We start from the raw sequence: 144,179 nt of genomic DNA, 5'->3' as shown, positions 1-144,179 counted from the left end.
ACTAAACCTCCAGGTTAGCCAAACTTATTAGGAAGAGGACATGAAGGACAATGATAAATCAATCTTACTAAAACGCCAATTTAGTAATTTTTTTGGAGCTTTTGGTTCAACTAAAGCTCAGTTTTACCCCCTCATTAAGAGGTTTACATAATCTGGTTTAACCAGGTTTACAACCTGTCTGACAATCTGAATGCTTGTTTTTTGGCCGGGACTTCTTTGTAGTTATGACTGCATTCACATATCTCACATCTCAGCAATTAACTTACCAAGTGCAATGTTTTCTAAATGTATAGAAATGATGGTCAAAACTACAAAGATTCTCTTTTCCTTGCACGTCTGCAGTTCTCAAGACATCCACATTTTTAAATGCGGACCTATGGATGGGCAACAAAGCTGGTCTGTGTCGGTCAGTATCTGTTATTACTGTTTAAAGGTTTAAAGCTTTCATTGCTATAATACCTTAGATCTCTTGAAGAAGTTGGGTAGTAAAGCTAATTTCTGTCTCTCAGTATGTGTTGAAGACTTTGTTTTTGTTTAGGTGTGATGACAAAAAAAGTAATATGTATGTCACTGAGTTTACTGTGGTATTCCTTACAGACTTCACATTAAGTTTCTCCTTTCCTTACAGAAACTGTAGCCAGACCATGAGTGTATATGCACATACAGTAATGTGTAAATATGTGTTTTATGGAAGATTGTAGTAGCAGAGGAAGGATGTTTATGATCATTACAGCAAATTTCTTCTTTATTTGTGGTTTTAAAAGAGAGACAACAGCAGAGAAATTTTACATAAACAACTCCCCTTTCTCTCCCTCTCATGGACACACAACAGTCCAGACTGGCCATGTAAAGCAGTGAAACTCTACCCCCGGCTGGACCACCTCATCTGGGCCCCGGCTCCTCCTGACCCCACAGCATTTAAAGCGAGTTGAGAAAGGGGACCTCAGTTTCCCAAACAGAGCCCAGAGGAGGAGAAGGAGGGGTGCAGCTGTCTCCTGGCTTCTCACACCGCACGCCTTTTAGTGGCTCAAAGGGAGCAGCCAAGAGAGAGGGAGGGCAGAGGTCACACCAGCCAACTTTCATGCCTGCGTACCTCTGATGTTCCTGTTTTTTTCCCCCCTGTTTTTCCCCTCTTCTTTTTTTTAATGTTTCCAGATTTCCCAGCCCTAACACACTTCCCGGGTGACATCCCTCCTTTCACATCGCAAATAATCCAAACCATCTTGTCAGCTCCTGTTTATCTTTTAAATGCAATCCTCTGTGTGTGTGTGTGTGTGTGTGTGTGTGTGCGTGTGTGCATGCATACGTGTGTGAGTGTCAGGGTGGATTCAAGGGATTCTTAGTTATGTACAGCATATCTGCATGGTCTTGGCTTAATACCACATCAGAAAACTACTCACATACAAGTAAAAGTTTCATTCAAATTTAAGTTAAAATACAGAAGTATTATCTTCAAAATCTACTTGAAATTCTAATCCTTGACGATTTCTTTGTATCAAACCCTGTAGATATGGTTTATGAACTGCATTTCTTTTTTCAGCAATTGCCAGTCGTGTATTTGCATTCTGTACTTGCCTCTCTGTGTAGTAGCTTTCACTGTTCTTACTGGAGTATGCCTTCCCCATGCAGGGTTCGGTTGTGTATCCACAAGCAAAATATTCAAAGGAAACAGTGCATGTGTGTACTGAATGTAAAGCGGAGAACAAAAGCCAGTACATGAAAACACTGGACTTTAACACAGGACACTGCTGTTCGTTTCCTGTTTCAAACCGACGGTCAACATTGTTTCTTTTAACCGTGACGATGATCGTTCTATAACTTTAAAACACTTGTAACCTAACCATGATGTTTTTGTGAATAAACCCAACTAAAGCTTTACCGTAACATTGTTACATCATAAAAGGGTTAGTTATTTCTTTTTCAACTGTGATTTTTAACAGCTTATCTGTAGCACGCTGCTGGTGGGGGCAGTAAACTCTCCTATGGGTCATGTCAGAGGGTAGGTACAAATGACCTATGGGGTTGTTATAGGTTGGAAAACTTGTTGGTTTGGTGGTACTGTACAGGTACTGTACAGTGCGTCAGCTGCCTGTTGTGACTGGAAAAAACACTCATAAGAGCGGTGAGAGCAAAACCAAAACAGGACAGCCTTGGGCCAAAAAACCAAAACCAAGAGCTTAAAGACACTCCACAGAGGCGAGGGGAACTGCAGATAATTCTCTATGGATTTGACACAATGAACAACACCTTGCACATAACACATAGTTATTTAATCAGTTTTTCATATAAAAATATTGATTCTAGCAGCTTTAAAGTAGGTATTTATTATGCAGAATTACCCATTTTATTGTGTCATTATTTATATCTTGGGATGATTATTACTGATTCACATAAACAAAACCTTAATGCGGTAGCTGATCAAGTTGGGGCTAAATTTAACTACATTATGTACAGTTGAATAGTTGAATCTATAGCAACGCATCTACCTAAAGAGTCTCAACAGGTAGACGGGGCTGTCCACACAGGGTGGGCGGTTTGATCTTCAGCTCCTGCTATCCACATGCTGAAGTGTCCTTGAACAAGAAACTGAACCCTAATTGCTCCTCATGGTTAGACCAGCAAGCCACCATCAGTTTAAATGAGATGATGTAAATGAGAAGCAAGTTGTAAGATAAAAGCACTAAACTAAGTGAAGTCAATATTTTATAAGATATTTTAAATTCTTAAGATAACATGTAACTGAGCTGAGCTCTTGCCTGTTGTCTAATATGCACAGGCTATGGATGTGAGGGCTTGTGTGGTTGAGAAAGAGAATACAATTTCTGTCATTTATCTCTTCCCGGTGCTGTTGGCTGTGGCTCCAGTTTAAGATCGAGTGTCATGTGGTGGAGGGTGACTGATGGAGAATGTGGGCATTAACATGCTGAGGCCACATGAGACGTGGCACTGAAAGCATTAATGGAGTGACTGTTTCTGAAAAAAAGAGGGCTGATGTGATTGCAATGTGTGCCGGGGGAATCGTTCTGCAGGAGCCGACCATGCAGGCTGTAGGTATCGCTGCCCTTATAACACATTTATATGTATCTGAGAGATAAATTGGGTGGCCTTTTCAGTGGCAGTGAGTGTAGGGCTCACATGCAGAAATCTGCAGTCATCATCTGTGACATAACCCCCCCCCCCGCCTCTCAAGTTTGTCTATATTTATCAATCAAACACACGCCTATGCACACACTCTGTGTTTGAGAGACTACTCACCGGTTGACACGTACAATGCACCCAAGCGCCCTCAAGAAAGAAACGGGGGGGCATGGGGGAGGGGGAGTGGCAGAGAGATCCCCTGTGTGCATGACAGCAGTGATGTGTGGAGCAGGACAAAGAAAGGAGGGAGGGTGGGACAAAGGGAGCAAGGGATGGAGATGTGGGGTGGCTCTGAAGAAGGAGAGAAAATCAAAGGATGCTGGAGGTGGCACTGAATGGCAGTAGATACAGGGATATGAAACCAAATAGGGAGGGAAAGATGGTGAATGTTGCTTAGAAGTTCAAATTACAAAAACATATTTTCTCACCTCTTGTATCTAGTGATGCAGAAACATGATGGTTTTGAGATATTTGAGATTTCTGCGGAGGTGAATGGAACCTTGTGTGGTGCTCACAGGATCGAACAAATTATTTGGATTTCCCCATTTTTTTTACGTTTAGACACCATGAATGAATGGTGGGATAGTCCCTCAAGTAGGTCTGCCATGCTGCAGAAAGAGAAGAGGCAAGGCAAACAAACTGAGAAGAAGAAGATTTTTAACTGAAACACTGAACACTGTGAACTGTTTCTGTAAAGGCTATTTATTTGTAAAAAGTAGTTCCTATGAAAAGTTTTCACACTGAGATCTTGTGTTTTTTCCAGAATTACAACAATTGCAATTTTGGTTTGTTGGTAGGTTGGTCTGTTGGCCAGTTGGTTTTTGGTGAAATGTCTTGTATTTATGTTCCCCTCATGATTAATCGGAATAAATTACGCGATCCTCTGATATTTCCTCCAGCACCATCACTGGGTCAAATTTCCCTTTGTCCAATAATTTGACCAGGTACTTTCAAAACTAATGACACCCCCCTCCAACCACCCTCAGATGGTCTTGGGTTAAGTGCTCAATAGCAAATGTTAGCATGTTAACACATAAACTGACATGTTAAACATGGTAAATATGATACCCGCTTAGCATTTTAGCACTGTCATTGTGGGCATGTTAATATGCTGATGTTAGCTCAAAGCACTGTTGTGCATAAAGTACACCCTAACACAGATGCTAGCATGGCTGTAACGTCTTACAGTACGTTCACACGTACGGACACAAAGTAGATGACAGTATCTGTCCTCTCATGAATCTGTAGTTCTGGGGGTGCATTGTGTTGAGCACGTATTTTACATACTCTGTCCAAATACACAGTTGTTTTCTGGCGTATCCAAGGCTGCCAGACACACCAACAATGTCGGTAGTTTAGTTTCCACCCGTCGTTCTTCTTTTATATGTCCCCGTTAGAGTCACATCATAGAGAATTGGGAAAGCAGAGACTGCGACGATCAGCTTTTCCTCAGTTTTTGTTTAAAGTTCCTTTGCGTAGTGGAGTGGAGTAGTAAACGACTCTGTGCTTCAGTGTCTGCTGGAATCAAGATGATCACAATTGCCTCTCGCCTGGATGTCGCTCGCACTGCGTCAGAGGGTATTTGCATAAAGTTGAGCCTTTCTCAAATTTGCCTTGTAGTGTAGCTGGGCAAGTTTTGAGTCTGTCAAGCTCAGCAGGGTCGCAAGGCTGAAAAGCCAGGTCTCATTCAATATGAATAGCTGCCGTTGCTATCCCAGATTTGTGAATCCGTATGTGTGAACGCTGTTAGTAGTCTTGTTAGATGCTAAACTGAAGTTTGTTGAACTAGTTCTTAATGTTTGCAGTGACAATAATGTTGAATCTAATAGAATCAAAACCTTGGCAAATAAAACCAAAACTGTCTGAATTGCAAGGTACCACTAGAAGTAAGTGAGATAATGCGTTTTGCTGTAATTTGGGAGAACCAACATAAGAGAGAATGAAAGGAAAGCTTGACATCACTTTAAATTTCTGGTTAACACTGTACACATGTTTGGGGATTTTCCGCTTCTGTGTTCTCATTTCTTTCTTCTTCTCTACTTATTCTTCTTCTCCTGGTCTACACTTGATCTTTCCGCCTGTTGCCCCGGGCCTGTCCCTCTCCGTTACCCCCAGCCCTCACCTATCTCTAATCCATACTCAGGAAGAAACCCACTCGGGGATTGTGCTCTGCAAACAGGGCTTTGTTCCAACAAGAGGGTCGGGGCTTTGTTCCAACACTTGTATGTGGCCTTGAGGGAAGCTTTATTTCATAGTGAATTACATGAAAAAAATTTGGTATTCATTGTCTCTTTGACTGACTAAAACGTTTCTCGTATTGATTTTTCAGGGTCTTATCACGCTGCTTTGTGCCAAGTTTGGCCTGCTGTTTCATTGCCCTGAACAGTGTAGTTGTTGCGGGCAGAGGCTAAATCAGCCATGTATTCTTATCCATCAATGAAGGAAACGTGGAAGAGTATACCCTGCCTGCACCCCCACCCCATCCTTTCCCGTCTTCCTGTCCCTCTATCTCCCCTCCTCTCTCTATCTCTTTAATCACACTGAGCCATATGGATGCACAGTGTGTTGTGTTAATTAGACCCCAGGGTGTGGCCACACACCGGGGACTGGAGTGACTCTAGCAGTTGCTATGCTGGGAGCAGAAGTCTACCTCCTTGCATTTACCGGGAGGATGCAGATACAGTAAGTGAGGATGACTCGCATGCAGCAAAATATTTTTTCTGGTACTAGCCCTGCTAGGATGAAGACCTGCGTTTTCAAAGAGCAACAGATCTGGGCTCAGATCAGCAGTGAGTGAGCAGAAAGTCCAGACTTTCACAAAGGACGGAAGAAACTAACGTTGAACCGACCATAAACAATGCAAAGTAGTATTAATAAATTTTGATGAAATAAGGTCAACAAACTGATTTTGTAGGTTGACCAATTAGCCAAAGTTAATGAAATTTTAATCCAGATCAATTTGTTTTTATTCTACGCTCTGACGTTTACCCTCTAAAATGATTATATCACCTTCAGCAAATCAAATTAATCTGAAAAAGTCTATCATTTTATAATATAATTATTACTCTATGTATTGTCCCTCTGGACCATTTTATTGATTTAACGTTTTGTTTTGATTTGCTTGTTTTTGGATAGCTTCTGTTTCTAAACTAAGCTATGGTCAAATTGTACCAGCTCTCTGTTGAAAAGATGTGTGGTCTAATTGACTAAATAATCTGTGACACTTCATTTAATGGGTTTATGGTTTCATAATAACTTCCTAGGGAGGAACTTATATATAAATGTAATTTCTTGTAAAGATTTCTGGAAAGCACTATGTAATTTGGTGGTAATTATAGGAGGAAATTGAAAAAGTGTTCAATGAGTATACATTCAATAAAAAGACCTTTTCTACACCATTCTGTGTCGTGGTAACCTGCAAAGAAGAGTTTCCAATAAACCAGTGGTCTAAGGGTTACTGTACAGATTGTAAAGCCCTTTGAGGCGAGGTTTTAATTTTGTTGTTGTGATTTGTGGCTATATAAATACAATTTACATGACTTGAAGTGACAAAATGAATATTTATGGTTTATGAATCTATTGACCTGTTAGTTTTTCCAGTCATTAATATTTCAGCAGTTCTATTCAAACTCTTCTGAAAATCAATATCTGCTTTTACAATCTACCAACTACATCCAGTAACTATTAAATGAGTGGGTACTTCTATATGTACTGTCTCAGAACATTGTCTCCCTGTCCTCTATAATGAGTACTAAATTACACAATTCTGTCCAGGAAACCTCTTTGGAAACTACTATGAAATTATGTGACCTGAAAGCATTAACTTATGAGATGATAAACCTTGTTAAGTATTTAATTGACAGAAGGGTGTTAAAATCTAACACTGTAATTGTGTGAGAAATTCTATTTACCATTAACGTTCAAATTTAGCAAAGTTGACACCAAGCGAATTTTGTGTAAACAAAGACAGAGCACTGTGAGCATTAATTCTCAGGTTGCACCAGCGCAACCCAGCTGACAGGTGTTTTTCAGCCACATTTTGCTGATTTGCTATGATTACTTACATTACTTATGTACAAGACGTACTTTACACTAATGCTCAAACAAATAAACAGCTTTTTTTGAAGAGTGAGAGTTTAATTTATTACGTACATAAAATTGTACTCTGCAGATTATATAAGCCTGGCTGCCTGAGCCTTGTAAGGGTTAAGGAGTGCACTCATGGGGGAATAAATCAGGCGTGGGTTGTTGTTGGTGTGTGTGTGTGTGTGTGTGTGTGTGTGTGTTTGTGTGTGTTTGTGTGTGTGTTTGTGTGTGTGTGTGTGTGTGTGTGTGTGTGTGTGTGTTTGTTTGAAACAGAGAAGGAGGGAAAGAAATATAGGAAGAGAAACAGAACGAACACAGAAAGAGAAAACCAAGGTTCAGTTCAGCCTCATCCATCCCTCACCGCACCAGTAACAGCTAACGACACTAGCTAGAGAACAAAGGAATAAAAGTTTACATATCCAGCTACGTGGACTTAGTTAAAATAGAAAGAAAGAAAGAAAGAAAGAAAAAAGAAAACTGGCAGCAGTGTCTAAGAAACTGACCCTGCTCCTTTTGTGGAGCAACCTTCTGTATTTGCCTGAGCTCTTAAGTGTTTTGAATTCCTGTGTCTCCCACATCGGTCCCGCTGAGGGACCGTAGACCTGGGTGGGCATCAGGTCTAGTTGCTTGGCTGACGAGGTGGGCCGCTTGAACTAAGGGGCCAACTGAGGGAGCGAGGGGTTGGGGGCTTAATGGGTAGCTGGTGGGGGTTAGGTCGGCTTAAGGGGTCGTGGGGAATGAGGCAGATACGGGTCAGTGTTTGCCCAGCTGTCTCCTGGGCAGCTGAAAAGGAAGTTACTGGATAGAGATGGTTAGGTCGGTGGCGATGGGTGTGACATGTTATTTAATTTTGTTTTTGAGCACAGTCAGGGAGTGATATAAATCCCGTGTATTATAACTGTGTTCCTTCCTGTCCTTTAAGCGGCAATAATGTTTCATTTGCCTCTAGGGGGCGGCAGAAACAAGCAGTAAACTCAACATTAACATATTATGACCTCATAAGTTGAACTCACTGGGGAACCTCTCAGCAGACAGTTGTTTATTTACACATCCAGCAGTTAGGACCATTATCATTCATTTGGAGTTGTGTGTTCTGGCCACCTGCTGACTATTGGCTGTTCTGGTCTTCTGAGAAAAACGTCTTGCTTTTTAGCTGTTATATTCCCCAGCTAGATGCTAACTGTGTCTGTCTGCTGTTGGATGCTGGGCGGGTAGGGTATAGTCATTGTTTAGAACATTGTCGCTAAAAACAAAGCTGTGAGACTGTGTGAGCGAGCCTAACAGTAAAGTTCAGGGCCAGAAAACCAAACAATGACCTGAAAGATGCCGAAAAAGCACCGTAGAGCTCAGAGGAAATCCAGAGATGTGTTTTAATTCTCTGGGAGTTCATCAGTTTTCACATTACACATTCTCATTTGAGCCACTGTTTTTATAAAAAATATAGATTAGAGCCGCTTTAAAGCTGCATTAATCAATATTTTTAACTGAGTAATGGGTCAAATGACTGTGCATAATGGGGGATCTCTAGTTGAACACAGAGTTATCACCTGATGTTATTGTTCATTTCAGCTCTACTGAGCTTTTTAGCGTTTTTCAGGTCTTTGTTTTAGTTTGACTGTTTATGCAGCAACTTATACATTAGTAAGATGCATTGTTATACTTTAAACTAGTCTAAGGTGTAAAGTATTTGAAATTCGACATAGGAATTAATTCTTTACTTTTGGGAAGATTTAATATTCCATAAATATGTAACAAGACAAACAACAGTCAATGGTAGCTTTCGGTTGCAGTTGACAGCTCTGAATGAGGACCGTAAGATGTGTTTGAAAGCTCCAAAAGCGAACAAGTGGACCTTTGAGTTTAGGTAATTTTGTTACTTGACCAGTAATACCATTAAAATGTTGCATGGTCCAGTTTATAATAGGTCAGTGTTTTGTTTACAGCTTGTTGCGCTGCCTTCAAGAGGGCAAAGAAATCAGTTAAGGCAGGTTTTAGTTCAGCTCTATTCATTCTTCAACATTTTCTGTTGTCTGCAGTCTTTCTCATTTGAATTCTGTCGTCTCTGGTTCACCTTGAAGTTACAGTTCACACGCTGTAGTGTGTATTGACAGTTTATGGATGTTTTATTGTTGGGATACAGCGTAACTTGTAGCAGAATAGTCTAAAGAAGCCAGTGGATGCTTATTGTCTGTCTCTGGGCTTTAATATGTGGTCCGTTGGGTTCACTACTCTGATTTGCTCCTTCCCCCAAACATCTGCGGTCACTATAATCCTGTCAAACCTAACCTCCATTATTCTCTTGCCCTCTCTGCCTCTCAGGAGTCCCAGGAGAATTCCTTTCCACAGCTTCATCTGCTTTACCAAATCCTGTGAAACAAGCATGCAACACCCAGATCCCTAATCTTGTATTAAACACTGACACATTTATTAGATTTGTTAGATTTATATTTTTTTGAACTGTATGTACGGTTTAAACTAAAATTTGGTCTGTAAATACAAGGCAATTAAGCAAACAGTGGACATGCTCCATTAACAACTTTAAATTCCTATTTTTCACATCTATTTGCGCAGTATCTGCCTACTATTAAAGCAAGGTACAGTATCAAAACTCAAACCGGTCAATGTTCAGCCCTGAAAGAAACAAGGATTTTTCATGTATACAGGGTCTTTGATTGAAGCTTTAGGACCACAAACATACCAATATGAAGCTACTGAGCTAGTTTATCGACAACAGAAACATATAAAAATGAGAACTGGCCTGAGGGTCCACTATAATTCCATGGTTTTCCTCCAAGGCTGGATCACGTGAAATGACTGCATTGCTCTGAAATTGCATCATCACCCTCAGGATGAAGGATAGTCGGCGTAATGGACAGACCTACTTCTGCGCTGAAACAGAGGACCCCATTTCCAAGCTTCATGTGATAAAGGGTCAGGTTAAGGTGAAGAGATGGGTGGATCGGTGGTCACAGGTGGAGGTCACCATGGCTGCTGGTTTGTCTTATCAAATCAACGAGCTGGTGTGGAGGCGATGTGAAGGTCAGGGAGGCTGCTACTGCCCAAACCCCCCCTGTCCACCAACACCACCAACACCACCTCCACCATATTCTTCTGGTCAATGTCCTTCTTAACCATTGACAGCTCACTCAATAACCATTACTCTCAACTGGACATGAAGTGGGTGGACCCTGCTGGGCCGCTAATTGCACGATCAATAGGTGACCATAAAATACCTGTGAGCTCACCAGAGGGATCTATTAGTATAAAGAGTGTAACACTAACTGAATCAAAGCACATAATGATATTAAGAGGGCAGCAAGTACAAGAATGACATATATTATTATTGATTTATATGCGCTATACTTTATGATCATTTTTATACAGATTTAAAATTGCATTTTTGTCTAAAAATCGTTTTTTTTGGCTCCATCTTATTATGAATCATTGCACTGGACTGGCCTTTGTCCCGTCATTGCAGCCATTACAGAGACTCTTTACAATGGCTTTTCCTTTGTTGTCTCAGCCTATAGGCACAAGGCTATTGGTCTGCTTGCTTGGTAATGTATGGATCTTGAAACACACCAACCATAAAATGTGGAAACACCAATTTTCTCTCAATGCCCAGGGAAGAAAAGCATTGCCCCCTAATGGTCAGACACAGTCAATGCAGCAAGACTTGTCATCAAATCTACCCCATCATGTAGACTTTTTATCATTTTATTTTGAAATGTATGAAGTATATACAAACGATTAAAAAAAGACAAACAACCACCAACAACAACAACAAAAAAATGTTGTATCTCCACAGTCCAGTGTCCATTTAGGTCACAGTTCAGGGCTGTACGATGAGTATGATTGAATTGGTAGTTCAAATAAACCGTAGCAATACTCAAGAGGGGCACATAATTAAACATACATGCCTTAGTTGCAACTGAGTCCATTTGTTTCTGATAAAATCAATAAAGGGACTCCAAATCTTAACAAATATACAGTATGAGTCATATGACGAGCACCTAATCTCCTCCAAATAAACACAAGAAACCATGTCACTGAGCCACTTCTTGAAACAAGCATTTTCTCAAAATGTCTTTTTAGCTATAAACAAACAAAACATTAAAGCCTGCCTGGTGTCATGGGGCAGATTTAGGGAGCTTTCAGAACAATCCATAACAGCAAATACATCGTCTGGGTCGATTTGTTTCCCAATAATTATAATAAGGAAGTGAAATATTTACTCCCAAAACTTTTTAAATTTAGGGCAACACCAGAAACTCAAAAGAGAGCCAGGGTTCCCTTACCTGCCTCACATTTGTCACAAATAGTAGTACACTTCAACCCTAATGCTCTGTTTGGGTTCCCGAAGACCCCGGGGCCTCTTTAATCTGTAAGAAAACAAATTTAACATTGTTTTAATACCTCTATATTTTCATGACTTTTCCTAATTTTAAGACATTTGCCTATAAACATGATTTTGAAATGATGAAATGTTTCATAAGCTAAATAAAATGTCACAAAACATGGTTAAATAGAGTGGAATTCTGTATCTGTTATTGGTGTTGACAGCACTTTTTATGAAGCACTACCCCCTCTCAGATTCTAAATAAGTATATATGGATGTCTGCTATTGGAGTTTTATAAGAGGGAGTTAGACCTCGGTGAAGTCTAATTGCTCCCAAACATGAGTAACGTCACAATGTAGGATAACAAATTGTATTTTTCTTTGTCTGTAAATAATGTTCTGGCAAACAAAAGGAATGTTTGTTTTTGCATAGCCCGTATAACATGTAAAATATTAAATATTTCTTTATTTGGGGTAACAACAATGCTTTGTGCTCATTTATGTATTTAATCACCTTTGTCAAATTTGCAAGCCCAGTTTGTGGCAAAGAATAGATTACCCTTTTAATACTTTTCTACAAATCTGGTTTTAATGAGATAAGAAAAAAAATAATTTAAACCTGCAAAGAGAAAATTTTTTGACCACTCGGGGTCAGCAGAAACAGGTTCTGAACTGCTATGTTATAACCTTGTAAGTTCATATGGCGAAAAACGGTTGCTTGATTACACACCCAGCAGTTACAGAGCAACATTATCATTCATGTGGAGTCTTGTTTCTGGCCATGTAAGTCTAATATTTACTCTATTTTAGCTCGGTTTTTGTTCTCTACCAACCCCTGAGGGAAATATCTGTCTCTTTAGCTGCTAACCATTCTACTATATTTCGAAAGCTAGTGGCTAACTGTCTGTGTCTGTCTGTCGTTTGGTGGGTTTTTAGAGCTTCAATGAATACAGCCACCTGCTGCAGCCAAATGATGTGTGTCAAAAGTTGTGGCCTGGACGGCTAAGGAATGAGCTGAAACTCATTATAAATCTCTTAGGGAGTTGCAGAAAGGGACGGTTTCAGAATTGTTTTCAATTTGCCATTTGGAAACATTTTATTATAAAATGTTGATCATAGCTGCTATAAGGGAAAAAACTGGTTAACTTAATAATAATAATAATTATTATTATTTTTATACATAAACCAGTGGGGTCTGGGGGACCTCAAACTACGAAGAAATAAAGCCATGCTCAAAACAAGGGTTAAGCATATCGCTTATTTTGTATTTAACCGAGGCCACAACAACTATAAGTCTTCATAAACTTTTACGATTTCTTCCATCTTGATTTGGCAGTTTGGTATAGCACCCTGCACGGGATCATCACTCCACGCAGTCTAGACATATGATCCTTCAGGCGGGGTGTATGTGAGCATGTGTACATGTATGTGTATGTATTTCTATGCATGTGCGTGTATTGAACCTTGGAGAAAGGGAGCATCCAGGTCATCAGGGTGGTGATTTACTGTCTGTCCGACTATTGCTGACGAGGATGCACACACACACACACACACACACACACACACACACACACACACACACACACACACACACACACACACACACACACACACACACACAAACACACACACACACAAACACAAACACAAACACACACACACAAACACAAACACAAACACACACACACAAACACAAACACAAACACATACACAGACATGATCCAATTGCAACAACCATAAACCCTCATGGTGCATCAGTCATCCAGACCTGCACATTGCTGGATACAGTGAACCAAGTAGCAATAAGTCTGTTAAAGAGACACAGGCTTTCTCTTCGCAGTACATATTTCTTTGCCATAACATTTAATACCCCTCCAGTTTCCTCTTCTGTTTGCAGTTTGCAGCGTTTCACCCTGGCTTTGAGGAGATCAGTTTGGACATACGTGTCTTGAAGCTCCTATATCCAATCAATATCTGGGGATTTGTCAACACTCCCCTGAGAAGCAGCTTGACGTCCCCCTGCCCCCATTCTGCATCCGCTGACTTAACCCCCATACCTGTAACCTGTAGACACATCTTCAGAGGTACACCATAAACCGACCCAGTGTTGTTATCGATTTAGTGCTAATGTGGTTTAAAGCAATACTGTAACACTGGGTTTGGCTGCCACAGCAGTGGTTTTCTCATGGTGGAGTGGCTAAAGCATCATGAAAAGATTTGTAAATTTAGGATTTATCACATCTTTTGTGATACTTTTTTTTTTTTTTTCATTTGATGTGAACTAAGCAGCTGGTGATGTTTTAGATTGCACCAAAATGGGAAGTGATCGAAACTGACAAAGGAGAAAATGACAGATTACACTTTTTTTTGTTCTCTTTCTTTCATTTTTTCTTTGCCAACACTTTTTAATCTTCCTCCTCACACCCTCACACACATGCATTTACACCTTCAGTACTTACTCTAAGCAGACAAACTCACAAATAGCAACACATTTTATCTTGCACTTAATGAGCGCAACTTGTAGCTGCTAACACCTTCACTGTAACTATATGGTTTGATGTCATGAAATGTTTTGTTTTTTTGTATTAATGCCCGTATGCTCTGACACGGCAGCCATTGTCTAAGTCTGTCTTATGTGTTTTGTTTTGTTATTCTACACCAATAAAAAAAAAAAAACTAAAAATAAAAATTTTTTGTTTTTTTCTGGTTGTTTATTGAACAAACTCCATCTGCCTCCCCTTTAAGGTTGGTAAAATATTGTTATTCCACACTGTTTGACACTATCATACTGTTCTTTATTCTCTATAGCTTGTTCAAGCTCTTTAATGAAGCTTTATGATGCTTACACTGAGAGTATCCAAACCAAATACTCCATATTTGTATGGCTGCTCAAACTGAGACACACAAAGTGTTTTCGGCACCATTTGAAACACATTTTTGGCAAGGTGGATTGGTCTAAATACTACAATAACCCTGACCCTTGGCCACTGACATAGAGAAGTTGGTCTCACCGACATAGAAAAGAAGCTAATCAGAGGTGGGAATCAGAGCAGGGAGTAAACTCAAAATGCTACGCTGGTGCAGTTGACTGAGACCTAGAATTTAAAACTCACCTGACTTTAGCTGCAGACTGTTTTTTTTCCCTTTTTCTGTAACTTTTCTCAACACCATCATCTTTAGCTTTTGTCTGCTGTAATTGAATCACGTAACTGAATTTTAAGCTTGGCGACTGGATGTTTCTCACAAAAATACATCTTGGGATGTGTTGGTTTTTATGCACACAGGCTTGTACCTTCAACTTTTTATCAAAGAACCAGAGTTTTTTAACGCATCTGTCAATTTTTTGAAATGATTCTTCAAACAGGAAAGTTTCATGCTGATCCAAAACGTAGAAGTGCGCACCGCTTAAAATGAATGCAACTTTTATTAATAACCCCTCCAAACAAACAAACAAAAAACCCAAAAACAAGGGGAAATATTTCTTCATTAATTTTAACCATTATGCACTGCAAGCCAATAACATTCATACTCTCACAGGATTGTATGTGGCTGGGACTCACTGCCAAAAAGAAAAAAAATCATTGTCTTCGGCAAGAATCAGCGACAACCCTGAAAGTAGTTCAGTAGTTTACACATATTTCACATACATTTCTTTGTCTATTCACTTGTTTGTATTTAGCAATGTACGAAACAGAAAAACCAGCCATCACCTTTACAGTTCATAAGCAGGATGTAAACATGATCATCTCTACAGTTGTCTCACTGGTGGATGCAGCCTGGAAGATCCTCTCTCACACACATCAGGTTTGCAACACAGTCAAACAATATACCTTCTCAGGTCCTCTGTTGCACTAAAAAAGTCAGCTGTTGTGAGTAATTGAATGATGACATACACAAACATTTATGCATAAAAGCAAATAGGCATAGTGCGCGTTTGTGTGTGCGTGTGTGTGTTTGAGGGTGGCATATGTATTCAAAACCTGGGGGTGAATTTCAATAACGAGCATATGAATGTGTTGAGTTGTGAGAGAAAAGCAATTGTCCCTCCCCTCACATCAGTTGCAATCACACTTGAAGGTCCTCCACCTTTATTCTATTATCATAACTATCTCCTATCATTTACATACACATATACACAGACACACACACACACACACTCACACACACACACACACACACACACACACACACTTACTTGAATAATCCATTATGCATTACACTGGCAGTACTGTACATATGGAGATGGAAAGGCAGGAAATAGGAATTCAAAGCTTTCTCAGATGATTCTACTTAATTCTTAGTGCACATAATTGCATATGCTTCTGCAACAAAGAGCAGCAGATCTGGCATCCACATTGAAATGCCTGAGGCAATTTTATTTTCCACCAAAATATTGAATGATTAAAGTCATTTGAGTACAAATAATGTCAGAGCAATTGGTAGAGGTAATTACTGTGTGTTCATTGAAAGTAATGAGTATGTTTTTGCAGTCACTTACTCTAGAAAAGATTAATTCATATCTGGGGGACTGTGTGTCTGCTCCCTCTAATGTCAAACTCTCTTGTTTTCTTTGACCTCATCATCTCAGTGTTTTTTTCTCCCTCCTTCTGCTGCTTCCTGTTTCTCCGTCCCTTTCTCACCTTATCATCAAATTCAATTATGGGAATGGATAATTGGGAAAAGACTATTCTGGTGGGGGGAAAAAAAGAGACTTCCCATGCACCATAGAGATTATTTGTTGTCCAATGATTTAGATCACATCGCTGTTCCTCACAGTTGGATAGCGACGATATCACACAGTCTTCCAGCCTCCCAGCTTTAATATGAGAAATATGCTGTTTGCCACCCCTGTAGTGTTTTTCAGATTTGCATTTCAATAGCTGAGGTGCCACGTGTAGTTTCAGCAGAGATAATGCCTGTCAAGCACGTGGCAATAATACTGAATGAGGGAGTCTTCCTCTTCTGGTTTTTCACTCAAGTTCTGAATAGAGACACTTAACTGTCAGGGTAGATTCAGCAGCTGGAGACGCATCCTGGGATTGTCTGCCACTGCTCAGTATGTATGAGCATCCATAATTACAAAGTCCTCAATTAGTCTCTACCGCGTGTGCGTGTGTTTTTTTTTTTTATGAGCTTCCCTGTCTTCTTTTAGGTGCTGTGATCTACATTGTTCCACCCCTCCATCCTCAACACCTGCATCACTGACAAAGAGGAACATATGCAACAATATCTCCTAGAAATTCTGTTTAAACACTACTAATTTGCTTTGCCTGATTCATATTGAGGGGAAAAATAAATACTGCCGGGTTGTGGTTCAGTGGCATTATCTTTTTCTGAGCAAAGGAAGAGCTATCTTTTTGTACCATGTGCCCGAAGGGAGGTGGTAGAAGTTCGCATCCTGAATCCTGTGTGTGGTTATTTTTAGACAACGAAAACCCTTAATGTTATGAGAGTAAGCATGTCCTGTCTCGTCACAGTGGAATTTTAAAATATCTAGTCAAGATCATGATCTTTGCCTCCATTAATCAAGTGCATTTGAGTGTCTAGAAAAACACATAAACACTAATCATGCTTTAGTTGAAACAGGGGATATTAGCACAAAGACGGATTAGCTTAGCAAAAAGACCGGCACCACGGGGAAACAGTCAGCCTGGCTCTGTCTAAAGGTAACAAAAAAACACTCCAACCTTAGTTTTCATTGAAACATGGTTATACAGCAACATTATGGACACGGCCATCGAGCTAGATGGGCTAACAACGGTCTAACTGCGAGAGCTGTACAGCAGCATCAGCGATCAACAAACAGCACACCCAGACTGTTTTATTAAAGTTCTGCTCTATTAAAGCAAGAGTGCTCATCTTTACGCTTAAGACTGTGTGGTGCTCGTACGTTAATTTTTAGTTTACAGTTTTAGTTTGCAGTTATTTTTTTATTTTTGCACCTGTTTATTGTTTTGAACTCATTTTTAATGTCTGTTCTATGTTTCACTGAATTCCATGAGGAAGGACATTTTGTTTCCTGGTATGTAATGTATGTCGTGAGCATGTTTGGAAATGACATTGGACCTGAACCAGTGACGTTCGCTCAGCAAGCAGATGAGTAAGCGTATTTCCAAAAACTTCAAACTATTCCTTTAAAAGATTTCGTAATTATGTTGATATAAAACTAATTTGGGCGGCATAACTTTTTCAACATAATGTGTTATTTGCTGTTGCAAATTAGTTTACTGTATAAATGTAATTTGTAGGAGACAGGGTTGCCAAACAAGGTCTGCGAATGCACAAACTGGGATTTAGTTGTGCACTTCACTCTCTCATGGTCACAACAAATTTAAAATGATAAGTGGCTATGTGAACCAGAGATGTGAGGAAAGCGCACAACACTGGCGGAGCACAGGGAGGCATGGCAGTCAGGTTATAATTGTCTGTCGAAGGTCTGCTGAAGGTCAGAGCACGGCTGAGCAACAGAACTGTCCTCTTTCCCTCCCTCCTTCCCTCCGTCTCTCCCCTCCCCCACCCTCGAGTAATGTCATTCAGTCTCATGCGTCCCTGCTGTCGGACTAGCCGTCCCCTCCTGACTTCCATCGAATGGCCAGGCTGCTGCCTATAAACAGGACACCGCTCGGATCAATTCACCTTCTGCCCTTCATCTGAACCACTCAGACACTAATCAAAGAAGAGGAGGAGCCTCGTCATCAAACACTCTACAGAATCAGGTATATTTTACGAGGTGCTCAGCCCCCCAAGTGCCAGTTATCAAAAAAAAATAAAGCAATGCAGAATTTCATTTGACTTCTCAGAATACAAAACACAAATATTGCAGTCTCTAATAAATGAGGTGTCAGGGATATTCTTCAATATATGCTGCTTTAATGATGCGCCTGGGACCAATTACACTGTCACTGTCAAAGCCCATCATTCACTCATCATTTTCATTCATCATTCTTACTCTCAGAGGATCTTGATAAAAATGGCTATCAGCGTCAATTTTTACACTCTCATTCTTTTTAAAACAAGATTTTCTGAGCTATAAACCTATTCTCCCCTATTAAATAGTCCTTGCTATGTGTGTACGGTGTAAAAAGTCTGACAGTTTCTTCAAGGTCAGCAAAGGTTACTCTGTCAGTCTCTAAGGTAATAAAGGAGGATCTTACAAACTGTGGCCTCTGACAATTGGAAAACCATCATGATCAATCGATCAGTACAGTCCAGGGAATCAATTGGCCCAGACCAGAGAACAGACAAGAATTGACAAAACTAATTTTTGCTCCTTGTTTGCTGAGTTGCAAAACCCACTTAAAATCTATTAGAAAAAATAAAGGCCAACAAAACAAAGGCAAAAGAGCCATACAGATTAATTAATGTTCTCAATTTCCGTAACTGTCTGTAATGGCAGCTGCGTCAGGTTCCTTGTTAAGTAATCATGGTGCGCCAATGCCTGACACATGCATCTGTGATGATGGACCGATTTATCCATCTACACAGCCGGGCAGGAATCCTCTGAGTAATGTTCTTCCTACGAGGAGGAGCCATCTGAGGTGGCCTGCTGAGGGATGGAGAGATGGCCTCAAAAGAGATGGGAAGAGAGAAACTGTGGAAAAGAAAGGAAACAAAAGAAAAGAAAAGGAAACACAAAGTGAAAGAGAAAGCAAAAGATATAACAGGAAAGGAAAAGAAATAAAGGACAGAGAACTGAAAGATGAGAGAAAAGGAAAGACAAGGAAGGAAATAGAAGGGAAGGAAAGGAAAGACAATTAAAATAAAGTAAATGAATAATTTGCTGTTTATGACCTCAGTACTATTGTGACAGAGTTTGTATATTGTGTGCTGGTATGTTGGTGTGTGTGTTTGAAGACAGTTAGACAAACTCTATTATATGAAATAAACCGTGGTAACTACAGCACTGTAACAAATTACCCTTAAATAAAGGATATTAAATTATTTGAGGTGTGTCAGAGAAAAATAATCTGTAAACAGGTGCAGCTGAAAAGATATTATGCAGACACACAAAGTCAAAAGATTACCGCTGTTCTGCTTACAGATGAGAACCAATTTAATGAAGAAAGATTTTGTTTGTTGATGTAGATGGTTGACAGTCAAAAGACCTTCCTCAGAACAAGGTGAGGTTGAGGTGGGACGAGTAAGAGTAAGTAAGAGTGAACAGTTAATTTATGTGAGGCGGGGCAAGGCAATGTTATCAACAGTGTATAGCACATTTCATTATAGGTAACTTCATGTTTTTTACATTAAAATTCATACAGTAACATGTACAAATATGCACAGGAAGACACATTCAGTGAAACACACAGAGTAGCAACTCATAAGCCTGTGAAAATACCAATGTACTAAAAGTAACCCAAATCACCCATACCAGATCTTATTCTGTGTAGGGGTGGGCGGTGGGAAAGTATCAATACCCACAATACTAATTCTTGTTTTGAGTATTGATACTGACAAAAAAAACAAAAAACAAAAAAAAATCTTAGATCACAATTTGGGCACATGAACACTCCTCTTAGTGCAAGCCCTGTGTGTTTCTCTGCTGCTGTTGTGTATGGTTTTCAGCACATGTACACAGAGCACCGTTGTCAGCTCAGCCATGGTACACTTTATTTCATTTCCCCTTCAGTAGACTGTGAAAACCACTAAACCGAAGAAACAATAACGATGTGGTAACTGTTGCAGCTTCTTACCTGCTGAGCTTTAACAGCATAATTCTTCCCAATGTTGTACCAACAGTGTTTGAGTACAGTATGTACCAATACATACATCTAGGTACAAGGGAACAAGATGTGAAGGTAAGGAATAGAGGAGTAACAATCTGGGAGGTAAGGAAGAATTTATACTTCAGGTATTTTTTAACTAACAGGTACCTATTCTAATATTAAGGAGATTATGACAGTATGACCATCACAGAGCAACGAAGCTGGAGGTTTGGGGGAGGATGGGGTGGTTAGTTCTTTAGTCCTTTAAATCAGCTGTGATTTATTTCAAAATTCCCATATACTATCGAAAAACTTTATTGAGATTAATTCCACAATATCAGAATTAAAACAGGTGAGGTACAGGTCATTTCATAACTTTTCGAACTCAGCAAGTCTTTTCCAACTATCTTCGAACAATTTCGTCTTGCATCCAAAACCCGATGTAGACCCGATGCCAAAACCAGAGGCAACAGCTATAAAAAACACCTCTATAGCATCCTTCAACAACAGATCATTTCACCAGCACATGCCGATGGTGGACACTCGTTTTTGTCCTGTGTGCAGCTCTCAAGGATGAATACCAGAATAGATACCTTGTTAAAAGTACTTACAGTTTAAGTTCTCTTACAGTAGGCCCTACTATACTCCGTAATACTAGAATAGGAACCTGAATATCCCCAGTATAAATTCCTCTTAATTTCCCAGATTGTTACCCTCATTTTGTTCTCCTGTAACAACATGCATGTATCAGTATGTACTCTACGGGTACACAACTAGTACAAAAAAAATTACCCTGGGAAGAATTACCCTGAACACTACAAGGCCATACTCCAAAGCGTCACCATTAACTTTATAAAAAGTGATTGTATAGGCCAAGGTCTGTATTGAACTGAACATAACAGCTTGGTCTGGCATTCAGTCTAAATATACTAAGACTGAATCGGCGCCGAACGTTATGGTGGTATGAGTAGTGATGTGACTGCAAGGCTCACAAGAAAACTGGTTGAACTACACAGTGACTATGAATATCTGACCTGAACTGAACTAACCAATTCAATACAGCAAAGGGATTCCTAATTTCCACCTCTAGTGTGTCTCTACAAAGCGATTACTTCATTTGTTCGAAGAATTAACACAATAAATATGTGTTACCTACCATTAAAACTGTCCTCTATTTTAACATGCATCTGATTAATTAATTGGCAGATAATAAGGAAAAAGAAATGCTTGAGTTTTGTCAAATCATTTGGTGGTAATGAAAATATTTTCAGAAGTAGCCTATTCATTAGCGCATTGGTCCCTTTTAATGATGAATATATTGATACTGGTCTTTCTGGCCCTGCTATTACTTTCGATTGGACTGAAACCAAATTTTCCGCTAGTTCTAAGTACAGCTACAAAACCAGCACCCGATGACATCACCCGAGGTCAAAAATGTTCAACAGAGACAAACGATTAATTGCTATGAAGAGCGAGAATTTTGAAGTAGATTCTGTATTGAGCTGTGAGCTAGTGAAGTGGTTTAATCACTGGAGTAATAGAGCTGGAGCATTCCGATTGTTTGTTTGGGTAATCGAGAAAAAGAGAGCATCACAGTCAAGATGAATCCATGAACCAGGCTCTCAGAATCAGTCTGAGCTTTGTGCCGATCACCGGTTTACATTCTCCACACATTTATTTATTTGTTTGTACAAGCCAAGCAAATTCAACCAACCAGAAATATGTAAATTAACTGCGTACAACTGTGATGGCAAAATATGAGCAATATCAGTGTCTGCCATCAAAGAGGGTAAATATAACTGTAAACAATGCATAATTAATAGACCTACTGAAACATTAATGCAGCATTTGCTTTTGTTTTTCTTCATACAAAAAGCTTCCTTGCTCTTGTCAGGCTGTCTTTGACTTCCACTGAAGTCCATTTGATCACAAAGACAAATTTATGTCATGAGGCAGAGATCCGCTTCAGTGAAAAGAGAGTTCAGACGGACAAAAACGAGAGACTAAGAGGCTAAAGGGCAAAGGCAGTGTGGGGAAGTGAAGATGTGGAAGTGGGAGCTTCTATGAAGGAGAGAAAAAGAGGAGAGAATGGAGGTCAGAGAGGTGAGGGTAAGTGAGAATTAGAGGCTATGGTTGGTTGAGGCCAATGTCCATGCTGCATGCGGACCAGACTTGTGGCTGCTTGGCCGCAGGGCACTCAATCAGTCCTTATAGTGCCTGGCTGATCCGCAGGCACAAAGACAAAATGAAAAGCTTCAAGAGTAATCTCCAAGATAATAGACTCCTGCTCTATTCAGCAGTGGATCAATGCTGGACTAGCCAGAAAAGAGACATTTTCCTTCTTCATCTGCTAGAGATGGAGCCACTTGCGTCTTAACCTCGTCCATTATCAAGACTAGCACAGGGCAAGCACAGTCCAAGGGCTTCAGTCTCTGTCGCTATGATTTTACTGTTGGTCTGTACTTCATCCTCTCTCTCTGCTCCACACTGCCTCTCTCTGTTGCACAGCAAAGATAGATGTAAAAGAGTATAAAAGAGGGTCATCCACTCCCTTATGAGTGTTCATTATCTTACACACTGAGGGAGGAAGAGACACAGAGAGGTGTTCACTGGGGATCCCATCCACAGTGGGGAATTTCTCCAGGCTCTAAAGAGAGGCAGGAGGGATGCTGGTCCAAAAAAAATGCAGGTCAAGAGTGTCAGACACAAAAGACAACACAGCATTCATAGCAGGCAGACACCTCCACAATGCCAGAGAGGACGGAGAAGTGTACTTTATTGTACCAGCAACTGTTCCAATGTTATGGAAATGCACGTTTAAAAAGGTGAATTGTAGGCTTTGTGCTGCCAGTGGTGAGGCCTTGTTGTCCTCGCTGTCGCACACTTAAACTAAGCAGGAGCAAAGTTGATCTCTCCCTGTGTATGTGTGTGCGTGATGAGTGTTACAGCATATGTAACTGCTAGGAAATTGTGTGTGTTGGTGAATGTGAACAGACCACTGTTTGTCCCCTATCGGTATGCTGCCAATTGTCAGACTGGAAGCTGCTCTTTCAAATCAGCAACAAAAGGCTCTTTCCCAAATGTTCACTCTCTGCAGATACACTGCTTTCCTCTTGAATGAAGCAAAGCTAGTAGTGCAAAGACTAAAATGTGAATAAATGAGGGAACACAAAAAAAGGATTTATCAACTCGTGTAAGCAGAACTATTTGAAGAGGTGTGAAGAGAGAGAGAGATCCAGAGAAAGAGGTGTGTGTGTGTGTGTGTGTGTGTGTGTGTGTGTGTGTGTGTGTGTGTGTGTGTGTGTGTGTGTGTGTGTGTGGGGGGGTATTTTCCCACAGCCACTGCCGTTATTTCTTCCCACCTGGACGGTTATTATGGTTTGGAGAGGAGTTCTGGCTGCGTCCCGTGTGGTCGCTGCTACAGTGTGACCCAGTCCAGATGGCCTCTTCTTTCTCCTCTGTGTGTGCTGCACACTGCTGGGACTGTGACAGACGCCCAGCATAGCATAACGGCCCACAGGGAGGACAGACAGACAGACAGACAGACAAGAAGTGCTTCAAACCAGCAAGTAGCAGAACGGACACATTTACAGGCAGATTAGTGGAAAAACCTTAGCAAATGAGAGGGGAAGCAAAACAAATGCTGATATTTTCATACAGTGCACGAGTGAAAGGTCAGTGCAATTATGTGAATCATATGTGATGGCTCTCAAAGTCAACAAAAACTCAACCCAGTCGAAAACCTATGTTTGTACCAAAATGTTAAACAGCGCTCTCCACCACCATTATAATCATCAAAACATCAAATGCAGGAATATCTTTTGGGAAAAGGATGTTCATCCCTTCAGCAGAGTTCCAGGGACCTGTAGGATCCATACCAACGATCACCAACTGTCCTGTTTTCTTTTGCTAAGAAATATCGCTAAAATTAGATGTGTCTTGTCTTCTGCGGATCTTGAACTATTAATTCACACTTTCATTTTCTCCCGTCTTGACTATTGTGATTCCCTACACGTGCCTCACTAATGCTGCTCTAAATCATTTACAGTTGGTTCAAAATGCAGCTGCCAGGCTATTTACTAGGACTAACCGTTGGTCCCACATTACTGCTGTTCTTGCATCCCTCCAATGGCTTCCTGTAAAATTTATAATACACTACATGACCCTGTTGATTACATATAAGGCACTGCATGACCTTGTCCCCAGTTACACTTCTAATTTCCTTCCTTATTCCACTTGTCGACCATCCCGATCCTCAAATCTTTTTATCCATCCCTTTTATTTTGCCTTTGCTGTTTTAGGCCCAACCCTCTGGAATAATCCAATTTAGTTTGGAGTAAGTTCCTCAGAAAGCCTTTGATTGACATGTGCCTACACATTTGAATTTACGTGCTTAGTCTTTTTTCTTTTCTTTTTTGGTTTAAGATCTTCCACACCAATAATAAAACCGCAGTATTTATCTTTTATTGTCGTTGTCACATTTCACTGACAATTACTTTGTCAACTATACTTAGTATAATGCTATTTCTTTCCCCCAGCATGGTTGATTTTGTGCCTCAAGAGGTACTGCCAATTTAAACATGTTTTTTTTAGCTGTAAGCTAAATGATGACTGTACTGTGATGAAACACATCAATGCTGGTGTTTAATATCAGCATTTCTTACTGTATTTATAAAAAAATTGCATTTTATGGGTTGAAAATGGCTCAACATCATGTACTGTTTTAAGTAATCCTGAACCTTGCAAGGCCAATATTGACATAAGCCAATTTTACACAGCCTGTTCAAGGCAGGAATGCTGTGCCTTTATTCCGCCGTGGAAGTTACAAACATGGAAGGGGGGGTACGTTGTTGTTCCGACATATAAGCCGGCAGCGGAGGTAGTCAGAGAGTCGGATCTGTTGTCTGTGTAAAAGGGAGAGCCGGCATGGTGGGACAGATGTCGACACTGTTTTCTTACATGTCACGCCTCTGATTTGTTTGGTTCAGTGTAGACGAGCAGAGCTGGCAAAATGTGGGGTCTTCTTAATGGCAATATAGCGGGATCTCTGTCTAAAAGGGGCAATTGAGTCAACCATTTGGGACTTATTTACGTCATGATATTTTAATTTAAAAAATTGTGTCAATGCCCTTTAATCAGAGGTGGGCTGCATTCTTTCCCTTCAGACCCTCATATGCCTCGGGAGTGGTTGTAAATGGCTGGACGGTCCCTCCAAAGCAACAACACTCTAGAAATGTGGGAAAATCAATTGTAGTTTTTGACCTAAAAAAAAATCATCTTTAAAACACTAAAAATGATAGTTCATATACAGATGGGTGACACAACCTGAATAACACGGTACCGAAACATGATAGACACACATGCTTTCATACAGGGCACAAGGCTTTGATGAATGAATGATTTCGCAGACTTGTCACTGTCTAACAGCAGCACTTTATGTTAGATCTTCCTCTAATTTCTTGCCCATCTTTATATACGGATTATCAAGCACAGCCCCTTCACCTAGTGTAGATCTGTCCCCACCGTTGTTTGAAAGAATGCCACCCACACCTTGTCAGGCCTGAAATGATCAAATTGACACAGAGAGCTTCATGATTACAGCCTCAGACCAACTGACCATGAACCGCTGTGTGCCAGCTGCTCCTCCCTTCACACTCCTACCAGCTCCACCAGTGCAACCGTCCAGTCTATCTAACCCCTAAACACCTCGGCCCTCTTGCGGACCCCTCTCCCCCCACTGCCCTGCAAGTCCCTGCTCATCTATTATCATTGTCAGACAGGTGCCACACTTCACTACACAGCCAATAACACGCTCCCAACAACATATGGGATCTCCTCAGTCCTTCAGACAACTCTGTGCACTGTTTTCAACTTTACCAGCCATGCCTCACCACAGATATACTTCCTTTTTCACCGAACAGATACATATTTTTTCCATTTACTTTCTCAGCCATGCTTCAGTGTTCACCTCTCTTTCAGAAGGGAATCTTTCACTTATCTCCAAGTGTCTATAGCTGAAATAACTCTAGGATATACTGAGGTTTCATACTTAAAACCTTGCAATTTAAACCTAATACTGTAATTTCTAATACTGTACAGTGTGTAATTATCTGTAATATTGCACAGTGTGTAATTAATGACACTGACAAATCATCTCTCTTGGAGTGGGGTTCCACAGGGTTTTTTTTAATATATTTACCTATATATATATGTATATATATATATATATATATATATATATATATATATATATATATATATATAGATGTATATAACTTACCACAATCATGTTGTGGTGAGAGTGTCTTCCCAAGAAGAAAAACAGCATCAAACATTTCAGCAAGTGCTGACTTTTGTTGACACGTCGTTCTAGCGGCTGTAGTAATGATGATGGGAGCAAAGGAGGAAGTCGGGTCCAAACAGGAACGAGGTTAGGGGTGGATGGATGGGTCAGCAAAATATCAAACAGTCAATGTTGTTTAACCTGAACTTTAACCATGTGTTTATATCTGTTCTTGTCAATACCGACATAGAAAAAGCTTCACTCTGCTTGTGCTGCTCCTTGTACCTGTTCTTGTTTTTGTTCTGTAAATATCACAGGTTATTACTAATGAAAGGACCTCATACCATCAAGCGAAAGCAGAAGACAATAAGGAAAAACAAATCTGCCACATAAGCTTTAATTGGGTAATTAGGAGAAGTGAGATGAAACAGTTAGTGTCCCTGCTGGGAGGTGAATTGCCCATTACCCGGTGATTTTCTCAGGCATGACTATTACTTATGGTATGTAAAGGCACTATGCTACAATGACCAGTTAATTACATCCATTACTCAGGACAGTGTGACAAGTTCACAACGGGAGAAACACACACACACACACACACACACACACACACACACACAGAAGAGCATACAATCAGGTTTGCTCTAACCTGAATGCAGTCTACACTTGCTTATACATGGAAGTGACTGATCCCAGTCGTTTCTTATTTCCAAGAGCTGCACAGACTGGTTATCAAAGCCATTTTAAAAAAGAGAGTTTGATTTGATAAGGTGAAAGAGTAAGGCCATTTTGTTGAATGTTTAAAGAAACAAGGACATTTCTTCATATGAAAAACATTTCTGCTCATAGGTTATGCCAGTTCTGACCTTTAAAGTCTTTGCTGACCTTTAGAAGCCATCATGGTTTAATGTGAATCTGGTCTCTTAACAGAACAGCTGGCTGGCTGAGTGCATTAACTCGCTGCAACCTTTTGTATTCACTAAAGCTCCATATTTGAGCTCTGCTGGGAGTGAAATGATTTTTTGCTTGACTGATGGATCTTGATATGAACTCTCATTAGTCATTTGGTAGGTGTTGGCGTAACGGTGTGAGTGGTGTCAGTGAAAATCCACTGCCAAATAGTGACACCTACTGGCAAAATGAAAGAGCTCGTCCTTCCCATTCTAAATGAGATGTTGTCTAATTTTACAAGAATTCGACAACATCTTGTGATCCACTTTCTACTTATATTGGGATCGGCTCCTTTGGTGCATTTCATACGGAATCGAAGTAAATCAATCTCACGGGTGTTACACCAAAATTAAATGTTCTGTTTAAATTAACTTGGTACATAAAAAGACGCCTGAGATTGAGCTTTTTGACATGCTGATAATGTGTATGTATCCAAAGAGCTTCCCTTTCTGTGTGACCTTTGAAAGATGTTTCTCTGTCCATTCACTTCAGCCACAAGCATGGAAGACAAGTAGCTGATAAGAAAATAATGTGGAATCACATTAGTTATTATTGTTTGACTAATCTGTGGTCAGTTTGGAAAATATCTTTTTTTCATGTGTGGAGATCAAAAGCAGAGCACCACTAGAGAGCGGCAGTGCCATTTGGGACCTCGAAGGGAACTGGAGTTTCAAATTTGACAAAACGTGGAATTATCTTATAGTTATATGCAAACAACCTGTAAATTCACTCACAGACCTTGCGCTGTAGATTACAACCTGTTGACAGAAAAAGTGAGAAATACACCAACAGAGAGAATTCAACAAAATGATTGTTGAATATGTGTGTGTTTGTTTGTGTGTGTGTGTGTGTGTGTGTGTGTGTGTGTGTGTGTGTGTGTGTGTGTGTGTGTGTGTGTGTGTGGGCTTGTTTTACTATTCGTGTGGTCTGAAAACTGGGAGCCCACTATACTTGTGGGGTCCGACAGCTTTGTTGGGACCAAAACGCTTTCAGACCCGTTTGTTTAAACTGCTGTTTGAAGGTTAAGACTTGGTTTTAGGGTCAGGGCTGGAATCGGGTTTAGGTTAGGGATAGGGCAAGGGTTAGGGTTAGGGTATTCAGTTGGGATGGTTAAGGTTGGGCTACGGGGCTAAGGAACGCATTATGTCAATGACAGGTCCACACGAATATAGTAAGACAAGGATGTGTGTGTGTGTGTGTGTGTGTGTGTGTGTGCGTGTTCGTTGGAGCATGCAGGATTGATGGCTTTACCAGGCTCAAGGTTTCCTGCTCGCAGAGTACAAATGTCTGCAAAGGAAAGTTTTTAGCATTTGGCTCTACATAGACAGATCAAGGACTTTTGAATAAATTATGGACTTTTCCAATTATGAGCAAAGAGACATAAATAAATTCATTTCTACTATAACTGCACATCAAACACAGTTCAACCCTCATTACACACAATTATCTAAACATTTGTTGAATACAGAATAAATTGGAAGAATTTCAAAATCTAAGTATTTAATTTTGGAATAAACATTATATTCCAACAGACTGAAACTGTAAGTTAATTTTCATTCTTTATGTGATGAATTAACTGATGTAAATTCTTATTCAGAAGATAATTAATGGCAAAGTAAATGAACATCTGAAAGAGCAAAATGACTAAAGAACGACTACATGTTTTTGGCACTGGGTTTTCTTGTGGCCCAGTGACTTATACTGTATACTGGGATAGTATTTAATGTTTGTCAAACACATGCAGACAACAGGGAAAATATACACTATCAAATTTCAATTTAAAGGTTTTGTATGCTTGAAGAAATTCCCAATAGATTGGCTTTTGTTTGAAATTTTTTTTGTCTGAATTTAAAAAAGCACTGTCTCCATCCAGCAGCCAAGACTGTTGCTCAGATGGCAAACAGATGTTGATCCAAAAAGGACATAACAACGACTTTATCTCTGCAGCCTGATGTTTTACATTGGAGATTAGCACTTTGTAATGCTATGTATGTAACACTTAGATAATCTTTCACGTCTGCTCACGTAGATCAGCATGCCAATATTATGGACTGCAGTTTTCCAAAAGACCCTAATTTCGGAGCAGGCTGTAAGCAGTAATTATAAGGAGAAAATTGCATGACATAACTGTTTAATCAGAGTAAAATATGTCCTGACTTCCACAGATGAAAGCCAAGCACCAGGTGTAACCATTACCAGGTCTAAAAGATCTCAAGCTACTTTTGGGAAATTCAAGCCCCCAAGATTGAGTTCTTGTTTGTGTTGTGAGAGTGAATAATAATGACTGTCCAACAGGGAATGTCAGTTTTCCACTGTGACTGTAGCTAGTTTGATATGTAGTGATTTTGATGAGGGAACTTAAGGAGCTCCTAGACAGTGAAGTCATGTGTTTCAGAAAAACATCGACCACAGCTGATTGCACAACCTTTTTTTTCCCCCACTAAGGTTATTGGGGGTTTTGTGTGGCACTTGTAACTTATTCTTCTGTATTTAACCAAAGAGGAATTTTATATTGTTGTATTATCATATCAAATGTCCATCTACTGAAGCCCTTTTTTGTAAGATCATTACTTTGAATTACATTTAGTTTCTGCATTTACATAAACTGAAGTTAGACATCTACTTCATTCACTGATGATGTTATTTTCATCATCATTTGTCTGATACAGCACTGAACTACTTCAGTTAAAGTACTAGTGCACCAGTGTAAAGAAAATACTCCATTACAGAAGTATTCTTATCAAAATGTACTATCAAAAGTAAAAGTACTCATTCTCCAAAAAAAAGGGGTCCATATCAGTGGTCTATGATCTTCTATGGCATATTAGGCTGTTAATACTTGTGTAAGTAGCATTCAACTGTTGTGGCTGCTCAAGGTGAAGCTAGTTTTAACTACTTTATATACAGTTAGGTAGTTTCCCAAGCGAGGGGTCGGGCTTCTCACAAGATAAATCTGAGAGATTGTGACTTGATGAGGGTTGGAAAGATGAAAAAGCAAAGTTCTGATACACAAAATAGAAATTTTTGCTCTCTTCTTTTGGGAAAATGTTTGATAATTTTACCAATTTGGGCCTTGAACGATCATTTAAATTAACCCATCTGAGAGATTTAAAGAGGAAATAACTCTTTTGTGAAACCGCTTACAACACATGGATACCTGGAGAGGTCACAAGACAAAATGGTTGGGAACCAATGGTTTAGTCTTCAACAATGTATTGTATTTAAGATTATTATATGTGAAGTCTTACTCTGAAAAGTAACTAGTGACTATGTCTGCCAGATAAATGTAGTGGAGTAAAAACTTCAAAATTTCCCTCTGAAATGTAACAGATTGATAAAATATAAATATTACAACATTGTTTGTTTTTTTATTAACTTCCAAACATGTCTGTAGTTTTAAACCAACAAGTAATCACCTTAAAAAGATGCTTAAACGTATGATTTGTGATCTGATTGCAGTTTAAAGAAATGATTGTGATGCATCGTGTGTTTTTTTGTGTTGTGTTGTTCCTTAAATCTTCCACCCAACACAAAATTCACCCTCACAGGACAATTCTGTAACTCCACTTCAGAGGGTACCTACACAGCTCTGGCTTCAGACTGGCTACGTCCTCTGTTGTTCTTGGCTGTAACCTGAACAAACTATATTTTCTGTGTTTTAAAGCCTGCGACTGTTTTCCTCATTATGCAACGTTGAAATCGTGTCCAGAATAATTATTGTTCTTTTATGCTGTGATGATGAGCTCTGTGACTCTTGACTCATTCTTCTTCTCTCGCTGACGTATCAAGGTGACAGGTAGCTGATATGTGTAGAACAGCTCCTGTTTGTCACCTAATGAGAGTTTTTCGAAACTAAATATCTGACAGCACCTTGGCTTTTATCTGTTTCAGGAGAATTTTGTCATCAAAACTGAAAGTGAATTTACACTAACTTCCCATTGCTGTGTGCTGGATGTTTCCCTTTTTTTTCACAATTTATGTATCAACAGTGTAATGCAGTATAATACCTTTACATTCAGTTTATCAAAAGAGAGATGTTAATGACAACAGGAAGTGGGTCAGACAAAGAGATTCCAGGAGGGACATACTGTAAAGCTGCGCAGGGTGTTCATGCACAGAGTTCTGTGAGTGAGGTTTTCTCTATTTTTCTTAAAGCTTTCACAGGGATCATTATCCTGTCTTTCTTGTCTGGATCTCAAAAGAACTATGGGCCTGTCTGTGAGTCATCTGAATGGGGAATAGCTCCTTGTGCAATACATCTTTCTCTTTGCTCCTGTTAAACTGCAGCTGAAAAAAGGCAGATTTTAAACAACTTGTAACCTCATGAAAACCCATGATCTTTTGCGTTTATTCCAGCTGTTGAGTTTCCTGTCTTTTACCCGTCTTGGGACTGAAAAGCATGAATACATGATTATCTTCTCATGATCTGAATCAAAGTCTGTAATTGTTCCTATTGTCATTCCACATAAATTTTACCCCATATAAGAAAATAAATCCAGTGTCCTTGGCTTACTAGAACAATCGTCTTCAGCTATGTCAATGATATTTCAAGAGGATCTTGCATTAAGCCTTACATGGTGGTATTCTATATTTCTAAACCAATCAATACTTTCCAACTTGCCCAGCCTGCCAGTGGCTCTCAGCCCTAAGCCAATTTGTTCCTACTGAGGACGTAAATCTCCTAAAAACAGATCAAAAATATGTAATCTTAATTAATTCTTTTAAATGGCACTGCAATTTTTAGAGAATTTTACTCAAACAGGAGTGAATAAATAGTGCATTTGTAGTGTATTTTTTTGGGGGCATTAGCAAGTATTAATGACAGCAAAAAACAAAAAAAACAAAAACAAAAAAATTTCATGGTGACAAATTCATCATAAAATCCCTGTATATTTCTGCCCAGTTTAAAACAGATTAGAGTACAACTTTACCGTCCACAAAGGTGTACAGTCGTCCTTGGCCCGTTCATCAGCTCATTAAAGTATCAAAATACACACACCACATAACATCCTCCCTGTTAGTAGGAATACTCCAAGTAGATAAATACAAGAGCCACAATTTAAGAGGAGGATTGACCGAGCCAATTGCCTGTGAGATAAATGACTTTTTAGAGTTCTTCGTAGCCAGAGGTATCCTGCAGCGCCTACCTGGGTTTAGCTTAATAACCCTCCTCTAGCTTTTTGTGCTGACCCTGTCATTCCCCGCCTGTCCAGAGGTAGTCCTGAGTCACCTGAGCCTCACCTGCCATGCATTCCTCATTAGCAGCCATTCGGTGTATACTATACCTAACCACCATCACTAGTTACCTGTCTATTGCGTCATCCTAGGGCTGCAGTTTTTTGTTCTTTCTTCCCTGCCTCCGAGCTCACTTCTTGGATTTGTTTGCCTCTGCTGCCTACTTGCCATGTGTGCTGACCACTGCCTTTAATCAAGTAAATCTCATTGCATTCCTACCTGCTCTGTTGCTGAGTCCTGCTATTGAGTTCAGACATCACCAAAACAAAACAAAAACAGACAAGAGGATGGAACAAGAAGCTGCAACATCAGAAGTATTTGTAGAGCGGTGGGTGAGAAGGTGGGGTTTGTGAAACCTGTTCAGTAGAACAGTTTTCACCTTAAACTTTTTAAAAAGGTACAAGTTGTGCCAAGATGAGCTGAGGTAACACTCAGACTCAAAACTCAAACTTTGTTTTTGTATTTAATGATTTCTTATATATATAAATATACATATATATATATAAAAAGAGTGCACCTGAGCAGAGTAAATTTAGGGTTACAATAATGTGAAGACAAAGGGTTTTGTTTTTTTTAGGTGAGAATTTTCCGTTTTTCCTCTCCAAGTCAAATACCCTCCTCCTCCGGACCTTTTAGGACGGGGGGTCTCCAGAGGTCTCCAAACCACGATCAAGAAGATAAATAGACAACCTTGTCGAGCACTTATCATCTGTCTTCCAGGTCAGTTGCACATGTTTCTAATCTAGCTTCTTAATTCTGCATGTCTTCATGCTTTACTGAGCTGGAGCCGGGGAAAGAAAACAAGAAGGAGGTGCCCTAACCTTTACATGTGCTCTCCATAATGCGTCAGCAGAAAAACACATGTCCTCTCCCTCTGCTTATATCCTGGTTAACGTATCTTTACAGGCGTGTAGGTGGAAATAAGTTTGCACTTTGGTCACGTGTGGTCATGATCACGGTTTGCATCGTGCAGATGTTCACTCTTTCCCATTTTTCTCTGTGACTGACAATCAGTGACTTTATCATCAGGGATATGTTTGATAAACAGGGTTGTTGAGATTTTCTGCACAAATGAAAAATTAGTTATGTGCAAGGTAAAGCTGTTTTCTCCAAGTGGGAACACTGCCATAAATTGGACATTAGTGGGATCGCCATAGTTAAAGAGAAGCATGAAACAGAGACTTCATAAACATCCACAGTATTTGCGTTTTCTAATCTTAGTACGTCAGGCCTCACTGAGTTTCCACAGAGGAATTATGACCAAATTTATTTATCTTGACCATTCTTTAAAATTACATTTATTTTTGTGGCGATTTACACACAGTTGCCGGTTAGGTATAGCTAAAATCAAGGCAGCCCAATACAACAGTCCTGGAATAAATCATCTGTCATGAAAGTTACAGTGTTGAGTTTGTGTTGAAACTGTTTCTTCATGGTCATTTTTGAGGTTTCAGTGTGGTGCTGTTGAATTTAATTGCTCATATACTGACAGATGTTCCTAGTATTTTGTCCTCTCCATTCATAATAATGAGGGGAGGTTAGATATCGGAAACACCTCTCTGTATGATGCAGTGTTATAACTGAACATTATAATCTTCATGAAGGTAGGACTTGACTAGGTGTACCTAATAAACTGGCAACTGAGTGTATTTTGTGGATTAACTTCCTTCACTGGACACAATTACACGGTTTATGATGTCCTTATTTTTGTGCCCAGATGCAAACTTAACAGTTAGCAGAGTAGCTGTGGCTGTTGGTAGATGCTAAGCGCTGCAGAAGGATATCTTCTAGGTGAGAGCAGAGTTAAGCGATTGTACTGTCTTAGGTCTGCTGTCAGAGTCCTGTCTCATTTATGTGACAGTCTTTAACATGAACTAAGTTGCCTAGAAGAAGTTGTCCCTGTGCTTTTACTTTTACCCAAGACCTGAAATCGGATGTAATGCGCACTCTAGTTAAACTTTACTAGTGCCAAGTGAAATATAGATGTCTATTTAATGTTTTAGTAGAAGGCTTAAATGGGTACCTCTGGTGACAAATTCAAATCCTTACGGTCTTCAGGTGAACGTGTTAAGCTACAACAGTTGTTCTCACTTACTTCAGTAACCTACAGTGCTCACCCTGAAATAATTAAATTGTCAGATGTTGAAGAACAGTCTGTCAACCTTCAGCGTGTCTGTGCTGCAGACTTCCTCTGCGGTTTATCTACTCATACCATATATTAATCTCCAATAACATTTCCTCCTCTGAGACACAGACACAACCAGTTTTATTTTCATTTTCATCATCATCATCATCATAATCATCATAAAATAATAAAGTAATGACAATATTAATAATAGAATAATAATAATATTATTATTATTATTATTGTTTGACTACAATAACAAGTTTGACTATGCTTAAAACAAGGGTTTTAAGAAACGCAAGATTACCTGTTGTAAAATATACTATTTCTATAAGTTAAAGGAAAGGCTAACATTTTTAGACCTGATTATTAGTCATTAAAAAGAAAATGAATAAGCAGCTACTTAATTGTTTCAGTTATACACCAAGCAAAAACACCGAACTTTCACTGGTTCCTGGATTTGCCGCTTGTGTCTTTTAATATCACTGTAAATGAAATATCTTTGGGTTTTGGACTTTTGGTTAGACAAAGCAATATATTTGGTGAGCTCTGGGAAATTATACTGGGCATTTTTCACTGTTTTCAGACATCTTATGTACAAAACAATTAGTCAGTTAATCAAGGAAAGTAACTGCCAGTTTAATTGATAATGAAAATATTAATTAGTTGCTGTCCTAGATTTTTTTCAATTCCATCTTGGTATAATACTCACATGCCTCCATGTACATTGAAAGAGTTATGGGTTTGACCAGTACTTGTGCAACCAGTATCACTTTTCGAAGTGCAAATGGGCACGTGAGTATTGTTATAAGATAGACTCGAAATTTGGTGACCCTATCGTTTAACTTGTAGAGCTGAGGAGCATACAGTACAGCGTTTTTGTGTTTCGGTGGCGGCTGGTTAAACAGAGAAGGCTCCTGTAGCCGGGACAGAGACTAACCTTCATGAAATGTTTCTCCAGAGCAGACCAGGACAGAGAGGAGGCAGAGGTTATGCCGAGAGCACTGGTGGTGGTGGTGGGGGTGGTGGTGTTGGTCCCTTTTTAATGACTCTACCAGTGAAAGTATGCAGAGCAACTTCTGCTACTGTCATTAGGGGCCCGGCATCACAGAGAGGGGGAGAACCCACTCTACTTCCTTTACGTCTGCTCTGGGGGAGAAAAAAAGTGTGATTCGGATTCAAAGAAACTGCCAAGACATTTAGAAGTCAACACATTTGGCTTTTAGGGAGGGACGTCATCTTTCAGTGTACAAGAATTACATTTCTGATGAAAACAGACAACTTCTATTACCAGGAGAGGGTTCCTCATTGAGGATGAAATTGGTTTGGACCACAGAGACCCTCATGAGAAAAATCTCAAGAGCTACACCCCAGCACTGGCAGATTGTTATTAAGATTAGACAGAGATAACTGAAATAGCTTCACTCATCAGGGACTGAATACAGCATGTTGACACCGACAGGTCTAAACCCGATAGCTCCAGTATTGTTGAGCATAAATACTGTTAATCTCGAGGTGAATGCAGCGGTGGAAGGAGTACTCAGATCTTTTACTTAAGTAAAAATAGCAGTAACACAGTTTAGAAATACTGCATTACAAGTAAAAGTCATGCATTCAAATTTATATAAGTAAAATTACAGAAGTATTGGTATCAAAATATACTTAAAAGTAAAACTACTCATTGTACAGAGTGACCCATTTCAGAGGAAATCATAATATATTATTGGATTATAACTATTGATGCATTAATGTGTTTAATGCAACTTTAATTTTGCAACTGGCAAGGCTGAGCTCATTTTAATCAGTTTGTGTAATTCTTGGTAGCTTGTGAAATTTGCCCCAAGGGATCAACAAGTCTTCTCTTAACCGATAATTATACATGATTTGTTTGTTGATGATATTTTGTATTATGACTCTGGATCTGTAAAGTAACTATAGTCATTAATATGATTAAATGTAGTGGAGTTTAAAAAAAAAAAGTACAATATTTGCCTTTGATTTGTTGTGGAGCAAAAGTATGAAGTAGAAGAAAATGGAAATATTCAAATTACAAGTATTTTGAAATTGTACTTAAATACAGTACTTGAGTAAATGTACTTAGTTACTTTCCACCACTATAGAATTACAGTAAGTTAGTCCGTTTTCAACCACTTTTACATCTTGAACAGTGTCTAATTATTGAGCTAAAAAAACGATGAGTTGTATCTGACATAAAACTACAACTTAGGTTGCTTCCATTATGCATTTAAATAATGAATAAAAAGACAGTTATGCAGGGTTGAAGAAATGACCTAAAACCCTGAAATTGTTGTACTTACCTTTTGTCATTAACTTGTCTTAACTGTGACCTATTCTGGGTTCTGGCTCCAGCCGACATGAGTAATCTAATCATATCTGGTGTTTGTAGTTCAGCATTGTTTGTTCTGATTCTGGCTTGTCATCCTCCGTCCTGGGACTGACTCCAGCTTGGCGCAGTAATTGATGGTGTGTTAAGTCAGGATGTTGATTTTATTTGTGTTCTGAGCTGCCAATAAGAACCTACATATTTACTAACATGAAAGAACGCAGCCCGCATCCCCTGTTAATGTGAGTGGCAGGTATCCTCCACATGTGATGATACATTCTGCTGCGTCAACCACAAACATTGCAGGAATTTGTGCTTTGTTAAAGGAATAATACTCAATTCACAGTGCTATGTTACAATACACTGTATTTGTTAAACATTGCAATACATCAACCTGTATACCAACTCCTGTCAATCACATACATATTGTATATTGGTGATCGTATTGTAAACAACTGAAGGAGACAAAGTGACAGTTTAAAGAAGGATTCACCTTCCTTAAGCAAAAGTAGTAATAATATATAAATATATACACACATGAGTATAAATATACAGTATAAGTACTACATTGTAGAATTTTAAATTTACTGAAAATATCAAACTTAGTCATGATGCAGCAGAATGTCCCTTGTCAGTGTATTTTATCCCTTTGGATTATTATTACTGATTTTTTTCTACATGTAAGCAACATTTTGGTGTTGTATATGGGTGGGGAGAGTTTAATTATAACAACTTATATCCTTCTGGGTAGTGTAATCTATTGCATCATATTTTATAAGATTGTTTGTTTTTTATATGTAAAATCTTAAAGTACAGTAACAGGTAACTACAGCTGTCAGATAAATATAGTGGTGAAAAAAGTACTCTGAAATGTAGTGGGATGGAAAGTAGGAAAAAATGGAAATACTTAAGTAATGTGCCTAAAAACTGCACTTACTGTAAATGCAGTGCTTGAAATGTACTTAGTTAGTTACTTTCCATCACTGAAAACCACTGCTGTAGCTGAGTGTCTGACGAAGACCTGAAATGAAACAAATGGTGAAACCAAACAGGGAAATAAAACAAAAAACAACAATCAAACAACTTTCTGTTTGTCACGTAAAATGTTCACTGTTAAGCAAAGTAAGTATTTACTGTTGATGACAAATTTTGCAAGAGGCTGAGTGAATACCAGCCTGATGACAGAAAACCTACACCTTTGGCCTGACATAGTGGACTTTGTTAAAATCATACCAAAATAAAAAAGGAAACTAGTAAAAATCATCACTTTCATAAAAAGTCCTTTTTGATGTAATGGCACAGACTTTGCCCAACATGATGTACCTGTCTGGAATCCAGTTACAGACTGTTGTTTGTCAGAAACATGGACTGTGTCTTCTTCTGTTGCCCAGAGACCAATTTGCGTATTTCTGTTTGTGTGTCCATTTATCGCTTCTCTCACATAAAGTCCTTTGAGGACCTAATAAGTGCTATAAAGTTGTCCTCACTAAACTGCTCGTAAATGTTAGAAAAACACGCCGCTACCAAAAAGCTTCTGTCTTTGAAAAGAACCTGACATCTGGAGTCCAGGCAATGTAGGCTACTGGATAAAGATTTTTTAATATTAGCAATATTGATGAAATTCACAAAGAATTCACTTGAAGTAGAATATAAGTCTGTTTTACTGATGAGGATGGTAAACACTGCTATTAGTTTTGTTTAAATTGAGATGTGTTTAATGAAAAAATCTGTACTTGCATGTCTTACAGAAAAACATGTAGTATGAACACAACAATACGCGTTGGTGTTTTGGTTTTGTTTTCTGTTTTTTTTCCACCAGTTCTTTTTTTACCGGAATGAATGTATTTTCACCAACAGTTATTTCCCTGGAGCAAATTTTTTTTTTTTTTTGGTCTTTTGTTAATTCGCCTCCTGATTTCCCGACACTGGCACACATTGACACTTACCATGTCCTCTGCTGAGAGAACACGATAATTGGTGGAAGGTAAACATGTTTGTCGAAACAGGACTGTTTTCTAGTCAGACCCTGTTTTGCTCAGGCTGGTTCCTCTTCATGCCCTTTCAAAAGTAGTGTCTACACATGGCAAGCACAATTTACTTTATGTATCCAGAGATTGACCCCAACCAGGCATTTGTCCCTTCACCTGGCCTGGGAACTTAAAGAAGCCTGGAAAGACTGAGGCGCAGCACCAAGTTTTTATACTTCCCCTCCTGGGTGTTCTTTGCCTTGTAATTGACACGATGAGGTCAGCTAACGAATATTGTGCGGAAAAACAACGGATACTGACAATTACAGGATGTCTAACAGGCATGACTGACACAAGTGTATTTTTAGAATCTGCTCCACATCATCCCTCTCTGTGTCTGAATCTGTCTCTCTTTTTTTTCTAGACTGGGATGATAAATGTATATGTGTAGTAGGAAAGGGGTCGAACACGGAGAATTAGCACCCTTTAGAGCGTCTTTCAGCTCGTTGTTTAGGTCTGCAGGCCTGCGACTTCACTGTTTTGGTTCACACTCACCGCTCTCATAGCGTTGTTTAAGGCCACATTAGCCAGTCATTTGCAGTGGAAAAGCTGTAAAAACCCTGTGCACTACCTGCTCAGTACCAAACAGCAGACAAAGCTATTGACTAGCTTGTGAACATAGTAGAGCGTTTAGCAGCTGAAGAGCCGGATATTTGCCTCAGGAGTTGGCAACCAAAACAACAGAGCCAAAAGAGAGTGGAGTTACATTCGCCAGACCAGAAACATAATTTTATATGGATTATAATGTTGCTCTGTATTTGCTGGATATATAAATTGTTTGCTGACCGACTTTATTCTCCCACTGAAACAAGGTTTTGCTCAATGTGCGCTGGTAAAATCTTTTTTTAAGATTTATTTATACTGACATGAGTTAAATGTTTGAAATAATACAATCTTCACTCAGCAATCTGTCTAAAATCGGTGTCAGATTTACACTGTGTGATTGCGGATAGGCTTGTAAAATAAATGGGCTCTAATCAAACTGCCAGATTTGAAACTGTGGCTGGTCTGTTAGCATTACATAACATGTAGATGCATAGCTGCAGGAGATGTAAAAACCAGGAGCAGAAGGTTATTTATGTAAAACTTACTTAAGAGAATATTTTCAAATGGTTTCTGCATTTTAATAAACCACTTTGTCAGATGGTCTTAACTAGAAGATACAATTTGATGCTACAAATGTTGAACAGAAATGAGAAATTCCAAAATATGTGACGTTTATCAGGAATTACTCTAAATGTACACTGACTCCTGTTTTTCAGCTCTAGTATGTGCTTTAAGGTATTTAAAACACATAAGAAAGCCAGTGTGCACTATCACGATCAAATAGTGGATCACCTCAGTCATCAGCATGTACTGTTCATTAATGCAGAGTCATGAAACAGAAACATGCAGGCTGAGAGCAGCGGAGAAACTGGGCAAATGCCCAGTTGACTCAGTCAGCATTAATCTTGAAATGGCATTTGTTACTCGGACCCCCTGACTGTCCCTCTTTCAGATGTAGCACTATTTAATAACCACTGCGTGTCAAGCCTGTACAATGAAGGTGATAAATTATAAGGATAATAGTGTAATCAAAAGACACTGTGGCACACTGCCAAGAGAGGAGGGAGGAGAGGCAGGGGTGTTGCAGGCAGAGGCAAAGAGGTATAAAAGGGAGAGTGAAGGAGGGTGTTGAACCAGAGTGAAGAACAGAGGTGGAGGAGAGAAATGTGAGACAGAAATATAAAGAAAGAAAAAGGAGGGAAAGAGTAAAGCGAGGCATTCCGTTACAAAAAAAAAACAGGGTTGTGCTCTCAACAAGAAGGTAAGGAAAAAACAGATTATCAAATATGTTCATGTGTCCGCATCGATCTGCTATGTACTTTAAATCAAATAGGCAGAGGAGGGAAAATCACACTCTAGAGGCAACTGGATGGTTATTGTATGCATGGTTTAAAAAACTACAAGATCAGCAAAATAGGCAAGTGTTTTAGTGGTTTAAGTTTAAACTATGCTGCAGAACTTGGACGGTTCATTCTAATTTCAGAGCCTGTAGTTTGAATAGTATTGTCATTTTTATTTGAATCATAATCTATTTTTACCTTAGTCTTTATTTCAGATTACTGTTGGTAACTTGCATATCTGCTAATGGCCTTTTTATAATGACTGCACTCAAATCTATTGCATGTGATTCCTTCTGTCCAAACTTAATTAATGTATTAATTATTGTATCATTATTCTTTCCGATCGTTCAGCGTGAAGGCAGATGTCTGTCGTGTACAATTTTGCTAGTGTACAAATTCAAACCTTGTGTGTCTGTCTGTGTGGGTGTGGGTGGATTTTGTTGCCAGTATTTCGTCAGTGGATGCAGAAATGTTTGTGTTCCCCTGATGAATGGTGATGGCTAACACAGATGTGTAATGTGATTTGGGGAGGGGGGGCTCTGTCCATCCATGTTTTTTTTTTCCCCTAAAACCTCAAAGACAAAAAGCATGGAACATAGCCATAGACAGATTTTTTTTTGTTCTTGATATATGCTATTTTATTTTAAATTCACCTTATTAAAGTTTAACACTAAAGTTCCATTGAAGTATCATTTTTTGCTGGACTCTTATCTTCTTTGGATTCCCTGGTGTGAAACGCACTTTACCATAGGTGAAAGTTCAAGGGCCAGACATAGTGACAAAGAGTGAAAATGTCACTGTGGCCTCTTCTCCTCATCCTGGGAATCACCTCAGCCACTGTTGTTACTGCTCAAGGTGGGTTCCTCATGAAGATGCTCAGACTCTTGTTTCTGGTGTTGTTAGTGCCACATCTGTACTGAATATACACACATTTAATTTTAAATAATAGTCAGATGGGGAGACTTGCAAATGTACGCTAATCATAAAAAAAGAGTCGTGCATTGCAATACAATAAGATTAGAAGCAGGCTGATAAAACAGTTTGAACTCTAGACTGAAATCTTGGCTTTAACACTGTAAAGTCAAAAGAAAATTGAATGTTAATGTATGATTTAGTTTTTTTTTTCTACAAGCATCGGTCTACAACTGATAGTATGTTCCTATTTGCAGATTTCTACTCAAACTAAACTAGGCTGACATGTTTTCTAAATCACTGTTACCCCCTGCTGTATTTTTCTGTGACCCTGACTAAGTTTTTCTCAATCAGTGTCAAGACTGGTCACCCTGTATGTTCGAAACTGACAGTCTGTGTTAGCCAGCAACAACTGAACTAGAGTTTGCAGATTTTACAGATACACACAACTGCACTCGTATGTAGTTACATTTTCAAAACACAACTCTTACATACATATTTACAGATATGTACAGTTAACTCAAGATTGACATTATCGTAGATTGAATTATTTCAGAAAACTTTTTTTTTTTCATCAAAAGGCAATGCATATTTATCTTTGACGTGTCTCACCCAGTGCACTAGTAGTATAGAGAGAGGAATCACTGCCCAGTCACTAATATTTGATTTCGTGTTTACATAAAATTCAATTCACAGACTCTAAATTATATTTTCAAGAAAGCAACATTTGGAGTAGTAGCGAAAGCACATTGCCAGACATAAATGTATACATATGCATGTATGAATGCATGGCACACAAATCATGTGAGACACAGTTAAGGCATTAATCAAACATTTCTATTTGTCTGTTGCAGGGTCATGGAGAAAGGACAACAAAGAGTTTAGTCCAGCTGTCTACCACTCTGATGGTAACTTTTCTTCTAAAATTCTAAACCAAATATGTATTCAGAAGTATACACGATCTTTTTATGGGTTTAGTCATATTCCTAACACAGTAAGTATAAGCTGCTATTCAGGCCACATTTGTTTCTGTACTCTCTGTGTCTAGAAAACTACGAGTGGACTACATGGTTCAATGTTGATCACCCCGGAGGTCGTGGAGACTATGAGCAGCTGGATGCAATTCGCTTCTATTACCGTGCCCGGGTTTGTGAGACTCCACGGGCAATCGAAGCCAGAACCACTGAATGGGTCCCAGCCCGCGAAACTGGCGAAAAGGTCCATGCAGACCCCACTGTGGGCTTCTGGTGCCTCAATGAGGAGCAAGCTCCCGAAAGCAACTGCTCAAACTACGCAGTCCGCTTCCTCTGTCCCAAAGGTTAGGTCTCGTAGCACCTTTGGATATTTATTTCATATATCAAAATATGGTCTCAGCGTAAAGGCAAGATACTGCACTCTTGAGTCCTGTACCTTTTTAAAAACTTGACTTTCCTCCTCCTTCCAGAAACTTTCTGGTAATACACATGCAAATTATAGTGTATTTCCTTTCAGGGTGTTGGTTTGAATATTACTAATGCTCTATTTTCCAACAGATAAAAGTGAGAACATTCAGAGTACCTGGGGAGCGTGGTCAGACTGGAGCCCATGCCCCGCCCTCTGTGGTCAAGTGGGGGTCCAACTTCGCTCCAGAAATTGCCAATCTCACTCTATGCCTTGTAGTGGCCCTAAAGTAGAAGGGAAAGCATGCAATGGACCTGAGTGCCCAAAGACAGGTGAGTTAGCCTCGGTTTAGTTGGACAGACTCTTCTGTAATTAAATTCAGTCAGGTCACGACTTAGCATAACCTCATCTGATATAGATTTTCACAAAAAGGAATAGCTAACCTGTGAACAACTAAACTTTGTATTCGTTTTTTTCTACTCTTAAGATTGCTCCCTGCAATGTGTGATGGGGAGGGTGAATGCTGAGTGTGACACATGCATGTGTGAAGAGCACATCCTATTGGGTTCTGTACGTGGTGCTGGAGGTCTCACTGCTGAAGGGGCTGTTATCCTTCGCTATGGCAAGCTTCTTACCCTTACTGACCACAACGGACATTTCCGCATCCCTGGTATCTGCCCTGATGGCAACACTTCGCTGACATTCAGCCTGCAGGGTCATGCCAACCTTAATGTTGTTGTGCCCACCAGTGCTGAACGCACCTCAGTCCTCAGTGTCCAGCTAAAAAGAACAGGTACAATAAATGTCTGTGGATTTATAGCAAAATATTTGATTACAGTTCACATTACCATTGTAGCTATAACAAATTAAGATATGAAAAAATTTTGAGCTGCATATTTACTGAAAAGGAAGTTTTTTTTTTAAGCATGTAAGGAAACTTAGGGATAATATATTTTAACTCCAATTGTCATTTTTCAGAGAAGCTTCAAGTGTTGAGCAACCCTGTGAGCAAGGCCAGGAGGCAGGGACAAACTGCTGCCTTCTGCTGCAAAGTGGCAGGAACGCCACAGCCGGACAAGTACCAATGGTAGGACTTGTTATATTGAAATTACAGTCCAGAGACCACACACACAACTCTAGCCTCCCATAGAGTCATTTAATGTTTGTTTGTCTTTTTTAATTTCAAAAACATAATATATTCCATGCCTTTGCATCTTCTGTCTGTCTTTCCTTCTGTGTGAACAAACAGGTTTCATAACAACAGTCTTCTGGAGAAGCAGTCTGAGAACACCTTGGTCTTAAAAGATCTGCATCCTGAACAGGCTGGGGAGTACTACTGCAGAGCAAGTGGTCCATCTGGGGCTATTAAGTCCAAACCAGCTACACTCAAAGTCTTAGGTATGTTCTTGCTAAATTGATAAAAGCATATTAAATACACAGGAACATATATATATAAGTGGAGTAATATCAATGGAGTACATACTGTATTTTACTTTAGAAAGATGACAGTATGATCAAACTAAATCAACATTTTGATTTCTGCATCTCAAACACAGGTAGAAATGAGCATTCGTGTAACCCCAAGCCTGATTCCCACCTCATCCGTCTTCCACATGACTGCTACCAAAACAGCACAGACTCGTTCTACTATGATGTGGGCAAGTGCCCCTCAAGTACATGTGCTGGACAGCTGGACAATGTCATCAGGTGCAAAGACAAAGTGGCTTACTGCTGTGGTGTGGAAAAGATGGAGGAGAGGCAGCTAACATGCCAGGGCTACCAACTCCCCACCATGGTGGTGACTGAGTGTGGCTGCCAAAAATGTGTGGATACCAAGGCTATTGTGCATGGTAGGGCCATTGCTGCAGATAATGGAGAGCCGATGAGGTTTGGGCATATCTTTATGAATGGAGTCAGAATCAGCCGCACAGGCTACAAAGGGGCCTTCTCCATCCAGGTCCCTCAAGACACAGAGAGGCTAGTCCTGACTTTTGTGGACAATATGCAGAAATTTGTCAACACCACAAAAGTACTTCCATTTAACAGCAAAGGAGGGGCTGTTTACCATGAGATCAAACTTCTGAGAAAGAAAGCTCCTGTCACCATCAGCCCCACAGAAACCAACACTCTGGAGCTTGGGGAGATGGAGGGCCAAGAGGCAATGGTTCAGATCCAGATTCCTCCCCATTCCTTCTATAAGGAGAATGGAGAAGTCTTCACGGGTAACGTCAATGCTAGTGTAACGTTTCTCGACCCAAGAGACATGTCCACAGCTGCTGCAGCTCAAAGTGATCTCAATTTTGTAGGAGATGAAGGAGATACCCTGCCACTGCGAACCTATGGTATGTTCTCAGTTGACTTCAGAAGTGAGGAAAACAATGAGCCCCTGAACGCAGGTGAAGTGAAGGTGTTCCTGGATTCTGCTCAGGTGAAGATGCCTGAGCACCTCAACACCATGAAGCTGTGGTCACTGAACCCTGATACTGGCTTGTGGGAGGAGGAGGGAAGTCTGCAAGTGGAGAAGAAAAGAAGAGGCAAAAGGGAGGAGAGAACCTTTCTGATTGGTAACATGGAGATCAGAGAGAGACGGCTGTTTAACCTGGACGTCCCAGAGAACCGCAGGTGTTATGTGAAAGTGAGGGCCTTCCGCAGTGAGCGCTTTATGCCCAGTGAGCAGGTGGAGGGTGTTGTGGTGAGTCTCATAAACATGGAACCCGCAGCTGGCTACTCCTCTAACCCACGTGCCTGGGGACGATTTGATAGTGTCATCACTGGTCCCAATGGTGCCTGTCTTCCTGCCTTCTGTGATGAACAAAAAGCTGATGCCTACTCTGCCTATGTCATGGCCAACCTTGGCGGGGAGGAACTGGAGGCTGTCCCTTCTGCTCCAAAACTAAATCCCAACCTCATTGGAGTGCCCCAGCCTTATCTGGGTAAACTGAACTACAGGCGGTCTGACCATGAAGACCCCAGGGTGAAGAAAACAGCATTCAGCATCAATGTGGCAAAACCAAGTGCCAACACAGCCGAGGAGGGCAATGGACCAGTGTATGCATTTGAGAAATTGAAAGAATGTGAGGAGGCCCCATTCAGTGCAGCACACTTCCGTTTCTCAAGAGTGGAAGGAGATCGCTATGATTACAACACAGTCCCGTTCAATGAAGATGACCCAATGAGCTGGACAGAGGACTACCTGAGCTGGTGGCCAAAGCCCATGGAATACCGGGCCTGCTACATTAAAGTCAAAATCAACAGCCCACATGAGATCAACGTGCGGTCCCACAACATGGGTGGCACCCATCCCAAGACAGTGGGCCAGCTTTATGGGCTCCGAGACACTCGCAGCATCCGTGACATGGACCAGGCAACTTTATCAGCTGTGTGCGTGGAGTTCAAATGCAGTGGGATGCTGTTTGATCAGGAACGTGTAGATCGTACCCTCGTGAAGGTGATTCCACAAGGAAGCTGTAAGAGAGACCATGTCAATGCAATTCTTCAGGATTATCTGGTCAACCACCTGCCCCTAGCTGTCAACAATGACACCAATGAGTTCACCATGCTAGCGCCTCTTGACCCTCTGGGCCATAACTATGGAATTTATACGGTGACAGACCAGGATCCACGCACAGCCAAAGAGATTGCACTTGGACGCTGCTTTGATGGCACATCCGATGGTACATCTCGTGTCATGAAGGGCAACGAGGGCGTAGCACTGACGTTCACCTGTGGAGATCGTGAGGTGAATCACCAGAGTGTCTTCCAGGCCCGGCAGAATTCTCCAGGTCAGACAATAACAAGTGTCGTGAGAGGAGAAGGAAGGCAGAACCGACGCCGACAGAGGGCCAATGCACCCCGCAGCAGTCGAAGACGTAGCACGAGAAATCCTACAGGAAGACGCACAAAAGCTACGAGCTAAATGACACTGGGCAATATAGAAACCAAATGAATACCTGCAATGGAAATGAGTGAATAGTGTTAACCTTATGTTTTGATACAAGCATTTTATATCGACTTTTTTTTTTTTCCAATTTAAGTGAATATGTAACTAAACAAAGCTAGGTCTATTTCCTGCAGCTTCTTTCCAAAGAACAGTTGCATTGTTTTTGTCTTACTTTACATTTTCACCTGTACTGTGGTAATTATTTACTTGAAATTGTAAATAGAGTATTTATTAAATGTGCCTTAAAAATCAGTAATCAGTGAGCCGTCTGCTTATTACATTTAAGATTTTCGTTGATGTTGTAAACAAAGACAAACACAAATTATCCTTTCGACCAGTGATTTATTAAATTAGATGCTTATAAAACACCGCAGATGCTGTATCTTCCACATTATAATGTATCCAATTGTCCATGTAACATTGAAACTGGTCAATTGCTAGAAAAGAAAAGGAGAAATGCACCCCTTTCAACTAACTGTAGCCCATATGAAGACATGGTGGGGTGAAGCCCATAAGCCCCCGCTCCTCATCACACTTGATACAAGCCTGCAGAAGCAATGATTAGGAGACCAGTTGTAGCAAGTTAATTCCCTTGCCTGATCCATACTTTTGCTGCATTAGTATAAATCAAATTAGTAAATTACTTTTGTCATGCACAAAAAATACGTATAAGCACTCTTTGCGCCAAATTTTCAAGGATATTCCAGAGATGTATCAAGAGAATGGCTGTGAGGTTTTAAAGTCACATTTATTATACTTGTCTATCCCTTTTATCTTACAATGAATGTCATGTGCTCTCCGTAAAATTACAACTACTACTTACATGTTGCATCAGTCTCAAAATCACCCAAAATGCAACCTTTCCAGAGATAAAGATGAATAATGCTGAATAATTGTTCTGCATTTGGCAACCAAAGTTATAGATACTATATACTTTCCTGTAAGAGAATCATCCACAGGTAAGTGAGACCTATAATATATACATGACATTCTGGTTAAAGAATTTGCATAGAACCTTGTGTTTCTATGTCACTACACTTATAACTGCAATACTGTATCTGCCATTTTGACAGGAGAAACATTTAATAAAAAATGAGCCCTGCAAAACTCAGACATCAGCAGTTACAATGTATTCTCCATTGAAGCTGGGTCACCCAACAGATACATGATCATGTGTGTTTGAGTCGAGGCTGAATGAGACAGAAAAGGCAATTCCATATGTATGAACATAAAGAGTTGGTGAGACTGGATGCTCCCTGGTATAGTCCCTCTGGTCACTGAAGCAAAATTAAGGGGGCAACACATAGTTCAGATGTTCCAGGATGGCACTGGACAGCATGAGAAGGTACAGCTGCATTTCTGAGGGTCGGGAGGGCAGTAGTGATGGAGCCAGTGTCACATGAAGTCCTCATAGTCTTGGGCGTAGCCCCCATCAAACTCTGCATAGTCAAGGTCGTCTCTCAGCTGTGCTTTCAAACCACCTCCAGGTATAACCCCTTTCTTCTTCTTCTTTCCTTTGTTTTGCTATATGGGCAAATAAAAGTCACTTAAAATGATAGAAATTATATATGAATACACATCTGCAGCAAAAGGGCTTTCTAATTTGATCTGAGACTTCTCTGGTTGAACGATGCAACAAACTAAATTATTAATGCGTATTCAGCTGATTTAACTGTTACATATTACACTGGAATTACCAAATATATGTATATTGATAAAAATTCAGTATAGAAACCACAGGAGTGTTAAAGAACAAACTAGTTGATTTCCACTCTGAGTACACATCAAGTGACTATGCAAGGTGAACAGCATCCCCTACTGAATAGGAACTACAGATCTGAATTAATAGATGAGTAAATATAAAAATACAAGCATGCGGTCACTCACTTTTTCTTGTTTCTGTTTTTCACTAAGTAGGACTGAAAGGGAATTACTGATTTTCTTCAAGTCATCTACTTCCACTGTAAGAGGAAGAAGAAAAAGAGTTATTGGTCAAGCATGTTTTGACTGACATTTTGAAGATGTGTAATAATGTATATTGTTTAATAAAAATGAGTGCAAAAGATGCTAGGCTTACATGAAATACAGAGTTCCCGAAACAATGAATCCAAGAAACTTGAATAATGCACAGATTTTTCAAACTGGGATATCTTTTCTTTCAGCAATTTTTCAAATTCTGTGAAGTCTTCTTTGGAGGACGGACACATGGTATCAATCCCAGTGACACTATTCGAAGTGCTGCTGACACCTGAAAAAATATTTAAAAAACAGTTTGATGTCTCCTAATGACATACAGAATCAAAGATGCAACGCCCTGCTTTTACATTGGACCTCCAGTATATTGCTAGTGTTTATACCAACAATCTAGCTGAAGGGTGTGAATCTCTGCTGAATGTTGAGGGTGCTGAGATTACAAAATAACAAAAAAACTGCAGTACAGAAAAGGCTGTTGTGGGCAAACTAGGTTTGTGGTAATTTAGAAACAGTGTCGCCATTACATAGTTTGTCCACCAGAGAGTACTGGCAAGTTGATTTTTCAACTGTAAACCGTCTCGCACAGATTGTGTTTTGGTCATAATTCTTTAAAATTTAAAAAAAAACCACCTGAGGGATCCATATCAAGATTTTTTATGTTATGATTGTTTAAAAACGTTTACTATTAGCTGATGTCATTAGCAGATTTTTTAAAACTCACAAATATCGATATCAGTATTTGTCTCAAAAGTCCAGCATCAGTCGGGCTATAAACCATATACTGTATGCACACTTGATTTTTGCCAACCCCTTCAGAACATGCTGAAGTTGTTCTGGTTTAACAACAGTTTGTTATGTATAGTACAGGGGAAGAACAGTTCTAGTGAAAAATGTCAGATGGTATTTATCATTTCTCAAAAAGCAACAGATTGTGGGAACACTGAGAATTTTTTTTAAGTATAGAGTTACTACAAAAACTAAACCTTACAGAGTAAAATAATTTATCAATTCATTTGTAATAACATTTTTTTTTTTTTAAATCCAAGCTTTGTTAAAGCATGTTTAAAGGTGATGAAACACAACTTACTGGAATGATACTTCATGATGCTTCTTTTTTTTTAGTAAAACCATACATATAAGGGACAGGCTAAGAAAATAATGGTGGGGGTTCAGAAATGCTTATATGTTTTGACAACCTGGTTACAAAGAGGGTTTTGCTGGTGAAGAAAAAATCCTTTAATATCTCAGAAAAGCATGTTATTTTTTGTCGGTCTTGAACACACAACCCGTGTCTACATACGGGGTACAGCTAAGCATGAATATGAGAGCAGGTTAAAATTAAAATGAATCATGAGTTGCAGTACATTGCATCTACAGTATGAACAACAGGATATCTCACTTTGAAAGTAGAAGACACCAAGGGAGCAATCAAGCAAAGACTTTAACAATCCAAGCACAAATTAAACATGAAATATAAATATAAGTTGCACATTCTCTTAAAAAGCTAGTTTCATGTACACAAAAAGTTTTGTATTTTGGAAGACTACTAAGCTTGTAAACTTTTTTTCTTTTTAACCCAAAGGTGATCCTGTCTTACCAAAAGCATCTTTTGCTAGCTCCAAATCTGCGGCTTCCTGTAATTTCTTCACTCTTAACTTCTCTTCAAGTTGTTCTTCAGGAGTGAGTACTTCTTGCTGTTGACAGATGCCACAAAGTCAAAATTAAAATATTGAAGATGACAGAGGGGACAATAGTTTTGTGTATTAGAGGAAAAAAACAAAAACAAAAACAAAACAAAAAACTCACTTTATCCTGCAGCTCTTTCTCCTTCAGTTCCTGTTGTTTTTTCTTTAACCGGTTTTCTTTCTCTTTGATCTTCTCACTTAACTTTTTCTTTTCAGAAACCTTTGTGTCTGAAGCTTAATATAATGGAATAAAATGTAAATTTGCAGAAAAAGATGGAAATTTAGCCACTGATTAACATGCAATACAATAAATCATGTTTATGTGGAACAGGTGGCAATTAAATAAATACCTGTTTTTTTCACCTCTGCTTTTTTCTCCTCATCATCATCCTCATCATCCCAGTTGTCCTGTGAAATCAAAAAAGGTGAGATAGTTGGCATTTTTGATTCAGGCTACACAGGCAAGCTGTGTAAAATCCATTACTTTGACAAATGTCAATTAATGTTATAAAAATAAATGAGCCGGTTGGAAAGTTTATACAATACATCTGAATAACAGAAACACCATCTAACACAAAAACAGCCCATAAGATACACTGATCAGATAAATGGCAAACAATACCCATAAACACCCATTTAACCATTCAATTTTACATACAAAGACCGATATCTACACCCATTGTCCTAATAATTCCAGCACTTAAGGATTTACAGCCTAAATCAACACAACTACACAACAGGTACAGTCCATGGGGATAGGGGCAACAAAAGTATGCAATGCTGTATGAATCCAAGTCCATCCAGACCAATACATACCCTAATACTAGGGATGGGTGATAATTTAATAACCTAATTTATCAAATTTTGGTGAAATCATGTCATCTCAGATGGTATTTTGTTGTTCGACAAATAATTGTTGTCAGATGAATGAAAATGTACAAGCTGTGATTGAAAACAAACAAAATCAGTTGTTAAAGTTTTTGTTGGACACATTTTAAGAAATTGTATTTTAATGGGGAACATTGCTTATTGCTTTTCAATTATTTTATGAGTGGTTTTGCATACACCTTCCATATTTTGATATAGGAAAACACATCAGCCCTACTTGATGCTGCCCTCAGAAAGCACCACTAGTGCTGGGGACTGATCCAAAAACCAAGTTCAAACATGCAGTTCATAGTCTGCCAAGTGATCAGTGGTGCACTGCACTCCAATAATATCCACATAATTGTTGTTAACCATTTAAATCCTATCCTTTAATTTCATTAATAATTACAGACCTTTCCCTCATTAATCTCTTATCTGGGGGGGAAAAAAATAAATAAAAATCAATACTTCACAAATTTTAAATGGAATAACTAACTCAACTTAAAACAGAGATTTACACACTACTCAATGAGCTTTGACAAGCAGCCTGTTGTGTGTGCATAGTGGAAATGCAAGCATACCTTAATACAATACACTTGGGATCACAAATTCAAATTAATTTGTGCAACTGACTGTGCTGGTCCTTGGATTGCCACAAGCATGCCACACAGTTTGTACTACGGACGACATGAAAGCATCAGGTCCTTTAGTTTGGGCACCATATGTGACAGAAACCTGAACAAATGAAGAGGCCTCTACCAGCACTTTCCCTGGGTCAATTGTCTGACGTTTCTGGACAGCGACCATGTCAACATTCAGGTAGTAACCACCTGTATAGCACCATCAATGGAACACCAGCCTCCTACAACACGCCTGGTGTAAAGTCGGAAACTTCTAGGCCTAGTTCGTGGCTCAGTTGAGTCATCAACCCAGATGATGATTTCATCTGATTGTGGCTAGAGTTGGTTAGCAAGCTAACGCCGCCTCATGTTGAACGTAACTAGCTGTGGGAATTCAGGACGGGACACAAATGCTAATCTCCTACGATCATTTAATGGAACCAACTTTGGACAAGGACGAGATAACCTTCCACATTAACCAAGTAGTCCAAACCACTTAAGTTAACGACGCTATCGTCGAAGTTACCTAACGGTAAAGCTCATTCTAGACGCAACCTGACAGGGGAGCTAGCGAGTTTGCTAGCTAAGTGGCCCGGGGAGAGGTTAGCTTCAAGCTACGTTATCCAAATTTAGCCCTGCTATCCAAGAATTACATCGCTGACTGTCGGCTTCAAAATAAAAACAAACAAAATTAGCGTCCAGAAGCTAAATTGAATCCCAACCCTCTACAACCGATGAAAACCGAGTAATAGCCTACCGTTAGCTAAACTGGAGTTACTACGGGCTGCCTGGTGGAGCCACATGAGTTAGCTATCAGCTAGCACTAAGCTAACACAGGCTCGGGGGTTGGGACTGACAGGCAGCCAGAGACCGCGGCGAAGCATGGCACCACAGCCGGGGCGACAGTCCTCCTACCCACCGAGAGCTTCAAACTCATCTGACCGGCTAACCGCTCGCTTAACGTTCACCTGACAAACGTTGGCTGCGTTAAATCCCTTCTCGGACCGCACTAGTGTCTGTCAGGTTAATTTACCTTAACATCTTCATCTTCGTCTTCGCCTTCCCATTTGTCCAGCGCTGCCGCCTTTTTAATCGGCTCCTCCGGCTCGAAGTTGTCAGCGTCTGTAAAAACGACAGCATGAAATTCGTTAGGCCAATCCACATTTAACGAGCGAATTTGACAATAACGGAGTGTTAGGCGCGTAAAACAAAGACTGTGTCAAAGCGGGTGATGTGCCGATAGCTATCCTTCCCAACTTAGTTTCTCACCCCAGTCCGCCATGTCGACTGTGTTGGTTATGTTTGACAAGCTCGCGGTGGAGTCAGTGCTGCAGCCCGCTGGCCACGTTCAGTAACAGCTCCCACCTCCTGGACGTCACCGTCGGCCTATCTAATGTCCTCACTGCCCCGGGACTACTTGAAGCAACACGACAGCCGTCAGGTACCCCCGGTATTTTTTTTATCTAATTAAGTAGTAAACATAAGGAGGGTGCTTGGGACAATGGGGCAACCCACAGGACAGAGTTGGTAGCATTTCATTCAGTGGCGGTCTCATTTACACTACGGCATATACAATGAGTCAACGTGTTGCCGTTTTTTTTTCCCTTACTTGGAATTTCACAAGTTTTATTTAACCTTGACTCATCTCAAAAATGTTCGAGATTCATTGCGTGATTGCCATTTCAGCATAGTTGATGGGAATCTGGTTTGGTGAGTTCACACAAAATTAGAACAAACAAAAACCTCACATCGCGTACAGTAACCACATATAAATAAGCGACTGAAAAATAGAAAAGTGATAGTAATAAATAGTTTCATAATTAAAACAAGCGTGTTCCCATGGGGATGCTATCAGTACCCCAAAACCAGCTATAATGTGTACCACTGTATGCATTACTGGGCACTAAAAGTAAAGAGAGGATGCTTTCAAAACTAATGCCATGAACGGTTTTTATTTATCAATCAACTTCTTACAAAGGACAGTAAACAGCAGTCAAATGGTGTGAACGCTCTTTGCCTTAAAGCAGCACCAATTCTCCCCGGTACACATGAGCACAGTTTTTCTTGGAACTTGTCAGGTGGGTTGTTGGAGAACCTGCTGCAGTTCTTCTGTGGACTTAGTCGGTCTCAGTGTCCTCTGTCTCTTCTGTCCCAGACTGACTCCATGACGTTGAGATCAGGGCTCCTTGGGGGCCAGACCATCTGTTGCAGGACTCCTTTTCCTTCTTGCCTCTTAAGATGGCTTCTTTATGACTCCAGCTGTAAGTCTGGGGTTGTTGTAATGCTGCAGAATGAAGTCGGGACCGATCAGACGGCTCCCTGATGGTACTGCATGATGGATATGAATCTTAACATCAAAAGTTTCTAAGACTTTTGCAGAGTAATATACAGTTCATACCCCTCACAGATAGGATTAAAACAGCACCTAAATTATTTAGGATTTGAAGAAACGAAGGCCTCAGCGTAAGTGCTGTTGCAGAACTTAGCTGTCCTGGTTCTGATACTTGACTCATCATTTTCATAAAGTCTTACAGATAAGCCCATAATTATAACATATAACTTACTATCCCATAATGTTTACTTAAAAAGACAAAAATCTGACCTCTATGAAATTTATATCTCGTGATTTTCACAAAGTATGTCTAAGTTATAATAAATGTAAGTTTATTTAATAGTTTGTTAATAACTTGGATGAAAGAGGTATGCTACAGCTTTCTTTTATAGTTGGGAGCTGTATGCCCACATAATGTAGACTGTCATACATAAACGTCATGCATTAATGAGTATTGTGTGAAGTTACTTTTGAACAATTCCACCAAGTGTGCATGAGTGTTAAAAACAGACAGAGTCGATCAGAGGCAGAGTGGTTCACTTTAATAATTAAATTTATATTTATGAGACCAGAAAGTGTGCACAACAATAGAAAACTCACAGCAAAATAAACAGAAGTTGACCAAAACTAATACAATCAGGTCTTATTGAGCATTATGAACCTGTTATCTAATCAAGATAACTCACAGTCGATATATAAATGTAGCAAAGATTAAAGCGCTTACTCTGACAAAAATATTATATAATTTCACAAAAATATATAACTTTGTGGGTTTGCAACACAACTTTGATTTGTTCATAATAACTGTATAATAACTATATTTAAATCTCTTAAGTGTCCGGGTTGCTTTTCTAGGTATGGCGTCACATCCCTGAGAAGGATACATTGGGACAGTAGGGATTCATACAGGTTTATCAAAATATAAATAAATAAGCCAAGTGTAATGAAAATAGTTCTATGGGTTTTAGTTAGACTTGGTGGATATATTGTTTATACGTTGAACATGTTTTGTTTTTCCTCTCTCTACTTTGAATTAAACTAGTCATTTGGTTCATCTAGTGCTTAATGTTGATATGTCAAATTGATAACTGCACAAAATAAATTACAGTCTCACTTAATACACTTTGTGGAAATCCTGAAGTGCTGCGTATTTCAAAGAGGTATGGTATTCCACAGATCAATGAGATCATCGTGGTTATGTGGGCGAGGAGGTGTCTCATGATCCAGCAGGGCTGAGTTGGGTCATGTGCCCGGGCAGATCGGGTCAGGGCAGGGCAGGACGATCAGCAGCATCAGCAGTCCCAGTACGAGACACAGAGGACTGTGGCTCAGCGCCAGGCCCAGTGACTTCCCTTCAGGAACACAGTGAAACCAATACAAATGTAGAGCCGTGCAAAATATGATCCCTACGGATTCTCTGTCTTTGTATATTATCACAAAAAAAAAAAACCAACAGTGAAATAAATTTTAGAGCATTTGACTACACTTTCTGAGCTTTTCATATAAAAAATAAACACTGTCACATCGTCTAGAATGACCTTCCAGTATAAGTGGTACATTTGAATAACGCAATAAATAGAAGAATACTCGACTCAAGTGAACCGTTTGTTTCTTGCTTTATAAAATGTACAACAATGATGCCCCAGAAAGCTCATATGAATTTCACAATTACTCTCAAGGTGAGTGTTGTTCGTTACTCAAGGACTGCTATAAAATAAACGTCTTACAAATTCTATGACTCCACAATCTCAGCCTTTCAAACAGGTATATAATTGTAATTAATTAATTAATTAAAGCAGGAGTTTTGCAATGCGTCCCAATTCTACACTACATACAAACCATGGTTTTGAGTATGAACTGTGTTTACACTTGAAAAAAAAAAATTCAGAAGCCTTATGTGTAGGATTTGCAAAACATCTGGCTCTAGAAACGTCTATAGTCACCCTGAGATTAAAGTGCTGAAATCATCAAATGGCAACAATTTTCATAAGGATTGTCTAACTTTTCTTGGAGTATTTATGCCATCAGAATAATTTGTTATCAGAAAGAGATTCTACAAGTATATTAAAATTCTACACATAGGTGATTTAAGTACACTCAAAGAGGTCTATATGCAGTCTAAATTTACTTGTTTTTTTTAGTATGCTGCCAAAACACGAAGGAAATACAGGGGCTACTTACAGCTGATAAGCATAATTAAAACAAATTGCAGATGATGGTGAGACAGCTCCAGGATGATCTCAGACAAGAAAACAAAAAATAAAATATTACATCTTTGGAAAAACATTTTGCTTTTTCCATGTAAAGTTTAATTTGGCAATAGGTTTCTAAAGTAGTGGCTGGAGTGATATCGGTCAGTGCACATCTTGCATCATTTTCCTTTGGAGGAAACATTAGAAATATTTATTTTATACTAACTTAAAAGACACAATATTATGAATATTAGTATATATATATATATATATATATATATATACTGTAGTGTATAGTATTAGTATGGAATTGGGACACAACTTTGGTTAGAGCTTTGAGGGAGGAAGCTCGTGTTCATCTGATAAACTGAATTTTGTGAAGAAAAATTAAGTAAGTTATGAAAATGACCCATCCTTACAATTGTTCACACGGTTTCAAATATTTCAGTGGTTTACCTCTGAAGTCTACAGGTCTGTTCTCCCAGGGTGTCAGCACCATAGCCAGCGCCGTCCTCTGAACATCTGACAGAGCAGAGAACTGCTCAGTAGTTACTGCAGCGGCCTGCTCATAGGAGAACATGCTGATCTGTCTGTGGTTTAATGCCACCTTGAGGAAATGTCAAAACCGACAGACACATAGAAACAGAGACCAGATGGGCAGAGATAAGACGAGACAACATATGGACTTGTTAAAATAAATTAGGATATTTGCAGGTCTTGAAAAGTCTGAAAAAACATTGGATATAGTTTCCTCAAAAAAGGCCAAACAATGTATTCAAAAGTCTTAATTTTTTTTTTTTTTGGTAAAATTTTTGCCTTGAATATTTTCACATGTACTGTCCTACAAAGGTAAAGACTCGTAATTATCAAAACAAAGAAGTTGATAAAAAGGTTTTGACATTTCTGTGTAACAGATAGAACGTTTATACCAGCTAATGCCCTCATTAATGAGCTTTAAGGCAACTTAGCCTTTTAAAATACACTGTCCCACCCGTTGGACACTTTGGCCTTGGTAGTGCCACTTCAGGTGTGTTTTGGACTGGACCGGACTCAATCTTTACACAATCTTGACAAATCATCCCTTATTTGAAAGCTCTAAGTCTCCTGATTCTATCTTTGCAAAGTATTTTAGGATCCCCATATTACAGCAACATCTGTTGACACAGAATTGGTTCTACTACCAGGGTACTAATAAGTTACCACTATAGGCCTTATATTTTGGTTGTAAAATTTAAAGTCTGTTCAGAGGTTAACTACATCAGTTCCGATAGAGTCAATTACTGCTATACTCAGGTAAACTAAGCTAGTTACCTTTGAACCAAACTTGTTTAGCTGTTTTTTTTTTTTTCGTTATTTTTTTTTTTTAACTTTCAAAATGAGATTTAGCTACTGTCTCATTAGTTATATGTTTAGAAACTGAATTCTTAAGATGCCTGGTCGTCATATTGTTCTATTTCAACTAGAAAGAGCTCAAGGAAAAAAACTATAATTAGCTTTTGCTAGGGCTAGCAGTAGTCTCCCTAGCTAGCTTTCACCTTATATAGGTCGCTCTCTTATTTTAGCTGTCTAGTTGGCTTTCTGTTACAGAGCTGTGGTTTATTTCACACTAACTGTATGCTGTTATGTTTTCAATGAAACTGTACATTTCTAAGGCATAATATTTTTCATATGGTAAAAAACAGATGTCAAAGTGTCTGATTGTGGTCTTCACTCAATTTTGACCAAATATGTATTACTACGTTTTGGCTTTGTATGACAGTAAAGGCAGTAATGTTAGTAAGGTTTCTGTATCAGGTTGTGGGTTGTTGGGAGGCCTTGCACCCAAAAGTGGGATGGTTCAACAGTGTTTGTGTGCGCAAGAGGCTGTTCAGTCCTTTTTTGTGGAGTTTCAGTCATCACCATCTGACCTGTAGCAATCGCTGTCACTGCAGCGACTCATAATGAAAAAGTGTCAATTTTAGCAAAAACTTAAATTAACTTAAATGAATGAATCAATTTTTAACCAGTTAATCCTTCCGTCTATTTTCTGCCGCTTATTTGGGTCCAGATCACATTCATTTAATTAATTATATCCTTAGGAATTATTGTTATATACTTCTGGGAAGTACTGAAAAAAATGTAATATAATTATATATAATTCTAGGTCATATTATCCCTAATTGTTTTCCATCATACTTTCATCCTTTGGCCTGTTTGACTAGATATTAAATTACATTCTGTGGGGTATTAAAAAGGTCTTAAAAAGTCTTAAGTTTAACCTGCCCAACCCTGCAGAAACCTTGATAAATGTACCAACATGAACATACCGAAAATCAAGATATTTTTTACCCCAGAGGAAAAACTTAATAAAAGAAATCTCTTAAATCATAATAGCTTATGCTGTGAATATTATTTTGTTGTTTTATTAAATGTAGACTTACATAAAACCGTTTAGGTGGTATCATTGAGATAGCCTTAGGCGAGATTCCTTCAATTTGCTCTTTCACCAAAGCAGACATGGCGAAGTCTGGGAGACCAGCTGTAAAAAGTGGAAAATGTTTCAGGTCGCCTGAGTCAAAAACACTAGCATGCAGCCACAAGAGAGAGACACAACACATTAAGAGGGTGCCAAGAAGACAAATAATAAAAATGAGATGACTTTAATGTAAGGTGGTGAGCACACATTTGCATGAGGCTGAGCTACAAACTATTAGGTAAAGACAGTGAATGAACCATACCTGCCAGAACTCCGATCTCAATGAAGACATCAGTTCCCCAGGAACTTATGGGTCCAAAAGCAAGGCTGTGGGTAAGCAGCCCAACAAGAGCATCCAGCTGCTCCTCTGAGCAGGACAGTGTCAGCTGACCCAGCCAGCGCACCGCCTTACTGCAGCCCCAAGAGGGAGACACAGCATGAGAAGAGAGTCAATTCAGATGTCACATATCAGGGGCTCAAAAAAAAAAAAAGAAAAAAAACTTATAAGAAGCATCTTTTGAAGTGTCCGTTGTTATTTGCACACCTGAACTCTACGGCATTGAAAGAGTTAATCTCTGTGGTTTTAGCTCCGCACACAATGTATCCCATTGCCACCAGCGTGCTGGAGTCAAGCTGGCTCGGACTCTGTTTGGTGGAGTTTAACACGGCGGTAAAGACTGCAGCCAGCTAGGGATGAAAACAAGAAACACATGCTCTTTTAACGTACACCCAGTTTATTAAGTACACCTAGCTAGAACTAATGCATTCGTATACAACAGCCCCTCCCTGTCATCCATGACACTTGTGGAACATCATTTGTTGTGTAATATCCCAGTTGTACCAGGGCTACTTGCCAAAAACTGCCATATTTATCAATTAAAAGTATTGGTTGTTCTTTTATGTACCGACTTCTGTCAATATCAAACAGGTTTGAAATTAAATTTTGTGTAGTTCTCACTAAACAGCTATAAGCCTAGAGCTGAATACTGGTGCATACTGTCTGAGATGTAGAAATCAATTTGCATCTGCCTCTTAATCAGAATTACAAATTCTCAGTGGTCACGGAATAATCCCAACTTTACACTCTGTTCTCAGAAAATACACATTTTTAAAGCTAAATATTTTACAAGGTAAAAAAAAAAATGTTAAAAACTCAGATTTTGGTCTTAACTCAAGTTTGACCACATATATATAGTAGTTAACATATCACATAAACATACTGTACTGCTCACATTAAGTGCTGTGGCCAAAGCAGCTACCTGTCTGTTGCTCCAGGCACTGACAGCACCCAGAGCCGAGATGCACCTCCGCTCAGTCAATCGGAGGCTGCTCAGCTCCTCTACAGTCAGTTCTATCGCTAGTCCACCCAGCTGAGGGATAACAGACTGGGAGAAGGAGGAGACGGGGCCGTATATCTTCATGAACCCATGTCATTCCAGAGGGACCGAGCAAAGACAGATCAGACACAAAGTATTAAGACCTGGACTGAGGACGGGAAACTACCCTGCACAGTCTTTAAAAAAAAAACCACATCTGAGACGTTCTTCAATGGATTGAAGTAGATTACAAATGAATCTCACCTGTTTGACCTTCTTGAGCACCTGGCTGCGTTGGTAGGATGCAAGGAATGGGTCGTGACCCATCAGCTCCAGGCAGTTGGAGAAGGCCGAAGAGGACATGCTTGTCAGACTGCTGGAGGTCCAGGCAGCGGGAGTTATTGTGTGCAGAATCTCACAGGTGGGAACCATAGGAATCGCTGGTAAAGGACACAGGCACAAATATCTGATTAGGAGATGCTGCTGACATACAGCATATGACTTAATGTGAAAATATTACATCAACAACTTCTATTATACATTAAAAATAGCTTTTTATTTTAATTTCATATAATTCATCTAATAAAATTTTTATTTTTATTTTTCTGTGCCCTCCCAAGAAATAGTTCTAGACGTACCCTCCATCAAAAAATTTAGTTTTTACATTTCCCATCTAACTTGTGGTATGAAAGTGAATAAGCCCATTTCCCAAAATGTTGAACTACCCCTTTAAATGACAGTCTGTTTGGTCAAAGGCTCTCCTGTAACTGCCTTGATTGAAGCTGCTGACAGATGGCATATTTCCCGAGACGCCAAACTATTCCTATAGAGAGTACCATTGCAGTTATTTTAAAGATTTTAGGAACCAAAGTGGTGCTCACGTGACAGAGGATTTATTTTGAGGAAGCCCAGGAAAAACTGGAGAACAAACTGCTGCTTTTGAAAAAATTTGATCCGCTCGTTCTTGTTCAGACAGTGGGTCCCCACATCCCCACGTTCCCACTGATGCTGGTTCATGAACAGCTTCTCTATATGCCCCAAAGTCACCAACGCCTGTGGGAACAAAAAACAACACAGGCATGCACGCGTACGGACACGGATACACACTGATGGTTTGTGGAAAACAGAAACTTCACCACCTGATCCTGACACCTACAGGAGATGTGACACCCGAGGGATTTATTTACGTGCCTTTATTGGCCGAGCCTGCCATGGTATCAAGTAACAATCCCAACGCCTCACTATGGATTTCTGGACATCGACTGAATCTGTTACAGAAGCGAGTTTTACATTTTCCTCAGTCTGAGGATCAAAGTGTCTAGTTTCAGGAGCAATTAAGATGCAGTACCAAGGTGAATCAAAATACAGCAGTCAACTCACCAGGGAAATCTCCTGCAGGCTGCTGTCAGGCAGGAAGAAGAGAAACCGGTCCACCTGACTGAGTGTTGTCTGGTTCCAGTTCTTGACCGGGCTGAGCGAAAACATGAGAACACTTCATCAACTTTCCTCAATTTCCTGCTACGGTAATAGTTGGTATGCAAACAGCTTTTTGTCATGTGACACCTCTCCCATATAATTTTGATATTTTTAATGTCCCCCCCCAACTGAAAACTTACATGTATTTCTCTCTAGGTTGAGGAAATTCCACAAACATTCTCTAAAAACCCCACTAGATAAACTCTAAATTGTACTGTAATCATTACGAGGCTGATTTCTTCAGTTTACTTAGTTGTATTTTCCAGTTTCTCTTGGAAAAAGAAACTGAAAATTTTGCTGTTTCGACTCCATTTTCATAATCTTAAAAATATAATATACGTAAACCTAAATTAACAAAACAAAAACCTCACCCACTTTTAATCCTTTGTATAACAAATTCTGGTTGAGCTGCAAATTTAAATGCTGTAAAAGAACTGTTCACATTTAAAACTTAATAAATTCATACAGCATGACTTTATTAAGCTTCTAATTTAAACTGAAGACCAATTATGTTATTTTATTTTTATCCGTTTTTTATTATTTGATATTTTTTATTATGAGTTTATGTATTTAATTTAATTTTCTTGTTTGATATTCTTATTTTTATAATTGAATTATTTAGCTTTTACTTTTACTTACTGGACACAGGCCCTGCATATATTATGGAATGGTTATACTGCATTGTTGTTTGTAAATTCATTGTTCAATAAAACACAAAATAATGGGATTTCGTAGCCCCAACATTACGAAATTTCAGCTTTGGGTAATAACGTTACCCAAAGGTAGCAGGTTCTTGCAGGATATGAGCCACAATGTCCATCTTGCTCATGTCATAGCAGAGCCCCAGAAGGAAATCCAGATTTTCAGTGAAGAAGCTGCGGTCCACCTGAACGAAAACCTCATCCACCACGAATGGTGCCATAATGCCCAGTGAACGAAACTCCTCCTCAGTGAACACCCCTGTGTACATGCCCTGTAGAGAAATAGTCCACGTCACTGATCACACAGCAAACAAGACAAACAACTAAAACTCTTCACTGTTGAACAATTATACAGTAAAGTTTCCGTTTTTTGAAACTCAAAATCTTGGCTTTCAATCTTCTTCTTGTTTCTTTCCCTTTTAACTTTTTAAAAATTTGAGAGGGATCAGTGTAGCTCTACTGACCATCCTCTGCACCATTTTGTCCACCAGCAGCTCCTGTTTTGTTCTGGGCAGCAAGAGAAAGTGATGAGGGTCCTGAGTAATCATCTTCCTCAAAGTGTCCATCATAGCTGTAGGGAACTTCTTAATAGTGCTCACCCTGCAAGTAACCAACACAAGACCAAATTATTAAGAGTATTTTTCCATATATTGTCAATAAATCTATAAATCACTACTCATACACTTCTGTTAAAACCTCTTAAAAATAATGATTTGCCAAGTCTTGTTTCTGGACAATGAGTTCATAAATCCCTTAGCCAAGTTTGACTAATAGCCTGCATGTTATTATATAAAATATATAAAATATATATATATAATATTATATTTTTTTTATTGGCAAACTGAAGACAAGAAAAAATGTATCATATATATCCATATAAACTATATAATATATATAGTTTGTCTTCTGGCAAACAGAGGACAAACTATTTCCGGGTGCTTTATTTTTTAATTGATCAAATATGACAAGTACACAAGGGTTTCTCATATCTTTCCTGCTAAGAAAGTACACATAGTGATTTTCCAGTGAAGGGTTCTGACATATAATTCTTATCTACTCATAATGAGATGAGCATGTCCCTGCAATCATTTTGAAATATCCGAAAGTTATGTGAACAGATCCAGTGTGGAGTGATTAATGCCAACTTGTGACTTACGGCATGGACAGAGCAATCTCAGCTCCAAGATCTTTAAGCAGTTCAGAGAAGAACTCCAACTGATACAGCTCCTCGATCACACACTTTTTCTATCCGGAAGAACAAAGACACATAACAATGGACATTTAGATATAGACATAGATATAGATTACATGCATTCTACAGATATGGTTAAAAGTGCTCGTAACCTTCCACTTAAAACAGAAAAAACACAATTTTCTCTGAAATATATTGAAACTAACAAAAGTAAATGACATCCGCTATCCTCTATTCCATATTTAATACAAGAGACACGGTGCTTTTGATTTTCCATGTAACATATTATTTTAAATTGTACATCAAATTAAAATGGCATGGACAAAAATACTGGGACAGTTAAACCCACCCTTTTGGCGCAATCACTGCAATCAAGCACTTTTTTTAGTTCTTAATGAGACTTCTACTTCTACCAACTCTTCTCAGTTGGCAGTTAATCCACACATCTTGAGCAAACTGCTCCAATTCTCTCAGAGTTGAAGGGAGACTTCTCCCAACTGCGAGTTTCAGTTTTATAGATGTTCAGTTGGATTAAGATCATGACTCATAACAGGCCACTTAAAACCGTTCCAGTGGTTTCTTCTCATCCATTCGTGGCTGCTCTTTGATGTATTGTATGTTTTGGGTCATTCTCCTGTTGGGGGAGCCAGGTTGGCTACGTTCCCATGAACCTCAAACAGCTTAATAATATCAGCAGCTTTGGTCAAAGGAACATCAAGCTGCTTGGAGATAGTCTTAGAGCCTTTACCTTGATCACGCTTGACCAGATTATTTTCTTCCTTATCTCCTCAGACAACTCTCCTCTTTTCTTCCTCTAGCCTAGGTTCAGTGTGGTTCAGACAATGATACCAAACAGCACAATGAGCACTTTTCTCTATTTAAATAGGCTAAATGACTGATTATTAGATGAGGACACTGCGTGATACTAATTGAAGACAACAGTCTGCTTGAAATATCACAACAATCTATTTATATATTACCACTTCTAAGTGGTACCGATCATTTTGTCAAGGCCATTTTAGAAGATCTTTGTAGAATGAGCAATAATTCAGCTCTATTCACAGCTTATTTATTTTATTCTGTGGCAAACCAAAGGCATGCTGGTATGCACGACAAAAGAGCTCTAAATTTCAACAATCTTCAGGAAGAATGGAGCCTTATTTCAATGACGTGTAAGAGCACCAACACTTCTGGCCACGTCTGTAAAAGAAAAAATGTTTCATGAGGTCAGATATCGTGTGGACAGTAGAATGGTAAGTTTACCAGTGAGGTGTGAAGAGGACCAGGCTGCTGTCTGAGGAAGGCCAGGATTCTTATCGCCGCCGAAGGTGAGGAATCAGCCTGAAAATGTTCCTTCAAGACGCTGCAGCTCACACCTTGACCCAGTGTTCCCAGGCTCCTGATTACATAAAGAGGTGAGTTTTAATATATAAATAAAAACTGAATTAATAGAGTGCTATCACGTGTACTACAGAGCTGCAAAATAATGCTACACATGTAAAAGAGACTGAGAATATTGAATCATCTTTTTTTTTTTTTTTTTAATTCAAACATTTTGGATACAGACAAGGAATGAGCACTTTTATCACACAAATGAATTGTACTTACAGAAAATTTTGATTGATTAGGTTTGGATCAGTATCAAGCACCTCTCTGAAAATTGCTTTAGCCTGAGGAAGAAAATGGAAAAAAAAAAAGTTGTGTTATATAGTTGTAACAACATGCTGTTTTATGCAGGTTTTGAGCTGCTTTCTTTCCCAGTTTTCACGACCAGAGACAAGGGCAATCTGATATTAGGACAGTTTTTGTCCGTGTTGTTTGTATTCACAGGCAAGTCCATTCACGTTTCAGTGGTGAAGGCGTCTTTGCTTTTGCTTCTCCATTTAATAATTTAGCAGCTAATCAGGATACTGTCATACGCACCTTCTCATGACAAACAGAGGAAGCACAAAGTGATCATAACACAAAGTAAAAGTCAAGGGGTCAGGGTTAGATGCTTTCACATATTCAAACACTGTAAATGTTTGTGAACTGACCAAAGACTTGATGGCCAATGGGAGCATAATATTTGTACATATTTAGCACCCTCTGATGGGGTCTCATGAGCTGGAAACGCATTTTTTTAAGAGTTACTGAGCAAAAAAGTTTGAATACCATGGCTTTTACAATGTGTGCTGATGCAAGATGGCTGTGAGATACCTGTTGTGTGTTCCAGGGTTTTGTGGATGCGGCGGTGATGTTGTTCGCAAGCAGACGAGTCCTGGGCAGGACACTGAGCAGGGGCGTGCAATAAAGCAAAGGCTCCACATCATCCAACCAACTCACCACTTCTGGGAAACCCTGCTCACAACAGAGGTAAGATATCAAAAGGGACAGTGTTGCAGTTGTCCTCTACAGATGAAAAAAACCACATAACTCTTGAAGTCTTTTACCGAAAGCTTAATGATCAGATATGAAATATACCAAGAGAAAATGAAAAGCTTTATTCTTTTAATTGCATTATATGCAGTTTATACCCAGTGTTTGAAGTGAGTGAAATTATGACAGTGACAAGATATTGTGTTCTAAATAATGTTATAATGTCTCTTATATGCTGTTCAGCTCAATTCTGCATATTATTGTACCCTAACTATTCGAATTTTATTTAGCTTTTTTCTTTACTCCAACAAAGCCAAACTGAAAACACTTCAAATGGAATCAGATATGAAAACTGAGATTTTCCCATAAAATTCTTCAAGTTAATTTGAAAGTGTCTCCCCACTCTTAGCTGTACCCATAGTTTGGTGGCGATAGCATTGGCTTGTGGCGGGTTGAGGCCTGGTGTGTGTTGGGCCATGGCAGGCAGAGATGACAGCAGCCTGTCAGAAGTAAGGGTCAACAAGGTCTCCGTCTTCATCCCCACAATGAGGGAGCCGAGCTCCTGCAGCTGGCCTGGAGCAGTCAGCTGGGCAGAGGGGAGGAAGGTGTGAGGGTCGGGGAGCAAAAATGCAGGCGGCATCTCTGAATTCACACTGTGATGTGTTTACAAAATGACTCACTGTGGTACTCGAAGACAGTTTGTCTACAATTACGGAAGCCTGAAAAAAATCCAGAATGAGAGCAAATGAATAAAAATAGATTGCCTTTTAAGTGGTCATTTTAACTGGTAATTCACTGGTACGTCATATGCTATGTATCTACTTGCTCCAGCTCTGAATCATGTTTATAGTAGGTGAAATAATCATATTTCAACATTACTGACATTAAATTCACCATATTCAAATTTCTGTCCTTATCATTACTTCACCATTTACTAGAATATAAAATAAAGTCCCGTGGACTTGAACAGCTCTTGTCCACACAACATTTTTGCCATGATGGATTTGCCAAACTGTATGTAAGTTTGAAGAGGTTAATCCCCCTCATACGCGATATGAGGTATGAAAGCAAGACCACAGCTGTGAGGCTGAGGTAAAAGCCAAAGGCTCCGGTTCACATGGTAGGGTAAAGTAAAGCTCAGGTCTTTGCTTCATGGGTCATCTCCAACGGGGGTCAGTGTACCAGAGACCGACTGCCTGTCAGCTGTCCCTTTAGGAGCTGCAAGCACCACCAGCTGCCAGGAAACCCTACCATGTACAACAAATAAGGGCTTGTGCAGTGAAAGGGACTGGGTGAACCCCCACTCACTGAAACCTGAACTTTATGTTATACAAGAGTCAGTTCACTATTAAAAAGTAAAAAAGTGTTAATGTTGAATGGCAAAAGAAACTGAGCTATCGCCGATGCCTGTGCTTCCCACTTCCTACATCTTCCACTGTACATTACGGGTGGAGTAGGCTTTTACCTGTGCAGGGCTGAATGAAACAGAGTTGAGGGCAGGGAGGACGGCGAGCAGCTGTGATGGCAGGAGGCCCTGCAGGAAATTCACACCCAACAGGGGCAGCAGGTGGGCGAGCTCTGCCAGTCGATCAGGACTGAGCGAGGAGGGGACCTTTAATTCTGTGCTGTTCAGTAACAAACTGGAAATCTGCACAAGCACAGAGACAGCATACGTGTATATATATTTACCCACACACATATATTAATTGCAATTGTTAAGTGAAAGTGAAAGCACAAATATGAAAAACCAAAAATAAAGAAACCACTTATTGACGTTTCTGTTCCTACCAGATGATTGCGCAGACCGAGCCCCTCACGTGTGCAGTTCATCACGATGTCCTGGATGACACTGAAGGCCTCGTAGCCTTCGTACACGAGGAGGTCCTTTGGGTCTGCCAGGCATGAGAGTTTACCCAGCCTAAAATCACATACACTGTTTTAACAACACCTACCTGGGAGCAGACAAAGCTAAATATACATTTTGTAAAAAAAAAAAAGACAAGTTTTGTCTTCATATCATTTATTGGGTCACGTCTGTAGAGATATCACCTTATGATTCAGTAATTGTATTGCCCATGGCACAAGTGACCAAAGTACATCTCTAAGATTCTTAATTCTTAAGTCCACAAAAGTAAAAGAGAAAGCCATGTTACCAGTACAGTATTTTACATATTTATAAGTTACATTTTCAGTAGATTTTTCTGCTGGATCTGTGAATTTAATGTCTATTTGTTTCAATTAAAAAAAATTAGAATTTATTTTTGACTGTTATTTCTCTCAATTACAGACCGCTGTAAGTTGTGCAAAATCATCATCCTTGTTTTTTCCTTTTTGCCATTATTTATTGCTTACTTAAGTATTTATTATTTATTTATTTATATATTTTCATTACTATTTGTTCACTGAATCAAAATCATGGAGTAATTATAATTTTCCCTAAGGTCATTTACCCTTAAAAATGTTTTTATTTTAATCTTGTGTTGCCATTAACCATTAAAACTCTTTAACATTACTGCCTACAGGACACTATATTTTTAAGGTTTCAGTTGTATTCACTGACATTTTTTGTTTTTTGAAGATGACCCTATTGACAGAAGGTAAAGTCTAATTTATTAATACATATATTGCATATTACATGCTCATATTCAACTCAATGAATTCAACTCATTCATATTCAACGTAAGATCAGTCACTGAAATTTCAACATTGTGCTACTGTCCAGCAGGCAGACAGTATGTGGTAAAGCGTTAACCTTACAGTAGGTGTCTTTTTTTCAAATAAAGGATACTAACGAACAGCGGTCAAAATCAATCAAACTAAATACCAGTGTGTTTTGCCAGGTTTTTATCTAACATCACACCTACTGAGCTAATGTCTCATAAACAGTTTACGTGGACAGAAAGGTTAGAGGGTGCCTCCATAAAGTTATTCCCAACCTGGTAAAATCCTGAGCCGTGAGGTTGCTGTAGGTGCTGGTGAGGCTGTGAGCAATGAATTCCTGCTTTAGAGAAGTGAGGGTGTTTCTCTGCAACACATCCAGCCCGTCGAACAGCTGTGAATAAACATGATGACGGAAATCTATGGAATCTTTGTCTAAATGTGTGGCAAAAAATACTTTTGAAAAGTATCTATTAACTGAATATAGCAGCGACAAGGTCACACGCTGTTCACCGGTGATCACAAAACGTGAGAGAAGAAATAATTCAGCCATCCTCACACCCTACATCTAACTGGCTGCTGGCTGTAGCTTTATATAAACTGGACAGACGTGAGAGGAGTACCAATCTTCCCATTTAACTCTTGGTAAAAAAGTGAATTGGCATATTTCCCAAACTCTCAAACTATTCCTTTAAAATCTTCTGTTATATCATGTTTGAGTGCTGAAAGGCAGCAACCAACTATCTACTGGTCATTGTTAATTCATGTGTTCCTTTACTTATTGAACATTAGCGACAAGCATATGACACTCATTGGTGGTGACAGAGAAAGAGGAGGCTTGTCTGTGCTTTCCATTGACCAGTATGCGGCAAGTAGCGCTGCTCTGCCCTGGGGCTTGTCAAACTCACAGAGTCCCGGTTTCTCGGGTTTCCCAGCCAGGTGTCAGAGCTCAGAGGTGCTGTTACCTGAGCAGATGAGAGGTGTTGGAAGTTGCGGAAGGGCAGGTAGGCGATCAGGTTTCCAGTGTCCCTAATGAGTGAATGATGACCTCTGGTGATCTTGGACGGGGATATAACTTTGCTGTACCACAAGCCAAATGCTTCCCGCTGGTGGAGAGTCATGTGCCCCAAGTTCCTGTTAATGGTCTCCCTCCTAGAAAAAAATTAAGAAATTGTTTAAACTTTTATGAATGTACAGGAACTGTTCCTTTGTAGCAGTTTTATTTAATATTTGAAAAATATTATGTATGTGGCCTTTGAAAGATTGCATTCAAACAATTTAGACATAGTGGAAGGTAGGAAAAAAACTTACCATTTACTTCCATAAGCCAGGTACAAATAAAATCTTCAAACTAATTGTTTGACCTTTTGGGAAATGCGCTTATTCCCTTTCCTGTTCGGCATTAGATGAGAAGATTGAGACCACTTTCACGTCTCATTGTTAAATTTGAATCTACAGCCAGGATGCAATAAGCTCATAAGTTTGTGGCATAAAGACTGGATACGGGGGGGATACAGCTAGTCTTGCTTCATCTAAATCAGTACTAATCAGTACAAAAGTGTAAAAAAAACCAACTTGTGGTTCTATAGGGGTACCTTTTTTGGCTGGACTGCAACAGTGGGGCCAGCCCCATAAATGCGAATGTCGAATGACCGAATGATTGACTGAGAAATAAAGTTACACCACTGGTCGGCCGGTCGATGTTTGTGTTTCCCCATTGGCCGTTCCACTTTCAAAATGAACTGGCACCAACAGTTTCTATTAATTCATCAGGGGGCGTTTACAGGCAGTGTTGCCAAACTACCGCCGTTCTCGTTAGATTTACAGACTTTTCCCATCTCTTTAACGACTTTTCTTCACAAAAGAACCTAGTGACAAATCTAGCAACTTTTTGGACAAACCTTAGTTACTTTTTGTGGAAGAGAGTCGCCGGCATTGCGCCACGAGCACGAGGTTGGGCTTTCCCTCCGCAGGCACACCTGTCTATGCGTCTCATTCACTTGACTGCACGGCAGCTGACACACACATGAATGAGCTTCTAACTTTCTCTGTGAGTGATCATTTAACAACTAAATATAGCCAAAATCACAGCACAATCGTTGTCTTTAACTTATGTGTATGGTGATTTTGTCAGATGATGAAAATCAGGATTTTAGCAGTGCAGAGCAGCAGCTTGGAAATGACTTGGAAGTGACTGCTGGTTAACATGTAGTCTTAAATGGCAATGTTTCAGTCATTATTTCATACTTGTTCTGTTGTCTGACAACAGAAAACAGAAAAACGTGTTAATGAGAACAGCTTTATTAGGAATTCGGCTGTATCCTTTCTTATCTTTTGATGGTCTTAATGATAAGCTAAGCTAATTGCCTGCTGGGTCCAGATACATACTTACCCTATAGACTTCATAGTGGTATCTAACTCTCAGGAAGAATGCAAATAAGCCTATTTCCCAAAATGTCAAGCTATTTCTTTAAGTGGGATGTGGCAAGGAACACCAGTACCACTCTCAGTTGTAGTCATGGCCAGTTGTGTAAGCTTATGTAACGTTGTATTGTTTTGCAGTGTCAAATAAGGAAAAAAAAAACTTGAGAGGCGATTATGTAGCATTTCAAGAAACTTGTTTTGCGTTCGTTACTGTAGCATCACACAAGCCGGGCTTTTTGGGTACAGGCTGTGGTGATGTTGTACTCTATCATAAGCAGATGGTAAAGAACAAAGACCAAAACAGAACTAGGATGTGAGTGTATCTGCACCGCTTTACACGTTACCCGGTTCAAGCTGAAACACAGACTTTCTTGCTGGTTTGTTCTACATTTAATGACTCACTCTAACTGAATCAACATCAAATACCTACACACAAATTAGAGGCTCTTTCTAGTCTGAAATCTAGTCAGTGCACTGGTTTCTTTGTCTTGCTATGTATAATGCATGTTCCTGGCACCTCGGGGTGCGATGACACATCACTTCTAACCAAAGCCTGACACCAGGCCTGTGACCAGATGGAAGCATAATGTATGTAGGAAAGGGAGACTGCATGATTGTACACTATTGAAATAAATCAGGAGGTTCATGTACCTACTCACTGGGGATGTAACACAGAGAAAAACTCAAAACCACTTTCTTTGACCCACACAAATAATACTAAGTAGGAGCTCTTTTGCTGCTAAGAGTCTAAACCTTTCACAGACATCTGGCAGAACATTCAGAATGTGAACATAGAAGTCCAGCAACAGAGAAACAACTAATTTAGACAAATTCAAACTGTGCCCAGAAAAAGACATTTATCTGCTAATAACATCATTCAAAAATTGATCAGAGTACAAACTTAAACAGCATCACAAATGAAAAAGTTCAGTCTAATTATTCACACACACGTGCACCAGAGAAATTGTACTAATGTTAGAATAATCACTGATAAATGCGCCCTATAATAATGAGCATTGGGTCATTAGAAGCGACTAGCTGACACCATCACTTACACAATGATGATGTTCTGCAGTGAGGGCAAAGCTTTAATGTCAGCTGGGCTAGCTGATGCCAGCAGGGGAGCCAGCTCAGGGAAGAGACTACCATCTTTGACCACGTGGGTCTGGAGCAGCACTGAAACCATGGTGGACAGGTACTTATCCGGCAACTGTAAAACAGAGGCAAACACCAGTTCTGTGTCAAGCAAGAATGCCAGGGAGAAATGGGAAAAGACAGCTAAATGCGGTTAGTCTATGGTTTTCATGTGGATGTGAACTGGTGTGCCTCTTCACCTGCAGTGTCTCCTTGTTTCTGCTATAGTACTGAAGGATCAGCCTGATTGTGGTGATGTGAGCTGCACTGAGCACTGACCTCAGGCTGCTCAGCGGTATACTGAAGTACTCCTGGAAACATAAACACATAAGGGTATTAGTCCAAATAAATATGAAAAACGAGACAATCAAGATATCCGTTGTTCAACTTTACATTAGCATTTAGGCAATGACACTATATCTTACCTTAATGACAAAGAATTCATCACTGGTTACATCTCTTGCTGTCTGCATCAGGCTGGTTAGTACTGTCTACAGAAGGGAAACACACACACACATACACACATTAATGGCAATATGTAATCTGGGAGTCTTTTTTGACACATTATAGTAATTGTCAAATCAAGCGTGACCCAGTAGAGACGACACCCAAAGGAAGAGATTCATCATGTCGATATCGATGACAGGAGTGTAACCGTACACGGGCTGCAGGCTGCCTTTACATGGGAAGTCAACTGCTATACAGTGACGCTAATGGTAACTGATATGAATGAATAATTAGATAAACCACAAAGTCAATGAATTGTTCTACGCAGAAACTGATTGAGCCTGTATGAATAAAAGATGAGGGAGAGTCTCTATTCAAACTACACTGCTGTTAAGCTACAGAGTAAATTTCCAAGAAAAGTGCTGAAATATTCGTCATTAGCTCTCACTGATCAACAGATTCTTGTTCATTCTCATGGTGTAAGAGGTAAAGTTAATATAGCAAATAGTTAAAATCCTCAACCTTAACCTTGACCAACTAAAACAGTAAAATGCAACTCAGACATTATGAGTCATGATAATCCAGTAATATTATAATATAATATGATATAATATGAGTATTTCTATAATGCAGTACTCCTTTTTTTACTTAAGTAAAGATTGTGAATACTCCTTTCACCACTGATAGCAAGATACTTTTCGTTTCAAACAGTTACTGCACAATTAAACTACTTACCCCGAAGCACTGCAGCAACACCCTCTTTTTGTCAAAGTTTTTTTCCCTCTCGAGATAGCGAACTACAGACGCCAACACACTGAGTCTTATGTTTTTGGTGACATGCAGGGAAGTGTTCTGGACCTCCTCCAAGGCCAACAGGATCACCACAGTGGTGCTTACTGCCTGCTCCAACACTGTAGCCACAGGTGGACTCAGCAGATCCTCCACCCTGGACCTCAGACTCTCCACCCAGCAGCGCACCATCGTCTGCAGGGCCACATTCTGACTGGCTCCGGGCCGACAGGCTGAGGTGAAGTCCGCTGAGCAGGTCCAGTTGAGCTGCCTCACCAGGTGCCTGGCCAGGCAAAATTCAGTCTCTGCGGTGGTGCTGTTGCTGTTGGTGGTAGTGGTAGTGGTGTAGTTGGTGTAGGTGGTACACATGCTGCTCACCCACACACTGGACGGCTCCCGGGACAGCAAAAAGAGAAGAACAGTGCTAGGGCAGATGGATGAGACAAAATTGGTCTGGTCATGCTCCCAGCAGAGAGTCAGCAGTGCTGCATCTGGAAGAGATACAATCCAGCTGGAATACTGGCACTGCTCAGCGGGGTTGAACCCAGTCAGGCCACCTCCTTGTCCCCCATCACCACCAGGAGATACCCCTAGATTTGAATGGTTGGCACAGTGCTGTATTAACCAGGTGTTGTCCTGATTAGCCAACAGGTTCTGGAGGACGGGCTCATTGGTGCAGACTTTGGAGGTGAAGTTAAGTGGGTCAATCTCAGCGCAGAGAGCCAGCTCAGTCATGTCTACGATGATGGGACGGGTCCACTCCGAGTACTTGCACACCTAAAGCACAGCGGAGTTGAATACAAGATCAGAATAGAAAATCTGTACTATTAAGCTGTAAAATAACATTTTAACTGTTTTCTCTCGAACGGTTTCGTGTTGTCCCTCCAGTCGTCAATACCGCTGCCTTTTGTTCTTTTTGTGTATATATAGAAGAGGACATGCAGAGCTTCATTCTGGTCTCCTTGTACTGTAGGTGTGTGACCACACCCAGGCTGCTGCTGGGTTCATGTGAAACACCTTTTGGGCTCTTACCTCCCTTCTCCTGACTTGTCATTGCAGTTGAGCCGATAACCTATTTACTCTTATGTCTCTAGAATCACATGGTCTGTAAGTTGCACTAATGATGGTCCTTTAACTGAAACATTCGTTTTTTGTCACATTTTTTCAGTGTCACCTTTTGCACGTGGAATAAATTATTTTTTTGCATCTTAAAAAGCCTGTTCTACTTTATTTTGTCAGTGTCCGGGCAATGAAATGGGACTTAAAATAACCTTTATCATTTTTGTGCATACAATTAGATTAGACTTTGGAGAAACAGAGCCATGTCATCCAGGTAAAACACCCACCTGTGGTAACACCTCCATGTCCTTTATGTCTGTGCAGACTGTTACCAGCCATTTGTTCTGAGGGTTTTGTAACAGCTTCTCAAACACAGACGCCTTGCAGCAGACATTCTTCTGAAAAGCCAGCTGATCATTCTGCCAACAGAGGCCAACCACTGAGTCGTCCACCTGCCGCTCTCCCCACGTGTGGTAGTCGCACCAGTCTGCGATGCTGAAGGGCTGGGTCGACTCGGTGGGTGGAAAGGTAAGAGAGGTGTCACAGTGATTCTCAAGCCAGGCATTTGCCTTATTACGCAGCAGGCTGTTTAGAAAGGTTTTGTTTGAGCAAACCTCTTTAGCAAAACCACTCTGATCGAGCCGGATGCATTTTAACAAAGAATCTGTGGAAATTTGCGTCGTATCATGCCACTCTGAGTAACGACAGGAATCTAACATTAATGAATCCGAGTCAGGGAGTGGTGGAGGAGGGGGCAATTTTGTGCAGTTAGGCATGAACCGGGCATTTTCAGGGTTGGAGAATAAAAGCATGAAGAATCCGGTGTGCTCACAGATGAGTTTGGTCAGTCTGGGACTGTCCATGCTCATGCAGAACTCCAGTAAGGGGGGGCCAACCGGGACTGTGGGCTGGTCAATCCACTGCTCATAGACGCAGAAGTGGCTCACCATGTACCCAGGGTCTGCAGAGGAGTTGGCACAGTATGCATACAGCCAGCTGTTCATCTGGTCCGAGAGCATCTTTCTCATCAACAAAGCATTGTTACAGACCCGCTTCACAAACTCCTCACGTTCGTTATCACTGCACAGTGTCACAAGAACAGCATCCACCACCTCGTTCTCTAACCAGCTGTTGTAGTTACAGGCGAGCTGTTTGAGGTTGGGCGCTTCTCTAGCTACTCGATGAGGCTCAGATTGAGGGAGGGTAAGAGTCCTAGAGGGAGGGGTGACCGCAGGGGAGGGCTTCGTGTCCCCAACACTGCAGTCAGATGACCTGATGAGGAGTGGGGACACCACTGCTTGAATAACAAAGCACATGTTGCTCCACGCCTGCTCTATCTGGTTAGGGCTGAGGGAGCTTAGCGCCTGGCAAAAGGTGTACACAGATGTAGAGGATCCCACTCTTGAACCCGTGAGGATGTCAGCGCACAGTGTGTCATTGAGCCTGGCCAGTTTGTGGCCATCACACGTGAGAGGGTTGCCGTGGTTGTCCTCCGTTGCATCTGAGGCGCTGCGCTGGAAGGGGACGCTGGGAGGATTCTGGCACTCTGGCCCTGGATACGTGCACAGAGACTGTTCTGGAGCCAGGAAGCTCTCCAGGAGGATGTCAATGATGGAGTTAGCGAAGGACCAGCTCACGTTGTGGTTTATCCCCCTAAACAAAACAGCCATTTGATAATTATGACAGATCCCATCAGTGCGATCATAATATTTACAAAATACAGATTTAGTGAGAGCTACTCTGGCTGATGTGTATTTTACTGCTGCGAGACATGGAGGGAAATGTTAATTCAAGGGGCCCTGTGCACTTTTCTTTTAAACACAAAAGTTATGTTTACATTCAGTCTTTCTTGCTAAAATTTTTTGAATGTATTCCCTTTCTCATAAAATATGAGGAATCAGATTTTATTTAAAATCTTAAATCCGGCATTGTTTATATCCATGTCTGCTAGCTAGTAGCATTCGTCCTCACTGCCTTTGTTGGTGGATTGCTCTGTGTCTTTGCCTAATTTTCCCCATTCCGTGTTCCCATGTCAGTTTTCTTTTCAAATGATATCCTCCATCTCACTTAACATGGAAACACAGGACTCTTCCGGGTAATGTAACAGTCCTATAGGTTTGTGTTGTGGCCATCAATTTTAATTATTTCAACTCTGCTACTGAGACCTTATGTTTTTTTGTGTGTGTCAGTTTGGCCTGGTGGACAGGTCTAAATACTGCAATACCCATGAGCTTGGCCTCTGTTGCTATGAAGAAGCCAGTCAGAGGCACAAATTAGAGCATCAGTGAATTGTATATTTTTTAACAAGGCGCCTTAGTTGCTAAAGTCGTCCAAAATTAACACAGAATATGATAGTAAACGTATTTAAGCTGTAGATCGTAAAATTAGTTTTCTCAACATTGTAATGTTTAGCATCCCCCTGCTGTTAGCGGAGCGCATTGCAGAATTTTAGGCTCGGTGACGGGATGTGTCTTGCTGCAATGCACCTTGGGAGTCGTGGTTAGCTTCTCCCCTGAGGTTTTTGTGTGCACCGGCCTGTACATCTTACTTTTTTCTTTTAAATCAAAAAACATTTATTTTCTAAGATGTTTATTAACTGTTTGAGCTGACGATTAAACTGCCAGAGTTCCAGGCCGATCCAAGCCACAGACCAGGAAGCGCCAGGAATAGCAGCCGGAATCTATACCGCTAGCGGTCAAAAGCTCCAAAGGGTAGCTTTAATATGGAAAAACGGCTTATTTGAATTTAAAAGAATGACTTACCACATAATGAGCTGCTTGAGATCTCCTGCAAAACAAGTGGGAAAAAAATGAGCGTCAATAATTTGTAATTAACTGTATATTAGACAGTACAGTTTAGATGGCACTACTCAAATGATTATACTGATGAAGAATAATGTTTTACCATGATTACAGGTCTCTCCTTCGTCTAAAGATGGTACTCTAATTCCAAACTGTAAAAGTATTTTGACGTAGTCCATTGGTACTTGGAGTAATGTTGCCATGAACTTTGAGACATTTGTCACAGCTGCATCCACGAAGCCGCTCACAGCACTCACCAAATTCCCAGAAAGAGGGACACTTGATAGTATATTCATAAAGGTTTGCTGAAAACCACTTAGCGCTGTCGCCAGCGATTCCCCCATCCTGAGGTAGGCCCTGGGGAAGATGACTGACCCCGCGTCGCCGCTCAGAGGACTGCACGTCTGGGATCTCAGAGACGACAAAAACATAAGTAGTGGCTTTCCTAACTCCAGGGACACCGTCTTTGTCAGGTCTGCCTCCAGTCCACAGTCCTGCCTCCCAGACAAAATACAAACTAAAATTTTGGGGAGGTCGTCTATGAATCTGTCTCTCAGCAGTGGTTGGAAGACCGCATACAGGTTACTCAATACACCATAATATGAATCTAAGTAAAAACTCTCTCCTGTGGCAGAGACGTGGAAGCCGCGTGTCTTCTCATTCTCCCTTGACAAAGCATGGATTTGATTAATAACTTTCTGGATGTCTTCCTCTAATTTGGAGGCCGGCTCAGGAGTCTGGTCAGTCTTTCTTTGTAATACTTTGGGCTGCGGATACACTGACTTGATATCGCACAGGAGCCCTGTGGATATTTAGCAAAAAACAAAAAACAGGAAATATTCATTTCTGATGGCCCACGCAGACAGTTGTTTATCGACTTTGTGAAGACTGAATAGTCACAACATATACAACATATCAAGGACTGCGTGACATTTATTTTAGTTTCATTTTTATTTAACCAAGTAGTTCCCATTGAGGCTTGAAACAATTTTTTGCAGATATAAGAAAAATTAACGTTTCCTTTTGTTTGCAGGCTTAGTTAGAAACGAAAACATTGCCCATTCTTTAAGAAAAAAATTAAATAACTTGAACTGACAAATAAGTTAACTGTTTTTATACCGTGGGCTATTATAAATCATACTGTTATCAATCAAGCTTTGTCAACGGTATAAAGTCAAGGATTTTGCATTACTACATTGTTTTATTTGACAATGCATGGCTTGGTGGTTTTTGATGAAGACTAGCCTAAAGGTTTTTGAAACCCTACTTTGTACTTACCAAATAGGATGCACACCATGCAAGCAGCTGGTGTCGACCACATCGTAAGTCTCCTCAATCAAGCAGGCAACCACTCCAATAATAACTATATATATATATATATATATATACCACTTTGTTTTATCCTGTTGATGCAGTGGAGATATGAGGCTGAGGCAGAGGAGCCGGACTGAAACCAGGCGTCATGCTGGTACACTGTGCAGAGTCAGTGTTGACTGCGAAACGCATTCAAGACAAGCTGTCGCTCATCCTTCGGGCTGCACCTGTGCCGGTGGGGCCGAGGTGAGGGGACCCCGCTGCGTGCCGCTCTGCTCTCGGGGGCCGCAGGCTCCTCGGCTCCGTGTCCGCCAGGCAACTCTACACCTGGTCCGACGGCGGCGCGATTAAGGGCCCCGGTGAAGAGGGGGGGGGGAGGAAAGGTGCGAGATGAAGGCTGCGAAAACGCGGACGGGATTTCGGCAACAAGCGCGGCCGTCGGTGATGAATTATTAACGGCGTGTGTTGATGAACTCCTCCGTCTGAAACCAGAGTCCTGTCAGAGGAGCCCGAGGACGCCAGACTGACTGCAGGAGGATTTACACGACATCTGCTGCGAGTGCTCCGGCGGACAACGGGTAACTCCCATATACCGTCTGATGTCGTCGAAGGGATGTGATGATGCCACGAACATATGAAGCAAAAAAATAATTAAGAATAATTCATAAATCATTAATTTGATTGTTTTCCTACATTGTTTTGGGGGTTTTAATTTAGAAAACCCCATTCAAGCTTTACCAAATAAAATTTAGATGAAAAATGAAGGTTCTTCTAAGTTACAAATTCAGGGGGTGGCTTTAATGTTTTTCCTCCTTAAAAACCCCTTTGAACGACGGAGAAGCCCAGTTAAATACAATCCATTAATAGCGCACTTATAACACCCCATCTTAAGAAGTGAAATCAGTATTAATGGGAAGAAGATCACGGATAACGGAGACTACTCTTTCACTGGCATGGGGAGAAAGCTACTATGTTCACTGCTGCTATTAGGTCAACTCTAAAAGACTAGAAGTTAAAATTACACCGTGCAAACCCTGGTGAAATGGATACTCAACAGTTAGGCCTAGTTGAATGAAATACTTTTTTTTTTTTTAGGAACGCATAGGGCCTAAACTTGGCAGGCTTATTTTTCATGCAACTGCAATCAATACAGTGTCTTACCCTATCGTTTTAGTCAAAGGTGGGGAAATAGATTAAGTGCTACAACTATCGCTTCACTCTTTGCTCGCACGAATTGTCCCACATGTTCAGCATCATCTCAGACAGTCCAGGGAAATAAAAACAAAGGGCATGCAAAGTTTTTAACTTTAAAACTTTGTTTCAGAAATTCAATGTAACTGTATATACACTTTACAATAGCATGTAGCCTGGCGGCTAACAAAGATGTCTTAAAACATTTTTTAAATACATCTTCAGCACAAATAGCAGTAAAGTAAAATGGCTTAACGGATATTGAAAAAAAAAAATCATTAACACCATTGCTTTTTTTTCTGCAGAAAAAGTGCCATGATTAAAATTTAATTCAGGACTTTCCCACAAAGCAAGCTGTATTCTCTACATGCTAAGTTTAACAGTTCAGTGACATAGCGCTAAACTAAACATACAGATATTTGTAAGAAAAAAAAAAAAAAAAAAAACCACTCCATCTGATGTAAAGTTAAATCTTCATTAATACATTTAAAAAGTAGATATGACATGCCTTTTGAAATCAAAAATACAAAAGTTTTTCCTTACTTTAAGGATTTTTTTTAAAACATGAAGCTGCATGTATTGTACAACACTAAGTGTACAATAAACTGGTAATGCACATTAAAATGAGCTGGATTAAAAGTATCAAATGCCTCCCACCGATCCCTCAGAAACAAGCCATGACTGATAATCGCACATGATCACACGGCCCACTGAGGAGACGAGCCCACCTGGGCTACATCACACACTCCAGGTGAGGCTTGCATACTAAAAAGATGGCAGTCAGGATGGTGAGAGGTCATGGGGACAGGGAGGGGGCGCTACCATGGTGGGACCTCAAAACATGTTTCCTCTTCCATGCAACACTGTCCTCGCCTCCTCTTCAACATCTGAGCAGCAGATGTGAGCCAGCATCCCTCCTCATCTAATTTGTTCTACTTGATGAGCAGAGAACACAACACGGAATTCAGAAAGACACTTAAAACTTCACCCCATGTACAAATTACATTCATAGTCTGGACGTGTGTACTCACAACATTACATCAGAGTAAACACCATTGTGCCCTGTAACAATTTTACTTGAACACAAACTAATTCTAGTCTTTCTGGAGAGCTACTAACTTCCGGTGAGAGAAGGCAGAGGCCATCTCTGAACAGAACCTGTGTTAAGTGAGCAGCAAGGATTGTTTGGGCAGGGCACAGCAGGATTCACCTGGCAAATTTACTCATGTGGGTGGGGGGGTTGGTTATAACTCAATGGAATCACAGTACACAACACATACTGCACACTGAAAAAAATAGGGGAAGGGTACGTGTCTCCAGGTTTCTCTCTCTGCAGAGCTTTGAGGTCTGATTGTCTCTTTCCATCTACGCATTTGGGGGGTGGGAGCACAGAATTTTTTTTTTTTTTTTTTGGAGGGGGAGGGGGGACCGTATGGCACTGTACAGGCAACCCAGACACATCCAAACACTCACATTTGCTTTAACATGAAATGCACTTTGATTCAAACTGAACAAGAACCGTAAAAAGTTGAACAATGCATGCCAAATTGTCTTGGAGATTCAAATTGACTCTTTTGGGTTTGGCCAATGACAGAAGACAGCCGTTTTTGACTGACAGGCATTTGATCTTTCTTTACTTTGCAGGTTTAGGCTTGTAAGGATGTCGCAACAACATCTACAAGTCTGCCCTACTGTTTGTCTCACTATTAAATAAATTAAGTTGAAACAACAGTGGAGTAAAATGTCAGTTTGGCTTGAGTGTCCAGGCTGAAGTCAGGTGGAAACACATTCATATAGTTACCATTCTTAAACACAACGCTTTAAACTGTGCTAAACAAAAAATAAAAATAAAATAAAAGCTTAAAAGTACAAAGTAAAAAGTATGAACAGACAGGGAGAGGGTCAGTCAGTGAAGCTGACAGTTAAAACAGTATGTTGCTGGTGCCAGATAGTGGCTGGTACAGGGTCTGGCCATAAATTTCTACCAAGGGCAGACTTCATGACACACTGGCAGAGATGTGCTACATTAGTCATAATGCTACTGATATAGCCATCAAATTACAAATCACAACTAAAAGAATCAGAACTCTGATTTAGCCAGAATACTTGATAAGGAGTAAAAGACAATACTGATTATAGACAAATGACAAATGAGATACTATTATTAAAGAAAGGTTTACCTTGACACATATCACTTTGAAAATGAATGCCCTCAGACCTTTACAATATGTCAGATTTACAGGTAACAAGATTCTTAATCCTAACATTTAATTAGGGAGCCATGTTGTGTCCACAGTGAAGCCAACACACTGATTTAAACCTCTATTTGTTAGAACGAGAACAAACTATACTTAAAGGTCCTGGATTAATTCCATTTCATCTGACTATGCAGTGGACTCTTCATCAATATGCAACCGTGTTCTCCTAATAGGAAAAAGACTTACAATAAAACTTACATGACCCCTTCTGAAATATATCTTACAAACAGAAGTAAAACATTTTGAAATGTTACTTTTCTAAAAAAAACAATGAAATACCAGTTTTACCAGAAAAAAAAAAACTGCAACCAAGAATAGAAACATGACTCAGCTACGGAGGAATGCATATGATTTTAAAGGCTACAGATTGTAGGTTTGCCAAACACCAAATCAGTGAGTGTGAGAGTGTATGTTTGTGTGTATGTGTGTGGCTAGGAGTAAACATACACACATACACAGATTGATTTACAGGCCAGTCATTCCCGCTGAAAATGGTCTGTAGCCACAGAGTGTCGTTATTCATCAGTGTCAACAGCGTGAGCACCAGGGGTTGGTTTGGGTACAGGGACTCAGCCGGGGTAGAGTTCCTCTTTACCAGATTGCATTTTCATATGCACTAAACCAGCACCATGGAATTTAGCGCGAAGACGATATCTGGCTCCACAGCTGGAGAGTCAGTCAAAAGGAGTCTACCTGGGCTTTTTCATAATGTGTGTAATTTAATCTATACATTTAAATATTTAGAAAATGTCACCAAGATCTTAAAAATGTTTTTCTTTTGAAGTTTTTTTTAAAAAGCAACGGTGGATTTGAAAAAAAAAAAAAAAAAAAAAAAAAAAAACCCCAAACAAACAAAACAACAAAAAAATAAAAAATAAAGTGAAAATATATTTTTTTTAACAGTAATGGCAATGCTGTAGTTTGTAATCCAAAGAGGGGCTTTTTACACGCATGTTGTTCTCAGTCTTTTCATGTTGTCCCGTTTTGAGAGACTGTGGTCAAGTTCAATCAGGTGGCAACAGGTCGTGAAGCCGGAACCGCTCTCGAACATGTGGCCGCACATCCTCGTTCTGACAAGTTCAGCAGGGAGAAGAACCATGACAGGAGGAGATTAGAGAACAAATTAGATTACTTTTACTGAACCGTTAACATATTACTCTGATGTAGCTGCTGTAATAGGTCCTACAATAACTACTGAAGAGTAAGACATCTTACCATCTCAACCAACTTCTCCAGGAAGGGCACCAGCTTCAGCAGCTCATTGTCATTTTTGTCCATGAACCAGCTCTCTATGGGAATCCCATTGGACAACTGTCAGGACACAAAAAAAAAACATGTCAACTGCCATCACGTGAGTAACGTCATTGTATTTTTTTCAATTGACCTCACATGTGCCTCTCTGGTCTTATGCAAGAATTGAAACCAAAATTTAAAAAACCCACACAAACAAAAGAAACAAAAAGGGTAACTACTGATATTGTTAACCAGATAACACAAAACCTCCAGTGTTATGTTTTGTTTAGGTGTTCACCTGATATGCAAAGGCTTGTGGTGAATTGTCGATGATGATGGTCTTTGACAGATCTCTGCCTAAGATGTTGAGGTCCTTGATGTAGTTTCCCTGGACACAGACACAATGCTCACGAAACAACCTGTGTCTACAGTTTCAGTAGGGAATGAAAGGAAAGAGGCAGGAGAAGGGGAGGAAAGGAAAAAAAAAAAAAAAAATCTATCAGTGAACAGGTCAGTGCAATCAATAATTCAGAAAAACCACAACACTGACACCTCAACAGCAGTACATGCCAATGCTTGGGCTTTACATGGTTCTCTTTGAGCTCTACCTCTTTTCATTCAGGCGTGCATCGGCTTTTGAGTTTGTTTTGTAATTATAAAAGACTGACACAAAAAAACACCGTACCTCACTAGCTGCTTTTTAGGATCCAAGATGTTGAGCAGTTTGTCTGCATACACCTTTTTAGAGGCTGTAAAAAGGATGATCTAGAAAAGGGAGAATAAAGGTCAACTTTTCCTAATATGATCCATTCAGGATTTATTAACAGGAGCAACCAGGTTATACTTACCTCATAGATTTGAGACATGCGTTCCAGAAACTCTCTAAAGAACGGCCGCAGGCGCACGTACACCTGCACAAAACAACAGAGCACAGGTAAAAACAAACATTTATGATCAACATATGACAAGGTTAACTGTGGGTCATCACTGTGAGAGTCGAGAAGTAAATTAAGGGCTACAACCTCTTCTTCTTATCAAAAAGGTTTGTTTTGTATGTGTTGACTGGAGAGTTCTCCACCTGTATGACACGTTTATCTATTTTTGCAAGTACACTGTGCTAGACGTGATGTATGACTGTAGCCCCCTCTGGAGGCATCATGGAAAAAACTAAGGGAAACATTCCTGTAAGGCCGCACTTACCTGATAAATGACATCCTGAAAGAGAACAGGGAAGGTAAGTGCTGCGTCCTCCAGCTCATTTAAACTGCAGTGAACCAATGTTTCATCCTACAGAAGAAAACAGAAAAAATACTTGGAAACTTTTTAAATTCCAAGGGAGTTTCCATAATAACAACAATAACAATAATAACAGTGATAATTATAATATTAAATACAAAAAATGATTTGTTGTATACTATAACTGACCAGGTCTAGGACCAGAGAGAATTCAGGCGTGCTGCGTGTCTTCAGTGGCAAGGCTGGCTTACGGGTGAGCTGCTCTTCTGTCAGTGGAGGGACGTGCTTGATGAAGAAATATCTACAAATCAAAACATCAGACATACTTTGATTCAATTAAAACACCGGTTGAACCCACGATATTCTAAGCAAAGTGGAATACTGACAATTTTCACAAAAACAAATTTAATGGTTAACTTAAAGCAAACTGTGTTGAACTGTCACATATGGATCCACCTTGTATTCACTCTGTCTTGAGTACAATGACGAACAAATTAAGACATGCTCATTTTAAAATGAGTACATTAGCTGTTAACACAGGCACAAAAGACCCGTCTCTGAGAACGACTAGGGGGATTTGTCAGCGATTATGCAAGTGTCCAAAACCATTTTACCAAAACGTTTGATCTATTGTATTTTTTTACTCAAAATTTATAATAATATTAGTTCAGATCAACAATGTGTGACCGTAGTTATTCATGCGAGAAACATTTTTTTTAATTCACCCTAAACCATCATAACTGGTGCCACTGGATTTTACCCATACTTTAAAGCATACTGTCATTGACATATGTCCTGTTTGATATTTTGTCAAACTGGAAACTTTAACAGATGGGTCAAACTTGTTGCCTTATTTGTAGGTTAGGGTATCAGGTTGGTGGTCTGGTTATCATTTGCTTTAACATTAGCTTTGATTTAGTCGAATCAATTGTCTCACTACAAACAATGCTCCCATTTACAGAAAGTAACCCAACTTTCAAGCCTTTTGTCCTATCCCTTTATTCTCCCACAAGCTTGGTAAAGCTATCCCACATGTCTTTGCTTTCCAAATATCCTCATTCGGGTTTTGTTGTAAATTCTGTTTAGCTGGGTCTGGCTATAGGACTAAGCACTTTTACGATGATGCAGTGTTTAACTCACGGGTCAAAGACTTCCCAGTCCTCCTCATAGGATGCCTCTGGTGGTACTGCAGTGGGAGGAGAGTCCACATATGCCATAACTGGACTGGAGCCTGGAGCTTGGACCACAACAAGAACAAGATGTTTTAAAAATAAATAAATAAATAAATAAATAATTAAGAAACAGGCACACAAAATAGCAAGATAAGCAAGAGCCAGCAGGCGTCACTTATTTCATTATTACCTCAACATGTAGTAAACTCTTAATGTTTCAGAATCATGTTTTCTTAGCTGTAGTATCTACCTGTAAGGGGTGGAAGATCAGCATCGGCATCAAGCTCTCCCTCCTCTGCTGTGGGAGGTGCCTCGGGGATGTGGGGAGGTCGCAGAGGTGGCAGCTGTGATACACTAGAGTAGAAGTTAGTGGTGGCACACAGTTCCTGTGGGGATGTGGCTGTGCTGGTAGGCGTCTCCACAGCTTGCTCCATGTCCAGCTGCTTGACTATCTCCTCAGCCTCCAATGCCTGGTCCGGAGAATCTGACCCAGAAGAGGCTGAAACATGAATACAACAGAGGCGTTTGAGCTGCACAGCATACTATGTAATACAGCGGAGGAAAATCAACATTTTATTATGAATGTGGTCAAGCAGTAATAAAAGAAATTTCATGACACCATAAATAACATTTCAGTAATTGTCCCAGCTGCATCCAAAAACAGCAGCACATCAGCCCATCGCTGTCACTATGGCCACAAGAAAATTATTCATATTGTAATTTTAACTTTCTTTGGTGTTAAACATAGTAAAAGATAGTGCTTAATGAAAAGGAAACATACTAGTGGGGCTTTATATGTACAGCAGGCTTTTACTGATACACTTTATATTGTGACTCACACAAATTCAGCTAACCATATTTTATTACACATATACAATAGGTTTGAACATTGCCTCTTTTTGTGATGCTAGCCAGGAATCAAACAGGCTACCTGACAGTCTGCTTACCATTTTTAGCTGGTGAGAAGAAATTGAAAACAGGGGAGAAGATGGTTCCAAGAAGGGTGGTTCTTGGAGGGCTGGTGGTCACCTCAACGGCTGTTGTCTCCTCCAGACTGCCATTGGGCTTCTCCTTACTCCTGTCATGATTGGTTGCCTCTGCCAAGAAGATTTGACAGGTTTAAGAAATTTAACAGAGACATGTGGAAAATAAAGACTAGTGATTAGTTTTTTTGTTTGTTTTATATGAGTGCCACTCACGTCCATTGACAGAGCCTCTCCTGCCAACCCTGCTGATAGTCCTGCGGGGAGTGTTGGTATTCGGGGTTGTAGAGGTGATCAGGTTGTTGTCCACATCACAGTGGAGACGTGTCTTCTTGGCTGGGCTTTCCTGCTCCACCTATGGGAGACAAAATATAATATACAGTAAACAGTTGTAATTAATAACTAAAATAAGTCATGCAGCTTTAAAAAAAAAAAAACTGCTAAAAGCTCCTTAACTCTGAATGATTTTGGGCTGTTCCAGACAAAAGCTGATAACCGTGACAGAAAAGTGGTGGGCCTAGATCGCACCGTGAGACACGTCCAGCAATAGCTGATTGAAAACTTTGATGCCCATGGACAGGCTGTGTCAAAATTGTGATGGTGATCGAAATTTAGGGACCTAGGCCTACAAATCAACAAATCAGAACATCGTGTGAAATGACGCAGAACACACTAGCTGACACAACTTTGTAAATGTTGTTTTTTGTTCAATTAAAAGTGTAAAATAAATAAATAATAATAAATTTAAAAAAAGGGGGGGGGGGACTGTTTGAACAATATGGCCAAAGCTTTTTTTCTGCGTTTTCAAAACATGAGTGTTGTTTTTTCCTTTCTACACAATAGCAATAAAATTCATCAAATATTAAGCGCTCAATCTGACCAGCCACAACATTGATATTGTGCAGTCTGGCACAGATTGCGACTTTATTACACCCATCTTGCCAAGTATGACATAGATACAGATAGGCAGTAAAACAAAAGAGTATGCTACAAGTTTTAAAATAAGACTTCATGAGGAAATGCGGAGTGGAAAAGCTCTTTTTAGCCAAGTTGACTTTTCCACTTGTTACTACCTCCTGTCCCTGCTCACCAACTCTGCGAGCCAGAAGCTAAAATTAGACCCGAGTCCGAGTTCTCAGACAAGCTGCTGCATTCCTCCAGACATTTTTTGGGAAACATGACACTCTGCACCAAGAAACACTGTATTTAACTCAAGAGACCTGGAGAGCACAGACTACATAGAGTTTTAAAACAGAGAAGGGCCAAAAAGGTTAGATAACACCGTCAAACAAAACACAATGCCAGGAGAAGGACAACTACTTCTTCAGCTACAATATTTCAATGCCTCCAGAAGGGCAACCAAACTCATAATTGCACTGAACTCAATTAAAAAGCAAGGTCATTTGATGTGATCATAGAGGTAGTTACCTTAACAGCATTTCCTCTAATGAACTTTTTGATGGTCGAGAACAAGCCCCTCCCTCCACTAGTTGGAGTGTCCTCTTCCACTTCTGAATGCCTCCGCTTGGTCCTGGATGGGCGGCTTGCCACACTGGGGTTCGGCTGCTGAGACGCCTTACGCATTCTCAGCCTCATTGTTTTAGCAGTCACATGTAAGGCTGTTTTAGAAAAATCAGAGATTGGGAAAGACAGCAGATACAGGAAGAGAGAGAGGAAATCAATACAACTGTGCACACTCAAGAAAACAAATTTAAGCAAATAGTCAACTGTTAAGGTGGACAAACAAGCTGTTTTAACAGTCTCAACTTTTTAAAAAAGGACAAGTCTGTGGGGTGTATCTATGTGTACCGGGGTAATACTGGTGCCTTTTCTGCCAACATCTGGATGCATTCAAGATCCCATTTCACTTACATCACAGTGGATCACAGCAGCCACAGCTGGCTTTACTTCCAACCGTACAGTTAAAAAAAAAAAAAAAAAAAAGCCCAGGAGCTTACTATACGTACATTCTACAAACACTCCATATCACTAACTATGTGCATGTTAAATCAATTTTTAAATCAAAATACAGAAAGTTACATAATTATAGGCACTTACAAAGATTTAGAAATGTGGTTAATCTGAATCAAAACTAATCTGAAGGAAATACACTCCTTTTTCTCAGAGTTGAGGGATTTAATTGGTCAGCGTTGTCCTCGAGTATGTACAGGGAAAACTAAAAACTATTCACAGTCAACACAAATTGTCAGTCAAGCATGCCAGCCCCTTGCGCTTATGTAACAGCAACTGGCTGAAAATGTGTCCGGACATATTGACAACCTGTCAGGAACCCTAAACACACAATAGCAACTTCTCAGTACATAGTGTACATCTGAAATACCGTAAATGCAATTCACTACATCTGCTCTACATCTACACAGGGGTGTATCCATACTGTTGCTCAATAACATGGGCACAAAAATACAAACAAGCGCTTTACCAGCGTCAGAGTACACGGTAACATTCAAGTAATAGGCAGACAGGAAGGTGGAAAAAGCCTGAAACTTGTGACTGCTCAAAGTATCAAATAAATTAGCAGATCCAGACAGTGAATTTACACGAATGTCCAATATCAGCTAGACTAGAAAATCTATGAGAGGAGATTCGACAATACAGTTCCTAAATTGATAAACCAATTTCTCATGATTTAATATTCAAGATTCTAGAGATAGAAAAATACAAACAGTGCATGTGTGCTATTGAGAGATAAGAGTGTACCGCTAATCACTGATCCACCTAGAAATGCCTTGGTTTTTCTACTTTTTTTTTTTTTGGAGTAAGTGCTACAATGATGCTCATGCATTCTGTGATAAAATTTTCTTAAACACAGGGAATGGTCAAAATAGAAGGAACATTATGCAAAAGCTTTCCAGTAAACATGTTGGTGACGCTCGTGTTTGTTTTTTGTTGAGACCATCAGAGGTGCTAATTCAATGATATGGAAATTTTAAGCTGCAGTATTAAGTGTTACTGAACAAATCCCCATACCCCACAGGTTGGCCTAAATCAGCATTGCTTATAGTGTCCTTGTGACCACTACTTGTTTCTACTAATGCAATATTTGTACGTGTTTGTTAAATATCCCCATAATTTTTAAGACTTTGCCCTTGTCACATTACAGTTTTTGTAACTAATGCACTGATACTTCATGCTGTAACTATTTGGCCCCTTGAGCCAGTATATGTCCCTGAAACCTAATACATAAAAACTGACAGATGCTGCAAACTGGCATTCTGCCTTACTCTCTACTGTAGGAGACTGTCCCTGCAATGTATTTAACTAAAGTCTATCACACATAGACATTTTTACAGGTCCTGTGCCTAGAGATATTACAACATTATGCCATCCAGTTGTAATTTATGCTATTCTTGTACTCGTTTCATTCTTTGTCTTTCCTTTCATGCTCGTATGCACTGTGTATGTTAGTATGTACAAAACATCTGGGTTTTCGTGTTGCTTCTATACAAAAAAAATCAAAATGAAGTGCCTGTTAAATTTAGTTGCTGTGTGATCAAACCCCGTCAAGGCTCGCATGACAACAACGCAGTAGCTGCTAAACATCCACCTTCCTAGGCAATCACCCACTAACCAAGGATCATGCACATAGCTAGGTACGAGCAAGTGAGCGGGAAATAAGAACATGCATGCCACTGACTGTATGGGCCAGCTAGCAGACGCAGTGGAGAAACAAGTGAGGCCCTTCCCACAGCCCGTCCACTCCGCAAAAACTACTCCGAGGCTAAGGTTAACCAACCGGCTTAAGAAGTGGCCGAGGCACATATCGTAATGGAAGAAAATAAAATTTAAGCACGTGACACGTCTGGGCCAGTTGCCTCAATAATGCAAAAATTAAAAAACAATCAAAGACGTTTGTATAAATTTCACTATATAATCACGACTAGCAAGCTTTGATGCTAAACGAGCAGCTAGCCCGACTAAGCTAACGCTATCTAAACGAACTATAAGAGGTGGTGTGTATCGCGTCAGGGGTTGCGAAGATGTGCAAAGTACAGTTTCTTTTGACACTGTAGGATTTTTACAAGTGACACCTAAAGGCAGTGTTACGCTGTGAATACAACACAGCCTGTTAGTCTGTAACGTTAGCGTTTCAACAAGGCGAGCCAAAAGAGGCTAACTTACCGTTAGCAATCCAGTGCGGCATCGTAAATCGAGCGAAATAAGGTTAAAACAATGAGCTACGGTAGGGAACATTAATTAGATAACTGGTGCGAAGTTTCCTCGGCGGTTTGACTCGACTGTCTCCACGAATTATGTACAATATTAACGTTTTTGGTGTTTTGACAGCGAAACTCGTCAGACATCGGTAATCAAAACAGCCAATTGACACGGTAACGTTATCAAAATGCTCTCTTGATCCACTCAGTGTTATCTTTAACGATCAGTGCAATTGATTGGATTTAATTCACCAATTGTGGTAAACGATCACGTAGAGCTCAGCAGCCGTTGGAGGGATAGTAAATGGAGAAGACGGCGTTAGCTGGCTGATGTAAAGCTAGCAAAGTTCAGCTGTGGAATGCCTGTTGGGACGACGTTAGCCTAAATGCAAGCTAGAAGACTTAACCTGGCGTTAACTGAGCATTATTTAACAACAAATAAACAGTTACACTTTGTATGATTAATACTATAGAAAGCACTTACTGAATGATTTAGTTACAAAAAGCAGAAGGAACCTTAAATTAGCAAATAACGAGTTGACCAGGAATTAGCCACGTCCGAGGTAGGCCTTGTTTTAGCGGCACTTAGCTATGTAACTTAGCTTAGCACAATTAGCTTAGCGTTAACCTAACCTAGCCTTCTAGAAAAACTGCTTCGGGCTAACAGATGTGTACAGGCGGGGAAGGAAAATATTTATCCTGTCGTTAGCCAACATTACATAAACCGCAAGCCAAAGAAGACAAATGAACGATCAGTGTTGGTTAACGTTACCGACTTACTTTACAGTGACCCACAGTATCTGGAGATAACGACTCACGACCGATTAACCATCACAACTGAGGCAGTGGCTGTTTTCGTGATCTGATCCGACTTTTTCTGTGTATCTACTCAAGGGCCGTCTCCGAAATGACACACCGTTGTGTTACCAGGCGCCATTTCCCGCCTCTGCTCAGTCTCTCCGAGGCAGATACCCGTATGGGACACAGACACACCCCCTTACCTCTCAAAAACACCAGCCACATTCTGCTGCGAGGACTACCACTCGCCTTTTCCTCTCCCAGCCTTGGTGAAGGTGGACAACCCGTCTTTGTGGCTCTTCTTTTACAAGCAAGAGTTAAATGACTCAATATTTACTAGGGAAACAATAGATCGGACATGTGTGAAATTCGTGCTGTAAATGGTCAACAGATGCCTTATGATTACTGAAAAGAAAAGCACAGGGTATTTCATTTATGAACTAAAGACATCCAGGCGCTGGACACCTATGGCCGTCTTTACAGCAAGAAAGTAGCAGACTACTTAACTTTAAAAAGCTGTATCACCAGAGTAATCCATTCGCTACAATGGTTCTTACATCTACATTGACTCCAAAGCATTATCACAACTGACAAATGACATGAAGCATCACCTTTAATAAAATTAAATTACATTCAATCTGCCTTTCCATGAGAAATCACTTTTCCTGGCTGCACAAACAGAACTGATTTCATGTTAACTGATTTCCCTAAAGATGAGGAATTAGGTTTCCTCTGTACAAATGGTAACAGTTCAACTACATTATGTACAAGAGACCTCATTAATGGAAGCATGTGTACAGTATGTCAGTTCCATATGTGCTCACTTAATTTTTGCACACTGTGGAGGATACTAACATTGCTCTAAGTATTGCTTAAGCATCAGTATTTTACTCAATTTAATTATTAATAAAAAGTTTTAAATGCATGCAGTGGCATCATTATCAAAAACAAAACAATGAGGAGCACTTTTGAGTGTCTGTCACAAAGAAAAGAAACTGATTTAATAGGCCATGAAAAGAGTCCTTGGCATTTGTAAAGTATTCCCATTTCTGTAAACAAAAAAAAAAAAAAAAAAGTCTTCCATATAAGAGTCCCAAAATTATGTTAGAAAGGCAGAATGCCGCATAAGTCTTCTTGATAAACATCTCAGGTGAAGAGTTTGTTTACGTGAAGCAACAGCAACCTGAAAAGAAAAGTAGCAAAAACAAAACACAGTTCGACCTCAAAGTTCATTTGTGAGTCAACAGGGCTCATGTAGACCGCTCTGTTATGAACTGAGGCAGTTATCAAATAACAAAACTCAACGGTCAATGTACAGTATATCACCTCTACTGTCTTAAAACCATTAGCAAATCAAGAGCAGCTCAGGACCATGCCATGATTTTCTTTTCCTTTGTATTATGTTACATTATTCAGAATTAATTCATTAGTTACAATGTCTGTCCAGTCCATGACACTGAGGATGCACCCTGTAAATTCTTAAACATACTGATGTTCAAACAATTTTGTCAAGAGAGACCTTGATTGTAGAGGGAGGTCTGAATATTTTTAATGAGTTACGGCTGTATGAGTTCCCATTCAAAGAATGTCAATGGCTTGATGTCTTTTCCCATAATCCACAGCCCGATCTCCCTGCATGTCCCGATCGTCATCATCTGGAAAAAAAAGCAACACACACATTAGAGGTTAAGTAATAGACAATATACTTAATGAAGTGTTCTAACCATACTCCATTATCACATAACAAAACATATACTTTTGCATAAAGTTACTGCATATGACTGATCTTAACTATGTTCTTGCCATCAGTCCAATCACATCAGTAGGAGCGCAGTCAGAAAGTATCAGGATTTCTGTTTTTCCATTGTTTTAGATATACTTCTGCACAACTGGATTTGAAATGAAACAGTGACTCCAGGTGCTGAGGATGTTCACATCCTTTAGTGTGAGCAGCCCTTTTTCTTACATAGTTTTCCTGATTTAGCAACAATGACTGATCTAGAAGAAATTTATTGAGGATACATATGATTTTAGGAGGAAATATTTCCTACATCTATATAGTATATTATTTGCTTCATTGTTGGTCATTATAAAACAAGAACCTCCTTGATTTCTTTTAAATCAGATAATGCAAACTGAACAATTAAACATGACAAAAATGACAAATCATAGCCATACTCTAATCACTGGGCAGACATGACAAATCTTTTTTTTTTTTTTTTAGATGGATGAATACAAAAATAGTTTTCTCCAAATGCAGTAATCAAATATTAAAATTCTAATCTAATAGGTAAATCAGAAATTCTTGGCAGGACACAATCACAACAAAGCAAAAAAACAAAACAAAAAAACACAGGCATGCATTTCAATATTTCAAGGAGAACACAGACACATTCACGAACACAGTGAGCTATATTTATCTACTGGTCTAGATGTGGGTCAGATGTTTGGTGGGCACAGACAGGTGGTATAGCTAAAAAGAAGCACAGGCAGTAGACAAAATACTAGACGGCAACTGAATTACTCTCACAGAACCGTAAGTTCCTGGGTCAAGTTTTCCCTATACAAGGGAGAACTGGGTGCTAAAATGCCTCACACAATTCAGTTACTGCATATATAGCAGTTCTGCTTTCACCCTGAAGGTGTTCATCACAATTCTTGAATATCTACAGTTTATGATGGATTCAAGGACCAAACTCAGGGTACTGTGAGCTAATCTAACTGTCGGGACAAATGCAGTGGGCGGCAGCAGGACAGGGGTGGAGGGAAGGAGCAGGGGAGGAATGGTGGATACACATCTGAACAGGCAGTCCAGTCCCCCGGCCTGGCTCACCTTGAACGTCTTCCTCCCCACCATCACCATCCTCTTCCTCATTGTAGGCCAGCTCAGCCTGCTTGTCAGCCTCATACTCACCCACGTTCCCATCATCCCCATTGTAGTCCGCTAGCTTAGAGCCGTGTTGCGGATCTACTGGGGACTCGTTCTCATCAAAGAACCGGCCTGCAGGAGGCAGAGAAGGGCCTCATCAGGAAGGGAGGGAAGCGGAGGCAGTTGAAGGGAGACAGGGAGGAATGGGGGAAATACTGCATAATGAATGCATGAAGGAATAAGTGATTGCATGAAGAGTATGATAAAAGATAAGGTAGATGAGGCTAATGGATACGCGGCTGTAGCTTTTAATTAGAAGACAAGTGTTTCTGAAGAGTAAAGGAGGGTCAATCACGGACTTGAAAGCAGAGAGCCAAGTGGAAACAAATGGAGCTCCCTTGTGATGATGGAGTGTTAAAAGTCTGGAAGGCACTGAGCACTAATTGAGTTATGGGTTTGGTCATTTGTAAAATCCATTCAATCAATCAAATCCAATAGCCCTGAAGTAAATCCTACCATGTTTACTTTTTGTTGGTACTGTGAGAAGTGTTGATTCAACTCAAGGGTAATTTATAAGGCCATAGATACAGTTAGTGTGGTGTTTTATTGAACTGCATTAAATACAAAAAGTCTCTCAAACATGTTGTCCTACTCTATTAATATATGTAAGGAGGACAGTGAATAGAGCTTCAGATACAGAGGTCTAATAATTGTTCTATATGCTATAAACCAATAATTGATGTGTGTTAAAATATTAAAAAAAGCAAGAATTCTTTTAGATGCCTTTTTACTGGATATTTTGGATTTGAACATGTCACAGTTGAACAGTAATGTATTTTCCTATATAATTTCCAACATTTTTCAATGTTTTAACTGCTTTAATATTGAACAGTGGGCATTTCGTTATTACAGGTGGTCATATTAGAGACAACTACACAAATTGATCAAGTACCAATAGGTCAGTTCAAAATGACCTGATCAGAGTTTTCTAAAATTCTCAATCAGAAAATTGAATCATAAAATATGTACAATGAATAAAATTTTGATGAAATAAGCGCAACTCAAATAGTATTTTACTGCTTGATCTATAATGGCTGCCTGCCGTCTATCACGACAGGCATACGAGGATCTGAGGCAGTTTATGTTCCTATGTAGCCTCACAAAGATTTGGGATGGGACTCGACTGGGTGGGACTCGAGATGCACTGAGCGAGGCAGTATCTTCAGGCTGCTCGTGTCTAGTAAGTACCAGACACTGCCAAAAATGTGACATCTGGTGGGTGTCGGGTGTTAAATTGCCATAATAGGATTCAAGTGTAAACAGATCAGAGGCACAAGATTAGAAGAAAAACAAAATGAAGACGTGAACTGAATACAGTGAGTTTCCTAAGCAGCGGGGCTGCAGAGGGTGAGATGGATGTGTAAGGGAGATGAAAGAACAGAACATTTGAAAACAGGGAGAAAATGCAGCAGAGCAGAAGCCAGGCAGCAGGAAAGGATCATCTGGGAGCCAGGTGTGTGTCGTTTATCTCCTCTCCTCTGCAACTGAGCTCTCTCTCTACTCCTTCACATTGTTCCTATCCATATCAATGGAAGACTTTAATTCAATACTCAGATACTCTGGAATACACGGAAATTCTAACTTTCATGAAAATGTGTTACGTAGAAGGGGTGTAACCGGTTAACAAAGGGCAAAATTCACACAGCACATCACCAAATTGTGTTTTACTCTCTGCGTTGGCTCACATTGCAGAGATCTGGGAGGCAGCAGCTAAGCACAAAGGCAGAGCTAACAAGAACAGCTGTGATTTTACTTCAGTTTGAATGTATAATTTATTTTTTCCCATCCCCTCAAAAACAATCACCAGTCAATGAAATAACAAAACAAAAACAAAAAAAAAAATGCAACCCCTCCAACCACTACCTCCCTTGCCAATTACAGTATTCCCTTTTTCAGAATGTAATGGAGGAACTCACTATGACGGTGGTGTACTGGCTCTCCTGGGACTTGGTCTTTGGCGTGGTGAAGTTGGATGGGGTTGGCCACCTGGGCAGGGTTGGGAGGCAGCTGAATCCCCTTCATGTGTTCGCTGTCACCCTTGACATTGTCTGGAGCTGACAATAACAGAGAGTCTTAGATGCTGTTATATGTATGACTGAAATCAAATATCAAAATGATGTGGTGCATTCTGTACCTCGAAGCTGTTTCTGCTGTTCTCCCAGCTCGTCTGCCTTGATACCTGCCTTGTTGTCTTCTTCAAACACTATGGGTTTGTCTGCCGGTTTGATGATGCCTGGAGGTGCAATCACTGCTGCTCGGCCCTCCACTCTGTCCTGCTGCAACCTGGGCTGGTCCAGGGACAGGCCCTGGCCCCCAGGGCCATCAGCTGCCCCGACTCCAGGTCCAGCACCAGCTCCCACAACCATATCAGGGGCCTCATCATGCTTCTGAGTGATGGCTGGTTTCTTCAAGGCTGTAAATAAATGGAGTTGCAAAGTGAAAAAGCTTGGAAAGTAAGTCAGTTCTGATGACTATTTGTATTTTACTTGCCAAAGTGACAGAAATAAAGTAGGTGTTTGGAGCTACAACCCCAGAAAAGCATTTTTTTTGGTTTTGTTATTTTTAGATCCTCATGTTCAGTGACACATACACATGTGACATATGACACAGCTCTAAGCACAGTAGTAAGTGATTTGTGAGTCACATCTGTACTCCATTGGTCAGTTATTTTTCTTTAGTGTTGGTTTCAATGCCACAGTATTCAACTACTTAAATTCTGTGTTTGTGCAGGCTGAGTTTACTTCTCTCCCCCTTGGCTGTTGTAGTCCCCTCAATGAGTTGCAGCTTCAAAATCATTAGGCAGCAATTTGCATGCGTCTATATTTAAAATCTAATTGGTCTATACACGGGCATTGGGTATGTTGTTTAATTTGACCTTGCTCTGCCCGCACTGCCTTTGGGTATGTCAACCTAAAAATAGTTCCTGATAGTTCAAGTCCACTGCTTACCAAATTGCACTTCATCGATTTTTCCCACCTCACTGTCTTCAATACCCGGCATGCCAGCATCACTGCCAGGCTTACCCATCTCTTCTGTAACAGAGCAGAAGGAATGTGACTTAGGTAGTAGACAGGTTGACGTTTAAATAGTTTGATGAGTTCCTTGTTACACAGTTATATAAACAGCAACATACACAGGAAACTAACAGAGGGTAATTACCATATAAATTAAAGTTCTGCAACATTTATATGAGCATTTGGTGCATCTGCATTTTCTCCTAGCAATCGAAGACTGCATTTACCGTGTAAGCACACAGCAACAGAAGGAAGAACAGTCAAGACAGTATAAGCCTTGGTTGACTCCATCACTCCCACTGTACCTTTTAAATCTGCACTGTCATGCCGGTGAGTGGCCACTGTATGTCGCTCTCCACCCATGTCCATACCGGGTGCTCCATCTGCATGTCTACCTGCCACTACACCCTTTTGGCCGTCCATTACACTCTGATGAATTATCAAAGGTGAATCAGAAAAAGAAGCATATGATAAATGGAGAGAAGACGACACTCAGTGCAGTGAAAAGGGGAGCTTTAACATGAACAGAGACACAGAGGAGGATGAACTGCGTTTAGCTGCTACTATCACTACATATGTTGAGAGAATATTCAGCTACAGTGCTGAATAAATGCAATGTGTACCAGTGGGCATGGGGCTCCTCAGGCAAAACCTTTCACTATTTACTAAAGAGTCACGAGAATATTCTGAATCATGTTTGTCAAGATTTAATCAATACTAACCTGTCTTAGCTTTGATGCTTCTTTCTCCAAGGTCTTTTTTGATTCTTCATACTCGTCTTTCAGTTGTGCAATCTGACGTCCACACTGTAAACTAGTAAGCATATATTTCTCCTAAATTTCACCCACTTCATCTGAGATTTTTTCACCATACTATAAAACTGATTTGTGCAAACAGGCAAAAATAAATTTTTGAAAAACTGCAAAAGTGAGCTAGATATGTATCTATTCTAAAAACCTTTAACCACCTCGTATAAGTGAAATATCAGTGAGATTAGATCAGACAAAGAAATAAGGAATAATGATTACCAGTGACCTAATATCACCTGATTTTTGTGAATATTCAATTGAAAAAACCAATAACTGTCATAATAATGGATCATTTAAGTAGCAAAAGTTCACATATTGAGAAGTGAATTAGACAGTTATTTGAAGTGAGGGAAAACCACATCATTAAGACTGACAAGAGTTCGTAAAGATTTAACATACCTCTCATACTCCAGTTTTCTTTCCAATGTAGTGCTGTTTTTCTTCACTTCTCTTAGCTGCTCCTCTTGTTTCATGAACTCCTGCTTCAACTCCTTCAGCTGCTCTGTTTGCCACAACACAAACATGCACCCACACGCAAACACATATACACAACATTTTGGTGAGGTTTAGGTGTCTGTCTGTTAAATGCACTACATTTCAGCTACCAGAGAACTTTGAGACTTTCTATCATTACAAATGTGTCTGAGAGTGCCCTCTACTGGCCAGACAAGGCTGAAGTCCTACCTTTCAGCCTCTGGATTTCTGTCATTTGGGCTGTGACATCACCCTGCAGCTTCATCTGTACAGAAGAGAGAAAAACGAGTTTCAGGAATCAGGAGGGAAGAGCTGCAGAAATTGCTCTACTCTTAAAATCAGTTCAGTAAATACACAGATGACTAAAACGTGACTAAACCACAACAGATTCTTTAATTAGTAGACAAAAACATTAACACCAGGAAAACCAGGGGGAACTAGTTTGTCTCGTTTTCCTGTGTAAGAAAGCCTCACAGCCCAAACAGATGGCACCCAGTGTGACATTTTACTTAGTTACTGCTACAAGGCAAACCTTCCTGCCTATCAAAATCAGTAAGAGGTATTAAGACATTAAGCCAGTGCCTGATCGCTGATATCATGCTGAGAAATTATGCTTTAGGATGCGTACAATTGAAGAAGCATCTCACTAAATTTAACTGATCAAGTGCTTTGTAACATGCTATGTATGAGGTATCAACGTCTGTAACTCACACATAGCTGGTTTACAATCTTTTTTTTAAGCAGGCTTTTATTCTCTAGAGTACTTTACTTGCACTGAGTGACCAAGAAAAACACCTGTACACTGTAAAGTAATCCAATTCAATAGCTCGGTAATAAACAGTACTGATGTAAAACTTCAAACTCTGATGCTCACTGTGATATCATTAATTGAAACTGTTGGCTGCTCTTTATTTTGTGTTTTAAGAAAACTCTCAGTTGTGTGCATAAACTCTTGAAGGGAGGGAAAAGGGGCAGAAACCAAAATCTTATAGGGTTTCAAACATTCAATCCCTGTAGGTTTAAATTTAAAGTTCTAGTTTCTAAAAAAAAATAAAATAAAATAAAAAATAAAAACACAGCGGCTGTGGTTTTCTTGAGTAATGTCCACACTTTTATATTACAATGGTGACAAGTTTTGAAGCAGACAGAAAGTATCACAGAGCACCACGAAAGCTTGCGGCGTCATTATGTTACAAAAAATATTGTTTTGCCAAACTACAGAAGACGCCATTTTTTACCCAGACTTCAGCTAAACAATAACTGTTTGTAATATACTGGACAGCTGTGATGTGAATTATGCCGCGGAAGAGGTTTGAGAGATTCTTATATTTTTTTTTTTCTTTTCCCCAAAACTGTGGCATCTTTGGAATCAATTGTGATTGTCTAAGCTCTTGAATGACTTATAACAAACTGAAACAGAAGGCAGTGAGGAAAGAGTTGATAGAAAATACACATCAGCTTCATCCTATCATACTCACATAGGTGGTTAACAGCTTTCCCCCACAGCCTACTGTTACTGGCTATAAAGACAATGACACGGCCAGACAGTTTACATATTGTATGAAGAACTGTCTCCTGCATAATTCATTCTTGCACCTAATGGGTACAAGACTATATATGCTGTACTATACTCTCTTGAAGCCATTTAAGACTCAGCTGTCACTGTTTTCTCTACATTGCAAGCTTCTCACTGTATGTAGCATGAATCTCTGTTGAAACAGGGTTGGGCTGTTGACAAAAGAAAGGAGTAGACCAACTGCTTTTCAACACCTACCTACCTTTATCTTAAGGAAACAAGGACCCGGATGCTGGAGTTACTACCAAATCACTAGGAAGTATTCCACACTTCACCATCTATACTCGCCTCAAAAAAAATCTCTACTCTTTTCATCTTTTTTTTTTACCTCTTCCATATTGAGAAACAAATTAGCTGCCAAAAGGGATTTTAGTGTCAAAAGATATGAAAACACACATGAAAGAAAAATACAAATTGGTCAGTGAAGTATAACTGTTGTTTTAGAAGATTAGACAGTGCTAGCATAGCAGGCAACTAAACAGAAGGCAAACTGTTACAGGATTTGTTTGGCTCTAATTTGATTTGGCCACTGATATTCCTGCTGATCACCTTGCAAATATACTACAGGGTTCCTTTAGTGTACAAGTAAGTTTTCCAAATCACAATCCAACCTTTTCTCACAATATGGCTGCTTGTGATTGTGCAGACAGGCATAAAGTCATAATCTGTTTCTAGTTAAAACGATGGCTCACAACCTCTGAGAACGTCATGTCTAATGTGCCCCAGTTTAGTTATACAGGCTAGACACTGAAGACCAGCAGTGGTCTAGCTATGACGCTAAACTGCGCATAGGACAAACATAAGTTAAACAAAATTATGCTTCACCATGAGAAATGAGCAAGTCAGACTGGATGCAAATTACAGGAAAACGTCCCCCTCATCTGTTGTGTAAATGTCTGCCAGGGCAGCCGGACACACCAATCAATGTTCAGAGGGTGGGGAGAAACAAAAGACAGTGAACTGCCGGCTGGGCCACTGTGCAGGACAAAAGGTTTGAAGAGCCTTGTGGAGCATACAGACGGGCCGCTCGCAGTGAATACTTAAAGTACTCCAAATGTGTAAAAATGTGCTCATAAAAAAACAACAGCATTAGACCCTTTCCCTCAAAGACGTAAAAGAATATTAAAATACGCGAGAGAGCTAGAAGCTGTGCTCCAGAAAAATAATTGTAGTGGAGCGGACTCAGGTGAAAGCGGTGGACAGGTGGAAAAAAAGTGTTTGGATGAATGAGTTCCTGGCCAAGGACGAGTTGCATTTATCTTCTTCCACTTGGTACCACAGGCTACTAAAGACAAACCATTGCCCTCCTTATAATGCCTATCATCTTGCTCCTTTAAAAACAGATACATGAGCCAATACCCTCCATCTAAAATGAGTTATCCAAGTTTTTGAAGGACATGCTCCATCTGATACAGAATTGGAAGAATACAATATAAATCAGGTATCGTGATGGGACTAGATATGGTGCGATGACTTAGGTTGTTGTAATATTGTGATGTGATGGAAATATTGTGTTTTCCTAATTGCAGGACAGTTACGTGATACTTATCTAAAATTGCCTGACTAGTTTAGTGAAATTAACAATGAACCTGCTTGGCCATTATAGCCCCAATACTATTTGCTTCCTTAGAGAAAGTGCGTCCCAGCCCACCAAATTAAATACCGTATGAGAGCACAACAGGGTTTCTGCAGGGTTCACCAGGTTAAATTGAAGACAGGCATTTTACAGGTAACGTTACTTCCAATGGCAGGCAAGAAAAAAAAATGAAAGGAATTCTATATAAGTCGTTGATACCTTCTAAGGCCTTTTTATGTTTGCGGAAACTGAAATCAGTGCTTCTAAATCCTTTTCAAGGCCCGCAGATACCCTGCATTAACAGTCAAATCTACTCCGACACTTGACTTTGGTAGTGTCGCCGGGCTTTGCCTGGGCATGGTTTCGTCAAAAGGCTTATCCCGGTCTGTGAAAACTTTGGTGACGTGTTTCTACCTTCAGCGTAAGGTGCACCCATTGAGCATTTCTATGAGCGCTAGATTCCAGCGAGTACTGGCCCAGGGGCAGGAAACGAAACTCCCCCAGCTCCAGGCCTGGGATCGAAACGTCGCTTCCGTACCTTTTCATCAGAGCACTTTTTGATGAGCGCCTCTCGGGCCTGCAGCTTGCCCTCCAGCACGCTGTAGTCTCCATCCTTCTGGTCGATCTGCTTCCTGTGCGTGTCCACCTGCACCATAAGCTCCGAGTTCCGCTTCTCCAGCCTGCTCCGCGCCGCGTCCGTGCGCTTCACCTGCGTCTGTACCTCCGCCAGCTCATCCAGCAAGCGGCCGTGCTTGTTGGACACTGTCCAGTAGTTGAAAGACAGTATGGCGATGATCACCATCAAGAAGATGAGGATGAAGGACGGGAGGCGGCCTCCCCGCCGGTTTGCACCAAACCCAACCATTTCCTCAACTAAGTGTAGCGTTACTTCGGGCTGTTGTCTCAACCTACAGAGCTCAGTGAGAGGATTCTCCCGGTGTAACACACATCCGTCTACGTGACATGCCGTGTATATGCGGCAACCGCTCCGAAATGCAAACACTACACAGACTCGCGGTCATCAATGTTCAAGACTTTTCACATTTCTACCGATCTTTACTCTCCTTCCTCCCTGCGCACACTGGGCATGTTCGCTGCAATTCTTCCTGTCAGTAGATGAAATCCGCCCGTAGGGACGTGGCCTAGCTCAGCTGGCAACGTTAAACACAGCAGACGAGACTAGACGTGGACAGCAACACGGCTCCGTGGCACCAACCAGAGCAATTACAAATCACACACAGCTAGCTATATAACGCTAGCCGTCAGTTACTTCGTTTCTTTTTTTAGCTCCTTTAGGACACTGTTTATGCTGGCGCTTGGAGCTCTTTTGATCACACAATACCCGTAAAAACCAGAGCACGGATGATCTTCGATTCCGACTTGATGTTAATCTTAGCGCCTACCAACGTTACCATGTCCAGCTAACCACTTCTCACAAGCTAGCAACGGCAGATGCGAGAACACAAGCAGCTACTGTCAGACAAAACCAGAAGCATCGTCTCTTCTTGCGCAGGACGGATGTAATCCCTGTGATATAACTAACTAAAATCCTAACAAACACCAAGGTACGGGCTTTTTTTATCACAATCTCCACGAACCGCTGCACACCAAACGTGATTTCTGCGCTGAGTGAAGCTTGACGGATTCAGCCTACGCTGTTTCCGCTACAGAAGCGCAACTGCATTTCAAAATAAAAGTAAAAACTGAGCGTTTAGCAGCACAAAGAATGCGTGGCTTTGACTTCTTGTTTTTAGCTTTGGTTGACGCCTATGAGCCATTTTGTGGGTTGTAGACTTAACATTCACACTTGTGTCTTTAATGATGGACGAAAACCATTGGCCTCGCGGTGACGCAATAAACCCATATGAAAACAGAACAACTTCAATGTAGAGAGTAGTGCCTAAAAATCGGAAGCTGATAGGCGACTGGAGGAACACTTAACAGTTATAATGAAATGAGGGTCCAGATTTAATTATTTATTCACATTTAGGATATTAAACAAGTGTTGCGTGTCAGTCTTGAAATCAAAAGCCTACAAATGCATTATTAAAACAGTAATCTGTCCAAACCTGATGCACATACCTTATTCCTCATTAACAGGTTATTCTTATGTGTTTGGGGAAAAAAAAGAAATACTGTCAATTTAAATGGAAAAGCAGCACTAGGAAGCTTTTTGGTGCCTATAATCTAATTCCAAACCTAAGCATTTCTTCATGAGATTGTATACTATTTATTTAAAGATTACTAGTAGTCTGATTTCGCTCTGAATAATTATTTAAACCTCTCCCCCAAAGTGCTGTCAGCAGCTCAGAGGTATTCTGTGCATTTACTAACTGGTGCTGAGTACCAGGTATGCACCAAGTAAATCAGGTAAGGACTACCTGGATTCTTTCCACTTATTTAAGTTGCTTAAAATTTACCTGCACTTGAAATGTTGACAAACCTCTATTAATGCTCACATATTGGTATAACTGGTATTCATCCTTAGTTAACCCACTTACTCTGCCTTTGTAACTTTGGTCTAGTTGCTCAAAGAATTGCCAATGCATCAGTCACAAGCATTGCAAATTTAGGTATTTCTGCAAGGGGAACAGTCTGAAGAATCAGGATGATCTGAAAGCCGCCCTGGAGGAACAGTTGTCACAAGTAGACTCTTACCGACACTGACCAGAAGAAACATCACTGGGTTTTTAATTAAACAACACCACCAACTGCAACATTGTCCAGTGTTTGTGTTATTTTGACCAGCCTTGGTTGAGGTGACTAGATGTTCAAAAATGCTAACGCCTGCACACTGACACACATGATCTAGAAACACTAATTGAAATGAGAACACAAACCCCAAGATACAAACTCAAATTTTATTGTAACACTGATAAGAATTGTAACACAATGAGGTAAGTTAAACAATCCACATCTGTGATGTTTTTGAACCAGCGACACCACAAAATATTCACCACCCTATCAGTAACAGTTCCACAAAGTCTGCAAACAATGGCTAGTAATGCCCAGTTGGTTCAGCTCACAGTTTAATACAAACATATTTCTCTCTGTTTCATATGAGGACAAGAGGAATACTGAAAACACAATCTCCTTTGTCTTTCAGTCACAGATCCAAACTTACCAGTTGTATATTTGTTACTTTTTTAAGAGATGGAGCTCAGTAGAAAAGATCCCCTGAGGGAGAAACATTCTTTTGTTTTTCTGATGAGAAAGAAGCCTCTACAGACACTGGCAGGCTCAGTCTGAGTTTGCTACCATTTCTGCTGATGACTTGGCACGGTCTCACAGGGCACTAGGAGATACAGCATGAGAGCATTTCAGTTGGCCTATAATGCAGTCACACTGTACAGATAAATGATCTCATAATGTCTGAAGAGATATTAATTACTCTACAGACATCCACTGCACAGCACAATGTGTCTGCAACTCCAGCACCTTGAAATGCCCTCAGAGTTTTGACCCAAGTCTTTGTTGGGAGGGTGGTCAAAGAATAGTTTCTCTGCACTCAAGGCTTTGTTCGGAGGAGGGGGAGTCCAGTGGGTTAGTGTAGGTGCTGGTTGTTTGTGGGAGGTGTCTGGGACGGCGCATGGAAGGGGACGGGGATGAGCTCAAAGCGCCACAGCTCTGGAGGTGAAGGTCCTCATGGTCTCGCTTCCGGGGACTGCCTATGATACACTGGGTCATCACCTGGGCAGCACAAAATCACCAAGAATCAGAGAGAGAAACGTGTTGCCAGTCATCTTTTTCATATCACTTATATGAGCTGAACTACTCCGGCTGAGTCCATACAACTCCCCACAAATGTCAGCAGCACTGATATGCAAAAATTCAATCAAATGCATTTAGTTGTAATATGTGTAATTGCAACACTTTACTGTAGAATGATGTAAAACATGATATAAATCAAGCACAATCAATTTACATTACAGAGAAATAGCTCTAAATACTGTAGTCTCTTCCACTGCTACTGTAGTTTTGATGCTGCTCTCATTACAGATTACTACAATGCTGCCATGCTTTTTTATTTCCCAAAAAATACACTAGCGATAGTGTGAAATTTAATTCATTATCGGTAAAATAAAGAAATCTACAGGTGAACATCATCACCACCGTAATCACCTCAATTTACCAAATACAGGAACAAGTTTTAGTTGTTAACAGCTACGTCGTCGAATAATTGTGTAACCTGTATGTTAACATTGTATTTGTAGGCTTGTCGCTCAGCTCAAAGCACAGCATGATTAGACAACTGAAAGCTCAGTCATCAAAACTAGAAGAAGGCCCACAGTTTTCTAATTTGCACTCAACTATCATTGGCTATTATATATCGACTAATCCTGTTACCTGATCTATGACATTGGCACTAAAGATGGCCTCCTCCATGTGTTTCTCATCCGACTTGATGACACACTTGATGTTGTTGACAACCTGCTGGACTTCAGGAGGTAGACTGCAGCTTGAATGCTCCAGGAACTTGGCCACCAATATTTTGGTGTCCTTGTACATCTTAAGGTCAGCCAGGGAGTGTGGGCGTTCGTGGGAGGAGTGTGTGTGCAGGGATCGGGGTTTAAGTTGGATGTCAATTTTCCTGTCCTCTTTCTGTTGCTTCCTGACACATACGTGAATGGATTTAGCTCCAACTATCTCCGCTGAAATGTCTCTTTGCTCTGAAGATAAAACAGATTAAAAATATCGAAGAACATTACATTATTTAAATCACATACAATTCTTATAATCAAGACTAATGTCAGTGGAGTTGGTGCTTTGAGTAAATTTTTCTGTGTAACTGATGTAAGATATTTTCATTATCAGCTCGTTGTTGCAGTTTGGTTAAAATTGTCTAAGGATTCTTTACCCATATGAATGTTTGTATATTAGATAACATAATCTCCAAAAAGTCAGATTTTCATAAACTAAGAAACACAGCCCTTTTTTCAGATTTTTGATGATGTATTTTTTGTTTCTTTTAGATAACCCAGTGGGCCCAGTGGGGTTTAAAATGGTTTCTTTAGCTCATTAATCATTTATCTAAAGATTCAAAATCTTTACTGTTGATAAATAACAATTGTTTCAGTAGACTTTGTTAAATTAGCTCATTATGTTGCAAGATGAACTATTTGTCCTTAATGTTTTGTCAAAATAAGATGTGAATGCTGTATAGCAGCAGATGTGCAAGTCATGGATGTCTGATCATCCCCCAATCTCATGTATTTAGAAATTGTATGTTTGTACCTTGCTCAGGGGATGTATGAGCTGAAGCTTCAGCAGCAGGGTTGTTTGCAGAGGTGCAGCCACTATTTTCTCCTGTAGAGAGAGACAAATAACTTAGTGTGGACCAACAATGAGATCCACCTTTGCTCGCAAGGAGACGCTGCAGATAATGATTCATTTCATTATCAATAAATCTTCCGGCTATTTTCCTGATTAATTAATTATTTGCATGGTCCATAAAATGTCAGAAAAAGCTAACTTTTTTTTTCCACACATTTCCAGAGTCCTAAGTGATGTCTTCACATGTCTCGTTTTGTTCGATCAAAAGTCAAAATCCCAGTGGTAGTCAATTACCAGTGATATAAAACAGAGAAAAGCAGCAAATCCTCACATCTTGGAGTATGGGGGTCTATTGCTCGAAAAATGACTCAATAATAATGGATTAGTTGATTCATTGTTTAAACTCCAAACGACTGAGCACTCTGGTAATATTTAGAAGGGGAGAATTTAAGCTGAGTACAAAACTTGTATAACCTTCCTGTCACACTTACTTCCTGTTGTAGAGGAGCAGGAGATAGGGTCACTGGTGGAGCGGACAATGCGTGCCAGCTTGCGGTACCTCCTGGCTGCTCGGAGCACCCGAGGCCTCTCCGAGGGCGAGTGGCCACTTTGGACTGAGGTAGAGGGGGGTTGTGATGTAGAAGAGGGTGACCAAACACTGAAACACAGCCTGGTGCCACGTGGCCTGCTAGGAGGGGAAGGAGAAGCAGCCAAAGGGCTTATGGCTGAGGTTCCTCCAGAGGAGGCCACAGAGGTGGGGGAACAAGGCTGGGGTGGCGGGGGGATAGTGACAGGGAGCGTGAGCTTCCGGCTCATCATTCGTGCTTTAATGAGGGAGTGTGTCGACGCTTTCGGTGGCTCCTCTGGTAAATGTTTGGCTGATGGAAGCTCGTCACATATGTGCATTGCAGCCCTGAGTTCCTCACATGGATGTGTGTTGTCTGTGGAATCCTCCTGGTCCAGGTTGCTAAAGTTTTCTGAGGACCAGTCTGGAGAGCGTTCCAGAGACTCCTGGGTGTGTGAGGACTCACTGTATCCAGTATCACTGGGGCGGGCGTCCGTGTTAGGCAGGCCACGATGGCAACGTGAGGAGTCACGTGTACAAAGTTCCAGGCTGGTGCAGCTTTCATCAGTGGGGGCGGTGTGGAGTGTGCCATAGGGAGAGGAGTCAGAGCCCTGGACCTCCAGGGAGCACAAGTCCTCTGAGGAGCAAGTCTGGTCCGGATCAGCTACCTCTGACACCATCAGTGATGCACTGTCCACCGAGGCTGAAAATACGGGGGAAACAAGCGTCATCAGCATGACTACTAGCAGACAAAAACAGTGGACAGTCCCCTGCAACGTTCACTGGAATGCTCTAGCTGTCTTTACCCTGAGTGCTTAGACCTGCAGTGGTGTTTCTCTCACACAAACTGGACTCAGTTGCCTGTTGCTCTATGCTGGTGGTGACCTGTAAAGAGGAAATTATTAGTGGGGATGGAGAAAATGACAGCACTGTTCAACTAAAATGCTTGGAACGGATAAAAAAGATGGCGAGAAGTTCAGTTCATATAGGATATTTTGTATGTACTGTAATGCATAATAACAACTATCTTTCACAGAACCTTCAATACCACTTTTTTGCCTGTAGAGGGCTCTCTAGGACCACAACACATTAACAGTGCAGTTGTACCAGGGGAGAAAAACACTCCATCATGTAGAGTTGAATAAGAAGCTTTAATTGGCTTCACTAATGTGCCTTTCAAGGTGCATATTATTACATAAATACGTTCATATAACTTGGTTTGCCATGTGGGTGTTTAGCTCTAAATCGTCAGGTTCTGACAGTCCTCTCCCACAATCAATCAATCACTGCCTGCTTCCATTAGTTATTTACAGCAACCACTGCTTATCTATTGCAGTTGAGAAAATCCTCTGCTGACTCCTTTTTGAAGGCCACTGCTCAAAGTGGATGTGAATAGAACTATGGATTTAACGTGTTCAATGGAAATAAGGCATTACAAGATGAAGGTGTTAAACGATGTTGAGAATATAAAAGAAGATAAAAGGATTTGCTTCACATTAGCCAGTTATTTTTAACTGTGAACAATGCGATGCTGCAAAGCCTGAGCTTGAAAAAAGCTCTGATCAGTTCACCATGACAGTCAAGGGCAACCGCCTCAGTAAATCTGAAACAGCAGATGATGCTCAGATTAAATTTGCTTTGATTTTTGAATTACAGACTTGACAGGCAACATCCCAAAATGCAGATACTAGATGAAAACATTTTTGCCCCAAAAACGAAATATATATATAGTAGCTATACCATTTTAACATATAAGTAAAAGAAAAAAGAAAAAACAAACAAACAACAACAACAAACATTTAGACCACCCATATAGAGCAGAACGTCTGATAAATCACATGGGTTAGTCAAATTCACATCTATATTCAGACCTGTGGTTTATAAAAGCATATAATTCACAGACTGTTAGGAATCTTGGGCTTATCTTTGAAATCCACATGTCTTTGAAGACAATCTCAATAAAATTTACATCATTTCCATTTTTAAGCAAGCTACGACATGTTTAAATTCAATTCACTTCTGATTATCTCCTCATACACAAATAAAAAGTCAACAGAAAAAAATGACAGTTTAAAGAATTTTTAATCATAAGAAAACCTGTTTGCAAGCAGATGTACTTAAGGTTTTTATTGCTCCTGCTCATATGTAAACATATGTATAGTTAGAATTTAAACAGACCTCCATATTTGTTTTCCATGGAAATAAAGGAATTAATGTGCTGCCCTAGGCTCTGTGGCCTTTACAGACGGCCTGCAGGCTGTTATTTAAGGACAAAATAGTTTGTTTTTCCGTCACCTGGCTGGCAGGGGTCTGCCCCACCACGGACTCATATGGAGGCGGCAGGTCAGTTGGGTACAGGGTCCCTGGGCTGTTAATGGGCACCCCATAGATGGCACTGAAGGGAGAATGGGGAAAGTCCAGGTGTAGGCCTCTGCCAGGGACATAAAAGCAGAGTTTCAACTTAATGATAAACAAAAAGACTCCTAAAAATCCAAATCATATCTTGAATAACTGGAATACAAAGCCTGCAGAGACAGTGCAGAGTGTCTAAGAAACTGGCACAGCAAGTCTGAATATAAATCCCATCTTAGTCAAAAATACAGTATATTGTCTATTAAAAACATTAAGAAAGAAAGGATGAAAAACATCCTCTTGCCCCCAACGCTCTAGTCCAGATGATATATAGCGGCACCGCATTATTCTACGTACTCGTCCACCGTTTCATATGGTGTCAATAAGAATACGCAGCCATGCTCGCAGTAATATCTTTTAATTACAACCCCATTCTCCTCTAAAGTGGCAGAGCATGAAATACAACCAGAGAGTCTCCACCAATCATCCGAGGCGTGATGATGTCATGACACATCCCTGGCCCTGGGCAGGGACACCATAAAGGCTTCCTCTGCCTTGTTTATATTTATGGCATAATTGACAAACAGATGTGGCTTCCTGCCCAACGACTACATCAGCAGCACTCTCTCTGGCAAGACTGAGAAAATGGAGGGAGTGATGAGGGAGGGGTCAACCGATCTTTCAAAACAGCTGAGAATTACGGATGTCACAGCTGCTTAATGGAGGGAAATGCTCCAAGCTGGCCGTGGATGATAATGCCACATGTGACTGTCACGGTCAGATAGTAAAAAGGCACATGCCATTGCTGCTTAATATGACGGATTTGGTTTTGTCTATGGATGCAAATGTTGCTTTTGGCATCTGTATACTCAACTCACAGGGAATTCCGGGGTGGTTTACAACAGTCTGCATTAAATAAAAATGTTTAAGCAGTTTTAAACCTGACAAAATCCCTTAACATAACAGATACTGTGCCATACCAGCAAGAAAATGTAATAGACGTCATCCTTTCCTTTATAGGTTCCAAAAAATGTATCCTGAAGAAACCTAAATATGTAGTATGTTTGCTATTGTGGCACTGGGCCAGGTACATAGGACTACTTATAACTTGCCGCAACCAGCAGAATTCTAGTGTCATTTCATACTGCAGCGAAGTTTGAGACAAGTCTTTTAGCAGTGCTCTGTTGGGTTTTTCACCAAATGTTCACTTGGGTTTTTTGCCAAATGTATTCAATAAAAACTATTCATTTATTCCCACTACAATCAGAACCTAAACCGAATTAACCTGTAGTTCTTGTTCCACTTAATACAACAAATTGCACTGCACTTTAAAAAAAATAGTTTAGCATTGATAGTTGTTTGGCTGTGCACATAGATTTGATGTCACAAATGTTTTACGGGATGCCATTAATTTGTTAATCAATTTGTTAATAACTTGTGTGTTAATTTCCACCATAGTGGACAGTAAGGCTGATTTGTAGTGTTTTGTATTGTACTGAAATGAGCACCAACAAACAAAGTTTTGGCTTTTCCACTAAGTAAATGAAATGATACAGTGTGTGTCATTGAAGATTTAATAGTTAGGAGAGTGTTATGCATTTTTAAAGGGTTTCTATTTACAAGTAAACTATTATGTATAATTACATTGTCTTGTAACACCTGGACTATATCCGTTGGGATATTTGCATATTTTCATTGTGTATTGCCTAAAAGTATCCACATTTCCCAGAAGATACATTGGTACCACAGTTCGGGGAGTACTGAGAAAAGATGTGATGCCGATGAGTAATACTTTGCCTCTCACCTCTGTCCGTCCATTGAGGGGGTGCAGGTGTACTCTGGGGGGTAGTATGGTGGAGGGGGAATAGGAGGAATGAACTCATCAAAGTCCAGTGTTTGGTGGAGGATGGTTCCATGGGGGGTCATACAGTCAGCATTTAGGGCTCGTGCTCTGTGTGGCATAAACTGGAACACAGCATAAAAGGAAACCATTATCAGGTCTTTATTACTCATTGTAGAGTCCTTAGTTGTTCATTCATTATTTTAAACCATAGTTTTTCCTGAGCAGATGAGACTATGTTACAGCACCTCTGTGCTGTTATTACAAGCCATTCCACATATTCACATCTGTGCTTTTGGTCACTGAAAAAGCTCCACTGTAGCAACTGCAAGTCAAGCGCCTTGCTCAGGGGCAACTCGACAGCAGTTTTTAAAGTGCTGCACATTCACTCTCCTCGCTCCGACATTTGTAAGTGGGACAACTTTCCAGTCAGAGCCAGCCTGCTTTTCTAATCTCCAGGCTGCCACTGCTGATATGGACTTGACTAAATTCATTAAGCTAAATATACGGTTAGCACGTCTTGTGGTAAATGTGAAACAAGGCCACTTGGTAAGACTACTGGCCATAAGACACAGTGCTTTTGTCCTTTACTTCTCTGTGAATCAGTAGTTGGATGCCACCATGTTCAGCCACTTAAACTTATAGAGGTTCCCCTGCTGGTGTGCATGTCTGCTCTGGGATACTGCTTTTATGAAACACTGTAATTTTTTAATTTTATGTAGTTATCTAGTGTCTGCATGGCATGTCTGGTGGTATATATACATTCTTCTTTACTTGAAATAATGTGAAAAAAAATGCTCCTAATAAACTGATCATTAGAAACTATCAGTAAAAGTTAAAAAGTTCACTCCAAAATGTATTTATACCTACAGGTCTCTACAGTAAGGATGCTCTGAGAATGATCTTTCTACATCTCAGATAAGCTATGCCACAGTGGGACCTGAAGCAGGGACTGCTGCGAATTAAGGCCTTATGTCAATATGAGAGTGATTTTCCGTTTCCATTTTTAATTGCTGTGTAATTCAAACAGCTTGTGATGAATTCATCTTTGCCCTCTTATCACTGTATGCACATTCTTTAATAGGAATAGATTTTGTATAAGAGGGCGTATAGGCAAAGGTCTGTTTGATTTCTATGACCCTTCCCCACAGTTGTAGTTTTTTTTGCATTAATGTCTCCAGTTGCCTCTAACATTACAGATTTAAAAAAAAACTCAAAATTCATCAGTTTGCAGTAAAACTATAGATCTTCACTGATGTGTGACTCACATGGAGATTAAACTTATAGTCTACTTTTTACTCTCAACTAATTTATCTTATTGGCTACTACATAGCTGAGATCATTATTGATTTCCCCCCTCTTCAAGTCTTTTCAATTTACAGCATAGTTCATAAAACTAGACAAATGTTACTGCAAAGCTTTTTCATATCTAGTATAACAGTGGCAGTGTTGCTCTACAATTCCAGTTGTTGATGTGTTTAGAGGCATGTTGCCGTGAAACACAAAGGGAGCTTGGCCATGCTAATTTCCCACATGACTGAAAAGCATTTAGCTGTTGGTAATAGTTTCATTGTTCCACATAAAATGACAAAAGAGGGTCATACTGAGGACGGTTTACCTCTGAGGAAAAAATCCAGTGATATTTTGAGCTGTTTTCTTCGAATCCAACATATTTTTTAGATGCAGGAGGACACTGAGGGGTGGTCCTGTGGCAGTTGACCTTTACTGTGTGTGTTTACATTAAGTTGTATTTACCAAGCATGATGATTTAACCAAAAATTCAGACATTACTCTCCACCATCTTAAAACGGACAAAGGCTGGCACATCATTCCTGAGCTAACGTGATGATAGCGATTTTCAGACTTGAGGGTGGCCACTGAAAAGATTAAAGATTAAAGTCAGTTATTGTTGTCATCCCCCCTTCCACCACACTCACCATCTGCAGTACATCAGTTGAGACCATCTGCATACAGCACATGGCAGTGGCTAGAGCACACACAATGGTGGAGATGACGTTAAGGGCACATACGCTGAACAGCAGCTCCTAAAGTAGAGCGGGGAGAGGAGGAGACTGTTAGAGGAGCAGGGAGCAAAAGAAGAGGAGGACGTGTGAAGAGAGAAGGTGAGGAGAGGAGAGAGGAGGAGAGGAAAGTCAACATTATGAACTTATTAATTATGAGCGATATTGGAACAAAGAGAAGTGAATGTGGAATATCAGGAAAAAACACTGAAAGAGTTGAAGGTGACAGAAACAGCGCTGACATCGTCACTAAGGTAACCAAGTTTAGAAAAGCACAGCAGGGTGGCACCGCAGTGAGAGGACGCTTCTACAGATATCTGGTGAAGTAAGACAACCGCACAGCACAAAAGAGTCTAATCTTCATTGTTAGCATATCTAAAATACATTTTAAAAGCTGAAATACTGATAAAAAAGAAATATGATATCTGTGTATATGATAGCCTTGCAAAACAAATTCAATTATAGGGAAAACAACCTCATAAACATCGAAGGTTAAGCATGAGCATATACACATTCACACTCACTGGCAATGCAGTGAACAGCAAGAGGACAAACCAGTATCGAATCGGTCAGTAAAAACAAATGTCCATGCCGGTGAAATACAAGCCTAGCACCCTGAATCAGAGAATATATGTATGACTGAAGTCCCATTATGTTGCTGTATGTGCTATTCATCTAAAAGGTGGCTCCATTTTTAAACCATGTTGAGTTTTGAATGTCCTAAGAAATTAACCTATAAAAACTGTACTATATGCATTAAGTTCCTGAGGAAGAGCGCAGGAAAAAACAATCCCACTTGCCTGGAAACTGGCTCTGAGAATAGCAACTGTCAGGCACACGGATTGAGAGGAGAGGAGAGAGGAGGAGAGGAAAGTCAACATTATGAACTTATTAATTGTGAGCGATATTGGAACAAAGAGAAGTGAATGTGGAATATCAGGAAAAAACACTGAAAGAGTTGAAGGTGACAGAAACAGCGCTGACATCGTCACTAAGGTAACCAAGTTTAGAAAAGCACAGCAGGGTGGCACCGCAGTGAGAGGACGCTTCTACAGATATCTGGTGAAGTAAGACAACCGCACAGCACAAAAGAGTCTAATCTTCATTGTTAGCATATCTAAAATACATTTTAAAAGCTGAAATACTGATAAAAAAGAAATATGATATCTGTGTATATGATAGCCTTGCAAAACAAATTCAATTATAGGGAAAACAACCTCATAAACATCGAAGGTTAAGCATGAGCATATACACATTCACACTCACTGGCAATGCAGTGAACAGCAAGAGGACAAACCAGTATCGAATCGGTCAGTAAAAACAAATGTGCATGCCGGTGAAATACAAGCCTAGCACCCTGAATCAGAGAATATATGTATGACTGAAGTCCCATTATGTTGCTGTATGTGCTATTCATCTAAAAGGTGGCTCCATTTTTAAACCATGTTGAGTTTTGAATGTCCTAAGAAATTAACCTATAAAAACTGTACTATATGCATTAAGTTCCTGAGGAAGAGCGCAGGAAAAAACAATCCCACTTGCCTGGAAACTGGCTCTGAGAATAGCAACTGTCAGGCACACGGATTGAGAGGAGAGAGGATGACAGCAGCTTGTATTGCTGCTTCAAAATGAGAAAAAAAATAAAGATCATTTGCAGTATGTATGTGTATAAGAAGGCTCTAGATTATATGGAGTCCTCTTAGATGTTCAAATACAATCATGAAATATATGCTGTTCATCTTTATAAAGTTCACAGGGTTCATCTGTCAAAATAAATTCACTTAGACAAACACCATGATGATATTATTATCAGTAATATTATTATCAAACAGTGTAAGACTGTCAAAAGATGAGAGGGAGGAGGAGGAGAGAAACCAGAAACCGGAAAATGTGTGGCAGACACTTTGACTTTTTGATGTTGTAATTTAAAAATCTCACAGCAAAGCAAGAGGAAGTATATCAAATCACCTTAGAAATTCTCCAGCTCATACATCTACAACCACGTACTTGTTGTGCAGTAACACAGGTTTGAAAAACCACAACGATATTAGCCTTTAACATGAGAAATAAAAATAGTCAATATTTGAACACAACTGCAGCAGAATATCTATAAACATAACAATATCATTCCTTAAACACAACAACAAAAGAGAGACTTCAGAACTGGCAATAAAATCTCACTACACATTTTTTTTTTTGTGGACACAGGCTCATGAATGAAGCGCCCCAGTTACCACACAAAATGTTTTCCAGCCTGTCGCACAGATTATTCACTAGATTCAGGAGGCACATTATTACCAGTGACATTAAAAAACCCACTTGTATTAGGCTTCAGATGATCTGCAGAGAGAGGACAGCCGTCTCCCCCGCTGAGATCGATACGAGGTAGTGGTGCCTTGGTTTCGGGGCACCTTGACTATCTAAAGGAGGTTCCAACCAGACCCCATGATTCACTTCTCATCCCTTTAAAATACTTGATGTCAAATGGGTCAAGTTGGCAAATGAGAAATTCACTGTTAACAGCCCTGCAACTGTTTTCCAAACATGTTTGATGTCCAGTAACTTGCTGCCAAAGATCAGGTCTGCGTGAGCTGGAAGTTAAAGCAGAGATGATGCCAGTTGGAACCAGCGAGGTTGAAGTTGTGCAGTGCCAATGATAAAATAAAACTAATACATGTTTCTCTTGGCGGCTAACATTTTTGGAACATGTTTTGTGTTGGAGGAAAGGCTGGAGGACTTGTGGACGAAGCCTGTCTGACATATGACGAAGTCTGTCTGACATATTAACCAGTCATTAAATAGAACTGTTGAAAGGATATTGTACCTGATTTATTGCTTAGTGAGGATTACAGTAGTTTACATGGTTTAAAAGCTTTTGTGTTTAGCAGAGCTAAGTGATGTAAAACTTGTGGGTGGTGTAGCATTAAAGGCTCCTATCGGTGTTTTGTAAATTTTCATAGTGTTTTGGATTTTTGAATGTGTGACATGAGGTGTGAAGACTGACATGAGTGAAAGTGAAGATTCAAGATTCGTATTCGTATTGTGTAATTGCCTATTGTCCCTACCCTCTGATACAACCCATGGGAGCATTTCCTCAAATAGCGCAGCAAGAGATATTCTACAGAAAGAAATAACTAACCCTTTATGATGTGATGACACTTTAGTAAAGGTTTGGTTAGGTTTAAGCACAAAACCAACTTGGTTAGCTTTAGGTAAAGATCGTGGTTTGGGTTAAAATATGTAATTTGTTAAGGTTATACGGCCTTTGTCATCTTGGTTACAATAATTAACAAGTGGTCATGGTTAGAAAACGATTGTGTTTAAAAGAAATTACATTAACTTTTGGTTTGAAACAGGAAACAGTGTTGAAGTCCAATGTTTTGTCGACCCATCCATCCACCCCGAGCTCCTTAAGCTCTATAACGACACCTGCATTCCTCCTTCCCTCCATCATAATTACTACAGCCACTGGAGGACTTTGTCACTTAAACTTAAAAATGTCATTTTGGGGCATTTGCTAAAAAGATCGAAAAGTCTCATACGACCACTACATGTCATCTAACAATAAAACATAATTATGAGTCGTAATAAACTGCTGGCACAAACAACCTATAGGGTTGTTCCTGATTTTTAATTGATTACAATAAAAGTGTCATGATGTTCAATAAAAGAAATTTTATTTGATCCCTGTAAAGAATTACCCAACCCCGAACAAGTCCCAGCCGTCTGCAAGTCTATTTGTATACCACAGTGAAGTGAATGGAAAACTTTCTGCCCTAAAATGTAGGGAAACAAATTGAAAAAACTAAAATCCCATGTTGTGCTTTGAAAAATTGTCAACATATCAAATATATGAGATCTGTAGGAGCTAAAACATGAAAATACGTTATATGGTGATTTGATTCCACTTTGACTGTAAGACCTGAACTCCATGCAAGAGTGGCCCCTGCTGACTAGTCTGACCACAACCTTACCGCTGCAGATTGCCTAGCACTCTGGGCCTTACACAGGGCTTAACTGGTTTTTCACCTCACTGATACTCAACTGTTATCTCTCAAACCGTGATGTTCTGTACAATAAACAAACTACGCACATGCCTCCAGTGGCTGCTCCCTTTAGCTCCCTCAAAGCATAGGGCAGCACCCTGCTTTTCTCCAGCTAACATGGAGTTTCTGTTGATAGTCTCAGTGCAGGTCACAGTACTAACCTCCGCTTTCCTTGCCCCCCTTAAGCAGCTCTTTACAGCATCTGAAAGAAAAGCCAGGACTTCCTTCACAAAGCCCTACAGCAATTTCAGGGAGGGCTGTCCAGTCTGTCGGCAAAGCCGTTCAGAGATTTTCTAACATCCAATGGCAGGAAGCAGCAGATGTTGTAGCTCTGTGATGCCACTTCGATAAAGTACTAAATGCACAGTCTCTGAAATAAAGGAAGAGCTTTTTTTCATACCTAGAGTCTTCCCCCTCCACACACCACACAAGTTCATCTCAGATCTACAGAGCATGGTCCTGTGGTAACATGTGCAAATATGATCTTTTTGCCTGGTGTTTTGCAGCCTGGAGCTGGAAAGCTTTTGCTCTGGAGTGCAGGTGGAACACACCCTGAACACCCTCCTAGATGGACAGGCACTTTAGAAAATAACAGCTTATCCAGTGATGCTCTAATGAAAAAAGAAATAGATTTTTTTTCTGTATTTCTATCTAAAAGTCATAATGGAAGGTTAATACTCCCTCAAAAGTTGAGACCAGTATTTTTCATCTTAGGGTACAGCTTAATCAGTTTTATAGGGCCCGGACACACCACCCAACCTCTACTACTATTAGTGCTGACAAAGGCAGATCGACGATCCTCGCGTCACCTCACGTCCATGTTAAAAACTGAATATGCCTCAATGACTACTACTGATCTCCATCTGGCTGCTGTCATGCATGCCTGTCCTGGACCTGTATGAGAGGAAATACAGTAACCTACCCTACTGCTAAACACCAGGGACAAAGAGGGAAATAAATCTAGGATTTTATCATTCTATCCCGGATAAAGTGTCATGTGTTGCATTTCAAAAATATATAGGAATACTATCAATAAACTGAACCAAACCAAAGAGGACAGCAGTCTGTTTTTGAACTCCAGAGGACCTTGCAGAGAGATAAACAAAAGATTCCAGCACAACATTTTCACGTCTTTCACTGTGACTTGGACCAAAGTCTCATCATTTGCTCAGAATAAAATTTGAGAACATGTCTGTGAATATGGCCAGAAGGACAGTGTTTTGTCACTAACTTGAAGCAAAACAACAACTCTGTACATTCCATGTATTTGCATACTAAATACATTGCATGTGAGTTGGCTGACTGAAATATGGTCACTGTCAACCATTTATCTATCTTTCTGTGCAGCTTTGACTTTGAAGACTCTTTCCTTACATAAAGCTGAGATTACTGTACAAAGCAGTTAACATACACAAACCTGTGTGCAACGGTTTCCTTGTTGTGTGTTCTAATGGTTTATTATAGTAAATGTAGTTTTTCTTCCAACCAATTCTTTAACACCAAAGCTGGAGATCACACAATTAAATTTTGCGCATTTTTTAAAACAGGAAATATTCATGATGGCTTCATCTGGGCTAATTTTTGTTATGGCAATGCATCTGCCTTGCAGATGTGAGACAGCGCATTTCTGTGATTTCCCTTGTGATCACAATGTACATAATGACATAATAAATCCTGCCAGGCAAATGCAATAACACCTCTACAGAAACTCTTTAACATGCCTGCTCACCAGATATTTAACCTCTCGGAGATACTGTGCCCCAAGCCAATCAGTTACACAGCAAGGTTACACATCCGCCCCCTTACAGGAAATCACAAATTATCTCACTATTCCCTCCCACTGATTATTTACAGCCCCAGGCAGTGTAACGAAAATAAAAAGAACAGGGAAATTAAATGTGCTGGCAAAGGGTGAACGAGACATATCAGCAGCAATGGATAATACTGATTTGCTTTTTTAAGAACAAAACTTTTACATGTAGAAGGGCTACCATTAAAAATGAGTGATCAAGTAACTAAAGGTGGTCTACTACTTAGTCTACCTGCTGTGATAATTCAGTACTCCCCATACACTGTGTATTTCTTTGAAAAAGGAACTATATGGCTGCTGCATCATGAGTTCATTAGGATCAGCGAAAGCATAACAGCCATCTGAAATGGCCGAGGACTCTGGGGACTTGGGCATGACAGCTTCCCCTTTAGACATAAATCAACACATCTGACTACTTTGGCACTTAATAAAGCTTTATAGCACCAATTCCCATATCTCTTTTAATGAGCTATGATCACTATGACAAATGTGCTTGATCTTTCCTCTTTTCATAAGCATGCTTCATCATAAGAAGTCTTTTATTTGGTTATCAATGTTTTATAATCAATCAGGGACATAATATGAATGGATATGATTGTCGTTATCCAATAAAGGCACAGTAGCACATCCTGTATATCATTCCCGCAGACACTCTGAGTCAAGATAATCTACCGAGATCATGCACTCGCAAACTACAGCTAGCCCACGCTAGATACGCACTGCATACTAAAAGATCTGCCTCTCGGGGAAAGACAAATGCTGTTGCCAATCTCCACTTCCCGCCCAATTAATCAGAGACTGAAGACTTAGACTGTTTTGTATTTTACTTCATTTGACTGTTCTCACATGGGATATTTTACACAGTGAGAGAGAAAACTTGGAGACTTGATGATTTTAGCAATTTAAAGACAATTATTTTTAAACGACTACTCACAGTTAACCATGTTAAGGGTATTATTCTGATCAGAGAAGTAACAAGACTAGTCTGTTAGAGTCTGTAGTCATGCTTGTGGCTCTGTGAGGCTGTACTAAGTCACATCACTGCTCTGAGGTAAATGCTAAAGTCAGTATGCTATCATGCTCACAACAGCTAACAGCTTCTAACATGCTGATGTTTAGCGGGTCTAACATTACCCATCTTATTTGTACAACAAAGATATTGTACCAACATAGAATTTATTTAAAGATAAAAATCACCCTGATGAGGACATGAATGTCTGAACCAAATTTTATGGCAAATCCACCCAGTAGTTGTGGAGATATTTTGGTCTGGACCATGGCGGTGCAGTAACTGACTGACAGACTGACATTGCCACCCCTTGATATTTTCCCCACACAATCACTGACTTCAATCAGATTTCAATTTTCAACTCTGGATTGAAAAATATAGGCAAGTAAATAAATACGTGTAATCCAATTTTTGCAAATGAGATTTAGACTATGAGATTTGGAATTTGATTCAAACTGGTTTTTGGAGTTCAGTCTGGCCACCGCAATGGATTTTAAAGCGTAACCCACAATCGTGATCACAGAGTGTGATTGAAACATGGCTACATAATTCAACACGTACCATTCTCAATGGGTGCAACCAAATGAGTTAGTACAGTGACAAGACGTGGCTACAATGTGAAAAGCAAGAGGATACATCTCCATTGTTTTCTATGAACTGAAAAAAACAAAAAACAAAATATACCACTGCTCAGTATACATATGATACACTATGTTGTTACCATAGCTACCAGTGCAGACAGGTTAGATCCCTCAACACAAATCCAACATGTAGTTTGATTTGCAAAACAGTCTGTTAAAGACCTGATTCGACAAATCAATCTAAATTCCCTGCTGTCTAAACACAGTCTAAATTATACAGAATGTTTTTTTTACATGTGAAAATACCAAAACTCTCACATTCAGCACTATACAAACACATGCTGGATCCCACCCACCTTGAGACGTAGGCGTATGGTATTGCAGTCCCTCAGTGGATTCAGTTTCAGTGTCTCTCCCAGGTTGTTGCAGCTCGAACTTTGCTGCTGCAGCTCGCAACATACACACACTCCGTCACTGTCAAACTTGAGCTGGTGGGGAGGAGGGGGGAACACACATCCACACTCATGCATGCACGCCACATACACAAAAAAACACACACACGCACACACAAACACGCACACACACGCACCCACACACACACACACACACACACACACACACACACACACACACACACACACACACACACACACACACACACACACACACACACACACACACACACACACGCATGCACAGATCAGACCTGAGCTTGGTGGTCTTTTTGTCCTAAAACATAACGTTGTGGAAGTTATATGTACTCCTGATATGAACTATTTTTTCAATGAAATTATGTAGTCTAGAAGATAGACAAAAGACACATTAGCAACAGAATAATAATATATTGTGACTGAAAAAGGCAGCTGCACATCATAAGTGTACAACAAGACAAAGACTGTGATATGAGGAGCTACCCAGAGAGGGATCGAGGTAGAGCATACCTCTGCTATGTGTCCCAGATTGAGCGAAAGCAGGACATGAACCCAACAAGTATGGGTTAATTACATTGGGGAGAGGAGATGAGGAATGTTAATATTTCACTCACGACTGGGGGACGGTCTCTGGGGAGTCAGATAAAACAGTGAAGTTGGTCTACTCGGCTTGCGTATGAAGAAAAGCTCCTGCTAATGTGAAAGTGGTCAGGTTAGTGGGTTGGGTGCTGGATGAATGGCAAAGGGGCTTCTTGAGTCACGAAAACAATTGGAACCCCTTGCGCTGTAAATTCAGCTTAAAAAAAAATCAGCTTTGCATCTCATTATGAAAATGTGAAGACTGAATTTTCTGTCTCCAACTACTTCTGATCACCAGCTACAAAGGGAAAAAACTTAATAAGCCTATTTTGAAGTGGGCTGGATTCTCCCAATTTGCATGGTGTTAACACTGCTGTTGAAAATACCAGAGCACAGAACATCTGGTTGAAACCACTTTTGAAAAACATTTCACCTCAGTTAAAGGTGAATTCCACCAATTTTACACATGGACCTCACAGAGAGTACTACTCAGCCTGTGAAAACAGTTGTGTCTTCTGTGGCTCTGGATGAACTTCCTAGAGTCTGAGAAAATAACCCAGATTATGTTACAGGGGTTATCTCGACTTTGGCTCGGTGACAAGAACTTGTAACATATATTTACAGTGTGTTACACTCTATCACCAACGAAAAATTTTGTACTCATCACTGCTCACTGGATCAGAAAGTTGGATGAGCACCCTTAGCTTCCAAACCATCTCACATCTGTTATGTTTTTATGACTCTTGTAATTGTTTTTATTAACTCTTTTTGTCACTTTACTGTAGTTGTCGGGCCTTATATGCTATTTGTGTTGTTGTCTGACTATGAATGTTTCTTGTTCTTACGTTTCTCTTGAAAAAGAAATATCAATCTCAGTGACACTGCCTGATTAAAACATGTTAGACAAACAGACAGTGTGTGTTTCAAACTAGTCATTCAAAAAGATGCTGCTGGTTGCATTTTTGGAAGTGTATGATCCAGTGTTTTTGGAGCATCTCATACTAGGAACTAATGCTACGTTTACATATACGGACTCAAACACTGGAGACGAGACAGGATGCTTTTCATTATTAATTGAATCTCAAAAAACACCAAGGTGCTAAGCGTTACAACGTGGGAAGTTGAGAAAGGTTTAACTTTGTGTAAATGTCTCTGGTGCGTGAGAACTACAATCTGGCAACAATCAGTTGTACTTGTTTTAATTACCTTGTGAAATGGAAGCTCATAGTTGTTTTGTAATCCACAACTGTGTCAAAGAGCTTCACACTAAGGGACAGTTGTGCTAGAAAAGAACTAGTTCATACTATTTGTCGTTCCAAGCACAAAAAAACAACAAAAAAAAGCCAAACTCAGTGTCTTAATGTACCTGTACTGTATGTGTGAATGCACCATTAAGTCAGGATAACTTGGCCTCTGCTGCGGTGGTTTTGACCACTTTTTAAAAATTGTCTCTTTTTAGACTGCCAACTTTATGGAAGTGTAATACCAAAAACCTGGAGTACTTTTCCTAAGTTGTTTATCTGTATTTTAGCTAGTGTCAGTTCTGGCGAAGATGGATGTGACAATCACGAGCCATTAGTCACCAACAGACAAATAGTTCAGTTCACTTTTGGTGCTGACTCAGTTCTGCAGCCTGCTGAGAAAAGAAGGGCTGCCAGTCATGTGCTGACATTCATTTAAATGTAGACATGCAGACAACAATGAACACATGCCTATTACGCACTGACTTCATAGTTACGATTTTGACAGTTGATACAGACTACAACACTGCAACAACAAAATTCAACCCCAATGTGCACCTACAATTGACACATTACAGCTTCAGATTTCATCAAACTCTTTCAAGCCATGAACCCTCTGAACCCCAGGCTGTTTTCACCTTTATTCACAGGCTTGAGGCATAAACTACATGTGTTACTGATGATGTGTTTGTAATATGATGGATGCCATATATTGTATTTTCAGATTGTGTTAGGCTATTCAGAAATAGTTTAGATTTTTTTGGAGGGTGAGGATTAGGGGTTTCAACATAAAGTTAATATTTATACATGAGATTTATGTGTATATTTGAGAGTGTCTGTGTTCCAGGAATATAAGATGCATGTTGACAGGGCACACTGAGGCTTGTGAACCATAAAAAAGCTGATCTTAATGGACTTTGTTGTCATTGTGAATTAGGCATGGCCACACCTGAGCCCTGTGTTTTTCTTCTTCTCCTCTTTTTAGCTTTTATTTCATTTCATTGTAGCAAATCTGCACCATCGAAACTCAAGTTGGAGATACTGATATCACTGGAAAGAGTACATTGTTAGTGTGAAGAAGGAGTGTGATTTTGGATGCATATTGCCAAACGCAGGTAGTGATTTTTAAAGCCTAAAAAAATTGACAGCCCGGTTGAATAACTTGTTAACCAATTATGAGCCACAGTTTTTGAGTGTGGGGTATAAAGTTGGAGAGCGCATGGGTTAAGGTCCAGTTGGTCTCACCAGTTGACAGTCTTCCAGAGAGTTGACCAGCTGAGCGTTCTGGCAGGAGAGGATGGAGCCCGCCAGGTTGAGCATCACACACACGGCTGACAGAAGCATGAAGAATGTAATCTGTGACCGAGGAAGAGGAGAGAGAGAGAGAGAGAGAGAGAAATGGAGAAAAAGAAACACAACACAATTTCAATATGTTGCTGCTTACTACCTGATTCAACACTCTTTCTGATACTGCGTTTGACAGCAGCCGTAATACCAGCGGCAAGGTGTACTTTACTAATCAGTCTCTCACTCACAGTGATTTCAACAGATCACTGCAGAGGAAGTAACCACTGATGTCAAGAGAATCGATAACCTGTTTTTCCTCAGACCTCCAGAGTCTGAACACGAGAGAAATCATAATTACAGAAAGCTTTTCACCCAATGACAAGAGAAACAACTTATTGACAGATGGAAATGTTCCACCCACTGTCAGTCTAAAACACACGATCCACATGCACACACCCTAACACCAGTCTCAACAGGGCTGATATTTCTCCACGCTCCAAGCTGATACGAATGGCGGGTTTAGGTCTAATGTACTTTAATTCCAAACAGCCCCTTGGCCCCCTATTCCTCGGGGTAGAGGCTTTTTTCTTATTTCCCAGCTGAAAGCCCTGTGGATATCAATCCCATAAGCAGAAATATGGCTACCATTTCTGGCTACTTCTGACAACAGACAACCAGCCCTCTGCCACCCAGGCATCAGCATTTTGTAGGTTTTGTTGGGAACATAATGACTGAAGCAGAGTTTCACAGGCTCATAATTGGTCAATTTAATTAAAAATCTTAATAATAGCCTATTTTCTCTCCCAAAGTGTAGAAAAAAATCCTGTAGCAGTGTTGTTGGAGGACATAAAGGGCACTAGCAGGAGGAGTTTGGCAGATATAAAGGTTGTTGAGAACACACATACACAGATGGAGAGGAGGAGAGAGGGACATGGGGGCGGAGTAGTGAAGGAACTGGAGGTGGCATGTAATAAACAGATGGAGCGATAAGTTTAAGTGCTTTTCACCACGGCAGAAAATTGAAAGATTGAGACGGTGATGGGCGAGCTTGAGGAACACCTCTTTGGATGGGGAGGAGGAAAATCAAAAGAGGGGAAAAGAGTGAAAGAAAATGCAAACAACACAGGCCAAAAAAAAAAAAAAGGAAAAAGGAATTGACACAACCATTGATAGACAGTAACAGAGACATGCAGGAGTGGAGACAGAACAACACTCTGTAGTCCCTTGGTGCATTGTTGATGATGATGTTTAGATTTGATTAATTAGCATTTCATTTGAATGTGATATGAGCTGTCTGGTTCTCTGGTTGATTAGAATAAAACCATTCCTCCAGGTACAGCACTGAGCTCTGCAATGATGTGGTACACCAAAAACTGCAGGTCACATGAGGCAATGTGGCCCTGACAGACTTTTTTGTCATACACAACATTATAAAATAAAGACAATGCTTTATTTTACAGGTCCACTTTTTCCTAATAATTTCTTGAAGCATATTGCCAACATTACTCTATCATGTGTCATTTTCTGTAAGTGAATTTAATTTGCATATGAAAACAGGATCAAACTGTCACCTTGACAGAACATGAATTTCATTTTATCAATTCGATGCTGCTGTAAATAACAGATATGACTGATTTTCCCTATTTTACGATGCAGTTTGAGAGTGTCTATGTGTACAGGACTGAAGTTTCTCATCCAGACTGATGGGATCTGCCAATTACTGTGGAAAATCCTATCAGCGATGGATCCTTTGATACGAATGAACAGTGTTTCTACACATCCACAGTGATGAGTGTTTTTGAAAATACGAAATTTATATTTGAAAAAAAAATCATTAATGAAAGGGTGGCTTTACATTTTAAAATATTCAAAAAAGTTTCTACTGCCAACTAGCATTTATTTCTCTTAATGCAGGATACAGCAAGGAAATCTAATTGCCCTTGAATGTGAAAATTAGCTTGGTATTGCAGAGGAATACTGTAACCACTGGTTCCATTATATCCAGAGAGAGAGACAGACTTTTGTCACAACATTCATACCTTCTTAAAGAACTGATTACCACCTGTGACGGTAATAGTTTACATTTTCCGTGAACGACAAACGGAAAGCATCTTCATTAGTTCACTAGGGAGTGCAGGAGCATTTAACTTGAATGATGCCAGGACAATAACTATCACGACGAGGATATTGTAATGCACAAACCAGTGACACTAAAAGCTCCTTCCCTGACACACAGGCCATAAGTTGTTTTTTAATGAAACCTCTCTGGGGTAGTCTTGTTGCCAGCTGAGCCAGTCGGATACAATGCTGTGTCTCAGACAATGACCAGCTGCAGTTTCAGCTGAGGAGAAAACAATCTCTCCTTATCAAAGCTCCACTGCTGGACTGCGCTGCCACAATATCATGCAGCTTTAATGGGATATTTAATTTTCTGTTGTGTGCATTTGCAAAACGGTTTTTTGAATCTGCGTCAGATCATAAACTTTATCGCAACCTACAGCTACACAAAAAAACCCACAACCATGAAACAATCACTACACATCGAGCAAATTGTGATTGTAATTTTATACAACAATGGTGAGAAGCCCTTTTGATTTGTCCTCTCCAGGACTGAGTGTAACCTGTGTCCCCCCATGCCTTCTCACTGCTGAGCTGATTGTCACGCCCGGCCCCACACCAATGCCTTCTCATTACCATGTAGGATCACATAGCACCATTTAGCCACTACTCATTAATTACTGCTGTGCTGCCATCTGCATGCCAAAGAGCAAAACTCTCTCTCTCTCTCACTCTCTCTCTCTCTCACACACACACACACACACACACGCACACGCACAAAGCCACACAAACGCCACTCAAGTCACTGTAGCGGGCGTGACAGATATACGCTGCATGTCATCATCACACCGTTTAGCACGCACGGCAGAGGACAATATGACCACAATACAATCGTCATTCATCTCCATGACACACACTCATAGATTACAATTTAAAACCCAGGGTTCAGGCGTATCACTGTAATTCTCCATAACTGTCACTGAGGTGAAAATCATTTGCCTTTAGCTTCGCCTCTACCTATCCTTCATCCAGCTGCAGTAGTTCTTCACACTGCAGAGAAAAGGGAACACGTTGGTTGAACCATATATGTTGTAAAAAAAGATCAGACTGGTGAGTTTTACTCTTGTGTGCAACAGAGGGGTGTCGTTAGGTAGACTGCGTTTACAGGGGTATTATCTTAAAGATATGCCGTGGAGTTTTTGACCACCAGTAGCAGTATGGAGAAATATGTTTTACTATTGTGTATCTGTTTTGTTTGTTCTTATGCACGGGGACGCAAGCACGTAGATGGCCAGTGGTTTTGCACTATGCCACTGTTCCACAGCTATTGGTGAGGCACCAAGAAATGCAGCAATGTGTCAGCAAAGGAATGGAGAAAGAAGACTGCTAGCTAGTAAACATGGATGTAAACAACGCAGGATACAAACGAGATATAATGTTTCCATTAGCGAGATCTGGTGTATTTTGCTACCTGACACAGACAGGCTAGCTAGGCTAGCTCCCTCTGTTTTCCAGTCTTTGTGCTAAGCTAAGGCTGCTGACTGTAGACTTATATTTAATGGACAGACATAAGAGTGGTATTGATCTTCTAATCTGTCTGCCAGAAATGTCCAAAATGTCAATCTTTTTCTTTAAGGAATGTGTAGTGTTAATTCATTAAAAGAAATATCTGTTAAAAAAAAAGTCAATTCAACGATTACACAAACTCTAAACATCAGCATTCAGCAGTTCACCTTCAATAAATTGGTCTAAACAATACATCAAAAGTTTTGGGAAAAAATAGATGCTTGCAAACCTGTCATTCACATGCATATCATCTTTCTGTTCTAAAGCTCTCCCCATCTGTCTGTGCCGCCATCACCACCAACAACAACAACACCAACACAAGCTCATTCATCACTCTGCTTATTTGAAGAAAAACAATTCAGAGATAAGATAAGCATCTCAGTGCGGGAACCGGACTGATGCAGCAGCAAACACTAATAGGCTTTCACTGGTTCAATATAAACCAACTAATAATCAGAAATTCAAAGTTATTTAAGAGGAAATTAGAAGAGAAGGAAATTGAGGGTCATATATTATCAACAGACAATTTTCAGCAATACTTTAAGCAGAAATGTATGAATATTTTATTGGGTATGTGTGGCCTAAAGCTGAAGTAAAGTAGGTTAAAACATGACATTAGACACATTTCATGTATAGCAGGTGCAGAATGTGCAGATCAGGCTACATGCCTTACTGCTCATGTCGTTCAGGTTACCACACCTCAGCTGGAGGCATCATAGGTGGAGGAGATCTGTGCGAGGTGCATGTGTAATGATGTCTGCTTTTATTAAAATGATACTATATCTGTGCACGACAGTACTTAGCGTATGTACGGGAAAAGTGCCATAGACATACATATCCATGCACTCAACTGCAAAAAAAACAAACACAGCGTGTCAGAGTTGGGCATTAATTCAGTTTTAGCACACATTATATTGTTAGTAGAGTCACGTGATGGTGTTAGTAACACAGATAAACTCAAACACTCAGTAAAATACAGATCCCTAAAAACTACCTTGTGCATAATAATCTACATGTGTGTATTAATTCCACAGATTATCTGCTATCTTTATGGAGTAAGGCAGATGATGAACTTCCACAACGATAAAAGCTCATGAAATATGCATCAAAAGTGCAAACCATAGCATGTTATGCAATTTAGACTTTACTTATTTCCACAGCTTCTTGAGTGCATGTGGCACACTTCTGGCATGGATGACAACCATGGGAAACCTGTTTACTATGTAATTTGTGTTGACATAATAACCACTGAATATCAGGACCAAAAGAATTTATTCGTACCCAAGATCGAGAATCTAAGATAGAAAGTGTTGTATACTTTACAGATTGTAAGGCTATATTGTTTGTTGATGCTGTTTCCTGGCTGTTCAATCACTTATATTGCTTTTAATTCTGAGTGGTGAGCCAATGGAAATATTTTCTCACGTGGGCAATAAGGTTACTAATCTAAGTGAAGAAATGTGTTCAACTCTAGAGCAGAATGATTTGTTGAATATTTAATGGCAACCATTTTAATAATCGATTAATTTTTGTAGCAAAAACTTCAAATATTCTCTTGATTGAAAAATAGGAATCTTTTGTTACTTTTTCCTGTTTTATACCATTGTGAAACACGTTTGAACTGTTGGTCTGAAAAATGATATGAAGACGTCACCTTGAGCTTTAGAAAATCGTGACGGGCATCTTGCTCTCTTTTCTGACATTTTATCCTTTATCCTTTTTTTTGCTGCTGCTCAGCAGATCTGAATTCCTCTGTTTCAGTTTCCCTCCGATACTTTAAATCAATCATCAGACCCCTACAGAAATCAGAAACATCTGTGAACACAAGACCCTTTAAGGACCGTAGGAGATTATTAATGAAGATCCATCAAGGGGAAACAATATGACATATTGGCATTAGAAGCTTCCAGATCTCGGAAACTTTTCTGCCACTTAAAATAATGTAAAAATATCCTAAGATGCACACAGCCTGGGGGTTAAGCCACAAACAGTAAAGAACAAAATGGTGGCCCTCTTTATAAAACCACAAAAAAAGCAAATCCAGGGCTGCAACAGCTGGTTCTCATTGGTTCCTACTGATAACAGAGGTCACTATCTACCACTAATTGCTCCCTCCTCCATCTGTGGGCCGTGGTGTGTATTTATGTATGCATGTGTTTGTATGGGTGTCTGTGTGTGTGTGTGTTCCGACCTCATCACCAGGATTAGCTGTGATAGGAGCTGAGTGACCCCGAGTTCACTATCTACCACTACCTGCTGCAAATAAACAAATAAACAGTGGAGGTGTTGATACCCCAGAACCCAGGGGACATGCCATCAAACCAAATGTAACGACTTCCACAGAACCCTAATCCTGCTGGAAAATAGCTTCTTCACAGGCGCACACATCGCTTTAGACCCTCTTACATGCGTGGACATGTGTTTAGAGATTCTCATACATTTGCAGAAACCATAAAAACACTGATGAGAATCTGACGTTTTACCAGTGAGTACAATGAGCACAAAAGTAAATTTATCTCAAATTTATATTTGAACACAGCATACAAATGTGCATATTCTCAGTATAGTAAGGTGTTGTTTACATGACATAGCAGACGGATGGCATGAAGATTAAAGTCATCCTCATTCTGTAAGTTGATGTATTTGCCATTAAACAGGACACTGGGGGTATGAAGGGGATAATAAAGTCACACCAAATATTTTCACAGTAAGGTAAAGAAAGTAAGATAGTGGACTCCTGTGCACTGTCAGCACTAAGACGTGATGTTTGGACAGCAGCCTTTGTCAGACATACAACTCAGTACATTAGATGTTATCAAAGAGATCACAGCATTAAAACTATAGGCATCAGGTTGTTGTTTATTATATCTAATATTTTAGGTATCAGGTAAGAACACCAGATGTGGTATTTGCCTCTTTTTTTTGTTGTGCACTAGGAGAGGAGAGCTGAAAAAGAAAAGCACACCTCACCTCTTGACTTTGTAGGCTTTGATGTGTAGTCGTGTTGACAGCATGTCAGACTGCATCTCCACAGGATGTGATGGATTAGTTCCCGTGGTTAGAGACATCACGCGGAAGTTGCGGTCCGACACTTTTTATTGGCAGATGAGGCCCGAGGCCTGGACATCAAGCACGCTAAACTACATCTTACATGTTAGAGTAATTTTTTAATGTAACCTTTTGACTTGTTAATAAAGTGCATGCACACTTCAGGCATAGCGCTCTAACTCCAAACATCCCCATGAGGAGAGGATAGATAATGGGTTGTCAGACAGGCAGTACTTGAGCGTGTAAGGAAGGTAAGAGTGCTCTGTCTAAGGCGGTAGAGAAGTTCATCTCTTTGCCAGTGCTCACACTTATTGATTAAAACAGACCATGAAAGACAGTATCACCCTGAGGTTCAGTAGCTGATTAACCTCCACTCCTCAACATTTTAATCAACCACTGACCTAATGAGCTAAAACAAAGAGGCTCTGCACTTCTCTGCTCCCCCCAGGTTCTTGGTGGGGGGCTGCCGTAATGAGACAGGCCTATAATGAACCTGGTCCCAGCAGACACTCACGCCACACAGAAGTACAGCAGCAACTTTGTGAGGGGATGCCCCTTGCTTGTAGCAGTTCATTAAAAATCCGGGATCGCACTTCCATAAGAGAAGAGTATGATGCAAAACACTGTAAAATCTGTTATACACAAGGCACAGTACAGGCTTTACTATGTGATAGTAAACAAACTGTCAGATCTTGGTTTCAAAGGGACAAATATATTCATTTTATACACTGTGGCTCCTCTGACCAAATTTAAGAAAATGTGGCAATCACTTTGGTTCAGACTGAAATATATCAATAACTATAGCATGGATAGTCATGAAATTTTCTACAGACAGTCATGGTCCCAAGAGGATGCAGTATCCTGATTTTGGCAATCCCCTGACATTTTCTCCGGCGCCACCATGAGGTTGACTTTTGCAGCTTTGAGTGATGTATCCAAAACTACTGGATGGGGTGATGTATCCAAAACTACAGGATGGATTGCCATAAAATTTGATACAGAGATACATGTTACATTACAGATACATTTGTGCTAATTAGCAATGATTGGCATTCAAAAATGCTAAACTACGATGGTGCACATAGTAAAATATAAACCTGCTTCACACCAGCATGTCAGCATTTTTGAATTGTAAAACACTTTTTTAGGTGAAGTACAGCTTCACAGAGCCACTAGCATGAAATAAATATAAATTAGCTGCTTGCGCTCAGTGACATTTATTGCGCTGCTTCTCCTTTTAACATTTTAACATGCAAATAAACTTTCCAGTATTGCTAAATATCAATTAAAAGGTTAGAGACCCCTTCAGACACCCCTGTATTTTGCAAACCATTTTAAAGGTTTTCCAATCAAACTGAAATCGTCAATTTTGTCATTTGAGGGGATGCAGCATTGCACTGAGATACAGGTACATGTATATTGAAGTATTAGGCAATGCTTTTTATCTGTTGTGTTGTTGTGTCTTTCCCCATAAATATGATGAGTCTATATTTTAAAAAGTAAAAAAAAAGTTAAACTGAGCTTAAAAACATTATCCAACTACTCCTTCATATTTTATTTTAGACTGAAGGAGAGCAACGTGACCTGAGCTCTAACTACTTGCTGAAACACCTCTGTTGCTGCTGCCTGGATCATGCTGCTCTCGCTCCTATGAGCCATCAGATAAGGGGGTCTATCTAATTCATATTCTAATTAATATGGAGCCTCACTTCCCATTTCTCAGGGCCTTAGGGGAGGACATCATTCATCAGGCATTATCTTGAGCCAAAGGGTTCCTGTTCACCCAGCAAACTGTTCTCTTTCACACTCTGCCACGGCTTTCTCTCACACTCCGCTCATCCATTTGTCCGATCCCTTACCTGTCACTTCCTGTCATTTTACACATAATAAGAGCACGTGGAAGATGGTTAATGTTAGTGTGTGTGTGTATGTGTGTGTGTGTGTGTGTGTGTATGCGTGTGGATTAATATGCTGAAAGAAACAATGTGGGAAACAAGGGAGAGGAATTGAGAAAAAGAAGGAGACAACAGGATTTAATAAGCTTTTGGAAACTGCTTCAAGGGAGAAATCTTTAAGTCAATGTGGACCCTTTGTTTTTTGTCACGGTGTGGAGCCAAACACATCTCATATCTGTTTCATTTTGTTTATATAAAATTCAGTTTCCTTTAATGTCATTGCATGAGTTGAATAAAATTAGGTTTGCAGCAGCCTGCGTTTAATGTACAATAAACACAAAATAAAGTTAAAGCTTAGCTGTACAGTAGATTTAGGGGGAGGCATAGGCAGCGATGAGAAACATTTAATCATTACCCCCCCAAAATAGCTTGCTTGTTGAAAAAGGTAGAAAAACAACTGAATCAAATTGGTCCGTGTGATATTATTATATCATATGTGGGTTTGTAAATTGGTTACAATCTTTGGGTTAGGGGTAGAAGGTTGATGTTAAGTTGTGCTAAGAGTCTTATTTCTAGGAAATATAACGCTACAAAAGAGGTGACAATTTAGATTCAGAGATGTAGTCTATCCTACAAAATATGCAAATCTGAATGTAAATTGGATTGTGTAAGCATAAAGCTAAGGAAAAATAATGCATAAATATGAGTAATAATGGGACTTTTGATAATTACACAGTAAATGAATGCAAATGAGACAAAGTGAAATGAACTGTGAAAACTAAGCAATGCAAATTTAGGAAGGAATACAGAAATGTGAGAAAAAGTCCCCCAAGTGAAAATATGCTGTCACGATGTAGAGTCCTTAAACTACTGAAACCTTAACAAAATTGTCCTTTGAGTAATCCTAAAAGAAAACACTGCCAAGGACAGAGACTGAGAGACATGAGATGTGGGGTTTACCCGTGGAAGAAGTATTCTTTACTTAGGTATCAGTAGCAGTACTGCTTGGTAATAATGCTCCATTGTAAGTAAAAGTCTTGCTCTCTAAACCATACTTAACTACAGAAACATTTACTTAAAATGTAAAGTAAAAGTACAAATATTCAGACAAAAAGACTTGTGACACAGTCATATTGTTATATATTATACTATTGCATAATTATTACTGATGCATTTATATATAAAAAGTATTTTAATGTTGTAGTTGGCTGAAGTGGAGCCAATTCTATGTATTTTATATGCTGTTGGGTGGTTAAATGTACTGACTAACAATAGTAGTTTATATGCTCATTATAGGCCTTTCAAATCTCAACATTAAAGTAACTAATGACTATGGCTGTCAGGTAAATGTAGAGGAGTAAAGAGTAAAGCGGAGTAAAGAGTTTGACCAGCTGTGTATAGATCTACAGACAATCTGAGTTAGTTAACATGTCACTACTTGTATGATGCGTGTTGTGCGATTCTTTAAGCATAATAATATTTGGATGAATAATGCATTTTACTGCAACTCCTTCAATATACATGTATATGCACATGCATAACGAGGTCGAATAATTAAATAATAAACGAAGTTAGACAGCACCTTGTGAATTCAGAGCTCACTGAATGTAAGTTTTACTGCTGAGGGGTTGATGTGAGCAAGCTCCCCTGGGAGTGAATCTCTGCTCGAAAGAAGCTCCTTTAATCACTCTCTTCTTCCATCTTTTAGCTGTTGAGAGTGAAGTTGGTTTGTAGAGCAAAGATGCTCTGACTCTTACTCTAATCTGAATTTATTCTTGGCATATACACAGTATGTGAGAGGAGGGGAAGTGATCTGAGGAGCAGTGGGAGACGGAGAGTGGCAGTGCGAATGAAAACCGACCAGTGGTGACAGGCAAACTGTGACCAGAGGGAAAACACCCCTGAAGCACAGACACACACACACACACACACACACACACACACACACACACACACACACACACACAACACACACACACACACACACACTAATATCCTTGTACTCTCTCATTCAGCTTGCCTGGTGGATAAAGAAATAACACACGGTCTTTACTCGGGCTGGCAGCGAGGTGGCTTTAGAGAGGCCACTTTTCAACAGGAGCACTCTGGGTGAAGCCTCCATGTTGGCAGACATTCACTCTGCTTAAGTGTCCCTGAGCAAGACACTTCACCGTGTGCAGCAGGTTAACAGAGCCCTCATTAAGAGCTGCTGTCAATGGTTAATTATACACATTTACGGCTGATTCTGCATTGTGATTAGATGAGAAACGCTTTGTAAGAGCTAACAATCACAGAAGAGAACTTTTACCTGGCTCCTTGAGCTAGGTCTGTTTGCTTTTGCTGCACTTAATTAACTAAACAGCTTTCGTTGTAACAAAGAAACAAACAAAATGGTCTCTTCAATCTGCAAACGAGATATTCAAACTTTGAACAATTCTGTTACTGGAAACACAGCAGAGTCAGAATTGGAGTTAGATAAACTTGATAACATTTAGATAAACATCCACACAGAGCTAAAATGAACTTTAAGTTTTAACAAAGGATGCTGGAAGAATGCAAAAGGATGTTGCCTAGCAACAGGATTTTTTTTTTCTTTGCTGAGAACCAAAGAAAATTTATCAAAAACAAACATGAAGCTTTTGTCTCTGCCTTTGTCTTTGTGCCCACAGTCACATCACAGCAGTGCTACTATCTCTTGGTATAAATCTTGTTCTCGTATGTTACTGTTATTTTTCCTAAAACATTTAAAATGTGACAGGAGCAGGGATAAATGGAAGTGCCTGAAACACCAAATCAAACAGTTCTGGGTGAAATAGGAGCCTAATGTCTAAGGAGAGGAATGTGAGGTATTTACTACAGTAACAACTTCCACAGTGATGCTGGTTAAATTCACTGAAATAAGATTTCAGTTTCTGCTTTTTTATGATTAAAGATTTGAGGTAAAATAAAATCATATAAATAAATACAAAAAATTTAAATTAGGGATGATAATTTCAATAAACACTGTACTACTGTTGGTTCCATAATTGCATCAAGTAATGCGTGAAAGTCTAATGTATTTCATATATCTCATTGTTTTTCAATTGTATTTATGTCTATTTCTGCAGATGCAGCACCTTCACTCTCAGTGCACAGCTATAACAGCAGTCAGCTGTGACTGCCAGCTAGATTTTAGTTTTTGAAAAGCTAATCATCAACTCAATCACTTATCAAACATGACAGGTAGTAGTTGTTGCTTCGAATACTGTGTCAGTGTGTCAATTTGAAAAAAATAAGATGTGTTTGGACAGTGACTTGCAAATAGAGACTGCAATCGATTATCTTTTTAATTTTAATCAACACTATGAGGCATTCCATCATTGCCCATATCACTGAGACTTATCATTCAATTTTGCAGCTCAAAAGAGCATTTTAGCCTCTTTTAGCTCATTGTCTTTATCGGGGTTTTTTTTGGTTTTTTTTTAAACAGTGGGCAACTAATATTATGTTTAAAGAGCTTTAGCTGGAGGGAAATATGGTGGTGGCTATTTGTCATTTGTCATTGTGTTTTGATTGTTTTCTGTTGCAGGTTTAAATAACCAATATTGTACAACAAACCACTTCATGAAAATTACATGTAATGTTATATTTCATTTGCTAGAGTCTTCTTTTATCACACTTATCCAAAATGTGCATTGCTGTTAGATTGAACAATAGAATAGTAATTAATAAAGTAATAAAGACAATGTTCATCAAAGTGGGTGCTAGGTAGAAGTGTATAAAAACAGTGTTTGCATACAATCCACCAAAGCAAGTCTTTAAGGCTAATTCGAGGTGACATCAAGCATCGCTGAAGAGGTCTTATCTACAGGTGTGCTGGGATGCCAATGATTGGTTATTTAAGGTTGCACTGGTGGAGATTTCGCCTATTTGTGTGCATATACCTGAGAGTAAAAAAGATAACATTTCATTATGTAGCAAACCAGGCCAGCTCTCATTTCAGGAGCTTCTCCTCCTTCTGGTCCCCTACCGGCTCTGGAAAAATAACTCGAAGGAGGAGAAAAGAAAATCTAACCATGAAATCATAAAATTCTACAGAGAACATGTGAATGGGAATAATCCCATCCCCAAGCTATTTCTGAGAGCTTTCCTTCTGTTTGAAGTGGTGCCACGTTTCCTGCAAATGTGTTCTTTGTACACAATGCATCTCCACCCCAAAACATCACCTTCCACTCAGTCTTCCTCAGCTCACACATTCGCACATGTAAGCATGTTTACTTTCATCTCTCTCTCTGTCTGTCTGTCTTACACACACACACACAAACACACACACACACACACACACACACACACACACACACACACACACACACACACACACACACACACACACACACACACACACACACACACACACACACACACACACACACACACACAATTCCTGTCTCTATGTTTTCCTTTAGCAGCTCCTGACAGGTGGTCTTGCAGGGCCCATCTTAGCAGGAGGCTCTCCCACTACAGCCTCTCCTTCTGGGTCAAGTCATAGAACAACAGGCCTCTAAGGAAGGAAACACAGAGGCTGATCTGGAATCAGTATGTACGACTTTTTTGTGTCTGAATATGTGAATGCATGTGGTTGTGCATCATGACATATGCCTCTAAGTGTTTGTGTTATGCCCATCAGTGTACTATGTTTGCATGTACTGTGAATTTGTGGGTGTACATGTGTACAGACAGTTTTAATAACAACAGAGTCTCGTCACTACTCCCTAATTACTCAGGATGGCAGACAGCAGTGGAAGCATTTAGACCGTTTTCACACACCGCATGGATCCCCTGAAATGCTGCACACAGTTTTTCCTTCCTTCCCGTGCTACAATTTGAAACAAAATAAAAGAGCTGTACTGATGCACCATATTAAAACAGTTGAATCGCAACAGAAAATCTGTTGCCAAAAAATTTAATAAAAAAAAAAAAAAAAGGAGAAAATGTGTGCTCGCCTAAATTTTACGACATTTTGCCCCCAGCTGGTAGCACAAGGGATTCAAGAGAATGAATATAAAGGAAATGAAGATTACTCCTTTCTACAATTTCTCTGTTTCTCTAATAGGAAAAAAAGACGATTATTTGAATAGGTGGTTTGCTTTTATTAAACCATGCATCTCCAAAATGCCAACTTTTCAGAAATTAAAAAAAAAAAACCTTCATAAGCAACACGACCATGCATTTTATCGATAATTCTATATTTTTTATGTTGGAGAGTTTCGCTAGCCTAGGACAGGATAATTTTCTCAATCCATAAAGGGGCATTTTATGCTTCAGCCGTTTTTAGAACTTTAACAATCTCTAAAAATCACAACAATGATAAGCAACTCCAGATAGTGGCATTCAGCGTGTACACAAAGACAGTTTGCTTGTTTAATAAGTAATAACCAAATGTCATGACATAGGAAAGTAACAGCCAAAATTACCACCAGGTCATTTGCTCTAGTTCAGTCCTCCTGACAACCAGAGATGCTTTGTGATACCTGGATTTCCATCACAAACATGCACAGGCCAAAGAACTCAACAAGAAGCCAAACCTTAGGCCAGGAAATTTTAAAACAGTGCATATTATCAGCTCTGACATAATAGGACATTAGTGAAAAACTAATGACATTATGCATTATAATGATATACATTGCATCTCATATTTCATGAGATGTTTATGAGTGTCTCTGATATCAATGTACACCTTGACCTGTCAAAAGAATCAATTTCCTCAGGACTGTTTGTAGGTTTGCTGGACTACTTTACTTACCAGACTCGCAGGAGCTCTTCTTTATTCATCATGAACAATCGATTCATCGCAGATAAAAACAAACTTCAGCTCTAATATTTATTCACACCCAGGGCTTTCAGCTTTCATTTTCTCCTGTCAATGATAAAGAGGCAGAGAAAATCGATGTGTGCTGTCATCCCAGCGTAGCAGTAGTTGGTGTGGTATTTGCCTTTATGCACGTGTCTGCCTCCAGAGATATCCTACACAACATTTTCCTCTGAGTCTGGCCTGCTGGAACTGCAGCATAATCTATTTTACGCTCCCAAACACTGACTCAGCCATCCATACATTCACAACAAGTTGTGCAGGCACACAGGCATGAATCATGCATGCACACATTTATGAGCACAGACAAGTGCGCACACTTAAATCAACACAGCAAACACGGATACTCTCTGGTCTTCACCTCCCTATATTACCTTCTCATAGAAGAGAAACCTCAGGAAAGCAGAATCCCTTGCAACAGGGTTTTATAGGAATGCTATATTTGCTATAATTGCACCGCAATATACAAAATTATCTCTTTAATTTTTTTAAAGACAAATTGTATTTAGTGTACATCATACAACACTTGACCACTGACCATAGCAAATGGTTAAAAGTAAGATCTGTCAGAAAATAAATCTCTCTGCTCTTTCAGGGAACAGCAGTGATGATTCGTCCTTGAATGCCCCTTAATATTCACATGCATGAACATTGAATCTTAAAAATCAACAAGGAGAAGGTTCCGGTGGTGGAGGGAGCTGCAGCATCAAACAGTGCTGGCATTAAGGCATCAGCAGTGTAATAGCGAGTGTCAGGTTATAATGGCCGTGCTGTACACAGGTATGAATTTGATTGGACATTACTAGTTAGCTGGTGGACAAGCAGCTGATGAATGAGCCAGTGATTGTACAGCATGATTGAAGCAGTCAGTTAAAGGAGAGGTCGACGATTTTTTCAGGTGTGTCATAAAACAACAGTCAGGGTGCCCATATGAAGATTGAAACATGTTTTGCCAGCTGTAATCATTCCACCTGTTCATACTGGCCTTTAAAAGAATCCTTCCTGAAGCACGTCCAGTGTTAGTGACTGGGGACAAAATCAGACGTTAATAAGAGTTTTCAGCAGTCAAGTGAGTCAGTCAAATTCAGTGGATATCTTCAAAAGTCACTGCCTTTTTAGTACAAAATTCCCTGTTTTTGTTACTGTCCTTCCACTGCAGCTCAACAGAGAAACACTGTCCTTGGAAACACAAAAAGGGAATTCTGTACAAAAAAGTCTTTGGAAGCTACCCACTTGATCGGATTATCTCAGACTGCTGAAGTCTCATATTAGGTTCAGATAAACTTTTGAATACATCTTTACACAAAACAAGGACTGTGAATTTTGTCCCCCATCAATTACATTGAAAGTGCGTTATGAAAGAATATTTTGAAGGCCAGTATAAATGGAAGGAATAATACAGCAAGCAAAACCCGTTTCAATGTTCATATGGGCACCTGACTATTGTTTTAAGACAGTGACTTCAGTGATGTGTATGAACTAATGCTATACTCAATTTTATTCTGAAGGAAACGTAAAAATTGTCAAAAGGCTTATTTTGAGACAAAGAGTGTTTTTACAACAAATAAAAAGTATTATGTGCTTCACAAAGCAATATGTAAAGCAGCATTGTAATGCATCTGCTGTCAAGTTTGATATTTTCCCATTTCTGATGACATTACTAGTAGCAAAGAAAGAAGCCGATGACCATTGCACGGTATTGCAGTTGCTGATGGTTATTTAGATAATGCACACCCATGGAAAGATAATCTCGACGCTTTTATAGAACTACATACAGTAGCTGTACAATATAGTGCATAAAGTGTGTTCACGGTGGTTTCCCAGTAGCCAAGTACTGGGAGAGTCTTCAGGAGATAGAAGCCAGGCCGCCCAGAGCTGTGAGGTACTGGCTGTAGTCATGCCGCAGTATCAGCTCACTCAGCTGTGAAATATGGCTGACATGATTGTGTGCAAACCACAATTATGCCCCGAGTCCCTGACAAGTGACCACAAAGCACTAGCTGTTCAGTCAACTGTGGAATATAAACTGGTGGACCCTGCCTCTATTGCCTCCATTTGCTCAAAACACAATCACTGCAATGTCACACACAGTTTTAACCCTTTTGCTATAGAAAGAGATTGGCAGCAATGTGACAGGAGGGAGAGACGAGAGGAGCCTATTTGTGCTGCTTAACAATAGCTGAAAGAAGAGCACAAGCGCCATTTTGTGTGTGTGCTTGTGGATTGAATGACCGTAGTGAATTCATCATGTATGTCGTCAATGTGGCATTTGACAATTTGGTAGAGTTTTATTTTGGGACTGAACAGGATTACAATACACAGAACCCCCCATCATCCTCTATCCAATAAATTCCTGCAATCTGTCTCACTTTCTGCTGTAATGTGTATTCATTTACAACATTTCAGTCTGTTAGACCTTCATCAGGTATCTGGAGAAGTATCACAACAGTTCCAAAGGATAAGGAAATTAACCAAATGACACAAAGGGCACAAATGCCAGGTCATTACACTGTAAATCCTACAATGGTATCATCCAGTCATCATCACAGCAACATCCAAAAATAGACAACAAGTAAATTCTACAGCGTCCAGTCGTCTGTCCTGCTGTTGTTACAGACATGTCTGAACTGACTATGGCCCCTGAACATGCTCATGGTATCAGGTTGTTCTGTTGAGCCGTGACATTTAGCCAGCAAATGTCTAGAGATTATGGGAAATACAACAAAGGCCGCTTAAAAAATATATGTGAGAGAGTTCTTAAATGATCTAAAACTATGAAGTACGCCACACGCACTGTTGAGAGAAGCTGGGGTCAAAAATGGGATTTTGAGTTCCTATTGTAGTTACAAATGTCAGTGGGATTTTAAATGTGGTTTTCATATCTCTCGAACAGAACCTGGAAGTTCTGGTCTACTTCAGCTCTCTATGTTACTCAGCTTTACTTTCATCGTTTGAAGTCATCTTTTAGTCTCACGCTGATGTAGTTTTGACAGAGTGACAGATGTAGCAAGAGTTTACAAAGAATTTGAGCCTTTTAGCCTTTCTTAAAGACAGGAACTAAATGAAATGAGTGAAGTGTGAATTTTAAGTACGGTGACAATGTTCTTTATGAGATACACAGAAGGCTTAAAACTAAAAGTTATATAAAGTCTGGAGTGATCATAAATGCAAGCAGCAGAAGAGACTGCCGGGACAAATTTATGGGCTTTATCACTACTGTTCTTCAGCAAACAAACTCTCTCTGTGTCTGGTAATTATCTCTCTCTGTGCTGAAACTCTGCAAAGCTCAGCTCATCAGCCTGACACATGAAACTTGTGTGCAGACGTTGGGTAAACACATAATGACATTAATAAATTAGAGATTATCAGATTTGTATGAAAACAATAGCTTGTTTGTTTGCCCGTTTTTATGTGCATGGCACAATGCTGTTGATAACTATGTGTTTGTGTGTGTGAGTATGTTGGGATGGTTAGCCACACGCGACGGACCTGTGTGGACATTTGGCTTAGCATTTTACGTGAGCTGATATCTGAGTTCAGAGTGCAGAGTTCAAAATGCAAAGTCATAATAATGACCATCTTTCCATAATATTCACAGCTCTTCACGTGCAGAAAATAGAAATACAGCTCCAAACTAATTTTCAAACGTGTAAAGTCATACAATCATGTTACCACTTGCCTCTGTATTTATATTTACAGCATACTATGCACAACGCCACTATAAATAATCCGCTCTGGGATCATTATGATCAAAAGACAACCAAACCGCTGAAGACTAAACGCTGCAGTTTCTCATTGTGCTTTTGTTTCTTATTAGCTATTCATGAATTAAACATTTAATAGTCTCCGAGGGCATGAGAGTGGTGGGTGCATAAACTGAGAACGTCCGTTGTTCATCTTCATAAACAACCAAGCAAGAGAGATTTTTAAAATACTCCCTGACATCATGTACCTTTCGTCTAATCTATTTCCATAAAACACCGTGTTACACAGTTTAGTTTCAGCGAGATTTCTAGAAGTCACAAAAGCCTAAAGACTAAAAAGGGTGAAGGGCATGGAAATGATTTAGGATTAAGGAGGAGTTCAGCATTTTCTGTCTGAGGTCAATAAGCAGGGGGCGAAAGCAATAAGTTAGGCCACCTACTGTATATCTGAGGCA

The 144,179-nt window shown here is 39.9% G+C and overlaps 6 protein-coding genes across 14 annotated transcripts; 1 reads left to right on the top strand and 5 right to left on the bottom strand.

Annotated features, from left to right (window-relative positions):
* The first annotated feature begins 33,027 nt into the window (after window positions 1–33,027).
* LOC120797886 (cartilage intermediate layer protein, nucleotide pyrophosphohydrolase) lies at window positions 33,028–47,569 on the top strand. Of its 2 annotated transcripts, XM_040141779.1 has the most exons (10): window positions 33,028–33,077; window positions 33,374–33,457; window positions 41,871–41,974; window positions 42,886–42,939; window positions 43,080–43,349; window positions 43,564–43,743; window positions 43,899–44,204; window positions 44,390–44,498; window positions 44,661–44,809; window positions 44,968–47,569. In XM_040141779.1, exons 3-10 carry the CDS (start codon window positions 41,911–41,913, stop codon window positions 47,325–47,327), a joined length of 3,492 nt encoding a protein of 1,163 aa, XP_039997713.1. In that variant the 5' UTR covers window positions 33,028–33,077; window positions 33,374–33,457; window positions 41,871–41,910; the 3' UTR covers window positions 47,328–47,569. The 2 variants fall into 2 exon arrangements, with proteins under 2 accessions (XP_039997713.1, XP_039997623.1); XM_040141689.1 differs by lacking the exons at window positions 33,028–33,077; window positions 33,374–33,457 and adding an exon at window positions 40,960–41,040.
* Window positions 47,570–48,080: 511 nt separating this feature from the next.
* On the bottom strand, window positions 48,081–53,881 carry eif3jb (eukaryotic translation initiation factor 3, subunit Jb). Its single transcript, XM_040135953.1, has 8 exons — window positions 53,767–53,881; window positions 53,531–53,619; window positions 51,361–51,418; window positions 51,132–51,238; window positions 50,923–51,019; window positions 49,429–49,599; window positions 49,239–49,312; window positions 48,081–48,875 (listed from the first exon to the last, which is right to left on the bottom strand). Exons 1-8 carry the CDS (start codon window positions 53,777–53,779, stop codon window positions 48,747–48,749), a joined length of 738 nt encoding a protein of 245 aa, XP_039991887.1. The 5' UTR covers window positions 53,780–53,881; the 3' UTR covers window positions 48,081–48,746.
* Window positions 53,882–55,412: 1,531 nt separating this feature from the next.
* On the bottom strand, window positions 55,413–60,977 carry strc1 (stereocilin 1). Of its 4 annotated transcripts, none has more exons than XM_040135924.1 (6): window positions 60,709–60,977; window positions 60,021–60,163; window positions 59,739–59,887; window positions 59,442–59,539; window positions 57,478–57,628; window positions 55,413–56,181 (listed from the first exon to the last, which is right to left on the bottom strand). In XM_040135924.1, the coding sequence occupies exons 1-6, from the start codon at window positions 60,895–60,897 to the stop codon at window positions 56,072–56,074; spliced, it is 840 nt and encodes a 279-aa protein (XP_039991858.1). In that variant the 5' UTR covers window positions 60,898–60,977; the 3' UTR covers window positions 55,413–56,071. The 4 variants fall into 4 exon arrangements, with proteins under 4 accessions (XP_039991858.1, XP_039991870.1, XP_039991865.1 ...); XM_040135936.1 differs by having other exon boundaries at window positions 57,478–57,583; XM_040135931.1 differs by having other exon boundaries at window positions 60,736–60,977.
* Window positions 60,978–83,441: 22,464 nt separating this feature from the next.
* Window positions 83,442–92,387, bottom strand: ctdspl2b (CTD (carboxy-terminal domain, RNA polymerase II, polypeptide A) small phosphatase like 2b). Of its 2 annotated transcripts, none has more exons than XM_040130161.1 (13): window positions 92,174–92,387; window positions 88,647–88,837; window positions 87,435–87,573; window positions 87,183–87,332; window positions 86,486–86,734; window positions 86,204–86,300; window positions 85,253–85,364; window positions 85,028–85,114; window positions 84,676–84,738; window positions 84,513–84,592; window positions 84,126–84,252; window positions 83,810–83,905; window positions 83,442–83,664 (listed from the first exon to the last, which is right to left on the bottom strand). In XM_040130161.1, the coding sequence occupies exons 2-13, from the start codon at window positions 88,812–88,814 to the stop codon at window positions 83,599–83,601; spliced, it is 1,434 nt and encodes a 477-aa protein (XP_039986095.1). In that variant the 5' UTR covers window positions 88,815–88,837; window positions 92,174–92,387; the 3' UTR covers window positions 83,442–83,598. The 2 variants fall into 2 exon arrangements, with proteins under 2 accessions (XP_039986095.1, XP_039986088.1); XM_040130154.1 differs by lacking the exon at window positions 92,174–92,387 and adding an exon at window positions 91,359–92,123.
* Window positions 92,388–92,786: 399 nt separating this feature from the next.
* golm2 (golgi membrane protein 2) lies at window positions 92,787–104,255 on the bottom strand. Of its 4 annotated transcripts, none has more exons than XM_040134395.1 (10): window positions 103,108–104,255; window positions 99,628–99,682; window positions 99,343–99,445; window positions 98,857–98,947; window positions 98,440–98,563; window positions 98,069–98,149; window positions 97,255–97,533; window positions 97,037–97,174; window positions 95,025–95,192; window positions 92,787–93,846 (listed from the first exon to the last, which is right to left on the bottom strand). In XM_040134395.1, exons 1-10 carry the CDS (start codon window positions 103,432–103,434, stop codon window positions 93,770–93,772), a joined length of 1,443 nt encoding a protein of 480 aa, XP_039990329.1. In that variant the 5' UTR covers window positions 103,435–104,255; the 3' UTR covers window positions 92,787–93,769. The 4 variants fall into 4 exon arrangements, with proteins under 4 accessions (XP_039990329.1, XP_039990321.1, XP_039990346.1 ...); XM_040134387.1 differs by having other exon boundaries at window positions 98,069–98,152; window positions 103,108–104,253; XM_040134412.1 differs by lacking the exon at window positions 95,025–95,192 and having other exon boundaries at window positions 103,108–104,252.
* Window positions 104,256–106,055: 1,800 nt separating this feature from the next.
* Window positions 106,056–125,674, bottom strand: fam189a1 (family with sequence similarity 189 member A1). Its single transcript, XM_040135556.1, has 10 exons — window positions 125,564–125,674; window positions 122,424–122,588; window positions 114,538–114,645; window positions 112,565–112,725; window positions 110,704–110,839; window positions 109,215–109,293; window positions 108,335–109,111; window positions 107,805–107,876; window positions 106,917–107,239; window positions 106,056–106,259 (listed from the first exon to the last, which is right to left on the bottom strand). Exons 1-10 carry the CDS (start codon window positions 125,660–125,662, stop codon window positions 106,056–106,058), a joined length of 2,124 nt encoding a protein of 707 aa, XP_039991490.1. The 5' UTR covers window positions 125,663–125,674.
* Between the last annotated feature and the right edge of the window lie 18,505 nt (window positions 125,675–144,179).

This window comes from Xiphias gladius, chromosome 1 (genome assembly GCF_016859285.1).
Source record: "Xiphias gladius isolate SHS-SW01 ecotype Sanya breed wild chromosome 1, ASM1685928v1, whole genome shotgun sequence".
Taxonomy (NCBI): Eukaryota; Metazoa; Chordata; class Actinopteri; order Istiophoriformes; family Xiphiidae; genus Xiphias; species Xiphias gladius.
This window is presented reverse-complemented; position numbering and strand designations above follow the sequence as displayed.

What these genes read in the sequence shown, in the direction of transcription:
- LOC120797886 (XM_040141779.1), top strand. Translation starts at nt 41,911, where the DNA reads ATGTCACTGTGGCCTCTTCTCCTCATCCTGGGAATCACCTCAGCCACT. An exon ending in CCGCTTCCTCTGTCCCAAAG is followed by an intron (nt 43,350 to 43,563) that starts GTTAGGTCTCGT and finishes ATTTTCCAACAG; the next exon opens with ATAAAAGTGAGAACATTCAG. An exon ending in TGTCCAGCTAAAAAGAACAG is followed by an intron (nt 44,205 to 44,389) that starts GTACAATAAATG and finishes GTCATTTTTCAG; the next exon opens with AGAAGCTTCAAGTGTTGAGC.
- eif3jb (XM_040135953.1), bottom strand. An exon ending in AGAAAGAGCTGCAGGATAAA is followed by an intron (nt 51,020 to 51,131) that starts GTGAGTTTTTTG and finishes ATCTGTCAACAG; the next exon opens with CAAGAAGTACTCACTCCTGA. An exon ending in GCTAGCAAAAGATGCTTTTG is followed by an intron (nt 49,600 to 50,922) that starts GTAAGACAGGAT and finishes ATATTTTTTCAG; the next exon opens with GTGTCAGCAGCACTTCGAAT.
- strc1 (XM_040135924.1), bottom strand. Translation starts at nt 60,897, where the DNA reads ATGAAGATATACGGCCCCGTCTCCTCCTTCTCCCAGTCTGTTATCCCT. An exon ending in TGAGATCGGAGTTCTGGCAG is followed by an intron (nt 59,540 to 59,738) that starts GTATGGTTCATT and finishes CACTTTTTACAG; the next exon opens with CTGGTCTCCCAGACTTCGCC. An exon ending in TACCACCTAAACGGTTTTAT is followed by an intron (nt 57,629 to 59,441) that starts GTAAGTCTACAT and finishes CATTTCCTCAAG; the next exon opens with GTGGCATTAAACCACAGACA.
- ctdspl2b (XM_040130154.1), bottom strand. Translation starts at nt 91,380, where the DNA reads ATGCCGCACTGGATTGCTAACG. An exon ending in GCCGCACTGGATTGCTAACG is followed by an intron (nt 88,838 to 91,358) that starts GTAAGTTAGCCT and finishes TTTCTAAAACAG; the next exon opens with CCTTACATGTGACTGCTAAA. An exon ending in TGATCTTCCACCCCTTACAG is followed by an intron (nt 86,301 to 86,485) that starts GTAGATACTACA and finishes TTGTGGTCCAAG; the next exon opens with CTCCAGGCTCCAGTCCAGTT.
- golm2 (XM_040134387.1), bottom strand. Translation starts at nt 103,434, where the DNA reads ATGGTTGGGTTTGGTGCAAACCGGCGGGGAGGCCGCCTCCCGTCCTTC. An exon ending in AAGCATCAAAGCTAAGACAG is followed by an intron (nt 98,564 to 98,856) that starts GTTAGTATTGAT and finishes ATAATTCATCAG; the next exon opens with AGTGTAATGGACGGCCAAAA. An exon ending in GCCAGTACACCACCGTCATA is followed by an intron (nt 95,193 to 97,036) that starts GTGAGTTCCTCC and finishes TGCCTCCTGCAG; the next exon opens with GCCGGTTCTTTGATGAGAAC.
- fam189a1 (XM_040135556.1), bottom strand. Translation starts at nt 125,662, where the DNA reads ATGCTTCTGTCAGCCGTGTGTGTGATGCTCAACCTGGCGGGCTCCATC. An exon ending in CTCTGGAAGACTGTCAACTG is followed by an intron (nt 122,589 to 125,563) that starts GTGAGACCAACT and finishes TGCATGCATGAG; the next exon opens with TGTGGATGTGTGTTCCCCCC. An exon ending in CTGCTCCTCTACAACAGGAA is followed by an intron (nt 107,877 to 108,334) that starts GTAAGTGTGACA and finishes CTCTCTCTACAG; the next exon opens with GAGAAAATAGTGGCTGCACC.